Source organism: Hippoglossus stenolepis, chromosome 20, assembly GCF_022539355.2.
Source record: "Hippoglossus stenolepis isolate QCI-W04-F060 chromosome 20, HSTE1.2, whole genome shotgun sequence".
NCBI lineage: Eukaryota > Metazoa > Chordata > Actinopteri > Pleuronectiformes > Pleuronectidae > Hippoglossus > Hippoglossus stenolepis.
This window is the reverse complement of record NC_061502.1, coordinates 1,406,517-1,550,695: the sequence shown is the minus strand read 5'-3', so window position 1 is coordinate 1,550,695 and position 144,179 is coordinate 1,406,517. Positions and strand designations below refer to the sequence as shown.

The window sequence follows — 144,179 nt, the reverse complement described above, 5'->3', positions numbered from 1 at the left end:
TTAATAAAATTGTAGTTTCTTGATTATTGTTGTTCTGGGTTTGTACACTTGAATGCACTTATTGTAAGTCGCTTTGGATAAAATGTAAAAAGAATGTAAAAAGAAAAGAAATGTAAATTCCAGCAAACGTGTGATGATCGCATGCAAAAAGGACGATGCATGATTCTGTTCCCCAGGTTCAATATGGGTTCAATGCCCTTTCTGTTGTGTATTGTTTATCTCAAGTATATCTGTGGGCATCAAGTATTATTGTCTTTCATTTAATTTGATTTATAGAAAAATAAGTTTTGTGAACTTAAATTAGAACTGATGCAGCAACATTACTGGCCTTATTCATGTTTACATGGTGATGATAATAATGATATTATTATTAATAATAATAATAGTAATAATAATAATAACAATAATAGCTTTATTTATATAGCACTTTTCAATACATATGGACATATCAGACCCCAGCCACCATGGTGAGTAGCCACGTCTGTGGGAGATTGGGGCTTGTGATACTTGTACCAGATCTACTCTGCAAATCACACAGCACCAAAATGAAAGGTTGAGTGAATTACAGGTCTCTTGAGTGGCTCTTGTATGTGCACAGAGACAACCATGTATGCCCTGCCCTGTCATTACTAACAACACTCGGAGACTCTGGTGACAAGTTAATGACCAGTGGCAAAGTGTGAGTCATTCTCTGGCTGGCACTGTGCATCCTGGGCAGCTGGACGGTTGATGGCCAGGCCGGATAGTCAGTGTACCCGGAATAAGTCTGATTAGAGCCTGTCCATTCTGCCAGAGCTATTGCTTTCCCCTTTTGGCTGAGTTTGTATTTCCCAATTACAGTTATGATGACAATAAACCAGGGGGCAGCTAATGATTATTTTTATCAGCTAGCATAGCTTCTCTCAGTGTTATTTTGTCTTTAGCAAATTTCTTGCTGCAAAGCATGTACCTGCAAATTTGGAAGATATAACCTGCCTCTTTTTTCATCCGTTGTAAATTCTCTAATTGTCCTTTTTCCATTTTAACAAATTTTACATGTTCTCATTGGTGCAATAAGCTATCAATAACAAGACTGATGCAACCTTGAAAATTGATTTTACAATTGCAGAGTCAGAGTTGAGTGCTCTGACATAGCTACAGCCATTTGTCAAAGATCCCAGGATAATCTCAGAGGCATATGCATTATCATCCAAAATTATGTTTGCCAACCCCTAGCCTTTGTCAATGGGACATGGCCATTGCCTGAAAAATGAGAACCATCAGTGGGTAGTTAAGTTAGCTGCTAGAGATAATGGTTTATTAAAGCCAGAAGAGGGCCTTTAATTACAAGATGCAGTACCAGATCTTTTATGGGACAGAATGCTGTTCTGAGATGTGACAAAATATATTTCTTCCACTTCAGTTTTGCTTTGCATGTCTGTTGGCTTTAACTGGTCAGGCTCTGCTTGCCCTGCTTGTCCTGGAACAACATTGTACCCTATCTCATTTTCAATGTCATCACAAAAAGGCTGTAAGAGTGCTGGGCTCTGAGGAGATTGAATGCAGTATGAGATAGAACTAAAGACATATATGGATGGATTCTTCAATATGGATGTCATTCCTAAAGATACCTGGATCTATCACTATACTGCCATCTTTAGTCTTGTCTAGTGGATTGCAGGGGACTGCACTGACAGTTGCTCACACTGGAATGAAAGCCAACCCTCTGTCATGGCAGAATGACCCAAATACATCTATCCAGAAATAAAAAGCACATGTTTAAAATGCTGTTCATTAACTCCTGTTGTGAATAACACAACATTGCTGTTACATCAGGGTAGACGTGACAGAATTCAACAAAACCTAAACATGTGTAAAGTAACCATCTCTACAACTGTCTTATGACAGCCAATTATTTTCACAGATTTTACCTGCAAATGGAGCTGGATGCTTGTGAGATAGCTGCTAACCCCACTGCTGAATCAGTATTGTTTCCAGTTGCCTCAGCCCCTCCTCCACCCCAGCATCCACCTGTAGGCTCCGACGGGGCGTGATAAATACTTGCTCATCACCCCCATCATATCTATGTAATCATATCTTGGGGAATGATAAAGTTGGAGTCTCGACACCAAACACTAACATGTTCTACTGTTGCAATAAACATTTGACAGTGAGTTGTCTGACTGAAATGGAGCGGCGCGCGAGCTAGTTCTGGCAGGCAACTCGAGCTGCGCTGTTTCAATCGTGTGACACACTTCATGTGACATACATCATGTGACACACTTCATGTGACATACATCATGTGACATACATCATGTGACATACTTCACTCGCCACTACCATCTACAGTACTCATCCACCTCATTAGGCGGTCTATTTAAGCAGAGGGAATTCCCATCCCTCGCTCTGCTTCCTAACTACTACGCAGTATCACAGACAATTGTCTCAGCGTTCCAGCATACTTACTTATGAGATTGTTATCCTACCTCCTGGTTCTGTCGATCGCCATGTCTCTTGCCATCTCTGATTCTGAGTTTGAGGCTCAGTCCTCAGAGGAAGACGTCGGACTCAATCCCGGAAACCCAGGTTCCCTCCGTCGAGGTTCAATCCGAGAACGATTCTGACACCCAACGTCAGCGCCGAAGCTCCCGCGTCACCCGCAAACGTCTCGCCGGGTGGCCCATTCACCGCATTTTGGAAGAATTGTATGTTCGTAAGATTTCAGTTCCAGCTGGCCTCAACCACGAGGAACTCTTCGATTACCTTTTGACTCAGGATAATCCGACCGATGACGCACACCGCAGCTCAAACGCCGAGAATCCAGTCAGCGCTCCTCCAAAAGGTAAAGGCAAAGCTCCAGCAAAGAAGCGCGGTGCTCCACCATCCTCTCTTAAAACCGCAGACAATATACCATCAAAAAAGCAGAAGACACCAGAACACGGTCCATCCGCCGAAGCATCCATCCTGTCCACTCTACGAGAAATGAAATCGTCTCTAAACGTTATAAATACAAGAATTCAAACTTTAGAAGTAAACGTCGCCTTCCCCATGGGCAATGCAAATAATCCCGGACCATCCTCGGCTACTTCCTGGCCGGCGCAAGCGTGCGTACTTCCGACTGACGTCACACCTCAAAGGACATTGGGAACTGCAGTTCCAGCCCCAACCGTGGGCACCAGGTTCTTCCCTCCAGCAGCAGCAATTTCTGATTCCCTCAGGAACCACATTCTAACAGGTAATCTGTCACATCATTCTGCATACACTTATAAACAGGGAGGAGAGAAGAATTAAATAAACAAATAAATAAAAGGGGTACACTCAGTGAGTAAATGATGCCACTCCCATTTTGTTGTTTGTTTTGGCAGGCCATGATGTTAATCTTGTGAAGATAATATTAGCTAGGTTCGGAAACTGCTGATAAGAGATACGTGGATTGCGGGGAGTTTTCCGTTGTTTTAAAAGACAGCGACCCCAGACTGTCAAAAACACTAACCTTGGCTGAATTCAACGTTGCCTTCGGTGTCTTCAGAGACACTATATGTGAGGTTTATCCACTACGCAGAGAGGAACTTGATACCTATTTAGCCATTATTTCAGAAAAACGTCTCATCATCGACCTCTCAGCTCCTCACAATTCTACAATTCCCAGTATAAACAGCCTAATTCCCAAAGAACCCTTTTCTTTATTCTACGCTTCCATCAACAACGCAATACAGATGATTAAGTTAGCAGGTGTCGGTGCATGGCTAGGAAAGGCCGACATTACCGATGCCTTCAAAGTCCTTCCACTTCACCCCTCTCAATGGCACCTTTTTTGTATTAAATGGAATTCAAAGTTTTATTATTCCGTCAAATTGACATTCGGTTGCCGCAGTAGCCCCTCCATTTTTAACACTCTCTCAGAAGCACTATGCTGGATTCTTTACAACTCGTACAAACTCCCGTTCGTCCTACATCTTTCGGACAATTTCCTAGTCATAGACTTTCCCTCATCACCACCAGCTCGCAACATCTCTGCAATTAGGAACCTTTTCAGCGAGTTAGGTGTTCCTCTCTCAGAAGAGAAAACAATAGGCCCGTCCACCCACCTGGATTTTCTCGGTATAACCCTTGACAGCTTACTCATGCAGGCATCTCTGCCACAAGAAAAAATTGTCTCGCATCAGAGCAGCTATTAAATTCCGGTCGACTAATGCCATTATCACTAAAAGAGATCTTTTATCTCTGTTAGGCCACCCGAATTTCGCGATGCGCATAATTCCACATGGTCGCTCGTTCATATCCCGCCTAATAGAATTGGCTTATTCCGTCCAAAATCTAAATGATCTGGTGGTTCTAGATGAAGGTTGTCAAGCAGATCTGCGCTTCTGGTCCTTGTTATGCGAAGAATGGAATGGTATTTCATTCTTTTATAATGACTTTGTGGAATCTTCAGATTCCATCCAGTTCTTTACCGATGCCGCCCCCTTCTGTTGGTTTTGGGGGATTTTATAATAACGAATGGTTCGCAGATGTCTGGCCAACTGAAATCCATTGCCTCAATGACGAATCCAAATCCACAGCCCTTTATGAGCTCTACCTCATCGTCGTGGCTTGCACTCTATGGGGAAAAAAGTTGGGCTAGGAAACAAATTACCGTATTCTGTGACAATGCAGCAACGGTAGAAATCATCAATAAGGGCCGCTCAAAAACACTCAAACGGATAGATTTAGTCAAGGCACTCTAATTTACATTGCAAAAAATAATACTTCTTTCTGCCCCTTCTCTTCCATGACAAAATTTCTGCATCACCGCTTCCAAACCCATCGATTGGCACCTCTCTTCACCATCGATGGCCGCAAACCCATGACGAGATCCTGGTTTTCTACTATGCTTCATGATCTGGTCCGGAGCTGTGGCCTACCACCCGAACATTACTCTCCTCACTCATTAAGAATTGGTGCAGCGACGACTGCAGCTCTACATCTGCCTGCCGCCACTCTTAAATCCCTGGGCCGCTGGTCATCCTCTGCATACCAACGCTACGTCAGGTTCCATAAGGAGGACATTCTGCATGCCCAAAAGATCATGAGTTCCTGCCCCCTTGAGCCTGAATGAAGTGTATATTTGTTCCGATGTAAAATTCTATTCATTGCAAATCTGGTGGTTGCGGGGTTTAGAGCATTCGATCCGCTGGTTATTCACTGTTACATGCTTCCGAGGATCCACATTCACATGGTAGTACATTCCCCTCTAACCTTATGCAGTGTCACTAAGTAGTATATTCTCCCGCAGGCCAATGCGCCAAAGGAGAATGGCCATGTGGCGACAATGGCACACATATCAGTCTCACTAGGTAGTATATTCTCCTGCCGGCCAATGTGCCTACGGAGAATGGCCACACCTTGGCGGTGAATGGCGCACATAACAGTTTTCACTAGGTAGTATATTCTCCTGCCGGGCAATGCGCCTACGGAGAATGGCCACACCGCGGTGGTGAATGGCGCACATATCAGTCTCACTAGGTAGAATATTCTCCGCAGGGCAATGCGCCAACGGAGAATGGCCACGCCGCGGCGGCGAATGGCGCACATATCAGTCTCACTAGGTAGAATATTCTCCCACAGGACAATGCGCCAACGGAGAATGGCCACACCGCGGCGGTGAATGGCGCACATAACAGTTTTCACTAGGTAGTATATTCTCCCGCAGGCCAATGCGCCAACGGAGAATGGCCACACCGCGGCGGTGAATGGCGCACATAACAGTTTTTCACTAGGTAGTATATTCTCCCGCAGGCCAATGCGCCTACGGAGAATGGCCACCGGCGGCGGTGAATGGCGCACATAACAGTTTTCACTAGGTAGTATATTCTCCCGCAGGTCAATGCGCCTACGGAGAATGGCCACACCGCGGCGGTGAATGGCGCACATAACAGTTTTCACTAGGTAGTATATTCTCCCGCAGGCCAATGCGCCAACGGAGAATGGCCACACCGCGGCGGTGAATGGCGCACATAACAGTTGTCACTAGGTAGTATATTCTCCCGCAGGCCAATGCGCCTACGGAGAATGGCCACATGGCGGTGAATGGGCACATAACAGTTTTCACTAGGTAGTATATTCTCCCTGGCCAATGCGCCTACGGAGAATGGCCACACGCGGCGGTGAATGGCGCACATAACAGTTGTCACTAGGTAGTATATTCTCCCGCAGGCCAATGCCTACGGAGAATGGCCACACCGCGGCGGTGAATGGCGCACATAACAGTTTTCACTAGGTAGTATATTCTCCCGCAGGCCAATGCGCCTACGGAGAATGGCCACACAGCGGTGAATGGCGCACATAACAGTTGTCACTAGGTAGTATATTCTCCAGGCCAATGCGCCAACGGAGAATGGCCACACCGCGCGGTGAATGGCACACATAACAGTTTTCACTAGGTAGTATATTCTCCCGCAGGCCAATGCGCCAACGGAAAATGGCCACACCGCGGCGGTGAATGGCACACATAACAGTTTTCACTAGGTAGTATATTCTCCCGCAGGCCAATGCGCCAACGGAAAATGGCCACGCCGCGGCGGCGAATGGCACACACATAGCAGATACCGATCCAACCGTCAGGCTCCGAATTTGCGCAGTTTTGGGGGGTTACAGTATTAGCTCATCACTCCCATCATTCCTGTGTATCATATGGGGGACTGATTAAGTCGGAGCCTAGACGCCAAACACTAAACCTGTTCTACTGTTGAATAAACATTCAAACGTGAGTTGTCTGACTGAAATGGAGCGACGCCGGCGAGCTAGTTCTGGCAGGCAACTCGAGCTGCGCTGTTTCAATCGTGTGACACACTTCATGTGACATACATCATGTGACACACTTCATGTGACATACATCATGTGACATACATCATGTGACATACTTCACTCGCCACTACCATCTACAGTACTCATCCACCTCATTAGGCGGTCTATTTAAGCAGAGGGAATTCCCATCCCTCTCTCTGCTTCCTAACTACTACGCAGTATCACAGACAATTGTCTCAGCCCCTCCACCACCCCAGCATCCACCTGTAGGCTCCGACAGGGTTACAGTATTAGCTCATCACTCCCATCATTCCTGGTATCATATGGGGGACTGATTAAGTCGAGCCTAGACGCCAAACACTAACATGTTCTACTGTTGCAATAAACATTTGACAGTGAGTTGTCTGACTGAACTGGGTATTTTGTAAGCTCTTGCTGTTTGCATATGTGTGTTTGAAAATAATTACTGGTAAGGTCAGGGGTATTTCATTGGAGGCATAAGAAAGGTACTACTGAGGAAAACATGTCATCAAGAATGTTCCGAGTGGTCTCTATCTCTTGATGGTTGAGTTTGTTTTCCTTTGTCAGGTGAGTACAAAGGAATTAGAAGTTGAGAGCCTGATCCAAATTACTTTAAAATCAGGCTTCTACCAAAAAACAATATAGCAGATTTAATACGTGAGAATGCAAAAATGTACAGAGCACATAAACCAACAATTCAATATCCAATTATATTGGCCTGAGGGAATAGATGTTGACATTTGATAGCCAGTTGAGCAAGATAAGACAAATTTGAAGAACAGAAACAAACAGAGCAATGTTGTAGTCAGGAAGAGATTGAAATCTTTGGTGCTCATGATCAACATGTATTAATGTTTCTACTTGTTTGTTGTACAAATGCTGATAGGAAAAGACAAATCCATCATGCTTTGCCAAGATACTATTTTCATAGATATATTTTAATAAAGGTTAAAAGTGCAAGTAAATAACTCCAAAGATGTAATGTACACACATATCACTTGTATGTGCATGTAAATTATATTAGTTTTAACCATTTCCCGAATGGGGACAAAAAATGTTGTATTTGTATATGTGACTGTTAGTGCTTTAGAGCTAGATTACAGTCCAGCAGGCCTTCTCTCCCTCAGACAGATTCCATTGGCAGGTGGCTCAGGACATTAGATTTCAAGTTCCCCAGTATTCACTCTACAGTGTTTCAACCTGAAATAAAGTTTTGTATATTACTTTTGTGCATTTAACCCTTAGATTTGAGTTTTTTTCCATCTTCATGGTGATTGTATCAGTGTTGCCAATTTTTCACCTTTCCTAGTGACAAGTGAAATCTTGTCTAGTGACTAGCGACAAATCTGGCGACCATCTGCTACTTTGGAAATCTCCATTTTTATTGTTGAACAACAGCAAAATCACATTCACTGATTTGCGAATGATGTCACCTTTGCCTTTCTTAGTGTTCTAGCCATACCAATGTAATTGTACTCCCGTGTTGTCACAGCGGTCTGTCACAGAGCCACTGGATTGTATTAGTTCATATGTGGAGTTAATTCCACAGATGGGCCTGTGAATGCATTATGGGAAAAATGAACAAGACAGTCTCTCCCACGTATGATGATACGGTGATAAAGCAAGATTAACATTTGTTTATATAAATTTATTTTTGAAATTATTTCATTAGGTTTTTGTCTTGTTACAGCATATGGAGTGATGCTTGATAGCTATATCAATGTAATCTTATCTGGGGAAGTGATCAAGTTTGAGCCTAGATGCAAAACTCTAGCTTTGTGCTGCAGCTGATTTCAAATGTGAGTTTTCCGACTGAACTGCAGTTGTACTGCAGGTAGTGTTAATATTTGTTTTCCATTTTGATAGAAATTGTTGTCATGTTCAGTTATTTACAAATACCAACAAGTATTTTTGTTTACATTTGTTTATTTACTAATACGAATTAACACAATTATCATGGTAAGTTAGTTGATTTCATCAAATGTATCTGTGCAGCACTCGGCAGCAGCTCCTCAGCACAGACGTATGTTCACCTATATGAGTGAAAATTGTACATGTATGGTTTGTTGACCTTTTGCAGACATTTCAGAGCCCCCTCCCCCTCTCTGCTTAACTGCATATAGCTTTAAATTTTTTCTCACATAAATGGATACCTGCATTATTACATTACAGACAGTGACAACAACAAATTAACTCTCCTTAAAGGGATAGTACACCTAAAAAGGAAAATTCACTCATTATCTACTCACCACTACACCAAAGACAACACGCCCACCCCCTCCATGGGGTGTAAGCATTGTTTGAGTCCACAAAACACTTTTGGAGTGTTAGGGGTATACAGCGTTGCAGTCAAAGTGACCCCTTCTTCAGACTTCAACAGGAAAAAACATAACATGCCTCCATACTGCTCGTGTGGTGTCATCCAAGTGTCCTAAAATGTCACTATCTGTGAACGCACACTCCTCGCGTGCCATTGGGCGAGAGTGTGTGTGGTTTCCCAGTGTGTCCATGAGAACGTGAACGTGCCTCTGAGGAGGATATCACAGGACATTAAGGATAAAAACACCACAGGAGCAGTAAAGCGCCATGAAATTTTGTTTTGTTTTCCTCTGAAGAAGAGGTCCCATTTTCTTCAATTGTATTGGATTTGGCTGCAATGCTGTTTACCCCTGAGACTCCAGAAGTGTTTTGTGGACTCTAACACTTCACTCACCCCTCCATCGGCATCGTGGTGAGTAGATAATGAGTGAATTTTAATTTTTCTGTGAACTATCCCTCTAATCAGCTCATCCATTTTTTAACAACATCCTTTATCTGAGGCTGGGTATTGTTCTCAGTCTGTCTCAGACCATGCACAGTGGCCTGCCTTACTGTCTCAACTCACTGCTTCTCATGTGTGCAGATTAAATCAGGTGAAGCGGTATTGGGGGGGCAATTCATTGAACCTGTTATGGTCTGATTGTAGAGCTCCATGCCCCATGCACAGCAAGTTAGACTGGGCAAATGAGAGTGACAAATGAAGCGAGGATTCCTGCTGGATGCTATGACATCAATTTTAATCACATCAGTAACCGACTGTGCTGAGATAATTTTTATGAAGCAGCATTTAGAGGCGTGAAATGGATTTCGTTCTGAGATTATAATTAATAATATAAGCTTCTGCATGTTTAACTCATAAGTTTAACTTGATGATTTATTAAAAGTGGACATTAGAAAACAAGTTAAGAGTGAATGCACACATAATCTCCCCTACTTTATATATTGAGGGATAGCTATACCAGGCTATGGCTGCAAAGTCAGTGATTTGCTTTTTAAGCAAAAATATCAGAAGTTCTTTCATCACTACTATGATTATGCTGCTATTGTGTGTTTAAATGTTTTAGCATATATTAGTCTAATTATCTTTATAGTTATCATCCTTATAATTCAATAAAAACAAGTATTTTGATGCTGTGTGTGCTCAGCAGCTGTTGTACAATGGACAGTGAGTGATTATGCTCATTATGCAATTTATTTGTATAGGTTTCTGCTGAATCTATACATTACAGCGTCACTGTTTACTGTCCACTCTTAATTTACTTCCAATGTGAACAACATCCTGCTGCTGCTGCTTCACATTGAATGTGTGTGAAAGCCAGAAAACAGGACGGCTTTTGTTTGGAAGGTCTGAGGACAGGGAGTATGGAAGACGAGGAGAGGCAGTCTATTGTAAAGGGGAAAAAATGATTTTTTTTCAGCAGTACTGCACTTACTGTTATCATAGGACAGAAATAATGAGAATTAGAAGTCCTGTTCCAACCTCAAAGGCACTCACGTCTGTCATCACAGATAGAGACAAGACGAGATGAGCAATTTCTGGGCAGCAGACATGAAAAATGGCAGAAGTAATTTTTTTGAAGAATTATTTTGTGTTTCAGAGAGTGACAAAATTGTTGGATGCAAGTGCTCGAATTTTACCATCAGAGGCATGAGGTATGGATGTTTCAGACACTGTTAAACAATCTGACAAGATTTGTTTGTTTGGAGCATACTGAGGCCACAACAACCCTGTGCTAAACTGCCACGACTGAGGGATAACGTGCATTCAGTAGTGGCAGTTTCACCCGTGCTAACTGAGGCAGAGCACCTCAGTAGTGGCAGTTTGGCCACAACAACCCTGTGCTAAACTGCCACTACTGAGGGATAACGTCAGAGCATCTCAGGATGTCTGGGTGCAAAATGAATTTTACCTAATGTGAGACAAAACTGCAAAATGAAGTAGATGCTTTGCCATTTTGCACAAGGTGCTAAGATGAGGAGAGCAGATACTGACAGTTGTGATACGTGTATAGGAACTATGTATTTGTGTGTATGTGCATTGTGATACGTATTGTATGATGTTTTGGCCTGGAGCCCAAGACAAGTTTCCCTATGGGACAATAAAGTATACCTGACCTATTATTGATTTTAGGTTGATTTCATTAATCAAAATTATGACAAAAAACATTGATGACCTTTTTACCAATGACTAAAACAGGATGAGGACAAGACAGCACCAACATCATTAAACAATAACTGTGACTATATCCACATGCAATAATAAGTTGTTTTCAATGAGAATAACAGTTTGGAAGCAGAGGTCAGCTACCATGCAGCAGTTTGAGTCCAGACAGATCTGGAAAACTACTTGCTCTGCTTCCAACTGTCTGCACTCTCAGAGGTATTAGACAAGTCCCTGTGATATTAAAAAGCAGATCTGGAATCCTGGAAATTGCTGTACATCACACACAGGCACGGAAACTCTCCACCGTTCTGTAACTAACAATACCAGTGGGCCTTGCAACCTTGCCAAATTGCCACTTTAGCTAATCCTGATTATAAGGGATGAAATAATCAACAGCAGTTGATGACAGTAACCTCCGTGTGTCGTTATCTCGAGAGTGGTTACGTTAAACATGTCTTTGACCCTCTGGCCATCTTGTGGGTCATTGAGGTCCCCTGAGTCAAGGTGTGAATGGCTGCTGTGAGTATTCAAGGTCCCAGGTGAGTAGTATGTGCCCTGTGCATCTGAGGTGTGGATGGATGTTTAGGTGTCTGGGGAGAGAACTTAGGTCAGCATCGTAGGTGAGTGATAATCGGTGCCTCAGACCACCTCCTTTGTTGAGTGATCGTTTTTCCAGGTTGACAAAGATGGTTTTCTTTCATTTCTTTCTCAAACCATCTATCTTCTTTGCGAAAAACATGCCCCTTGTCCTTTAGCTGTAACTGAATTGCTGGGTCCTGATCAGAGGAACTGTAAGCCTCTTGGATGAGAAGGGAAAAGTCTTGGACCTGGATATTTTGCTTTTAATATAAAAAAAATATTAATTTTTTCAGTCCATCCGGTTAATCATTTCCTTTTCTGCTTGGTTTATAACAAGTACCATGTCTGCATGTCTTTCAGCGCCCTGCAGTGAAACTGGCCAGGCTATCACATCTAACAAGCTCACCCCCTTTCTGTAATTATAATGGATTGATGCCAGAATAATCACGTTGTAACCCGGAATGTCAGTCCATGAGATGGAGACGATCCCCAGACGCCCAGTGTAATTGAAAATGTCTTGGATACAGCTCTGCAAGGCTTAATCTCTGCGTCCTCAGATGACCATATGAAGAGGGGGGTGAAGTAGAGTTCACTATTCTTATTTCCCTCTCCAAACGCTGCCTTGCACAGAGGCTCTGCTTGGCATCTGCTCTTCTCTGGTTTTCCAGTTTGGCAGGTCACTCATAGACGTGGCTGATAAAAACCATGACACAGGCAGATTTGTAAACTCTTGACACGAGGTCTCTTCCAACCCTTCCAGGAGTTCCATCTGATGGCTATATATTACACTCACAGGGCTTTGAAGACTTGTTTCCCATGACGTTGCTTTGGGCTTTTGTGGTAAAGTTACTGACAAATTTGAATTCCATTTGGTTCATTGATGTTTTTATTCTTTGACAGAGATCTGTTACAGCTTGACTATAAGTGTAATGTGTTGGTTTTAAATAGATTTTAATTCATGACATTGGAAGCAATGAGACTAGTTTAGGATGCAGAACATCCACATTGTGTCACATAAAGTAAAGCATAAAATGAAGCACAAAGACTCGTCACATATATATTAATTCCAATGGGCCTATGCTAATGAGGAATAACATTTTTCATTTTAAATTTTCTTAAGAGCAAATTTAAGAAACCACTTGAAAAGATATTGGCGTATGAGGCCCAATATTCACATTGGTAAACAGTTGTCTTTCCATATGTTCTTCCCAAAGAATTCCACATTAGTTCCATCAGTCCACAAAACATTTCCCCAGCAGTGTTGTTATTTAGTATCAAGGTGCTCTAAGGCAAACTTCAGTTATGTTTGCTCTGGAGAAAACCAGTTCCTCAGTGGTGTCCTACCATGGACACCAGGCTCCATGCACCCTGGTTTTTGGATGGTAGACTCATGAGGAGAGGCTTTAACCAGCTTCAATCTACACTGAATATTTTAAATTTGTTATGATTTCAATAAATACATGAAAAATCCAATACATACTGTATATGAAAAATAAATTGATCTGTGTCATATATAAATTAAGATTCCAAAAGGCTCTATTGCTTTTTTTTGGCACTGTGTAGAAAGACACAGATTTTGGTATCTGATGCTCGTCAATTTAGTTCATAAAATTAAATGCTATTAATCTTTCAAATTAATCCAAAGACTCCACCACTAACTTTCCAGAGCTTGAACTGGAACCATTAAAAAAGTCTACAGCCTGACCGGCCCCTACAGCCAGAACAAAACCTGAATGGATCTTGAAATTTCAACTATATATTTAATAATTATTTTTTTCCTTTACAATGACGGACATAAGCAGACAAATTAGCATATAGGGAAAAAAGGTCTACATTCATGTTCATGTGGCTATCTTGTAGAAAAACTCCGTAACCAGCACAGCTGCCAGAAGGACAGGAGCCACAGTGAGGTCTCTGTTTGATTGTAAAATAGAGCATTCAGGCTGCACATCATTGTGACAGGAATTTGGCTCCCAGGAGACTAATTTGGGCTTAGTGTAATGTCTGTTGAGTTGTTTTCCTTTACAAGCAGTGTCTTTTCATCCACTGCAAAGCCACGAAAGTACAAGTTTACAGCTGTAACCTAAGCTCTGTTTTTCCAGCAGTGGATTCTATCTGGGATACCACAGACCATTAAACACAAGTTGACTGTACTTTCTAAATAAATGATGTCTTCATGTCTGAGCTGCAGCTGGTCCAAGGCCGTGTGACTTAACCTACAGTGTGTCATAGCACTGACTGCTCCTTCTCTCACGGAACCAAAAAGCAACATTCACCTTTAATTCACTGTCTGAAACAGCTCACCTTGTTTACAGATGTGTTGTCACTGCTCAGCAGAAGGTCTCAAAGACTGAAGAAACCACATGATTGCTCTGTGCCATTCTGACCTCTTTAAAAAGAGCTGTCAGACGGCCATTACAACTTGCATCTTTCTTTTTATTTCCTTCAACAATTACATCAATTTAAATCTTTTCGGTTTTCTAATGTATTTAACGTTTTTATAAAGCAGCATATAAACATATCTGTTGGTTTGGACATGTTGCCACTTTCAGTGATTACAGTGGCCCCTCTAACCAATGAATGCCTCCTCTACTTCTGTGATTTATTCAGCAACTCAAAAGGGCTTTTTTTGTGGCAATTGACAACTGAAGAAACCAAATATTTGAGATGAGATTAAGAGTGAGGATGCCATCAACATTTTTTGCGAGTTAGTTACCCATACCAAATACTCTACCCCTGAAAAATAACAACAGATGAATGGCCATGGAAATGACCACATAAATAGCAGTAAGTGTGGAAAAGGTTGATGCAGTTCTATGGGTATATTTAAATCAAATTATCAAATTGAAAGCTTGTATGCTACACTAATGTTACCCTGTGCTGATCACATGTGAGTCAGCTTTCAAGAGGCAATGAAAAACATGGTGCCATTGTTTACAGAAATAACAGGAAGGAGTTGGTGCACTCACATCTTTTTGCTTTGTCAAGATCTAAAATATGTAAACTCCCACAACCAGTGACTTTGTTCTGACAGATCCAGCTGTATACAGTAGGTTCAATTTCTGCTCACAAGGTTTTAGGACATCAGTATGACACTTTTTTTGGCTTTTGACTGATATCAACAAACCTGTTGGTCATTAATACTTAGGCTGCATTGCCCTCGATATTATCCTCTAATTTTCTATCCACCAAATAACTCAAGCAGGCAACTGTACTGATTGATTCTACAACATGCATCTAAAGAGAACTGAGCGCTGGAGCCAGTAAGCAAAACTGGCTGTTAATGGCTTTTAGTGTTCATGTGGATTCCTATTTGTTTTACCAGTGAGACATATGAATATGAATATATGAATATACATGGGTCCTGTCCCTTCTCTCTAGTGTTTCCACTGTGTTACCCCCTCACTTGTATTTCCTGTGTGTCCTGTCTGTTTACCTCAGCAGTACTACATCTCAGCCAGCTTCCAATGTTTTTTGCCTTGCCTGGTCTTGCTTCTTTTTTGGATAATATTCTCATGTGCTTCAGGTCCACTCCTCACCAGCCTCCAGCCGGCCTTGTCCTTGCCACTTCGTTCAACCTGCAAAGACTCAGAAAACCAGTCCAACCGCCTGCCTTCCTCTCCACCAGCAGCCGGACTCGCTATATCTGCCTTCATTCCATCTGAGTTTGTAGTAAATCACTTTAAATCACAAACCTGCCTCTGGGTTCTGGCTTGAGCTCCATTATTCTGTGAAATTTAGCAGGTTCAGGTTGGGTAGCTGAAACACTAATTCCTAAACTAATTTCTATTCTAAAACTATTTAAATTGATCCAGCCTATTTTATACTAATATAGAGGAGCTTAAGAAGCTGTACCCAGTAAACTGAATATTAAGTGTGTGCTACTTTAACAAATCTGTATTGATACTCTTTGGCAAGTTTCTGAAGTGATTTTCAGATTGTAGAGTAATGAAAAGAAGCTTTGATACCTGAGAGCAGATTGATTAGCAAAAAACGATTTTGTGATGTGAAGTATGCACAATTTGAAGTAAGTAGGAAAACACATTAATACAATCCAATAAGGACCCAGTATATATTATATCACTGAAACATGCTTACAGTACATAACTGTAAAAGAAACAGCAAAGTTGGACTTTCCCTGACCTCCAGGGATCTACTATGCCTAAACCACACATGAGGATGCTCAGTCTTACTAAAGCTGTATTGTTTTTGGCATGCTGAATGTCTGTCTAATGTCAAATCTGCTCTTTGTCCAAGAATCAGGGGCAAGGTTTGAGAGCTGGTTATGGGGTGAACTCTCACGCACTGATCTCTGCCTCCGCCAGCCCCTCAGGGCTAATCCTATCACCCTGCGAAGATCTGAAATGTGCAATGGACCTTCAGGACCCTCCTCACCACAATGACTGTGTTTCACAGTGGAAGTATTCACTAGCTAAATTGGGGTCATATAATTCTTCAAAATATGCCCTGGGAAGAACATTGCGGTTCATCGAATGGCCACTCTAAGCAGGAGGTTCTTTGTGCATCATCATGCAACATACTGACTCTTATCAGGGCAAATATCATCCAGTGTCTGAGAAACATGGCCCATATGCATTTACAGCTGTATTCTTGAAAGTAAACAGTAGCACAACAATCAAACATGAAAGAATAAAAAGTACTTCAGGCCGTGTCATTATTCAGTCATTTTAAAGGAAGCGGTCAAGGCTCCTTTTTGATTTAACTGAAGTTAAAGGGAAAGTTCACCCAGAAATGAAAATCCACTCATCATCTACTCACCACTATGCTGAAGGAGGGGTGGGTGAAGTGTTTGAGTCCACTAAACACTTCTGGAGTTTCAGGGGTAAACAGTGTAGCAGTCGAATCCAATACAATTGAAGACATTAGTGACTTATCTTCAGACGTAAAAAACAGAAAAAACATTGCATGCCTCCATACTGTTCGTGTGATGTCATCAAAGTGTCTGCAAGCCCCGACATTCATAATCGACTGGAAACGAGGTCATTTCTACTGCGTTTTAAGCCTAAAAGTCCACCAGAAGTGGCTAAGACAGCGGATTTTAGCATTTCCGACGGTCGCTGAATGCACCTCGACGTACGATATCAGCGGACACATTTCACAAGAGTTGTTTGAACTAATTGTTTCAGCTCAATATGATTCTTTACAGACTTTAAGACTTTATTTAACCTGCTTTCTGAAACCCTGGATCCTGGATTGTAAGTGGTTGTGTTGCTTTTTTTCCACTTAAACCTTCAATTGGCACGTAAACCTGACTTGTCTCCTCGCATTGAGACATGCAAGGAGCATTCAGCTGCCAAGTGACACATTTCCACCCCATTAAGACGCCACTGACCGAGTCTTATAGATGATTACATAACAGACAAAACTTCCATTAAAATGTGATTAAACCCAGACAATAATAATTAATCCAACAATTACAATCATACTCTTTCCTGAATTGCACCCAACATGACCCTAAACTAGTGTATCTCTAGGTTCCTTATACCCAAGTGAATACATAGTGGTCGAGTCCAGCTGTGCATTGATGCAGGCTGCTAAGTGGACCACTGCTGCCTTTGTCTGGCCGAAGGTTGAACATGGCAAACATTTCAATTGCACTAAATAATTTCAGCTAATATTCAACAATTTGTGACACATTCTATTAAAATCTACTCTTTTTCTAACAACGTAAATGTTAGACTTATAATCTTATCTGAAGGGTAATCAATTCATAATAAAGCTCCTGTGCGGTTCCACCTTACATGAGTGAGTTCACGAAATTTGCTTTTGAGCTCATTACATGCATGACTGCAGCGCATGCATGATTAATCATTATGTACTGTAATTTGTTCAGGGACACTTGCCACATTAATTGCATATGAACATCTCCTCATAGTGACTACAGTGTTTCTTCCTAGAAAGTTATGCCTCATTTTAATGCATAGTACATGCTGTTTAATTATATCTTAATGACAATAATGTGATACTTTATGCAAGAGTGTGTTTTCTTGTTATGAAACAGTAATTTCTTTATTTTGTTAACATATCCCTAGTGGAATTGTGTTTTCACAGAAACAAGGCAACAGTTGTTCAGGTAGAGGTGATTAAGTATTGATGCTCTGTGTTTGCCCTCCTTAGAGTCACTGAATCATGCAGTACAGTCCTCAGCACTGTGCATCAGAGAGCTGTATGTAAGTCCATTTTTACCAGTAAGCCACAGACACACACACAGAGATCTAGTTACTGCATCATTAACTAGGGTTAGGGTTAGTGCAAATCATTTTATATTAAATGTAGCTTATTTAAGGGCATTCTGCAGCAGGTGAAAGATCAGCACCTTTGCTAGTGAAAGGTAATTGGTGTATGCCAAAGTTGCCAAACTGTTTTTGGCTCAACTTAAGGTCTCAAACTTTGCATGACCCCAATTTTTGACGTAACGACCCCAGCGGATACTTGTTTAATGACAGGATTTTAATGAAATGTTACAACAGAACGTTTAAGTCTGCAGCGCTGCCATTTCAGCACGTCTTGTGTTGGTCAAGTTCACGAAGGTAAAATGTTGTATAACATTTAACAACAACACTTATTTTCAACAAACATAGTAGAATAGGATACTGCCAAACTATTGTTACCAGTCAAGCTAGTGTGTATATAGTTTTTTAATTAATAAACAGCTGATATTTCTATCTGTATGCCGGAGTAAAATCCATTTTGTTCTCCAGTGTCTTGACTTATTTAGTCTCATCTCTCCTGGTTCAACACAATGCCAGAGCAATGGCAGAGAGGAGCTTCACACCATGCTTGCATTTTCACACATTAAATCAGCAGCATAAGCCCACTGCTGCCACAATTTGCTAGTGGAGGCATCTGTCAAATCTTTTCTCATTGATTCAAGTAAATAGCAGCTTTGCGCATAACTCCCAACAGCTGCTCTGCCATCTGTCAGTCAGACAACTTTCAGTGGTGCAGGGCAACAAAATACTGAATATCAAAGATTTTGGACTGACATTAATGATTCTTCTGCACATTACACACTTTTGCTGTCTCAAGGGTATAATCCTGCAAAAATAATGATGACCTAGTGTAACTTGGCAACCCTCTGACAACCTAATGGCAGAGATGTGTGACGTGCTCCCGCTTTATCTCTCCCCCCCCCCTCTCTCTCTCTTCAATAGGGTGTCAGAACAGAGAGAGCAGAATGTCAGCGGCTGTTTTAGGTTTTGCAGCGTAAGCCCCGGCTGTCAGTGAATTACAGCTGTCAGAGCCAACATCCTATTGCTCTTTGTAAGGCCTTCACTTCATCAGCATTATGCCCTTCTGTCATGCATAACCCAATCCTCAAACCCTCCATCAACAAGTTTAACTCACCCTCCACACCACGAGCATGCACACACATGCATGAACACATTTATTAAATAATGATGAATCTCTTTTCACTGAAAATAGATAGTGTGTGTGTGTGTGTGTGTGTGTGTGTGTGTGTGTGTGTGTGTGTGTGTGTGTGTGCGCCACTTGCCTGTATACTCATATGCAGCATCAGGATATTAATAGGGGCTCACCGTATGATAAAATGTATTCTTTTTCGGTTTGTGTTGTTTGTTTATCATTTGGTTTATAGCATGTCTTACGTGACAAACTTATATCAATCAATTTGTGATTAAGTGGTTACAAAGATCTGCATCTCAGCAAGTTCATTCTAGATGAAACACTCGGTACGATCCGAACATGCATGGTAATCATTTTAGCAATTACAGTCTTTTCTTTCAAAGACTGACTTGCTCTTTAAACCCGAGGGGTTCAACATGTGCTCACCAAAACACAAAGCTGTCATTCATTTTCCTACTCTTTGCATTTCTGTGCTCCGAGAGACAAAACGTTGTCTCTTATCCCTGGGAACTTCATTTGTTTCCAATTATTGTGTGAGATGACTATTTGTTCTTCAAGTAAGTCAGCGGTCCTTGGAGACAAGTGCACAAAGGACCTCTCTTGGTGGCTGGGAGTTAATTCATTGCTTGAAAGCCTCCTCCCACCACATCCGATCAAGTGCTCGCGTAGCTTAAACTGTCACACTAAAATTACACTGAACAACAGAATATCAACCTTGAGCTAAAACCCAGATTGACACTTGAAAATTGCCAACCATGAAAGCATTATCTCACATTGAGATAATGAAGCTTTATTTCACATTGACCCTGGCCACACTACACATGTCATACTGATGAGACATGTGCATGTTGCAAAATGCAGCCTCACACTGGTAAGCTGCTGTTGTCTTTGTGCCTCAGGGGAGAAGAGGCAGAGTAGAGGATCTGACAATTTCAAATCAACAAGTGCACTGTAATGTCTGTGCCAACAATGTGTGTCATGTGGTCTGGGAGTGTATGGTGACAGATACATGTTATACAGGGGTTATATTACAATACATTTGATACAGTAAGAAAGGCAATATAATATTACTTTTTAAAATGCAATTTATGGATAATTATCATTGTATAAAGAACGCACCACCATGTGCATACAATTAGTCATACATTGTTACATTAGAGTAGAAGAGCAGTGCCTTAAGATAGATCACAACACTACTATTTAGTGTCATAAATATTTGAATCTAAATTGTTAGTTAGTTTGAGAATTGGAACACTAAAATAACAATCAACAACTTACTGAATGCGGTATCTACCAAGGATTAAAATCCTTTCTGTCTGGGGAAGGAATGCAAAGATACAAAATTAAATCTTGGAATAAGGAACCCCATGAACAGCTAAAAACTTGGTGTAAATGATGCAGTTTCCAGTTTAATATAAATGTGGGGCGCGTTGTTTTAGAACGTCTGAAGCTTTGGTCACCAGTTACTTCAATTGTGTTGGATTCTGCTCTAACACTGTTTACCCCTGAGACTCTAGAAGTGTTATGTGGACTCGAACACTTCACCCACCCCTTTCAACCAAATTTTTAACACTCTGAAATATGGGCTGGTGTTGTAGCATTTAACATTGTTGCTTTTAACAAATGCCACGGTGTCAGGTCGTGTGACACATACTGTTTTTGAACTGCCCACCAGAAGAATGAGTTTTGAGTTTTCAAAACTTGCTCTAAAACTCAGTTAATGCTGTCTACTTTTCTCTTTTTAGAGCACGCAATGTTAAGTTACTTCTTACATTTTTTTCTGACTTCCTTCTCACAAAACTTGACAATTCTCAATGATATATCAGTTACAGCTCCAGGTCGTGTTAGGAAAGGGTCTGGGTCTAAATCCAACCTGGGCCTATTAGTGACTTCTACTCAAGGGGTCACAACCCCTCGATACCACCCGGCCCCCAGTAAAGAAGACTGCTCAATAGCAGTATTAAACATAATGCAAGCTAGCTCGGGTGTAGACTGATAGAGGCTGGTCAAGAGAGATGCTGTCTGGGATTTATCAGGCTGAAGGTTAGGTGACTGGGAGGCAGGCAGACTGGGGGCTACCCAACTGGGATGCAGATATGAGGCTAGCGTGTTACACAAAGTGCTTATAAAATGGAGAGGTGGTTAAAGGTGAAGACTTGAAGTACAATACAAAGCAGTTAAAAATAAGTCAACTCAGAGGAAATCAGAATACAAAGACTCTAGGAGACAGAAACACTGAACTGAACAGACAATCTGACAGAGAACGGGGGAGACCATAGAAACTTGAATACACAAAGAAGGTGAGGATAAGTGAGAGCAGGTGAAACTAGACAGGGTTGGGCAAACAATCACTTTACTTCCTTTTTCCTGACGTCTTTCTCTTGCATATCCGCACATAATAGGGTTTAAAATACAAAGAATGGACCCAGCTGATCCTATAGGATCCCTCATTCAAAAGCATTCAGACACTTGATGGTCACTGACAAGTCATTACTGGCAGGACAAATGATGAAATCCTTTTCTTAAGATATATGTAATGAATTGTTCATCTCAGCCACAACAACTTAACCTGAGATCAATCTAACATTGATTTTCTTGATTGCTGTATTGATATTATGAAAAGGCCTATCACAATATTGATCATGGGGTGAGGATTTTTCTCCTCAGTTTAATGGTTCATAAGCTTTACTCTTTAGCTCATTACCACAGATTACTTTTACCTTCAGATAGAAACCAAAGGCAAAAAGAGAGTCAATAGCTGTTTGTACGATGTTTGTACCCGTTCACGACTGGGATTTACCAGTGTTTTCAAATTGTTGTTCTTCTCTTAGGCAAGACAAGAATAAAAAAATGGTAAGAAGTAAAATAAGAAAAAAAAAAAATCTTGTTTTCACAGACCACAAATTGTTTGTCTAATCTGAGGAAGCATATGTTTTAAGTTTAAGAAACATTAAAAACATGAGTATTATCAAATAATTTTTTTTATCAATCAATAAAATGTTATTTGTATAGTCCATATTCACAAATCACAATTTGACTCATGGGCTTAACAAGGTGTCACATCCTTTTGCCTTTAACCCTCAACAAGAGTAAGGAAAAACTACCCCCCCAAAAAATGTGAGGGATCCCTCTCCCAGGACGGACTGAAGTGCATCAGCAAAATAACAGTATTTACATTATTGATTAAAATAAACAGTTTGTAACATAATGGAAATTAAATTAATTGATGAGTTATTGTCAATAATGATAGAGTATGTGAGTAGGCATATTGTATATCAAGCAGTTTAGTCTAAATCATAGTCCACAATCAGCAGCCACAACGATCAGGATCCACGAGCACAATCGGATGCCACCATAATCCACAATCCATCGTCATGGTCCACCACCACTATCAACAATCAGCTGCCAACACGATACAGGATGCGCTAATACTATCAGGATCTCTGATTCGCCATCCACCATCATAATTCACAATGTGGCCGCAGCTGCGGCCCTGCATCTGCAAGCAATACGGCAAAGGGACTCCGGTGAAGAAGTGAAGTCAGTAACATGTATTGATGAGATATTCATTTCTTTGATGTGATAAGGATGGAGAAGAGGAAGGAGAAGCTGGAAAGAGAAGCTCCGTGTGTCGTGTGTCCCCCGACATTCTAGACCTATAGCAGCATAACTAAGATCAGGTCTAAGACAAGCCTGGACCGGCTCTAACTATAAGCTTTATCGTAAAGGAAGGTTTTAAGCCTACTCTTAAACGTAGAGAGTGGGTCTGCCTCCCAAACTGAAAGTGGGAGATTCCATAGGAGAGGAGCTTGATAACTGAAGGTTCTGGCTCCTACTCAACTAATCTTATTGTTATATGTTTTAGAGTAACTATAATGATACGGCTGTTAAATTTGAGGACTAAAGACTTACTATTGGTCCACTGATACCAATTATGGTTATAAAAACCCTAGGATGATACTGTGTGTGTTCAGCCTCTCGATGGCTTAGATACTGCTCGTAGATGGCCTTACACAGAGAACATGTTTTTAGTGATTGCACAGATGATGAAGGACATGATTGGCTGCTGAGCTTTTTCAGCTTGTGAAATGCATTGCTTTGAGATCTCTTAAGCCTCAAATCCTGTGCCTTCACACCTGTCATTACATCAAGCACTCAAAGTTTTAGCCACTAGATTCAGAGAGGGATAGGAGATAGGTCAATCCTTTATTCTGCTGAGTGGTGAAGGATATGATAACCAAATAACGAATGATTTTCGCTATAGTTTGACTTCCAAATATCATTAGTGCTGTAGACTACTCCCAGATATGCATCAAAGTGCCCTCTCCAGATCCCTTCCCATTGCTCCAGCTCCTGGAAGCAATTCTTAGTCAGTTTCTGAGAAGTGTGAACTGATCTCAGCAGTCCTGTGTGATGTAGTGTCGATTGATATCAGCTGTTCCTAGATCCCGGGATTCCTTCTTGAGGCCCCAAGCAAGGCTAAGGTTGCATCACGCATGAGTAGCCTTAAACACACCATAAGATCATCAAGCTTCTGCAGGCATTTTTACCTTCCTGTCTATGAACCCTGATTGGAGCTCCAGAGGCCTGCCCGGTCCCCTCTTTCATCAAAATCAAACCTAAATCCTGGCATGACATACATTTTGCATCTGATGAAGCTGTAGATGAACTCATAATGTTCACTTTATTTTAGAACCCAGCCTCTGGGGTTGCATAAGCCAGTTATCGACAGTCCCAAGCTCAGTTATCGGTGGAGGGTTTTGTCAGAAATGGCATTCTCCAAGTCAAATATACTAATCATAGATTTAATCATTTAACACTGTAATGTTTGAGCAGATCCCTGAGGGATGTAGAAAAAGTGGACTGGATGAAAGACAGATTTGAAAGAATACAGGCACTGGTAATTACAGAGGTATTTGGCAAAACAGGAGGGCTGAGCGTGGCAAGGGCAAAGCAGCTAAGTGTTTCAATAAGGGCAGGCAATAACAGGGGACTATATTCAGGCGATATAACAAATCTTCAAAGTTCAAAAGAAGCAGAGAGGTTGGCCAAAGCATTTTGCAAAAGTGAGATGGAGGACTCCTGGTGGAAGAACCGATCCGTAACAGAATGTTTTGGAGTTGAAACTCAGGTCTGAAGATGGACTGACGGGTGAACAGGAACCCAGAAGCCACGCCCAGCCAGCATCCTGCAAGGATCAAGAACCAAATGAGGCGGAGCAGGAAACCAGGAAGTGGAAACAAAACAGGAAACAAAGGGATGACCATAATCATACATTAATATAAATAATGGGTGTTAAATCTACCTATTTAAACCACAAAGCAAAATGATAAAGTGCTCTGGTTAAAAATGCCATATATTTGCAGTTTATTCCCATCTAATTCCACTAAGCAACTTTGATGTGTAAAATCAAATCCCCATTAAAACCTGTTTGATTGCTTGTGTTTGCCTTTCCACTATTGTAGGACTGAACTAAGCCGCCTGTTCACCATATATCAGCAATAAAATCAATATTTTTGGGGGGTTATTCAGTTTACCAAAAGTAAATTTAAAATGTACTAGTAATTCAGAGGTGTTTCAACGTAAGATGATGTCATCTGTACAGTATAAAGTAAACTATTCTTACAGTTTCTTCTGGGGTTCTCTGTTGTGTTGTATATTGATTTAGAGACAACGTCATTATCCATATGTCAAGTAATGCCTTGATAAGCACTTCCACATATTTCCTCCCACATAAGGTGTCCCCACTGAGGTATCGTGGTCAGTAAGTGGATTACTGATGAAAAAGTGTTTGGCCTGTCACACTGTGAACACCCTCTGTCCACAATAATGAGTCTGAGCTGCATTGTGCAGGCATGTCAGTCTGTATTGGTGCCTGCCCAGTAAAACACCAATTCCCTGACCAGTAGACCATGGGAGAGAATGTTATGTGGGTCACAGGCAGGCCATTTGGCCGTTTCAGGCCATGCACTGCACACTCACCCCTCCCCTCCATTCAGAGAGCACTCAACTGTGTCCATAATCCGGCCCTCTGCTGGACCTGCATATTGATTAGGATACTGACCATCTGAAACCACACACACTGCTCAGTCCACCGAAAGAGCGATCAAACGAGACAGATCACCCAGAGAGTGTCATATATTGTTGCTTTTTAATGAGTTTTCCATTGTTTGCTCTCTGGCAGAAATCAGCCTGCATTAAATTACACAGGAGTCTTTTATCCACGGTTCTGAATGATGAGTCTAAGGTTTCAGTTACAACATGAAAGAGTGTTTGCTCAGCTGTTCTCAGCTGTTCTCTCAGATCCTTCCTGATGGAATTCAGAGAGAGTGAGTGCTGTTCGAAACCCCACCCCAGTGTTGTCAAACCAAATTTCACTTCAGTTGATTAATTACAATGATCAATTTCCCAATAACTCTAATCTAAATAACATGTTACATTACATACTCCAGAGCAACAGTTACAGGCAGCTCGGGAAGACACATATGTTTGTTGTTTCTTCAGCACCACAAGATAATCCAACAGAAAGCCAAGATCCACAGTGTGTTTTCTAGGAACTGTAGGTTTTATGTTCGGTATTGCTTGATCACATTGTAATTAATATCACTATTTTTCCTCCCAATCATTAAAATCAAAGTATACACAAACCAATTTGAAATAGTTTTATGAAATTATCTTTGAGAAACTTTTTTGTACTTTGTGCAGGCAACCCTCTCCCTCCCCGGCCCTGAGCTCAAGCTCAGACACACACACACAGGCTAAATTTGTCCTTAAGACATCAAAAGCTGCCCACCCATCTACTGTAATACCTGAGGTAGCCTATTAACTTTCACATAAAGCATCAAACCTCTCAAGAGTTTCTACTCGGACTGGTAAGGAAAAAAAGAGCAGCAATTCTGTGGACATAAATGTCTTCTTAAAGGAGAACGGCAAGTCTGGTTGGAGTTTTTAGGTTGGAACATGATGGCTATGGTATCTCATATAACCACTGTTTGCAACTGTGGTGACTAAACCAATGCGTCACTGTTTGAACGCTGGAGCCTGTCTAAGCATTGTCGCTGGCCATGTGCATCACAGCCTTCTAAATGCTACTTTCTGCACGATAATGCTCCATGTTCCATGTCACAAACCAAGTCATCTCAAACTGGTTTCATGAACAGTGAGTTAAATGACCTAAAATGACCTCCCCTGTCATCGGTGGCCAGTGTGTGACCAGTACAACATCTTCGGGATGTGGTAGAACAGGAGACTGGCAGCATGAATGGGAGGCAGCAGAAATGATGTGATCATTTTAGTAAAGTCTCCAACAGCATGGATCTGTGCTACGAAGAACTGAGACTGTTTGGACAGAAAAGGGAGAAACTACCCAGTATTAACATGGTGGTATAAAGTGCTTGCTCAGTGTAGATCAATAGTTGAAGTAAAGTTTTTAAAGAATATTAGCAAAAAAGGGACCAATTTATGACGCGTTTGTGAATCTATATCCAATATATACCTTCCTTAAGCTCTGTTTTGATCTCTGTCAACTACTGGGAAAAATGTTTGAGCCTTTTCACAGCCTGAAGCTACTTACTAGGTTGAGATGTGTGGAGGAAGCAAAACACAAGGTTGCAGACCATAAAACCAAATTATCAATAATCAAATAATCAATAAGCAAAATAGAGTATTTGGCTTATTGATTACCCACTATTCACTGGGTAATCATCACTGCAAGTGACACTGTGACAGTTCACATTTTACTCCTAGTTTTATTATTCAAAGTTAACACAGCCAAAATATATTCACCAGAGTAGCTATAAGTCTAATGTCATGACAGCTGTGAAATAGGGATTTGATAACCTTCATCTATGTGTCTGAGAGTAGTTTGGAGAACGTCTCTCTTTTTTCGCATGCAACCACCCAAACCACAGAAGTAACAGTACCAGCATGTCTACCCAGCTATCAGCTGACAGGGCCACCCCCTCTCTCCTGAAGCGCTCCTCATTAAAGTTGCATTAGTGAGGATTCAGCTGCGTCATACCTCCTGTGAAGGGATTTTTCTCCAGACTTTCACTTCCCCATGTTCAGCAAATGCACATACAATGGAATCTGAAAGACCACTATGCTTGGCTGAGATCAGTTTGACATTTGAATGGCCAGGGAGGAGAAAGCAGAATGGGAAGTACGGACTCTGCGAGGGGCCACTTCCTCAGCAGCTTTCTGATTAAAAAACACTGTAATGCTTTACATTTAGCTGTAAGAGAGACAGAGACAAGGTTTCAAGGCCAAACATTTAGTCATAGAACATTTTAAAAACACTAATGTGGACTATCGGAATTCTTTGGCCGACTTTAAGTGATTTAATGATTTGTTAAATCCCCCACACAATTAGCATTGAGCAAAACATAAAGATAACATTAGTCAGTCGCAAAATAAGCAAACAATGCATGGATGGATTTTCACCAATTTACTCGGGAGGTTATCTGCAGATTATTAATTCCTGAAGTTTATCAATGGGGTGAGGGTGACACCACTGCAGCAGAGAGTTGTATGTTTGTTGTGTGAATGTGCACTGTGAATGCCGTATCAATAGAGGATTCAGCTTTTGTCTGCCTGCTGAAGACAAAAGAGAGAGAGAGAGAGAGACAGCTGTCCTGTTCTTGTTCGTGTCTCTGACCATGTCTCTTCTTTGACCTTCCTCCTGTTTTGCTTTGGGTTCCAATGATACAAACCTTGCAGGACCGAGGGATTTCAATGTTTTTCAAACAAACTGCAGACCTGTGATTCAGTTAGCAGCACTGACTCTATGATGACCTGCACACACAACACCCAGCACTCTCTTCCAATCTTCCAAAATTATGTTGAATCCTGCGTGCTTGCCAAAGATGGTAAAATCGTTATGATATTTGAATGGCCACCGGCATGAGTAGGATTTCTCTCGGTGCTGCTGATGGTCACTTGTTCGGGAGAGAGAGGGAGTGCAAGGCAAAGAGCACTGTCCTCCTGCTATGTACGATGCCATTCGGATTCAACGCTGAATGAATAAACAGTGGATCCTGAGATGTAAGCAGCACTAATCCTAGGATGTTCACTTTCTCATAGGGGATACGCAGATGGCAGAATTGAAAGCTCAGTGGGGGGGATGAGTTTTTGGTCATTCTGGTTGGAAGGGGTTGTCATCGGCATGGTGTGTATCATAGCCTGGCTGTAGGTGGTAAAGCTTTGCACACAAGTATGATGAAAAATGTGAAATACTCCCAAGTGAATTTTGTTTGCATCAACACTTCATGAATAAAAGGTTGTTTGTGATACTTGATGGCGAGCACCAAAAACTAAATATGATTAAATATGATCTGATTCAATTACAAAAGTCTGGAATTAATTCAAATCATTTTTCAGACAGTTTACATTCAGCAAAAGACTCAAATAGATTAACATGACAAACCTACATATACAAAAATACAGCTCATACAACATGAAGGCTTTGATGATTTATAACGGATATTATTATGAATGAATATTATGGATAATATACAGTATTATCTATGATGAGCCAGTCCCAATAAATAACATAGAGGCTATGTGTGTTTGTTGTTCAGGTCACAACATCTAAGATTCAGATTTTCTGTTATGAACTAACTATACTTAACTGAGCTGTGTTGGCTTTACAGTGCTGCCTGCACTGTCAACAGTGATAAGCAAACATTATCTCTGGTCTAAAACTGTAAGCATCTATTCTGAGAGTTTCACAGATTCCTGGTGGAAATCAAAACAAACCAGACGGCACAATCCCAGTGTAGAAATATTTGAAACAACAAAACAACATTGTGAGGTCAGAGGTCCAACCTGGTCAGCGTGGTGGGCCGGTGTGTTTACTCTTAGAAGAGGTAGAAATTGGAAGTGTAACCACAGTCAAAGAATGTGCGTGTTGATTACTATCTCACATGTTCCATATACATTCTGAGAGCAGGAATGTCTGTGGTTTTCCCTGATAAATGGTAACAGCTGTTTCTGAGTGATGTGTTTGATGGAGGTCGAGAGAGCAGTCTGCTTTTATTTACTTTGGCCACAGCCTTGGAAGGGGAACACTTCAAAAGGACGCAGTCTGCCATCAGACGCCAGGCCCAGCGGTAAAACATTCTTTGGTTTCCTGCAGCAAAACATGGCATGTTACCCTGGGCATTAAGTTTCAATGGGAAAGACCCGGTTTGCTGGGATTTTACAGGTCAGCACATTTCAGCTGGAGGATTATGGGAGGGAAGAGGAAACTAAATAGATTCACTTCTGCCTGGGAATGTGTTTAAAGGCAGCTGGTTATTCACACCCAAAAGAGAGATTAGTTGTTTTTAGTTTTTCACCTTATTTTGTGTATATGTGTACGTGAACTTAAATAACTGGGTTGCTGCTTTTTTCCTGCAGGAACAACATTTTTTTTCAGTCATGAATATAACAAACCCTGTTTCTGTGTTCGGGGCAGGGGAGGAGAGAAAACAGTTTTCCTCAGCTGAATATGCACAAAACCTGACACTGAGAAAAATATCTACAGTTACTGATTATATTTACAATATAAATTGATTAATTATTCGATCTCTGTATTTAATCAAAATAGCGCCACCCAGCACCCAGGTTAATGTATTCTACTGGATTATTTCGTCCGTTGAACAAGTTTTTCAGTTTTCTGTAGGAGAAAGGAAAAAAGGAAAATCATCACATCATCACATTTAAGAAGTTGGAACCAATACATTTTAATCATTCTTGACTGAAAAATGACTCAAGAGATTAATTGTAATTCAATAACTATTAACAGACTAATTAGTTTTGGGCTCTAAATAGCAGCATTAAGTGTCTTTAAACCCTTAAAAAGGACACCGTGTATGAAAACACTACACAGGTTTAGAAAGTGCTGACAGATGTCAGCCTGCTCACTGTAACAAATAAATGGTCATTTCTAAAGAAAGTGTTATTTAGAAGAATTGGCACAGTAACAGAAAGTTAAGAAATAGATCCCACAAAGTGCACTTCCTCTTTGAGTTGTTATCCAGAGAGTACTTCCCGTACAACAGCCACTTTGTTTTACAGCACCTATCCTGATATAACAGATAAATGTATTAATTGTTATATTATCAGAGGCGTTATATTGTTTCTGGAGCACTTTAGGGTTAAACTCTTAATGCCATATTTTTCATGTCATAAACCGACTGAGCTGGATTAACATAGATTTAGAGAGATGATGTCACACCTTGTTAAAGCCCTATGAGACAAATAGTGATTTGTGAATATGGGCTATACAAATAAAATTTGATTGATTGATAGATTGATGTTGGAAGCCGAATCCTAATCGATCTTGTCTACTGTGATCATGTTCATCTCACTCCACCTGTGTCTGCCCTGTAATGCTGTTCTGTCTTGCCTCAGCCTCTGCCATGACCAATGACTGTATATAAAGACTTTATCTCACTGTGCAGAAATGAAGCCAAAATTTACCCTGGATACTTGTGCTGCCATTTTGCACTCGTGATGCAGTTTGGAGCCAGAGTTTACGCAGCAGTGATCGTAGAGTGGAGCTGTGGTATCAAAACCCTGTCATTATACATGTTCAATAAAATTTTGATGATGTTCTCTTACTATAATGTGACCGCCTCTATCTACCATTCACTTGTTCTGCCTGCATGGGCGCAGGTAGCCCTCCATCTGTTTCTGCATTGAGCCTACCATTTTGAATAGCTCCTGACTATTCATATTTGGTATTGTTGGAGCCAAATGAATCAATATTGTATCTTTATTGCCCCATTAGATGAATATTGTTTATTGTTTATCCGTGCTTTGTGTAGTAAACTTGATTTATTATATCTTTTAAGGAAAAGCTAATATGGAGTCCTGGCTCCACGCCCCTTTTTTCCCATGATCCCCACTCCTTTATCATGGCAGGTGAATCACTGCAGAGGGTGGCCTCAGGTAGACTGGTGCTATACAGTTTTCACACTCATTTTGTTAGGCTAGAAGATCGTTTTCATTATTTTTTACTCCGTGCACCTATTGGGGCTGTTGTATTGAATTTGTTTTGGCTCAAGTAAATATAGATTTTTTTCTTTTTTATAGCAAATCCGAATTGAAGCGTGTCTGACTGCAATCACAGAGACAAGGTTGGTGGTTGGAATTGTTTTATACATACTAGTTTATCTGCCAGATCTCCTTCCATACATGTGCTGTGACTCCAAAATCCCCACAATTTTTACCATGCCAGCTGAGTGACCTTTACAAAACCTACAATCATTTTTGCCAGGAGAAGCTAACCAGTTTACATCTTTATCTCAATTTAATTCCACTCGTTCACTGAGGTGGTACTCCAGAGTCACCCTCGTTTTCCAAATTTAATCAAATGTACAACAAACTGCTGTAATCTCTCGCTGCGTGGGGAAGTGAAATTGAACTAAGTCAACCCTGGCGGTAATGTCTTCACCCTCCTACCCACCTCCTTCCTCCCCTCCAAGACACAGCGAAGACAAGTGGGAGCTGAGCAATGCACTTCAGCACTGGCACAATGGAAAGCTTTTGAGGAAGATCAAAAGAATATTAGTCACCACTAATGAGATTTGATGTAGGACTGCCATTGTCAGTTCAGGCCAGATGGGCAGGATACACAGCGGAGCAGCCAGTCTCCAGACATCAAAGACGAGGTGATCCCTGTATTGCGTACTCGAGGTGATCCCTGTATTGCGTACTCTTCTGGCATTTACTGCAGTGACAGAAATGAAGAGAATCATTAAAAGCATGGCTTTTGTCAGATCCAATGCTAATGAGGAAGCTGCTCTGATGTGCAGCCTCAAGCAGCAGCCACCTTCAATCCATGACTGGGTTTTTGCTTTGAACTTCACAACAAAACATCCTCCTGGGTCGTATTCTTTTCATCTGCAACAATCCATACTGCGCCTCCCTCTGACTGTCCTCTTATCTTGGTTCACTTTTCCTCCCCTGCTCTGTTTGCTCACTCAGCTACTGTATGATGACACAATCCTGAAAGTTGTGTAAATCATCTTCGCGAGATAGAAATCCTCTAAATGTCTCCATGAACACCAATTCAATTAAGTCTCAGTTTCTATATAATAAAAAGGAATATGGCAGGTTGATATTTTTTTAATATTTTTTATTTCAGTTGGTTACAATGCAAGTCTTATTTTCGTCGTTTTGAGTATATTGTATATGATTACCAATCTATTCACTAACTTTAAGACCGATCCAATGAAAATCAAATGTTTATCACTGTTAGCATGTACAGGTGTTTTTATATGATATAAGACATCAGCCAGAGTTTCATAAATCACATACTAGGGCTAGCAGTTGAGAATATTATCATTATTGGGTGTTTGATTGTGTACTCAAGCTGAAGGCTCATGTTCTCTCCTGCTCTAACATTTCTAACGTTGTAGAGAGTCACGTAAAATACATCATCATTCTGATAATTCGACTTGTCGGCAACCATGTGCAATTCACTCTTTGTCTTTAGATTCCATTCCTGATTTCAAAGATGCCTTCCTCTATTCCTATCTTACCACTTGTCACTTGCTGCAGGTGAGCGGTAAGGCTTGTTATTCTTCATATTTTTAAATCTGCGAATGCTAAAATGAGGCAAAAGTGTAGAGTTACATCTGAGCCATTTTAATAAGATGAAGGGATTTTATTTATATATTATTTATTCATAAGGAAAATACTTTTAAATATGTAATTCTGAGGAACAGAGCAGGGTTTTTAGGGGTTTATCAGAGAAACCTTTTGAGTGATGGTTATTTTGGAGCGTGCCCATGTCACTAACAGAAAACAAACTAGAGGGGAATTAGTCAGGAAGGATAAGGAGAGAGCAATTGTCTGTGGCCACCACATGTAAAATTCCCTTTTGGGGATTCACAATCACTTGTGCTTCCTAAATGGACAGATTGATATCTCTGAAGTTTAACTGACAGTGTTCCCTTAGTAGTTATCAACCTACCAGTGCCAGCGTATGCAAAATTTCAGCTGAGGGGATCCACTTCAGTGGAATCTGTCACTTTCGCTATGAGCTGTTTTGAATGTTTGACACCACACTTCCTCTGCCCATCTAAATAAGTCACTTCTCTGGTGCCCGGAACAGAAGCTGCTCAGCCAGTTTCCACATTGCACACAGTGGAACCACAAAGTGTTTATGCTGGAATACAGCTGACACAGATGAAGTCTGCTGTGACTGAATGAAAAGCACAGTTACCATTTGACTCCTCCTCACGCCTGGAAATGAAAACTGTTTTGAAAGTCACACTCTAATCAAAGAACTGCAGAGTTTAACAAGCACAGCAACATTCGTGTTCAACTTGAAAGGAAACCTTATGAGATATTTCCGGATCATACTGTCACTTAAGAAACGTTTCTTTTTGATGTTCCTAACTATAATCAGCTAAACTAATCAAGATGCTTCCTGGACGTCCTGGATGGGAACAATACGATGATTACAACAAATAATAAACAAAACGTTTGCTACTCAGCCCCAGTGTGAGAGTCTGCTGACACACATTGTGTATAATGAACTGTAAAAACTCGCTTTAATGAACAACATCTGCCTAATTTCACTAACTTGTACACAGAAGTTGAAACTGTCTGAACCACTTGCAGTTCTTGTTTAAAGGGATCAGGACTGATCTACATGACAGTCTGCAGTCTTTTCACAGCTCCACGTTCAGGTCCATTCAGGCTGGCCTTTATTCCACCTCACTGTTCTGTTTTTAAGATAGAAGCCCACACTGGGAGGGCCTTGTTGGACAGGACGCTAACGTTGTTGTGTGACATATCACGCTTCTGATTCCAGAATGCCAGTGTGCAATCTAAAGTCACATAAAAGGCATCTTTATGCTGGCTTGGTTTAGTTCAGAGTAAACAAGTAAAACCAGCATGTTGAGCAGTATTGTTAATGGCAGTATTGCAGTAAATGGAAGATGAGTGGAATTTAATAAAAAAAGAACAAGTAGCCATAGAGGCTTTAGTGTTTCATTGAATTGCGACCACTGGCCATGATTTAAAAAAAAAAAAATTCTAACCCGATTTAGTCCAATTTTAATCTCAATATCGACATATCTTTTGACCTGTATCTAACCAAATCAGTGCTTACTAGGTGGATTTAGTCAGTGAAATCAGGCTTTTCCTAAAATGTGATATTTTTGTGTCGTATGGTTCATTAAAAAAGTACCTGCATCTAACAGCTATCTTGTAGTGCTGCCCTCAGCCAGAATAGTTGTGCTTAAAGTGTCATGTTTTCAGAGATGACAAAGCCTTAAGCATCAGCGGCTTAGGAGAGAGTGTTTTTGTTTTGGCCCTCAAAGGGGCCCAGATGCCGTCTGTCCCTCCCTATCTCCCTTCTGTCTGTGTGTGTGTGTGTGTGTGTATGTGTGTGGAGAGTGGGGGACGACATGTGTGTGTGTGTGTGTGTGTTTGTGTAGAGGGGGGCATGGTGACTTTTGACACTGGGCATCTGCCGCTAAACCAAGAACCTATTTCTGGAGTCTATGTGCAAACTAATACTTACCAACACCCCTCTGCACAAGTGGCTTCTGACCCGTAACACATTGGCCACACTTCTCAGGTTATTGTCACACAAAACTTCAGTGGAGAGTGCACTGTTAAAACTGGGTTCAAGAAAAGTTTGACAAACTAAACTTTTGATGCATGTTGATGTGTGTGAGTAATTTTACAGCTCATTTCCTTGCAGGCAATTAGTTAACGACTCTATGTCCTCTCCAGAGGATAGAAAACACCAACAATGTACTAATTGGGGCAGTAGCTACTTTGTTTCTTTGTCTGTCTTCCATCTGAACATTAAGCATGTTGTGTTTACAACAGTTCTCCCGAAAGTGTTTCATAAAGCTTGTAATGAGTCATACAATCTGCTTCTATTTGGATAAGGGGGATTCCCTCACTGCTGCCAATCATCGCCAATCTGTGCTTTTCCTCTTAATTAAATAAGGTGTTTCTATTTTTTATCTATCTAGCTCCACTGAGTACTCTCTCCCATTCATCAACGGCACTGCTGTGATTAATGGCTCAGTCTCAAGCAGGGAGCGTGCAGCATCTGTTATCCTCTCGGTCAGGGGGATGCAGAGTGCTTCTGAACGTGTGGGATCACAGATTCGGACAAGTGAAGACAGTGGGATAATACCCAGGAGCAAACAGATCACTCAGCTCTGAACAGATCTGGTTCAGTGACCAACACATTTGAGGTTTCTTTTAGGCTAAGCCTGTTGAAGAAAGGGGCAGACTTAGGTTTGAGCTTTTACTTAGTTTTTAACATCTGACATTTGTTTCTACTGTGTATTCATGTCATGTCAATATTAAAACCAGATTCAAATTTTTTGGACCTATTGACATATAATGAACATAAAATAACGACATATGTCATTCTCTTTATTATAAAAAACACAGGCCTTTCATAATGAAGATGCCACAGGGAGTGTGGCAATGATCCTGGCCAAAGAAACTGTATTTTTGAAATTTCTCCAGGAGGCTTTTTCCTTCCACTTTGTTCTGAAAGTCAGCCACTAGCCAGTGACATCACCTGACTGAATATTAGAATATTAGACCTAAATGTATTTGTGAGGTGGCCAGAAACATGACTTCAAATGAGGACTGATCTTAGTCAATGTGTCAGCAGGAAGTGTGTATGTGTGTGTGTGTGGGGGGGTTGACATTTGTTCGCAGTAAGCAGCCCACGCCACAAAAATTCCTCCATTCCTTCACAGATACATCCCAGAAATACTACAACAACATGCAACCTTTTCGACTAACCATCTTTTCAAGTATGTACTGAAATTCTAGACTTCATGTGATGACAGCAGAGCTATTGCCATTTGCTGCAGATAAACTGAAAGCTCAGTAAAATGAGGGGAACAAATACTGAAAATACAAAACACATGCTGTTTGCTTATATAGGAATGCTGTGGCTTTAAATTTACTACCTGAAAAATCTCCACACCAATTTTTATGCTTAGGTTTGTCCGTCTTGCTAGGTCTTCATATGGCGATATACCTGTTAGCTGTTATGTGTTGAACACCAGTGAATGCCAGCACGGATGAGCAGGCCCACCCACCTTGACTAGGCAACACAGTCAGCCACCCTGAAGGGCCTGAAGTACTTTGTCCAGGAGCTGCCTTGCTCACTGAGCCATAGAAAGCTGTCGCGTGCACCAGTGAGCCTGGCGCAACAACTAATAAATCTGCCATCAAAGTGATGTCTGATTGCACATACGAGAAAGACATGAGGGTGATGAGAAAGTGAACCAAACATTGAAGGCTTCCAATTGGAGGTTTCGTGCATGAATCTCTGCAGTGTTTAATGTTATACTTTATGTGAACTCAGCAATATAGAGTCCGACACTGGCGTCAAGCCAAAGTAGCGTGCTTCAACCACTACTTAGTCATTTACAGAGATAAATCTGTGAACCCAGTATTAAGTGCTTGTTGATGCCTACCACAGTCTGGCTCTGTTCCTTGATGTATTAAATGCCAGAGGATCTGTAAACAATGACTATCAACTAGAGTGGCACCCTCTAACCTCCATATGGCAGAACACCTGCTTTATCTCTGTGTCCAGATCAAAAGCTTTTTATGATGGATATCAGCACTACCTCAACCATAGTTCCAACTGTGGCCACCCATAATTGAACATTACATTGTAATTTCAAAATTAAAATATTTCATTTAGACTCCATTTAAATCCCTCAGAACGGAGAAATGCTGGCTTTGGTATGATTTCATTCTCTATGCAAGAAAAGAGGAGGTGGACTATTTCATCTTTAGAAAGAGGTGTGATGGCTTTCACAAAGGTCACTTCCTCCTCTGCGGAAAAGTATGTAATTTACTGTGCAAGTCATAATCCAGCTCTGACCTCCTGGTGCCCCCACATCCAACATCAGTACCACTGTCACAACAAGAGCACCCAGAAGTCAAGTGAAGTGAAAAAAAAATTCTGTAAAGCGGAATCGTCCAAAATGGATGAAATACGAGATGCCCGGGCCTTCATTGTTACTGAGTATTTCCAAAGTAAAGTCTAAAAATCGTATTGAGGGTGAGCCTCCTCTGTTAGAGAAGGAGAGACTGGAGGTTATGGGTGTGACATCCATGGATACTGAAATGGCTTTTTTGTTCTGTCTCTCTCTCTCTCAAGGGCAGACAGACAGCTATTAGACTGAGGTCATGACAAAGCTGTGTTTGTCACCGGCAGGTCTCCGTTTCCTTATCAGATAATCACATTATGATCCTCTCCCCTTGCACAGACTATGATGTCATACTTGCCAGGCCGAAAGCAGGAAGAAGAACTCGATATCCTCGTCATTATGTTTCAGATAAATGGCAGAACCGCCAATGAAAACACAGTGTTCCTGCAAATCCAATCAACCTCATTCCCTGAATGTGGCCTCATGCACCCATGACATTAATGTGTTTGCAGTCAGACCTGGCTGCCCATCCGTTCTCCTGAGCTATCTACCATCTGCTGCATTTTTGGACGTTGGAGGACTGCACGCTCAGGCTCATCCGTTACTACTTTGGAACACACACACACACACATTATATACATGTATATATACTGTACACATTTATTGTCAGATTCTATCTGATGGTTAGGGTTATGCTGGAGTATGTTGGAGAACCATGGAGGATACAAGAGTCCATGTTCAGTGTTCAAAGCAGAGCCATTTCATTTTCCTTTCACTTCTTGGTAATTTTCTTTGCTTTTTTCTGTGCGTGTGGTTTCAGCTCTGCATAGAAGGATCAAAGTATTAATATAACATCAGAAAATCTCAACAGAAATAGTGTGAGTCGGTAAGTAAAAAGGGGAAACACATATCAAATGAGGAATTCGACCCACAGGACGCCCACCGCATGGCTGAGGTGACGAAGACAGAACAAAGGGAGGAAGGCAGTATTTAATGCCTCTGATTAGGCCGAAGTTATTCCACCTGAGGGGGGGCGTGTCCTGCAGGTAGGAGCACCTCATCTGGTTTTCCCCATCTCAGGTGATGTCTTGTGATCCCTGGAGGGGACTTCTGACACATATATATATATATATATATATATATATATATATATATATATATATATATATATATATATATATAATTATTATTCCGTCTCAGTAACAGTAGTTCAAATTTCAAATTAAGCAAACGCAACAACACCAAAGAAAGAACATTAACAGTAACATTTGAAGGTATTGAAGATATGGAGAGAACCTCAACTATGAGCAGATAAGCACCATAATCCAGCAGATAATGGGAGTGTAATAGCCACCTTTACAGGGCTGTGTGTGTGTGTGTGTGTGTGTGTGTTTGAGCAAATTGGTCAGGTCCAGTCATGACACATTTTATCCACAAGGTATCCCAGTACATAAACATCACTGTCAACTGAAGAAAGATATATACCTGTCAGTGTCACAGACATAGTAAAACAACCTAAAGAATTGAATGGGCCAGCTCTTTCACACCTACACGGTTTGGTTCTCAATTTTATTTTGGCAACACCTTTGGAAATTATTTATGTTTGATGATTTTTTTTCTTCTGTAAATATTGCCAAAAGGGAAAAAAGGTAATGGGATTACACACACACACACGCAACGGGTAGAAATGCTTTCAGAAGTAGCCTTGGTTAGAGTGCCACTGTTCTGGGTGATTGTAAATTCAATATTTCCATGGCTGACATCATTATTGACATCTTCTTAAGGGATAACTGTGCTTTAAATGACCTAGTTTGTATGAAGTGTTGTCTAAACAACACATAAATTACCTGAATGGCTGTTTAAACACTTTCTTTAAACTTGTTTTGAAAAGAGTCCAGAGTCAGCAAACCTTAAAAATGAGTATCATGCACGGTTCAAAGCAAAATAGACAGTGACAATGTTCTTTCCCCACAGTTTCAATTTCTATCAGTTGAATACGTCACAAGCACAATTATTTGCAACACTTCCCGTTTCAAAGTAAAGGCACTCCAGCATTTCTGTTAACTGAATCCATTCATTTGTTTTAACAAGATTTTTATTGTTATTGCAGGACTAGAAGATGTCCGGCTTCATAGCGAAGTGTCCTGGCTTTTCATTGAGTACAAAGGCCTATACTTTTATTTGGGAAAATACACTAGTCATACCAGAAACCTCAAACTTCAGCTCCGCAGCGGGCATGCAGCAGACTCACTACCCACTCACTACCCACTACCTACACTATTGGGTTGTCCCTCAGGCAGTTTTTGAATCGGTGTTGGAAAGTTTGAAAATAATTTGAAGCATACTTAGCTCTTAAATATCCTGTATTAAAAATGTCACTTTGCTTGCTGCTTTAGAAAACAGCCATTTGAGGTTTGCTGCCCTCAGAGGTTGATACACGCAATTCTGAATGGGAGCAGCATTATTGAAACACACTTACTACTGTAAAGCTGTTTCAATTTAATCAATTATAAAAATTGTTGGCAACTATTTTGCCAACAATCGATTTGTCGGGTCTTTTATAATGAATGGCACACACTGTAGCTGTGTCCCAATTCAGGGGCCACATCCTGCGAAGGATCCGACCGACATTGGCTGCATCCTCCAACTGTCGCATAACTACAGAGGCCGAACCAAAATGAGACGATCTGGTCTACCTACTGCGTCACCAGCTTGTCCCACCTTTACAGCCGTCACCTAGCAACAAAGCTATGGACGAAATGTTTTTCAGTTGATCAAAAATGTATAAAACATGTTTTTTTGAACGTGTTTACCTTTAGCTGTTTGGTTGAGTACTTACATTTGCCTCGCTTTTTGCCACCGTTACCTCTTTGAAAAACAGTTTGTCTGTAAGGCGCAATGGATCAAGGGATATATATTGGGCCGGGAAGGATCCAAGCAGTTGTTGCTCGGGTCTGGAAGGACACACTTGGAGGAGCCTTTGAATTCGGACAGTCTAGTCGTGCCACAAAATGCAGCTGACGAAAGATGCGGCCCCTGAATTGGGACACAGCAACAGACATGAATTCAGCCCAGTGCAGCTGGTCTGCTGTGAGCGACAGACACACAACCAGTCACACAGACAGCTCAGCCGTTTTTTCTTAACCAAGTTTGACTATCCAGAATTAACAAGCACAGGCATTACTAGTCGTTATATAAGATTCATTTATCATTCTGATTTGTCAAAACAATATCCTTAATTCTGTTTGAAGTACTCAAAACTCAAATTGTCTACATCTGTAATTACATAGTAAGATATAGACTACTTTTGTCATTGGTTTGTGTGATTAATCATTATAGATGGCTACAATTCAGTTGAATTAATATATTATATTATAGTATAATATATCATTTTAACTTCCAGTTTAAGATATCTACAATTTAATTCTGAATATTCATAATTCAAGTTCATGACATCTTCAAGTGTTTCAAACCTACTTTGAGGTATCTTAAATTTAGGCAAATTAAAGATATCTTGAACTAGTTAGAATTAAATTATAGATATCTGAATCTGGAATCATTATCATAGTTAGGTTGCAGATGTCTATAATACATATTAAAACAGCATTTGTCTTTTTATCCGATTAATAGAAAAAACAATGGACGGTCTAATCATTTATCAAAATAATCGTTAGTTGCAGCCCTACCTACCAGTAATCAATTTTGAATTTTTACTAAATCATCCAGGACTAAAATCTTAAGGAATAGTTGTAAGGATAGTTGTTAATTTTCTATATGAGACAGCAAAGTGAGTTTCAGAATTTCAGTTTTGCTAATTATATATATCATATATTACATAACAGTCCACTGGATGTTTGACATTGACAAAAACAGGAGGATCACCTAATTCGGACACGTCCGTGGAAGCACATGAGTTGGTTTGAACAAACACAAGACAAGAGAACAAGGAAGCACTGGACTCTTCCTCTGTCTGTGTGTGGGAAACAGTGTGAGAGTGGGAAGTCACAGAGGGCAGATTGAAGTTCAATATTCAATGGTTTCTAAAAATAACCCAGATCCCAGATGCTCTTTCTGATTTTTGTGTCTTGTATATTATGTGATAAATATTTAATCCACAGCTCTACTGCACTTAATCCCTGTTGCTCAGCTTTGACATTATTTTTTCACTTCACTTCACTACTGGTTGCTCTTGTTGTGACAGTGGTACGGATGTTGGATGTGGGGGGGCACCAGGAGGTCAGAGAGCTGGATCATGACTTGCACAGTAAATTACTTTCAGCTTTCATCCAATGCCAGCAAATTTAATTTATAAATTAGGTGTGTACTGTGTAAATATTTCTGCCTCCCTAAATTAAAAAAGATGACACCACATTAACAGTTTTTTACATAGATATTATATGTTACTAAATATTTACACCCATTAGCAGGCAGGTGTAACTGCAGGATGGGTTAGAGTAAAGCAGTAATGGGATATTCTTATCTGACCTGACCTAATCTGCCATACAGTGTAAATCACACTTCACAAATGGATGCAAACATGCATGCATGACACATTGCTATGGGATTACTGTTATGAAATGTCTAAATAATTGTTACATAATAGTGGTGTTTCACACTCATTATAAATTGAATGCTGTAAAATCCAAAACACACATGTTTGTATGTTTATAAGTCTTCTTAGGCTTACAGAGGATGAGTAGTTAAGTTGAACATATTACTTGGTCATTCATGTCTTCATAGTAAGTTGCTTCGGAATAGAGTGGATCTAATGGAAATTTCCCAGTACTTGATTTACACAATACTAACTAGTTTTAGGCTACTTCCACAGAAATACATTTTCATTCTAACAGATTGACAGATTGTCCAAAGTTGGTTGCTTAGTTGCAGAAAAATGTATGTAGGTTAAAAAGAAAACATGATGAGAATTGATATCATTAATCTGCAGTGTTTTGAAATCATTCATTTGAGAAACATTGTGGCCTGAAATAACTCTTTGTGACTTTGTGAGAATTTAGATGTGTTTTGATTATTATTTTTAAATGAAATTATAATTAATAATGATAAATTATTAATAAACTTTAGAATTCAGTCCTATATTACTGTAATATTTTTAATAAAATGATGCAATCCATTATGATGATGAGTTAAATCTGTACAGTGAAGGGAAGCAAATTTTCTGCATATTCTGCGGTGGTGAGCACAAGTCTATTTTGTCTCTTGCGAGAACAGAAGTTGTAATCTCTTTAATTCCTATATAATAATAATACATTTCTCTCTGTATGACTGGTAAACCACTGTGCAAAAAGAAAAAATATGCCGCCAAACGAAAATAAGATTCCAGATAAGGTGGCCAGATACAGTGTGAAATGTTTGTTGGTTGCTGCAGGTATAAAAGAAAGACAGGAAGATTACACCAATGCAGGAAGTAATCATCTCTCTACGTAGCAAGTTGTACATGAAGGATGTTGCCTCCAAAAAATTAATTTAATTCACCCAGTATAACAAAAGGAAAACACGTGTTTCATCTGGTCTGCTGGGGAGAGGGAATCTTCCTCAGAGATGGAGTCTGTGACACTACTGGAAAAAGGTACATTTATAGGGTAGAGCAAAGTGTAGGTAATGTAACTGATAAATCTTCCATTTGACACCTTCAAACAAGCAAAAAGACTGGGTGCATTCAAGATGAACTAGTCTGATGAACTAGTCTGTGATCTGCCAGCTGCTGTATGTGTGGGGTATAAAAACACAGTTGTCAAGTGGGAAAAAATATTACTTCCCGTAGCGCGACAGTGAACCGACAACAATGGCCAGGCTCAAGTGTTTTCACATCTCAATTAAATCAAAGTAGTGTTTCATAAAAACATACAGGGGGATGGGTTAAGTTACACGTGCTGTATATGACACAGGATCACTGTTAGAGACACACTTTTGTTATTTGTCTATTTCATTGGGTTCACCAACAAAGAAAAACAGGATATGGAATCCTCACATTATCACTGACGGACGAGAGTGAACATGGAAAATACTTTTAGCATCTACTTAATGGAGTCAAAAACTTTATACAAACAAACATATGTCCTGAATCAAACACCAAGAAGTTGACATTATGGTTTTTCAGTGAAGTATCTTTACAACTTTTGGCTGGATTATCCTGAAATGTAGGACACACATCCCTGATTCCCTAAGGATAAATTACAATAACTTTGATTTCATGGGGCCATAATCCAAAAACACTAAGGTTAAGAGTAGCTGTTAACTCACTGGAAATTCTACATATAAGGAGAATGTCGGTTGTACCTGTAGGATGCTTCAGTTTGTGGTCTAAAACTAATCCACAATGCATTTAAGCTTTAAAGGTGGTTAAATCAGAGGCATTCCAAAGAACTCTTGAATCACTCAGACATGCTCACAACCAGTCATTTAAATACCAACACTACATTACCTACAATTGGTGCTAATACGCAGCTTCATGCAAACATTTAGCTCAACACTAGCATTAAGTCCAAAGCACCACTCACAGAGCTTGTGGTTTTGCAGCAGCCTTGACAGCAACAGTAACCGTTACAGTTACATTAAAGGTACATTGTGTAAGATTTAGTTGATGGGGATCTATTGGCAGAAATTGAATACAAAATAATCCTAGCGATGTTTTTTTTACTAGTGTGTTTCATCTAATTTGTACATGTTGTTTTCTATACCCTGAGTTGGGCCACAAGTTACAGTGTTCAACATGAAACCCATCCATGCTACTTGCTTCACGCTCCTCCACCATGCAACCTGGCTTTCTTACATTGATGACTCACTATATCTGACAATGGACATTGATGTGCACGATGCATAATGCTTCAATATGAATGAATTTCTAGTGATGCGGCTCTTGGGTCAATCCCGTAAACCATGACACCAGATATTAGGTATCATAAGAAAATATGTGCATATAAATACCCAAGTTATATCTAACAAGAATCATGTGATAGATTAGTTAAGATCTGAACCCTGGCACTGAGGAACACTTGTCTTTTTCATAATTTCGGATCAAAATTGAAAACGAAGGAACCACTTGCTGTGCTGTATCAGCTCATAAATTATTAATGAAAGAATGTATTCTGTATTCAACAACACCCTCTAGATCTCCACAGTCTTTCTAGGCATGAGCTTTGAAGCCCTGTGTGTTGGTGTTCGCTGCCAGCCATCTGTATAGGAAAAGAAGCACGTTATATTTAGGTCTGCCTTGTATTCATGTCCATGTGTGAATTACAGTTACAGTACAGTTCCTTCCTGTGTCGTCCATAGGCTGCTTCCTCTTGGGGGTTATCATAAGGAAAGCAAAGGGGTTACACCTTACAAACATATACTGGAGAAACATCTTCTACCCATTAATCCCTTTTTCTTTTTTTCTTCCATAACTTAATTTTCTTCCATAACTTAATTCAATACCTATTGGCTGTATTTAAAAGTGGGAGTGTCCGGGGCACAGAGAGCTACGTCAACAGGGAAAAAGTTAAAGAGCAGCCTCAGGACCCATGGTTGAACAAAAGTTTCAGGACCCACATTCGCATCCACTTGGCACCTCACACCAGGAAGTATTGTGTGTAATTTACCGAATACCATTGGGACAGAATAGAGACATGGAGGTCTCACCGGAAATGAAAATTAAGGCATGTGGCCATGACCAAAATATCTGCTGGGTGCTTCAGCTTTAACTTGAATTAACAATTGCCCTTGAATATGCAACTTTCAGAATCCACACCTCTTGGCCAGTTATTTTGTGGGATTCATGGTTTGTCCCATATGTGTGGGGGTGCCTTATTCCTTCCTCACTCCATTCAGTAATCCCCCTCAGCCCTGGTCTGAGCTGTGAATGTCTGTGTCTTCCACTGCCATGTACTGAGAACTGCAAGGACTTATGGGTGCAGCCGCTGTAAATCACTGAGCTCAGCTGCACTCTTGGATCAACTGCAGGACAAGCAGGCTTTTCTAGTGTCTCTAACTGATTCTCCACCGAGGCTGGCCTCCTCTGTGGTGCATGCTCGAGCTGCATAGACTTTGTCCAATGAAGCACACATACTGGAGATAGCAATGCAGAGACTGGGAATCTCTGGAACACCTGTTGCCATCCACTCCATGTGCATAGTTTTGTTTTTAGCATCTCAGGGTTTAGAATGTGAAACCAACACCTGCAATTCATCATTTCAGAGCCAAAAGCTCAAAGTAAATGTGACATATACCCATTTAGAACTGGGAAATGTGAAAACATGAGAAGCAGACTTTTAACCAGTTTAGAGAACATTTGTAGTAACTAACATGTTGTCTCCTACCCTTAAAACCCCATGATATATATCATAAAATAGAAAGTAATGATCATACGTTCTTACAGTGTCATATGTAGCCTTCATACTACTAGTCAAAACCAATCCAAGAAACCGTATATATCCAAAATAATGATCCCTTGCTATAGCTTTTATGCAAATGTAGTAGTAGTATTTTGTTGTAGCGCAATGTATATTGTACAGGCGATGAGCACGCAGCAACTTCATACAGACACTGTTTTGTTTCCACAACTGCAGGTATGTGAGTTTATATATGTCTTGTTGTATTACTTTCTTAATGTCCAACACGTATGTTAGATTGTTTAATTTATGTAAAGTGTATTTTATTTACTTTATTTAATTTTATTTATGTTAATTATTTTATTTAGTGTTTTTGTGATGATTAATGTATATGTTCATTGAGTGGTGCGCTCTTTGCTCTGGAGTCCCTTGGGAAGGCGATGAGCACGTAGCAACTTCATACAGACACTGTTTTGTTTCCACAACTGCAGATGCTGGCGGTCAGTGTGGAGAAAAGAGTCTGAAAATTCCAGTTATCTGTTTGGCTGTTGCTGGACGGACAATAAAAACATTTGGAAAGACATTGTATTTGAAGTGTGTCTTAAAAAGCATTCACAACGCAGAAGTAAAGACACTACACAAATAGTTATTCAAAGATGTTATGAATGGCTGGGTTTGGTAAAATAAGAATATCTGTGTGTTCGTGTATAACAGAAAGGAGATCCAGCACCAAGTAAATTGTGTGTGTGGACATCACATGAGTCATCAAGATTAAAAGCTGATTAAAGTATCCCACCATATTTTAAATCATAAGTGAGGCATGTACACGTTATCTATGAGATGTTATAAAATCATAAAAGGCCAAATCAAACAAAATGGTACAAGCTGCCTCTAAACAGCCTCAGACTGTTTTATCATTATCTCCCTTCCACCTCATGTCCCCAGGACTTGGCTCTATGGATGGTATCATCTGCCGGTCAGTCCACCACTTGGGTCCAGAATGAAAGACAAGATCCATTCAATGAAGTTCCAGAGTGAAAATCTTATTGTGTCGTACTATTATTTTAACCTGCTGCGTCATGTGTTGGCAGCTGATAAACCTTCAAATTAATGGTAATATTTTAATGGATTTCCCAGATCGTATCATTGACGAAACTACAGACACCCACTAACGCAGTGCCAAATACATAGTAACATAGGCATTATGTGGCCATCACAATATTGACTTTTCAAATTAATGAACTATTTGTGATCCCAATATGTCAAACACATTACAAGTTAAAAAGATGGGATGTTTAATCAAAGTCAAGATCATCCTGAACAAGAAAGAGACAGTGCTGAAGGTAAAGAGAAGAAAATGGACAAGAAATAACCCACATACTTGTTTGTCATGGAGTTCCCCTATTGCTCCGAGAGCCTCAGGGTAATTCTCTGCCTGTTCAGTGGGGGTTGTGCTGGGAGTCGTTCCAAAACCAGAATAAATTAATCAGAACCTTCCGTTGCTGCCTGGCTCCTATGGAGCAGCCGGTCCTGCAATCAAAACAGGACTCAGAAGGGTGCATTGTGATTCCACAGAATCATCAGGAAGAAATCAGCGCCTCCACTTATCTCACCAGTTACAGAGGAGAAAAATCCGGCAAATTCCAATAGACTCCTTATTGTGTGATACTGCAGGAGTTTTGCTGACACTTTGGGACACCCTAATTCAAATATGTTAACCTGTACATTATCAACCCCTAAACAGTGCAATCATACATATATGATTTGCATTAGTCTGAGTTTTTTGTAAATCTTATTCTTTCTGGATTGTTTTGTTTTTTTATTCGTAATGAAAAATACATTTATATTGACCTTTTCAAACTCTTCACAGTGAACTTTCACGAAAAATCGTCATTGTCGACATATGTGTTTTTCTTTGGCTACCACCCGTGACAGTTCAGCATGATAGCCATTTTCATGGTTATGTTCAGGAGACCCAGAGCACATGGTTGGGATTAGGGAAAGATTGTGGTTTTAGTAAAATATTGAAAAAGTCAACAATGACCCGGACCACAGGAAAAATAAACTTTTCCTGTATTTAACCAACACAGCAATCAGTCCCGAACCTTAGTAGAATAGTTGTTTCTGTCAGAGAGTGAGAAGAGAAGAAGTGCCATGCCTGGACAAACTTAACTTGGGTTAGCATAAGCACCAGAAGCAGGGGGAAATAGCGAGCTCTTGCTTTTTGACACAAGCCAAGTGTTACCTCCCTGGTAAAACTGAATTCCAACCAGAACCCAACCAAACTTCAAAGCAGAGTTTCTTACTTGCTTTGGAAAGGCTTTCTCACACATAAATAATTGGGACAATAGACCAACACAGAATATGGCATGGCCTACCAGGACATCATATGCACTTCCAAAGTGGCAATGCACACATTGCAGTCAGCTACTAGCATGTAACCCCACAGCAACACAAAGTAATGAATTATCTGTCCAACAGGTCAGAAGATTAACTTTACCTTTTCTCAATATCAGCCACATAAATGTTGCCATTGTATTTAAAAATGTCTTAACATAACAACAGACAACCATGGGATCTGGAGCGTTAAGCCGCTCTGCTCCCGCCTCTGCAACTCCCTCCCACCAAACATTCATGCATTTTCAATTCCAGTCTCAAAACCCATCTTTTTAAACTGGCATATTAAGTTTGATTGTTTTCCATTTGGCCAACCTACATATTGTTTTATTCACTTTTCATTTTATTTATCTTTTTGATACATTGTTTTTTGTTGTTTTTTATCTCTGCCTTGAGTGCTGTTAAAGGAGCCTATAAATAAAATGTATAATTATTATTATGATCAAAGCAAACGTTTAAAATCCAGAACAGAACTTTGTACAGACACAACTGTGGCACTTGCTAAAAGAGGAGGTTGTAGGATAAGGTTGAGGGTTTTCATTTGTTAAGGCCATAATGTTTCCACAATGCACCAGCCTTACCCAAATGAACAGGGATTTTAATAAGCTCCCCTTTTGCTTCAATTCATCCATAACTGTCCCTGACTTTTAAAGTAACCATCTCACTCTCAGAAACATAGAAAACACATTCTTGGCTTGAATAGGATGTTGCAACTGATGATAATCATCATCTTTTGCATTTCCCTGATGGATTAAACAACATAAAATAACTGTTTATAAATATATTTTGTTGGCGACAATGTTGGCATAACACCAGTGCAGTAAAAATCTATGTATCACTGCTATATTAATATATAGTGTAAAAACACTATTTGAAGTATGTATATTTGAGAACTTAATTCTCAACAAAAGTTGAGGCCACTAATTATCAATAATTTAACATAACTCAAAAGTAAATCATTAAAGTAATAACTTAGTTATTTTGAGTGCGCTTAAATTCGTTGATCATTTTAAGTACTGGTGACATAATTCAATTTGTTTCATTGACTCGTTTTCTTTAAGTTGATTTTATACTATTACAAAAAATGCAATTCCCATGGGCTGCTATTTTACTGTGTCTTAGGATTTTAAATTGTATTTTTGTTTTTGTTTATAAATCATCATATGGTGGATAAGTATGCATCCAGATCATCTTTAATAATCCTCCAAAGTGGAACCTAAGTGAGGATGTTAATTACATTACGTACAAGCAAGTATTTTTAACAACTTGATTGACAGAAAATGAATTTCCAACTAATATGATACGTGATTCATTGTGTAGCATATGTACATTTGAAAGTATAAATGACAATTGTTTCATATATTCAGCTTCTCAACTATGAGACTATATTGTTTTATTTTCCTTGTCTTATAAATCTTTTAATATTTTGGAGTGTTGAAGGATGGGGCGATTACATCACTGTGGGGTCAACTTCTGTTTGTGATTTGTAAACGTTTTACCAGCCCAATCATTATCATATTTTATAGTCCGGACCCTATTTCCCTGCATGTCACGGCTGCAGGTTCCTAGTATTTCCTCGAATAAAAGCACGGATCTATACGCAAGTAAACGTCAAGGCTCTACGTTATGAGTCCGTGCATCTTCCGCTCCTGCAATAATAAAACCTTGTTAAAATAAATGAATCGATTCAGTCAACAGAAACGCGAGAGTGCTTTTACTCTGAAACGGGCACAGGAAGAAGTGAGTGCTTTAACCTGATGACCTGGCGCTGAGGTGAAGCGGATCTACGGCCAATTTACACCAGTAACACAGACAGTGAGGCCCGGGAGTAAACTGTGTCAGATATTTAGAAAAGCTATTTGACCGTTTACAGACTCATTCAAGTTTCTACGTCAACTTCACGTAAGTCTGCTCACAACCGGTAACCTGCCGTTCACCTGCTGTCGCACACGGTACCGAGGGGGACGGAGGGCGGGACCGGTTCGAACCGGTCAGCACCAGGTTTGCACTCGGCACCGGAGTGATGGAAAAGATCGGCGCAAAGAGTTTTTTGCTGGCCAAACTTCACTACTGACTAAGAACACCGTGACGATACGTCCAATTCCCGCTTCTGAAAAACGTTCAAAAGTTCACGGTCAAACGTCGTGTAGCTAAAGTTGGCAGTTGTTGAGTTCACATTAGTAAGTTTGTGAAAGTGTTGTGTCAAGCTATAGTTATAGTTCTGGTTCGCTAGGTTCGGTAACATTAAGGTAATAACTGTTGGCATGGTGCTTTCAGGCTCCACCGTGTTAACGGTCATTGTGGAAAAGTGGCAGGTGCGTGAAGACTAAAACCGAAAATCAAAGTTTCTGCGGAGACTTCAAGTTCTACTGCCCTACAAGTACAAACTTCAAAAGTGGAGTCTATGTATGTTGAGTCACTGCCTACTGATAAACATGCATTAATATCGACCATCACAGACAGCAGCAGTGTATACGGCACAAAACAGGTAACCATTGAAGGCACAACTTTTGTGGCGAGCATGTTTGTTTGCACTGGGACACATGCCGCATTACCTGAGTTTAAAGAGATCAGAAACATATTACTAATCAGATATAACATCTTCTTTCTTCTAAAAGACTATGAGACCTGGTATATTGAACATTTACGGTCCTATGAGCTAACAGATCATAAAAGCATGGAGGGCCATACAGTGAAATATGTGTGTCAGCTATCTGATCAAATGCCACAGGTTGCCTACAAAGTTTCAGGCAAGCTAATTCTGACAACTAAACATTTCATTCCAGTGTCTGAGTAAAGGAGCAGCACAATGGCAAGCAGCCTTCCTCAGCCATTTTTCCGGTTTACCCGAGGGAGATTAAACGTCTGTCTTGACTTCTACGGACGCTAGTGAACGCCTTCCTGTACACACTGGACATTTTCAAAGGTATGGTAAGGTACTATGTCTTGGAGTATATCATTACTGTATAATGGTTAGTTATATTTGTGAATAAGTTGAATAATTAGCGTACACTTAAGAGTGCATTGTTCCAATTATACCATGCTCTGTTGTAAATAATTTAACCAGTCCATGCCTATTTAAAGAACATTTTCAATATTTTGGGAAAGTTAAATTGAAGAGCAGCAGAAAAGTGAGCAGCTAATGTACAGATCATTGTGGGTGGTCTATTCAGCTAGTAAAAAACAGAGAGCCCGCACCTGAAGTAACTATTTGTGTTTTGTGTTACAGGTCTTTCCAATACAGTGTAAATGGATCCGAATGCTGTCCTTAAACTAAGGGTCATCCTAGATGATATCAACGCTAAAAGGCTTATTTTGCCCTCTCGTCCTGAGACTGTAAATGCCCTCATATTGGAGGTGAAAAACAAGTTGAACTTGGCCTATGACTTTCGCCTTCAGTTCCAAGACCCAGAGTTTGACAATGCTCTCTGTAATTTAGTTAACATAGAGGACCTTCCATCCAAGGCAACCATTAAGATAGTTAGATTTGTTGATTTAGATCTTAGTTCAACCAGCACAGATGACAGTGTTCCTGTCTGATAACACAGATTCACCAGAGCGTCTTTATCGATGGCCAGAGATATTTGTTGTTCCAACATTCTCATATGAGGTGGAGTATGCTCTAAGAGAGGGCAACTCTGCATATGTGAAGGAGGGAAAAACTCTCAGGTTGATCAGGGATCAAAAACACAACATATTACATGCAATGGCTGCTGAAATATATAAACATAAAGCATATCCTAGTACCAAAGAGATAGTCAAGGCTACTGAGGCTCTGGTGAGCAAACACCCCTGTCTGAAAGAAAATGGTTCAAAAACGGGGTACGAGGGTTGGAAGAACAGTTTGCGCTTCAAAATGGTCAACTACAGGACAAAACTGAGCAGTTTTTATTTTGAGTTAATAGAGCTTAAAAGATTTAAGGCAATCAGTTTCATCAAATGAACTGAGTAGCCATAATAAAGTTTTAAGTTATCACAACTACAATGTAATAATTTTCTTAAACGGAAGACAACTAAGTAAATTTAACTTAAGTGGTAACATTTGTATAAAGAAGGTTCATTTAAGTTAGTCCTACTTAATTCACTAACATTCTGTCAACACATTGTAAATAAGTTTGGGTAAATACTGCATATGAGTATAGAATACTAATTAGATTTAATTTCAGGTAACTTATAGGGATTGGCAATATTAACTTGATTTACCCAAGTTGCCTCATCAATAAATATTTGAGTTACTTTTGCTTAAATCAAATAAACCTTAAATTAACTCAAACAATTTTGTAAACCTTAAATTGTTTGAGTTAATAAACTTAAATGGTTCAAGGCAATCGGTTTCATCAAACCGTTTGAGTTGACCTAACTTGTCAGGTTTTACAGTGTAATGTAGGTTAAGTATCACATTGACAGTATCTTCATTGACCTTGGTTGGAGTGTGTTGTGGTTAATATGATTTATGCCATAACTCCAGGATGTCTTTTGCTCCCAATGGCCCATTAGTGGAGACACATAACGAAACAGGAATACTCAGCCAAAGACTTTTTTGTCTGGGAACAAAAAAGCTATTTTATGACACAGACACGCTTGTCTGCAGCGATGAAGAACGTCCCTATAATCCTAGCTCTTGATTACATCACAAAATAAAGAACATTTATCTCAGTTTGTGAGCAACAATCAGGGCATTCTAAGACCCCAGTCTCACACTTCATGATGTGTGGCACTGTCGATCACTGTTGTCCCAAGCACAGAGACACACTTCAACTTTCCAGAGAACTGCACTGACATTGTAGTATGAACCTACTTCAGCACTAGTCCACACTCACAGTGATTATTATTCATCATCAAACCGTATTGCTGGTTGGGTATTGGTCATGTTTAGAAAGTGTCAAAAATGATCAGTAAAACGTATAAAATGGCTTCAGCTTTTTGGTGTTCCTAATGTCTGCTTAATCAAATATTATTATTCATATTATCCATGGAGGAATCAACTGTCCCATAATCCATTTGTGGTTTATGGGAGCAGGGGATTGTATACAGAAAGCTCTGGGCCAGAAAATGAAGCAATCCAAAAAGTGTAAACATTTCTGAGGGTTTGAAATGTGGCTCCCACAGCCCAATCATCCCCGTGGCCACTACTAACACGGCATAAAGTGGTAACGCTATTTCAGGATAGGATGATGACAAGACAGCGCCAACATCATTAAACAATAACTGTGAATACATCAACATTAAATCAATATCAATCAATATTATCAAGAACAAAAAGGCTAGACAGGCCCCACGCTGGCTGCCACTGTGGCACATGACGATGCCACCTGGGTCTCCCAAACACAGCCAGAGATGAACCAATCGCTTTTCAACATAATTTGATGAAATCCAACATGAATTCACAAACTCTTAACTTAAAGGGTCAGCACTTTCTGCTGGCATCTCAGCTTTGCAGCTTAACTTAGCTCAGTTTAGCTCAGCTTAGCTCAGCATCTCTCAGTGTTTCTCCCGTGTACGTCCCTTGCGTGTCTCTGTGTCTCTGTGCGTCCCCCTGGCAGTTCAGTTGCTGCCTTTTTGAATCCAGGGAGAGTTGATTGGCCAACTAGTCTCAGATGTGCCAATCCCCTCTCCCTGGTTCAGCTGGAGGTGCTCACTGAGCCACCTCCAGAGTAATCAATTAGTCAGTAGACATCTACTTGTTACTTCAATGCACAGAATCTAAAAGAGGCTGTGATATGGTTTTGGCCCTGAATGAAGTTTGTTCGTATGCCACCTGTCTAGTGCTTAGCTTCATTTTTCTGTTAAAAAGGTTCCAAATATTTTCTTTAAAAAGTAATGTAGATGGTAGTTACACTTACAATTTAAACACCACATCCACTAAAGCTAACAAAATGACAGAATAAAACACCTTTCTGCCACACGACTGACAGAACTGAACATTATATTTTTAGATTTTCTTCCTGGGCTGTTGAAGAAGGTTCTGTTTGATTGTTAAGGGTTTTCTTTTTTTCTGTTGACCTACTTATTGACACACATCATAAAAGCTGGATTACATTAGATTTACTATTGTAGTTGCATCTTTCCTGACTAAATTGTTAAAATCAAAAGAGACCAAAATGTCCATTTGACTAAACATTTACTTAAAACAAGAACAATGAGGTTGACAAAAAGTACATTTTTGATCTCAAAACTAAGATGAAGACTTAATCTAGAAGCAGCTGACAAAATGAACACGGGCATCATCCACCATCCAACCCTTAGGTCCCATTTGTCTGAGCAGAGCCATTTGCTGGGTTAGTGACACAACATGGTCGAGAGCCACTCAAGACCATATAGCAGATGACACTGGGCCTGTGGTGTTTATCTGAACCTGTGTGGGAGCGCGGGTTATGTTGCCCTTGATAAGAACAAATTAACATCCTCTTCCCAACACACAGTGCTGAAGAAAAGGAAAGGTGAGAGAGAGAGAGAGAGAGAGAGAGAGAGAGAGAGAGAGAGAGAGAGAGAGAGAGAGAGAGAGAGAGGGTTACCAAGGCAACTGGTTACTCAGCGACAACCTCACCACAGAAATACACTCATGTTACATCAGTCCTATTACTCCATCGCTCCCCTCCCCCATCATATCAGAATGAGAGCTGTTTTAGTGAGATAAAACCACATGGGTCATTATTTTAACAATCCTCACATCCTTGTATATATGCCTACAGCCTCATCAAACACTTCCCATTTGAAATGTATCCTGACTTAAAAGATCCGGCTTGTTTATATTCAAGCTTTTAATTGACCGAAAATATTTGGCACCTGAATATTTGGCAGCCTCACTCAACAGTTGGTTTGAAGGAGCTGTGTTTGTGTGGCATTCTTTGCTTTTAAGAACAGCCACCTGCAAGGACTGCTTTGCTTGCAAGGGCTGAATAGTATATAGGTTACCATGGAAACGTTGGGAGCAAAACTGAAATAAAGGGAGTGAAGGCAGCGGACCTTTTCTGGGTGACAAGGGACTGATACTCTCTTTGTAGAGGAGAGGAATGTGAAAAGCTGCCTCATCTGCATTCTGGCACATGAACCAACCCAAAGATATCCTATGCACAATTGCTGTCCCCCAAGGCTCATTTAGAGGTGGAGGGATTCTCTGCTTTGCCTCTGCTCCATTTAAAACTTCAACACTTCTTCTCAAGTAATTTTTCGGGTACAACTCTTCCAGGACAATTACCAGCTTCACCAGATGAACAGGATACAAACAACTGAGTGGAATAATGCAGTGTCTGAGTCCATCCCCAGGGTCTCCCTTGTATAACCGACAAAATGTATTTAAAGCCCCCAGTTGCGCTGAGTGGTTAATGGAGCATTATCGCAGACTCAGACCAGTGCCGATGTTGGCTGAATTCGATTCTACTTCGTGTAAGCCCCAAAGAAACCCATCGCTCCAGAGGAAGGTTCTGATTGGATGAGGACCAGCATCACTCAGATTCTACCGTTGACACACTTGCAGGAAAATGAAATGTCAAAACATCCTGCCATGCCAAGGACCCCTGCTTGTTGTTCTAATTAACATTACAGTGACAATAATAAAACATCAATTACGTTAGCACAAGAAAGCATATATATTGATATCTTTATATGTCTCTTTCAAATGTTTTTTAATTTCATTTAGTGTTATTCATTTGTTAATATTATTTCAAATAATAATGGTCCCTGGTAACAAATAGCCATGAAGATGGTTTGGGTTTTATTTGAATAAGTATTTAGATTAGTCTATGTTTTCTGTCTTTATCCAATTACAATGGAGGTGAATGGGAATTATTGGTGCATAGTATAGTATTCATAATATTGGAAATTTTGGTTGGCACAATTCTTTAAGACATATTGTAGCAGTTAAGCTCTGGTGCCATCATTTTGAAATGAGTTGTTTTAGAAGCTTGGTGATGTAGTGACTTCTCCCAGCGCTTGTTGGGCAACTGGTGAGCAAACCAGTAACATGAACCAGCCAGTGACGTGCTAGCACAAGTCATGAAGCATTCATAACCCTAAACCTACTGATACTTCCATTTGTTAATATTTACATGTGTATGTGACATTCACTGTCATACAGTTGTAACTGTTATTGCTACTTTCTGGAAAAAGTCCTGAAAACAGTGACGTCTGTGGATTATCGAGAGGACTATGAAAAGAGATAATGCTGTTAAATTCCACTTTCACAGAGTATTGGTGAAGGCACAAATCTAAGCAGCAGATTCGTAGAATCCTACATGGCCAAAATGTGACGCAAGTCGGAAAAACTCTGTAATTTGGGTGAGCATTGTAACATAACTGCTCTCAGTGCAAAAACCCTGTCATCTTATAACTGCTAATCAGAAGTGGAAAAAAAAATTTAAATTTATCTTGGACTGTCCAGCAGTGTATCTAACACGGGATGGGCAGTGTAGTATTATCACATCTCTCATTGCATCATTCAAATTACCCTCTTTAATCTATATATCAAGCATTGGAGATAGAAGTGGGTTTGTTTTTTGACGATACACCAAGCTTTAGGTGGAGATGCTCAGAGTCTTGAGTCGGATCCTGTGGGCTGTTGGAACATCATTGCCAACAGGACAGAAATGGACACCAAAAGAAGCAACACAACAAGCAAAAGCAGCACTTGTGGGCCACGTTCAACAGTGCAGAGGAGGTTCGGGCCCAGGTCAGAGTAGACACCTGTCCAACAAAGCAACTCCTTTAGAGCGGCAAAAATTGGTGGTCCTGGAAATCCGGAGTCAGGAAGAGGCAGCAAGATGTGCAAAAGCAAAGAAACGCAATTCAAGGGACAACATTTGTCTGTGAGCGGGAACAGGGACAGACAGGACCTCCTCCACTGACCAGGAGTGGTCAGTTGGAGCAAGCCCGAGACTGGGAGGTGTTGGTGGACGTGGGCCAGCGGCTTACAGTCCCATCACATATTGTCAATACCACCCTAAGACATGACCTGATACTCTGAAGATATATCCCTGACATCCGCTGGTGTTCACTCACATCCCACAGTCCCATATGGCGGTAGAATGTACAAGCGATATTCTCCCATTTTGTGCTATGTTCTAAAATGGAAAAGCGTTTAGTTTAAAAAGGCATAGAAGTTATAATAACCTTTAGCTTTAGCGTACCCTCAAGTTCGGCCTGTATCATTGATTACAAGGCCAAAACACTAGAAGTTATGTCCCTAACATCTGCTGATGGCCACTAACACCTGCTAACATCTAATGGTAGTTGGCAATTGTGCAGAAGACCTTCAAACGTACAAGGGATATTCAACACCTCGTCCTATATAAAAAAAAAAAAGAAGAGGAAAGCTATAGAAAGAATATTTATTTTCATGTTGCTCATTGGCATCAGTGTGGTCCAGACAAACAAAGGGCAAACTGGAGATCAAACTTGAGCTGCAGATATGAAAATGTGATCCTTACCTGGCATCTATGCTGCAAATAACTATATTATATTTCACCACCACAAGTTTGCTTGTTTATTGTATTTTTGCACATGAGAATCATCCTGCAGAAAAACAATTGCAGTAATTCAGTTGTGAAAAAACAGAGTCTCCTTCCTACTTGGGCTGACTCCAGTTGTGATAAACACAGCCCTGGGGAGGGAGCCAACTGCAGAGTGTAGGAAAATCAGTGATAACAACACACAGATGCCTCAGATCCCAAATATTTTCAGTGCGCCATATTAAATGGTCCCATTGATGTCATGGCCACTCACACGTCTATTCCTACATCTTTTAGTGCTCTGTCCAGATATTGCACTTGAAGACATTCTCCTCCTCATCACTCTCCTTACTGTGCAATTGCACTTTCCACTCCCATCTTGTGGATGAGCCACATGTGGGTAAATGGGTGACCCCTCTACTTCCCTGGGCACAATAGCCTTTGATACCAAATGGTGGGAAAGAGAGCAAACGGGGGCTCAGTGCACATTCAACCGTATTTGGACAGCCAGGGGCTGGAGCGACAGCAGCCCCTGCCATTGATGGTTAAATCAATTTGGGATGGTGACAGCGTAGCAAGGCTCCAGACTGTAGCAACTGCAGATTACAACAGTACTAAGCCCCTCCCCCAACATCCCCCCCCATTCCTCCTCCTTCTCTGGACTCCCCCTCTTTGCACTGCCTTTCAATAAAGTGTGGGGACATCAGAAGGGTTTAGAGGGGTGGGGCTGGCGGATGAAGGGGTACTTTAGATGGGCGGGGAAAGTTGAGGGTGACAATAGAAAAGGTTCGACACATTGGGTGAAACTGAACGCACAATGCTGTTTCACTCTTTTCTGACAAAGAAGAAAACACTGGTGCAAAACATTACTCAGGGATGAGAGCGAGCTGCATCAGCAGGCTGCTCACCGTCCTCCTCCTTCTCCTCTTTACTTTCCTATCCCTTCTCTCTGTTGCGCACGCACATTCATGGATGCATACCAAGCATATACACATTTCTTTCTGTAGATTTGACTGGTGGGTGCAGGGGTCAGTAAGGTTTAAATCCCAGCCAGGGACTTTAAGTGCTGAATGGGTGGTCCTGCGTTTATTGTGTGGGTTGTGACACAGCAGGTTTGCATGGATTTTTTGTGCTGGGGAAGTGTCAACAGGGCTTGTCAAGAGAAAGCTCAAGGCTGCCCTCCTTAGTCAAAAATGGGAAAAAACAATTCTGAGTTCTGCATTGCCATCTCAGCAATCTTTTCGCCTGTACACCGCCGCATAAGGTGTTTGTAAAGAGATCAAATGATTGAGATTGATAGTCATTTAAAATGTACTCAATCTGACATTTATTGTATTTAATATTTCAGTGTTTTGTAAAAGTAGAAGTGGACAACATGTTACACCATTGTTGAAATGCACCATCATGCTATGAAGAAGCAAGATGGCAGCGTGTTTGTGTGTGCAAAGGGGGATGGGGAGGTATTGACTGACAGATGCACTACAAGCCAAAGGTGGTCCAAAGTTTCCATGGTGACTGTGTGGGCTGAAGGAGGTGTGAGAATATTGAGTATGCAAAAAATGGACTCCTGAGATCTCTGAATGTATTTAAGATGGCTGTTAGAGAGAGACTAACTGGTGTAGCATTTGCTGTAATGACAGCTTGAGGAGATGTATTTAGAGGGATTGCAACTTCATTTCATGGAGCACGCTGCATACGTGAAGAAGCACGTAGCATGAGATAAAGACCAGTTTCCATTTCAGGATAAGTTCTAATGATGAATCAACCCAAGAGGCCGGTTGATTTCATCTACAGTCTGCTTTTATTTCACCGCCTCTCAGCAGAAACAGAACGGTACTCGTGTTGTATGCTGCCTTCGCACAGACCCCTGTTGCCATGGTCTCAGTTACTATGTGAGGAAGCAAAGGAAGTAGATCTTTTCCAGATGTTTTCTTTTTTTTCCCACAGATGGAAAATGAAAAGAAAATATTTTAAATGTGCTGATTTTCAAAATAATATAGAAAACAGAAGAAATTCATCACATACCAAGGGAAAATCAGAGCCCTACACTTTCACTTGATTTAGAGAATACAAGAAACAGCTTTGCAATTGAGAATTTTCTATTCTATTCAATTCTATATGGGAACAGTGCACAAACAAGGTGCGTGGCGGTGGTGCATCTTGGGGTTGGTTGCCACCCGCCAGTGGGCCGAACAAGGAAGAAGAAGAACAGTACATAACGTAAATAGTGGGTGGCGGTGATGCGCCTTGACGTTGGTTGCCACCCGCCAATAAAGTGAACAAAGAAGAAGTAATTCAATTACATTTATACCGGAAGACCTGATGATTTAACTCTTTATTTCTCACTTATTAACATTTATATCTGCAGCTCCAATAATTGAACCTCTTTATTCATCACTTCTTATAATTTATTTAACTGTTCGTTAATCACTTAATAACAAGGTAGGATGACCTGAGGCAATACTTTATCTCAACACACACATCTGACAGCAAATACAATTGTTAGAGACAACAGATTATTAGATTGGTAAATGATAAAAGAGGAGCCCAGGAATAAAGGCTCCAGAGAGAGGGAGATGGTGGTTCTCCCCAAAGTGAGTAGAGGTGAGACAGTTTAACTCAAAGTTCTGTTACACATAAAAGTAACAATGATGAATCTATACATGTCCCTACATAACCACTGATAGCTTGATATGATAAAGGACAGTGCAATACAGCAAATACATGGATCTTGGGACCGTCTTTGATACATAATTTCACCTTTCCATCTGGCACCTGCAGAAGCTGTTTTGTCTTGGGGAGACCCCAAAGCCACGACAACATGGAATTAAGCCCAAGATTCATTATATGCAAAGCATGCACTCCACTTCTGACCTACATCTCTTTTATACACCATTAACATAATCTAATCCAATACACTTTTTGTTAAATTCAACAGATCTCTCCTCAGGGTCAGCTAGGTGTCCATTTTGTGTCTGGGCATAGTAGACGAAATGGCTGAAAGGGGGAACTGAGTGCAAGTAACTTAGTCTGGAATGGTTTGGAATGTGCAAGAGACAGATCCCATCTCTACATTTAAGGTTATACTTAACCCATTCCTCTTTGATAAAGCTCATAGTTAGGGCTGGCTCAAGTGAGCCCTGAACCCCCCCCTCATGCTGCTATAGGTCTAGACCATCATGCACTGAGCACTCTGTCTCTCTACCTCTGGCCCCCCATATATTTTTATCATATTACTAGATTTCATAACTTTGTGTTATGTGTGTGTGCTTTTCCTCTCTATCTATAAATAATGTAAATTATGTATATTGTGATTCGGCACTACAAATAAAAATGAATTGAACTGAAAGCCACATGCATATGAAAAGCAATCAGCCTCTCAGCAGGTGAAGTTTGCTCAACTGTAATTGTTCTCATTTATGTATTTCTTTTTAGGAGTTCACATTCATGTTGTTTTAAAAGTTGAATGTAAAGGTTAATGAATCAAATCAGAAACCATTCTCAACTCAACATTCCCAGAGCTTTACACTGCTTTTCACTGTCTTTGCGTTACTGTGTTGGACTTGGTACTCTGGTCTCCTCCACAGAAGGCTGCTTACATCATAGGGCTCACAGTTCCATGGGAGGACTCGGTTGAGGAGGCCTATGAACGTAAGAAGCTGTGCTGCGCAGAGGCGGCCGAAAGAAGCAGCCAGTGGATTTGGCTCAAGCGGAATGACCCATGCTGCCAAGTACATCAACATAACTAACTTGAGAACCAAACCCCTTTCAGTGGTCAGCCATTCTCAGCAACATGGAGAATTTCAGCGACAATTGGACATGTCACACAAGCTGAGAACTGATCACCCTGCAGCTGGCTGCCTTTGTGGAGGGTGTAGTGTTGAAAGGCCGAAACACCCAATAACCCATTGGTACCCACATAACTCTGAGAACCCCCACCTGTCAATCATCAACCACCCTCAACAACAAGGCTTATCTTGTGGAAAGTATTCAATACCTATTGGCACAAGGGACAGCTTTTAACATCAGGTCCTGTGGTTTTGATTCTGGGTACTAATAATCTCATCACCCTGTCTCTTTTGTCTGTGACTGACCGTGACCTGCTGGCCCTGGCTAGACACCGCATCCATCTCTGCCTCACCAGCTATGATAATAGGAGGGATATTCATCCTCTCCCAGGCTATGTTTTTCTTCTACTCCTACAAGCACAGACCTCACAGCTATCACGCCATCAAGGACTCCGAAGAGGGTTCAGATTGAGGTAAACGGACAGTATGAGCTAATATAAATGTGGAGAGGTGATATGTTATCTCAACTATGTCAGATGTGTCCCAGGCTTAGGACTAGCCTGGACTGAGAAGAGTCATTGTCAGATAGCCGGGAAGCATCTCACTTGGGAGACAGCAGCTCATAAAGTCAACTTTGGCTGGAAGACTCTCTGCTGTTGGTTGATAGAGACCACTTCTCACTTTCTTACATCTGACTTGGCCACATAAAGAGTGATGTGAAACTGCTTTGTTTCTTGTCAACACTTCTTTTTCACTGTGAACAATACAGTTTTGGAACAGCTGTGGGCCAGCTTGCTTTTTTATTTCCGCGCCTATGTTAACAGATTAGAGCTGGCACATCGGCCGTGGAGTCGCACTGCTCTTTTAATGATCCATGGTCTCGCCAATTTTTTGTTCACGTTCTGCACGCGGTTCACAGCAGAATTGATAGAGAAAATGATCTTCCACCACAGTTTCAATGCTTATTTGTCACAAATGTCACGAACATAAATGTTTGCAACACTCCCTGTAGCATATCCTTTAAAAAATAAAAGCACTCCAGTGTTTCTGTTGACTTTGTTTTTAAAAGGTTTTTATTGTGAAATATTTGCAGGGGCGGAAGACGCACAGCTTCATACTGTATAGTACTGGTATTTATACAGGACTACATTTATACAAGAAAATGCAGTAGTCCTACCAGAAACCTAAAGAAGATAGTAGTATTAAAAGTTAACGTAAAGACCTCTCTCTCTCCCTCTCCCTGTCTTTCTCTCTCTCACACACACTCACACATTGATGGCCATTTTTTAATGCAAACCCTAAACAACATAAAGCTGGCAGTAGAAGCTTCGCTGCAGAACTGAGCCCCGGGCGTTACAGTTGCATTGTTTGGATTAGTGGTCAGACGTCTGCTTTAAATTGAGTGTGCACGGATACTCCCTCTCCCAAATGTTTCTTTTTAGTGCTTAACTCTCATGACATCTCCAGAAAAAACGGTTCTAGCCCCTATCATCATCAGCACTCACTTCATATTACAGCTGTGTGTTACTGATAGAGACCAGGTGCTGCGTTGCTGCATTATTCATTAAACAGGCAAGCTCACATTCCTTCCTCTGTCATCAACACAGACATGAACCCAGGGAGTTATGAGAAATTTCTAGGAGCATACATTGCCTGAACATCCAATGGAAATTCCCATGACCAGTTGAGGACTGTCAAACATCTGTTGGAGGAATGTGGGGATAGAGTGGGCCCACTTCCTGTCAGTAAAGCTGCCAAGTTATACACATCCTCCCTTACATTGGCCTACACTGCTTCCCTTAGCACAGTGGGTTCCCAAGTCCGACCCATACAACATCCGGCACCCTCATACTCACATATATCTACATATAGATTAATATGTGTATAAAGTACTTTACAGCAGTTCGAACTATAAAGCTGAAGACCACAGTCTGTCTGAATCCATTCACTAACATGTTATATTTTCTAATCCATCCAGGAAAGCAGATGAATTTCCCATTAAACAGTCGAGGAGTCAGTCTCTAGTTACCATGCTGACCTTGTTAGCCTAAAATGAATAACAGGGATGAAAAGGTTTGGCAGAAGTTAAGTTTAGGCAGCTTGTGACAAGCTAATGTGTATAACTTGAAAGGTGTTATTCACAGGAATGAACCCACTGATAATCATTGTCCTAACTGTTGTTCTCTGTGGTTCTGTTGAGCACTTTTTAACTCGTTGCTTTGGTTTTGTCACTAAAACTTTGCTTTCAATCAACCACGTTTCCAACTACTACAGCAGTTTTCTTAAAGAACTTGAAAAAAACACTTTGAACACACTACTTGCCCACTACAAAACACCAAAAATGCATATCAGTCTCACTCAGACATTTGCGTTGTAACATGCACATCATCCGTAGAAAATACGGAGGAACTGCTAAGTTCAGTGCATGTTTGAAAGCAGCTTAAACAACTGCTTGCTAACGAATTCACCATAACTATATGTTTAAAATGCGATGATAAGTCATTGTTTTGCAATTTTGCAGTTTCAGTTTGTTCTGTTTCCCGCAAGTGCAAGATCTGCTGGCTCTTCAAATCCTGCACGACTCAGGGCATTCTGGTTTGTGTCAGGAAGGGTATGCCAAAGCAAATATGTGATGGAGATCCATAACGGACCCATAGCAGCCAAAAGAAGAAAATGATTTGTGGTATGAACAGAGTCTTAGAGTTGCTAATAAAATCATCAAAAATGGAAAATACTGGGCACAACCTTGAGCTTTATCCATGTCATGAATATCTCTAAACCTCAAAAACTGTACTACCACAATTTTTTGTCACAATATTGTGTTGGTGAGCTCTGATCACTGGGACAGGCTAACTGCATTTACTGTAAAAAAGAATGAAAAACTTCGATAAGGTAAGGCAAATCAAACAGTTTTGAAGTAGTTGTTGAAATATTTCCATCCTGGTTGAACATTTCAGGAGGAAAAAGGTCCCTGGGTCCGCACACAACATATTGAAGGTGCTACAGAACCGACTGCTAATGTTCAGATATGTGAGAATATTCTTTGTAAACAGTTGGTGTTCAGCTGTCTGCATAAGAGCAGTCTAAAATATTGAAATAAAGGTGCATATACTATCCATCTATTATCTATACTGCTTATCCTCTTGAGGGTCACTGGGGGAGCTGGAGCCGATCCTCCCAGCTGACATTGGGTGAGAGGCAGGCTACACCCTGGACTGGTCACAAGCCTATCGCAGGGCCAACATACACAGACAAAAAACTATTCACACTCACATTCATACCTACGGCCAATTTGAATTATCCAATAAACCTTGTGCCCAATCTGGATGTCTTTGGACTGTGGGAGGCTCAGTGAAGAGCAGTAAACTGTAATACTCTGTGTAGCACCAATGCAAATATTAGTCTCTAAAAGGAAACTAAACATGATTTTAACCAGCTATCATTATTTAAAGGTGTTATGGAGTATTCAAGTATTTATTATTTTTCTTCTGCCTACCATAATGAATTGCATATTCTGTGATCTAACCATGTGTACATTTAGCTGAAACTTAGCAGAAAATTCTGATGTAAGAGAAATTTACTTTTAAAATGTTGTTTTGTGCACGTTTTACCAAAATGCATGAAAATAATTGGGCAAATGTTTCATCCCAAGACAAAATAATCTTGTGGCCCCATATTCCAAACCCAGCAGGATGTCAGCCATTATGGATTAAGTGGTCATTTTTAGCGATTCACACAAATCGTACTTAAACAAACTCCACCTAGAGGATTAATCAGATCAACTTGGTCAGTGCGATCTAAACACCTTCATGATCAAAACTGTCCTTTTGTGAGTTTTGCTGAGAGGGCGTGTCCATGGCGTAGAGTTGAATTTCAATGTTTCGCGGTGAAAAGGGAAGTTGTTGTAACTTCAGTGTTCATTATCCAATCTGCCCCAAACTTCACATGTTTGACAGGAGTCTCGGCCTGAACAAATCTACATGTCAATATTCAGTCAATATTTTAGCGTCCCCTACCGGCAACAAGAAAATTACATGTTTAATAGTTTGATGTACTGCTCCTAGCAGGTTGAACTGATCCAGCTGAACTTAGGTCAGAGGACAATTGAGATGTGGTCAGTGTTTGGCAATGAATCTTGTGCTTTTTTGTTGAACGAAGTTGATGTCTAGTTTTTACAATTGATCACTTTTTGGGGGCTAACTAGCTTGAAAAGTCACAAAACTGATCACCCACATCAGATATTACAAACATTGACATCGTGGCACAATGGCTCGATAGCGGCTCCTACGAAATTTCAACAAAGAAGCCCCAACGGCATGTTTCACAAACATGTATGAAAATCGATAGGTATATGTACCATTTCCAGACTTACAAAAAAGCCTCTTAGACACCTACCCTAAATGCAAAAGGAGGTCGGCCTTTTTGAATGTAATGTACAATCTTTGCTCAGTTTTTCTCATTTCCGTGCATTTTACTTTAACAAACTCCTCCTAGAGGAATAATCGGATTGGATTCATACTGGGTCAGTGTAATCTAAACACTTTAAAGATGAAATAAATTGTGCCATGAACAGCAAAGCAGCCATTTTGAATGTAATGAACAATTTGTGCTTGGTTTTGCTTTTTGCAGGAATTCTACTTTAATTAACTCCTCCTAAAGAACTAATCACATCAACTTCAAATTTGTTTAGTGCAAACAAACCACATTGACAATGAAAGGTTGTGCTAATAGTAACAACAGCATGCCCATGGACATATTTCCATGTAACAGGAAGTTCCACTAATTTGACTATACATTGTCCAATCTGCACAAGACTGTTTGATGACCTGGCGTTACCACATTTACTTGCCAAAATAGCCCACAATCATAGCACCATCAACTAGCAACAGGATACAAGCCTCAAAAGGATATGACATTTAACTCCTTCATGTACTGTGCAAACGCACAACACAATACCAAGCTGTGTCAACCAACCTCCAGCAACTACACCACAGACACAGCACACCCCGACACGTAAACCTACGTTGTCCGTCAGGTAATACAAATTTGGGAGGCCCTCTCTGGAGCTAGTGTTTGGTTTGTGTGTTCAGGGCTACTGTAGAAACATATTGGTGCAACGTTGTGGACCCTGTGGAAGAGGTCCTGCTCCATGTGCAGCTATAAAGGGCTGAATCTAAGTTCACAAATACACTAAGGATTCTTAATTTCAGGTAAAAACATAATTAGAATAGTATGTTTAATGTCTGATTCCTGTAAATCCCATACATTAGAGCTCTCATTTACAAGGCCAACCAAACCTGAATATAAATATATAATTGTATCTCATACACAGGGTTTGAGTTACATGGAAGCCACTTGGAGTTGAGCTCCCATAAGGATAAGTCTCAGCTCCCATGAGAAAGGACATTGGACGGTATCATGGGTTCCAGGACTGTGACAGAAAATACCACATTTTGTCTGTGTAAAGGTAAGAGAATGGCTTTTACTTTTTACTAGGCTAACGTTAAGTTGTGTGCACTGTCATATCTTTTCATAATATGAAAAAAGCATTTATTTTTATATATATATATAACTATACCAGAACTCTGTCTGTGGAATGCATGTCTTAAGAGCCATTGATCTTATCAGCTTCACAATTGGGATGTGCATTGTTAAGGGTCCAGGGAAGTGCAGGGTCCAATTTGGTGTGAATTGGACGCACAATAAACAGGCAAACAGCGTCTTGCAGTCAGTGGGGACAGGGCAGCGTGCGTTGGCAATCTATGGACCAAGTTGAACATGTCTTTTTCTTTGTGCTTGAATAACCTACAACAGCGGTCAGTAAGTGGCAGCCTGTGGGCAACAACTGGCCCGTCAGTATTAATATCTGAACCAGCAGATCATAGTTGGATCATTTTTATTTCACCATATCAGACTGACACAGATATTCGCAGATGTTTCCGGTGCTCATCTCCATCACGTCAACAACATACGTATAATCACTTCACATCACCTTGTCTACAAAGAATGTTTGTTTTGTTGCTGCAACCCTTTATATGGAGCAGAGGTAATATTTTGAAAAGTTGTGAACTGCGACCTGAAGATTGTGTCGCTTGCTAATCAGACATCTGAAATAGCCAGCATGCAAGGTATGAAAAAATAACACCAGTTAAGTAGATCATTCGAATGTATAGATAAGCCACACATGTGAACAGTAATAGACATAATTCAGTTTCATTTTATGAAAATAAAACGGAGATTATTAAGAGCATTTCATTTGTCTAATAATTCAAGAAACCTCCGGCTCGCACATCTCAAGAACCCTCCATTTTATCAGGCTAACAATGGGCTCTGTTCTTTGTAATACAATCTTTCACATGGGGGCTTAAACCTTAGCTGGCTGGAAAAAGTTGTATCAGGTCAGCAAATATTTACCACTGGAATTATTCATGTTGCTCAAGGCATTGCATCTCGGTCATTTACTGACAAAACACTGAATACTTTACATGAGCCATTTCCCCAACGGGCATCAATAGACTGTAACATGAAACAATCTCTGACTCAAAGAGCAGATATACAGGATTCCATCACATGCCTCGGCCCGTAGCATGATGGACAACACTTAGTTATTTTCTCTCAACGTGGACTTGAGTTTGCTCTTGACAGCTTGTTGATGGGCAGTCCATGCACCATGTTGCAATCACCCTAGAGTAATAGTGTGACAACAGTTTCTGTCACGTGGTGCCATTCACACACAGACAGCGAGACAGAGCAGCTAGGGGCACTTTTGTCACAGTAGGTTGATAGCTGTGGTTTGTGTCTACCCACGTCCTCTGTCCTTAAAATTCTATCTCAAGCTTCATGTAAGGTTATAGAGATATATTTAATGTATAGTTTGATTATGCAGTCATAAATACATCTGAATTTCTATGACACTTAAAATAATAGAAGTAGGGTGCTATTTCTGACAGAAATGCAATGGATAACCAAGGTTTAGAGAACAGCATACTACAGCTTCTTATGAAATTGAAATGTGAATGTTACAGTTGTGATTTTGGTTATTATTAGACTGAGATGATTATACACGCTGCGTATTTCAATACTCTGTCCCAGAATGATACATTTCAAACTGACTGTTCAAAGTCTTGTCTAAACCTGATTTGAATAACAAACGTTTCAGTAGTTTGACAAAGAAATATGACTCAAGCTTTCAACTGCTACTCTTGCAGTCTTTCTCCCCTGATGGAGTTCCCCCAGTCATCATGGAGATAACTTGGTTATCTTAGTCATGTGATAACAACTGAACTCTCCATCACATCTTAGCAAACATGAACTGAGGAGGACCGTAAGAGGCTAATTAAAGCTTGAGGCAAAATCTAGTACAGTAAATTGGCTTTGAATTAATTATTTATTTTTTGTCGACGTAGACATTGGTTAAAGCACAACTTTGTTTGAATATAACTTATTTGCATATTTTACCATTGCTACATCAGTATCAACAGCATTTTATATATAAATTGCTGGATCTAACATCAGGACAACATATCTATAAAGAAGGTAAATCAAAACTAAACTAAAACCCAAATTAACCAAATTTTAATGGGAAGAAAAAAATGTAAGTTAATGTAAAATTGTATTACTGAATCATCTGTTGTAAACGTTCACTTTATAGGCAATTTTCAGATTCAAGATACAATAAAATTATTATAATGTAACACAAGATTGTATAATAAAATTACATATGTAGTCCCTTAATGATACGCACAAAAAACTTAAGTTATATAATTAGTGAATCGATAATCAAGTCATAAAAATAAAACTCTTTTGGTGGTGTGGAGGGTAAATTCAGAAATGTCACAGCCTGAGGGAAAACTGCTCTGAAGTGTGTCGGTAATCAGGTGCTTCTCTAACTTCTCTATTGCCAGATGGAAGCAGAGCAAACAGGCTGTGTCTGGGGAGGGGGATTGTCTTTAATCATCTTCTGGGCTCTGTGCAGGCGCCTCACCTCACAAACATCACGGATGCGGTTTTATCGGCTGCAGACATCATGTACTGGGCCATGCACATCCCATGCCAGTGGGGGTTTTTTTGCGCCTGGACCTCAAAAGCAGAAATGAAAATACACAGAGAAAAAGGTTTATTGATTACAGTCGAAATTATTGCTAGGCGAAGGAAAGGAGGTTGCAGGGGAGTCGCATGGCGATGACTGCTTGGTGAGCTGTGAGAGGTGTGAAGTGCAGGCTGATGAGTGAACAGGCAACGAGCAAACTACAAGGAACAAGGAAACTTGAGTTACAAAAACAGACAGACTACTCACAAAAAGTACAGACTGACTCAACTATTGTGGCCTGAAATCTTCATATAAACAATGACCAAACCTGAAAATTAGACCTGAACTGTTTTCAGTCTTTAAAGCCCCTACAAGGAACTTTTCATTTTCGTTGATTTTGGCGCCTCTTTGGACAAAAAAAGCGGGAATGTTTCCACCGTTTCCTGTCATAAAAAACTTGGTCTGGTCAGCGTACCCATTTGGTTTGGAAGGAGTGAAAAAGACAGCCTGCAGATGCATATCGTCGCAACTCTGCGTTCGTTCGTCTGTCCTCGCGGGTAACCCGACCCAAACACAGACATTGAGAATAGTTTATAGAAAAAGATAATATTCACCCTGATTGTCTCATTTGCTGTTGTAGGTCGAAAAGATGCAGCAATATTCAAATGAGTCAGTTTAATAACCACTTAAAACTCAGTGTAGTACATTTAAGTAAAGCAACTCAACCACCTTGGTTAGGGTATGATTCTTGTTATGATATGTCATGTTATTTAGTGGATAGGATGCTTATAATTTCAATAAATATGGGGTGAGAGGCTTTTGAAAACTATTTTGCCTACATTATTCTGAATGAAGGTCAGATAAGTCTGACCAAGGTTCCACTGTTCACTCAAAGGTCATCCATTAAAGCCACTGGCCTCATCCTTGGCCTTACATCCATTGTCTGCATGACTTCAAAAGTCAGGCAGGCCAGGAAGCAGATGGTCAAGGGACTGATATATCACTACATGCTGTGGTCAGTTGTGATTGACTGTGTTCCTGTGTCAATGATGACAGAGTGTGTTATCAGAGCAGAGTGTGAGGCGGCCACGCTGTTTGGATCTTCTCTGCACTGGGGCCTGACAAGAGCAGCTGGGCGACTGCACAGGGTTCCCATTATTCATGTGGGGTACTGGCAGTAGCACCCTGTACTCTGCTGTGATGGGGTTGCGGCACCAACTGCCATTTGTGTGTAGAAGGACACAACACAGGAGAGGCCAGGGGGAGCAGAAGGTTTCCTGGCAAGAATCCTTAAAAGCTCAGGATACTATCAAAGTAATCGTGTTTATTTGTTGACTGTTTGGAGGATTTTATGCCAATGTTGGTTGAAGTGTAGATTTTGGAATGCAACTCACATTTACTTTTAGTATTTTGATCTAAATGCATAATAGTTTCAGTCAAAGTTAAGTCATTCGATTTTTCATGGTTTTAAACCTACAAAAACTACATTTAATTTTAATGACTCCCCTGTGGGCTGTAACTCCTCTTAATAATTGTGCAGAAAGAGAAGGATGCATATGTTTGTAGCTACACCTTAATGCTACACTGTAAGTTAGAAATAAAACAGTGTGAAAATGTTGTTTCGTGATTATAATAACCAAAATTATCATGGTTATCAGTATTATTGCGACAATTACTGATACACAAACTAAAGTAATTTTACCAAGTTTTATATTGACATAATACATATAAACAATAAAAAAATTATCATAATGTTTTCATCATATATTTAAGGTCATCAACTTGCTGCATTAAGTGCTGACATCGACAAAATAGTCGGGGTTAATGCAATAAAACATGAACAAATTTGTGCAATCAATGCTGAACAGAAATCGTTCTGTCTGAACATACCTAAGGATTTCAATTTTTGGCCATCATCATCGGAACACAAACCATGACATACAGAACTAGAAGGATGCTTTGAGAGCAAATATCCCTCATGTCAAACCAGTGTTTCCCATTTATTATCTAGACTGTGGAGGCCCACCATATTCTAATTTGTCCAGCCACAGTTTCATAATGAACTACCAAAATGTTAGCACTTCTCATAATGACCAAAGTGATCTCTGACTTGGTGTTTTGCTTCATTGCTGCATTGTATAGCTGTGTGCAGCGCTATTTACCGTGTGCTCGCTTGCGCCATCTTTCATGAAGTTGTTACTGTCCACACACACAGTCAGACCTCTTAGTTTCAGCTGCAGTTGTGCGTGTACCCTTAAGTGGCATGCAATTGTGCTTTGTGTAGTCATCATGACTAGGAAAGTGCTATATAAATACAGACCATTTACCTTTTCACATTACAGTTAAGTGTTGAAATAAAAGATATGGATTAGTGCAGCTTTTGGAATAGTTCAATAATATTGCTGTTTTGAAAATGGGTTCTTCAAAGAGTAACTGATAAGAATTCGTACTGTACTGTGTGTGTTTCCTTAAAGGTCGAGACTGTAATGTTGATGATTCCAAGGGGTTTTAAATAGAGCACATCTCTGTATTTCTCCCTGTCACAGAACAGTGCAGTCTATAAAGCTCAGGCCCAGCTGCACCATTATCTTTCCCAGAGGGGCCCTGACTGACCACAGTTGTCTCCTCCCACTCTTTGTTGCTCCAAAGACTCCTACATCTTCGCAGCAACAGCACACTTTTTTCTCATTTCTTTGAGCAGCTAGTCCTCCCTTTGCTGTCCCCTCGTAGGGGTGATCAGCATTCAGATATGGACAGTGAGGATGTGGCCTTGAATGTGGGACAGTTACCACCATCGCTCTCCTTTGCTCTCTGTAGCACACTTGAGGATAATAACCTAAGAACTCCCACTAGGAGCCAGACGAATATCCAGTTTATACGAGCACACTTATAAAATAACCTTGTTATAGTGCCACAGAGCTCATGAATTGATGGAGCAGGACTCCTTCATACAGTCTAAACTCAAGTGCAACATGGTGGTGGTTGTGCACAGTTAATGCCACAGTAATGTCATCCACAGCATTATTAATTCTTTAAAGGAGATACTGTTTCATTGTCTGTTGGTTTGTTTTAGTTGGTTTGTTTGTCAGCAGCAACATTTTAATCAGTTTCCCAGGAAATAATGCCTGGATCTTGATGAAAATGAATGTTGAGTACAGGTATATGCCTGACTGAGTGCCATCCTAGTTGGATTCAGGTGTTGTAACACAAAAAACACTCTACTTAAATTACAATATATTAACTTATCCCCCAATAAAAAATAGATTTCCATGGCTTTCGCCGTTCATGGAAATGCCAGCAGACACATCACAACTCGTGATCTCCAAGGTCGAAAAGAGCCAGACCCATTATATTAAATGATTACATACTGTTTGTGGCAGCAGTATGTCAAATGTTGCCTTATCTGCCAATAAACCCAAAGAAGAAAAGCAAGGTTGGAGGAACATTAAGAAGTGTCATGTCATCATTCTTCTAATTTTATGAATTTGTCAGCTATTACTCAGGATCTGCTGTTGTTAAGCTGTAGAAGAGGCCTCGATAGAACAAGGTTAGCAAAGTGGTTGTGTTGCAGTTCGTATGTGCATCGTTTTCTTTTTCATGACAAGACAGAGAGTACCAGTCAAACATCTGGGTCTATTGAGGGTTGGGTTTTATTTTTCCAAAACTAGCAAAATGTTTAGTTTTTTATTTACATGTTGAGAACAGTCTTTTGTTATAAAAGTGTATAAATAAAGATTAAGAAAATACACATTTTAAACATATGGTTTCTAATAGGAATCATTGTATTATTGCTTCAATATATGAAAAATCAAATTAAAAGTTAAACCTTGAGGCCTTTTAGTCAATGGTTGAATCAGTGTTAATTCAGTGTTGTTTACTCAACTTAACCTATGACATTTAAATGTTGCTGTGTAAAAGGTGTGCGGCATTTGTGAACTTAAAATAACGTTTGTATTGTGATCGCTGAATTATTGATAATAGTTGCCATATTCACAAGTTTAAAAATAGAATGGTGATGTCTCCACTTCCATTATATACCCAGGTTGGCGACCACTGAGGGTAAGATGTGTCCAGTGTTTCAAACTCAGCTTTTTTACCCAGTATGACTGCACCATCTGGGTATTTTAAGTCCACTGCATGTTGCGCTAATTGTCAGTGTAAACGTCATTATAGCAATCATAAGTATTGAAGTACACAAATTGAGAAACAGTTTTTGTGTTCATCAGTGTAAAGAAAACTGCCTCTGGCTGTAGTCCGCTGGTTGTACTGTACTTTGTTTTCAAAGAATCAGCAATTGGGTACCTTGACAAGAAAGTATTTTGGAGGAACTGTATTATTAGTAATTACCAACTTGGCTATGTTGTATGGTGAGTCCTATATATCTGCTGCTCAATCTTACATTATCAAAGCTCTCAAGCTTGAGTATAGCTTAGTATTGGACAGTTGTGCCATTGAGGCCTTTTCCCAACTGCTTCAAACTGAAAAAGGTCATTAATCATTCAAATGTCACAGAGAGTGGTATTTATTACACAAGTCTAACGAAGAGATTGTTCATGTGAAAACGAGGCAAAGGTGTTTGTAGTTAAAGGGAAACTGGGGGAGAGCGGAGAGGTGGGTGGAACAGAGGGGAGAGAAGAGAGAGAAAGGGAGGTTAAAGAGAGAGGCCATGTTTAAGCTCTATCAGACTGGTTGTTATAATGAAAATAATAATCGTGATAGGCTCCCCCTTGCCTCTTCATTTAAATTATTGCAGTTCGTAATTTTTAGCAGACAACTCTCCTAACCTGCACGCTGAAACATTTTATGCTGAGTCCTGACCAAAACTTAAAAAAATCCAGATCCTTCTGAGCCATTGCAGCAGGTCAATTTGAAATGTTAATACCAGCACACACAACAGGGACAGACCACAACAGGTGTCTTTAAATGGTTTTAAATCCAGTAAGTTGGTTTTAAACACAGGGCTCCCCAGGGTTGTGTTTTATCCCCCATTCTCTCCTCTGTCTACAATAATAACATCTCCCGTAGCCCTGGCACTGTTGGCTCACCTGACTGACATTCATGCTCCGGCTCAATACCAGCCAACAGAGACTCACTGGAGCTTAACATCCTGGTATAACTCCCTCACTATCAAACAAAAAACTAAACACACACATACACTTGCAGTCAATTTGTTATGGGTCTATGCAGCACGCTGTTATACCCACGGTGCTTTTGGCTGTTTGTTGTTTATGCCACCCATGGTCTTCAACACATTTGGCAAGACTGATAAAATGAAATGAATATTTTAAAATCTCATTATTTCATAGTACTTGTTTTCAAGTCAACCTTTCCTCTACCCACTCACCTTGAAAAGTAATAGAATACAGATTAGACAGGACATTAGATGTGCATCCGAGGGAACTGTACACACGTCCACTTTCATTACCGCTGGGAGCTCCGGTCATGTTCAGACAATGAGTCAGAGTTTACCACAAGGTAAAAGCTCTCGCTCTGATATTTGAGATGGACATTTGTCTTCAGTGTGGGGTCAGTGACCCGGTGGAGGTTGATTTACAGCTCAGGGAACGTGGAGAGGCAGGCATGATAGTTGACATATGAGACTGATTGAACATTACAGCCTAATCACATGAGGGTAGCCAGGCCCAATCAAATGCTCTTACACCCCCACTGTCATCTATCTGTGTTCGACGAATAGAATGCAGATATACAGTGTATGCACAGTTGTCCAGGATCCTTATAGAATTTCAGTTGCCTCTGTGTATCCATTGTCATTACCCCTTGGCAGCATACACCTTAGCATCTTATCATTACCTTTACATTTCCCCAGAGGGACAGCACAACAATTGTAAAGGACCAGTAGTAGGTACATGTAAGGGTGTCAAACATCTACCAAGAGTACAAATAGAGTTTTCCACTGTATCTCTATAGGCCTTTACTGTCATGGTAATTCTATTCATTTCATAATCCAAACTTAACCTCTGAATTCCCAAAGAATCTGCTGTATGCTTTAATAATTCTTATGCATCCTGAATAAACATTTCAAAATCTATTCTTGGCAGCACCCAGCACTTAAAGATCCCAAATTGATATGTTCCTTCCTCAAGAATCATATACACATCTTTACAGTTCTCATGGATCCAGAGCACACAGCCGTTCAGAATCTTGACAATTACACCTTGAAAGCACCAGCCCTAACCCACTGTTATCTTTCATAGCTGTATTATTCAGATGAAGACAGAATATAACATACATTTGGAGGGCTCTAAAATCTAAAATACACATTAACATTTATTTGGTTGGTTGGTTGGTAGGTACTGTATGTATTTGGATATTTGGATGGATGGATGGATGAATGAATAGATAGATAGATAGATAGATAGATAGATAGATAGATAGATAGATAGATAGATAGATAGATAGAAGGATAGAAGGATAGATAGATAGAAGGATAGATAGAGAAGGATAGAAAGATAGATAGATAGATAGATAGAAGGATAAGAGGATAGATAGATAGATAGAAGGATAGATAGAAGGATAGATAGAAGGATAGATAGATAGATAAAAGGATAGATAGATAGATAGATAGATAGATAGAATAGATAGATAGATAGATAGATAGATAGATAGATAGATAAAAGGATAGATAGAAGGATAGATAGATTGATAAAAGGATAGATAGATAGATAGAAGGATAGATAGAAGGATAGATAGATAGATAAAAGGATAGATAGATAGATAGAAGGATAGATAGAAGGATAGATAGATAGATAGATAGATAGATTTTACTCATTTAGCTGCATAATGGGACATACACTACAGCCATTAGGGGTCCACAGTGGACTTCTACAGTCCTCTGAGGTCCACATGAAGTGTAGAGGAACACATTTGTTGTGTTGTTATTTTGCTGTCTATAGAGGTAGAGCAGTCTGCTGCAGATCAGGTTATCCATTTTGATGCCTAAACAAAAAGAGGCACTGCAGAGAAAAATGATCCTCACAAATCAAATCTCTGAAAACACAATATTTATAATTCCTAGTTTGAATACACTCCACTGGCTGGATTTGTAGATTTGTGAATTGTATTTTCTGCAACACAGTATTTTTTCAGAGGGAGGCTGGCAGGGGTCCCATTGTGCAGCAACTGGGATACAAAAGAGGAAGAAAGCCTCGTTCCTTGCCAGGGGGCCCTGGGTTCACACTGCAGTCGGTTCATCCGCTTCAATCTGAGGGCAACACTGCCCTCTAGAGTGTCTGCTGCTCTAGGTGCACCTCCACACAAAGGGGAGGGAGGCCGAATACCAGCTTGCTCTGTGCTGCCATAGTGAGGCACTGACAGTTCTGGGGGGACGTCTGCTGATGATGACAAATCAGATTGTTTATCCCAACTGGGTCTGATTTAGTGCTTTGTTTTCCTGTGCAAATGTTGACTGAGCAGCAGCAACAGCGGCTGTGTCTGCATGTTGGAGAGGCATGTAGGCCTATAGGTGTGTGTGTGTGTGTGTGTGTGTGTGTGTGTGTGTGTGTGTGTGTGTGTGTGTGTGTGTGTGTGTGCGTGCGTGCGTGCGTGCGTGCGCGTGCGTGCGTGTGTGTGTGTGTGTGACTGTCCATACAGATACCCTTTTTCTGCTCATTAGATGCTCATCAGAGACCTCTGAGGTTAATTGTTAATTAAGGATGTGATGACACACTGAAATAATTTCAAGCTGATTTTCTCTGATTGGGTGCCAGTTGTAAACTCATTAAGCTGATTAATTGTATGTGTTGACAACTGTTACTGTGTTTCTTCACACTCTGTAAATAACTTCAATCTTATTAAGCGTTCAGACTTAAACACTTGGAGGATTGAGGAGGTTTGGGACTTTGACCCTGGATGTAGCCTTTATTCTATAGGTCCATGAGAACTGTGAAGGTGCCTTGTTTCATTGCAGATTCTCTTCTTTTGGTCATTTTAAAGACGAGCGGTGGATTGTTGAACCCAGATTGTTGCACTCATGTGACTTGGCTGGCAGATATTTTCCTCTAATTTTGAGGAAATGAGAGTCTCGGAGCAAACATTTATGTTTTTCAAAACAGCTTTTTTGTCTGTGAAGTAGAAAATGTTCCGATGTGGTTTTCAAATGACAGTGATGTTTACATGCATAGTTTACCCTTGCTTGTGTTTGCACTGTAGTTTAGTGGCACTTGATATTGTTGTGGATGATGCATCATCTCTCATCTCATGTGTAACAGTGTTTGGACTTTGTATGAGGTCACCAAAATCCCTCTGTCAACAGGATATATTCTGTCTGTATAGAAACTACAAAAAAAATGGCATCACAGTGTGTGGACAATAAGCTTTAAAGTTCAACAATGTTCAAAACAGGGATAATGTCATAATGTTGACTGCCAAGAAAAACAAGACCTGTACTATGGAGCTGTAAAAGGTAATTACACTGCCTCCTCCCTTCCCCCACTGAGGGCGTCTGATCACAGTGTGGTCTATCTTCGCCCTGTCTGTCAGAGACTACTGATATAGAGCATGAAGACACAGACAGAGTCAACAGTCAAATATAGTGAGATAATTCAATTAAATTCTATTTGTACAGCGCAAATCACAACACACATAGTAAGGTTGAGACCTTACAACTTTAAAGAGAAACCAAACAGTTCCCACAACGAGCAAGCACTTGGCAAATGTAGTGAAAACTACCTCTGGCAGAACCAGACTCAATGTGGGCAGCCATCTGCCTCGACTGGTTTGGGTGAGTGGGGAAAACTGGGGGAGAGAGGAGAGGTGGGTGGAACAGAGGGGAGAGAAGAGAGAGAAAGGGAGGTTGAAGAGAGAGGCCATGCTTAAGCTCTATCAGACTGGTTGTTATAATGAAAATACTAATCGTGATAATTATAGATGTAATGGTATTATAACTGATAGCAGCACCTGAATGCTGTCCACAACAAAATGCTTAATATGTTTTACTGTGCTTGTATGGAAAGTGTTTTATCTTTGTGCATCTTCTTACTAAGTATGGATGCATTCACAGAGACTGAAAGATGAATAAGGCTATCAGTGTTTCAGGTAACAATAGGCTCCCCCTTGCCTCTTCATTTAAATTATTGCAGTTCGTAATTTTTAGCATACAACTCTCCTAACCTGCACGCTGAAAAATTTAATGCTGAGTCCTGACCAAAACTTAAAAAATCCGGATCCTTCTGAGCCTTTAGCCTTAGTTCACCTAAGTGTACTCCTCAATGCCTTTGTACATTGAGGAGTACACTTAGGTGATTATAAAAGATTATTGACAGCATCCATTGCAGCAGGTCAATTTGAAATGTTAATACCAGCACACACAACAGGGACAGGCCACAACAGGTGTCTTTAAATGGTTTTAAATCCAGTAAGTTGGTTTTAAACACAGGGCTCCCCAGGGTTGTGTTTTATCCCCCATTCTCTCCTCTGTCTACAATAATAACATCTCCTGTAGCCCTGGGCCTGTTGGCTCACCTGACTGACATTCATGCTCCGGCTCAATACCAGCCAACAGAGACTCACTGGAGCTTAACATCCTGGTATAACTCCCTCACTATCAAACAAAAAACAAAACATTCACATATAACCAATCAGGCCAGGGAAATATTCTGTTCTCCTCAAACTCCACTATCTGATCTGTATAGCTGCTCAGTGAACAGGAAAGTCCCCCTGTCCCCCCGCAGAAACATCATATCATTCATTCCATCCGCAATAACCATCCTGAACTAACAGATACGGACACAGCACGCCAACCTGTTGTCACGTATGTATCTTTTGTACTTGTTCTTTTATAGTCCTTCTCATATGTCAGTACCATGTGGTTTTTATGTGTTTTGAATTTGAATTGTGTATAAGCCCTGTCGAAGAACAATTTCTCTCACTGATGGTTGCAAATCCCTGGCACCGTTTTTTGGGGGGTAGATAAGGGGTAGATACATCAGCACAAGCAACATGTTATTATCTTTCTCTTATAGGGAAATAGAGTCCTGTGGTCGGAAATGATTCAAGTACTAAGAATCTGATTTTTAGTGACATATTTTACAAATAATTTCTGATTTATTTACCTGGATTAATGTATTTATGTGATAACTTCTTCTTGTTGTCTATGCAGCATCTTCCAGGCAGCATCTTCAGCCACTGAACTTGCATGTGTGGGTGAATGTTCCGGTTGTTTTACAGAGAGATTAGTGTGTCAGACAGGGTGTGATGCTGCCTGGGATTATAGGTGGGCAGACTGACAGTCCTCTGGAGAGTGCTGCTCTCATGTGTGCAGTGTTGGTGAGTCAGATACTGCTGTGACACAATCCTATTGATTTATGACAGAGAGACACCAGGTCTCTTCTGATTCTCTGTTTCTCTCACAGCACAAGTCTCCATTCACTTACACTCACTATATATTATTGGCATAAACCGAATATGAGCAGCAGTTAATAATATAATGTACATTGTACTGTAAAACACAGTTTAGCAAAGACATCCAAAAGTTTTATTAATAATTAGTATTAAATCATATCCTTTAAGATGGATGATTATTAATATCTAGTAGTATTTACTAATAATTAATATGAATTGAGCAAAAGTGCAAAAACAATTGTCTGTCTCTCCAATTTCCAGCACGTTATCAGGAGTATGTTTTTAATGGTACAAAGGGGAATTAACTGCAGCAAGTCACTTTACAAGTGCTATAGTACAGTCATACAGCTTTTTAGATGAACATATATAATATATATGTATATATAATACACAGAATATAATTATCTGTGGTTCCCTTTAGCTAGTACCATAAAACAACATTAGAATAAGGGGTCAAGTCCTTCTTGATATGTGTACGGCAGAGTTCCTGCAAATGGTCCATAACCAGACTCAAACCCCTTTTGCTGTTGTGATTAACACTTGAACTTTGATATGAATTGTTTGATGTATGAGAAACATACATGATCCTCCTTAATACATGTACTATGCCATTGTACATGTTATGTGTATATATGTGTAGGCTTCTGTAGCTGAACAGTAATATAAAGACCACATTAGGGTGCCTCAGTGACAAACAGAGCTGTGTGAATCAATTGTTGGACGTTAACCCTCCTGCAGTTCCTGGTACTACACAGGAAACAGATGCCACTGAAAAGTCAGTCATCATAAAGCTGGTTAACGCCATTAAAATATTTAGTGTTCTCTTTCTTTTCTGAAGCAAAGGGCAATTACAGATGCCTCTTTTGTAGTTGAATGACCATAGTGAATACAGCAGTGTATAAAGCCCTATGAGACAAATCGTGATTTGTGAATATGAGCTATACAAATAAAATCTGATTGGTTGATTGATAAACTATATTACTATATATGATATATGAATATATAGACATAAGTACAAATAAGCCTCGCAAATTGCAATTAGTTGATATGAGGTGTTAGTTATTGAGAGGTGCTGGTTGGTGAATATTGCAAACTTTTCTCCCTCTGCTTTTTGTCTCTATGCAAAATTCCTGCTAATTACCCCTTGCTTCATATTTACTGTAGTTATGAAGGTGGTCTCAGTCTTCTCAGGTAGTTCCCAACAAAAGTGAATAAGTATAATGAAATAGTAGAACTATTCCTTTAACAATCTAAAATAAAAATAAAAATGCACATTGTAATACAATATCACTGTGTGAGTTTATTCAAGTTGCATTGATATTGTAGATTCCGTTGCTTACTTTTGTCCCTTTAAAAACTTACAAAACAAAGTTCTGTAGCCTAAAATAATATTTGCCAGTGGGCCAGGCACTCATTAACTCGTTAAAGTTCTGCCTTATTATTGCATTTTAATTCTCTGTCATCTGATCTGTTCCGTTGTGAGGTCCAAGCAGCTGACGTTCACCTCCTTAGTTATTTCTTGGCCTGATGTTCTGGTATTTCCTTCAGTTGTCTTGGGAGGAGCCAAGACTCAGACCAGATGATGAACTCGTCTTACTTTCAGGAAAACGTACAGCATCGCACAAGAGCTGCCAACATTCACACGAGTGATTTGTAGCACTCTGATCTGTCGGGGAGTTTCAGTTTTTGGCTAAGACAGCTTGTGTGAGTGGAGATTCAAACATTCTATTTTCCCACGTCCCAAGTGGGACATTTTTTTAATCACTCTCTATCTTTCTCTCTCTCTCTCACACACACACACACACACACACACACACCCCTCCTCCTTCTATCTGTTTCGAATCAACACCCACTGCTGAGAGCTTGATACACTTCCCCTGAAGAGACAACTCACAAACCTTTGACATAAAATGTTATGTGCTTGTAGTGTTAAGTACCAAAGGAAAATAATAACTGGTCCCATTGCAGGGCCCTCCCTTACCACACCCAATTCATAAAGTGTAGTGCATCACTCTGACACGTTCACAACAGCAACCAATCTTGCGGAGGGTTCAGGTGAGGGGTGGCGCAGCAGAAAGAGACAGGACGTAACGTATTAATTCTGCTACGGAGATCTCGTGTTTTTGTTTACAGCACACGTAATAAGCTCTCTTGACATCTTCGTTGGCGTCTTCTATGTGTATGGCACCGCTTTTTCATCCGGAGACATTTGTTGTCTTCCCTTGCTTGTGATGAATCCTGCGGAGGATCTCCTGCTGCGATATTTATACCAGGAGTTTAGGGAGCGAAAATCCGCACAAATTCAGGACGCTCTCACTGGGACATTTGCGTTCACACCATAGGATGAAGACGTAAAGAGAGTTTGTTGTGAGGATAGCCGACACCGGTGTCGATGGGGTGTCAACAAAACCATGTGATCTCTGCAGCGGAGTTATTACGTGATGTACAGCCTCTGTATATTTTGATGCAGAATAATAAGCAGAAAAACTAAGTAAACATACCTTAGTTAAGTAGATACATAGTCTGTCAGTGTCTTTCAAAATAATATAATTAAATCTAATAAAAGGATAGTGCTGCGGAGAATGTGTGTTTTCCAGCTAAAATACAAAGGAATAAAATACAAATAGATATTTAGTTTTTTTTACATATAAATATTTGGTTTTCATCATTTTGATTGTGGACCAAACATCAGCCACAGCGCTGGTTGTCTGTTTATTCAAAGTTTATTAAAAAAGAAATTCAATTGGCCTTTGAATAAACATGTGTGTAGCTGATAAGAAGAACAGTTCTTGAGATATACAAGTCACATACTGACAGAGCTTTCTGGAATCACTAGACAGAGGAAAGGTCACTGTTATTGATAGATCGTTCTTTTTCATTTTCTAACACATACAGGTAGATGGAGGGTGAGGAGGGGAGGGGAGGGAAGAGGGTAAGGAGGGTAGGGGGTTAAGGTGTAAGGGAGTGGGGGGAGCTGGGATGAGGGGATGATTGACAGGGCAGAGGGAGAGAAAGGATGGGAGAGGATATTAGGAGGGTTTGAAGTTGAAGAGAAAACAGGGGAACCTCCTCCTCGTCGTCCCCTCATTCTCCTCCTTCTCTCTCTTCTTCCTTTCTTTCTTTTTCATCTTCTCCTCCTTCTTCCTTTCTTTCTTCTCCATCTTCTCCTCCTTCTCGCTCTTCTTCCTTTCTTTCTTCTCCTCTTTCTCCTTCTTGACCCTCTCCTTGTAGCTGTCGGTCTTCAAGACCTGTTCCTGAAAACACAGAGACAACATAAGTTTCACTCTTTTCTTTTTCAAAGTCTGAATCGGAAACAAATCAACAATCCAATATTATTCAATCAGAATGAGTTGGTGTAACGTACCTGAAGCACAATGTTCTGCTGGATCAGGAGTTTTATGGCGTCCTCCAGCTTGATTTCCTTTTCTAGGGACTCCTCGTGCTCGGTGGACCACCTTTCATCTAAGTCTCTCATTTTTTTTTGCAGCTCCTCTATTTCCTCGGACCTGCCCTCACTTTTGAGCATGTAGTGCTGCAGCTTGTCCTGCTGGAGCTTCAGGTCTGCATTCAGGGAGACGACTCTTCCTCTTTTACTTTAAAGAGGGAGACGACCTCTTCCTCTTTGACTTTAAAGCTCATGTTCATGTTTCTGAGCTCCTTCTCCAGCTCCTTCTTTTTGGCTTTTTCAGACTCCACGAGCTGAATCAAGCTGGTCAGGTCGTCTTTGGACTTCAACAGAAGTGAGGCAGAATACTTCAACTTCTCGACCATCTTCTTCCTCTCTTCTCCCCAGGAAATATTTTCATGGTGATCTGCTTTTGAGAGCAGTGTTTTCAGCCCTCAGCTTCTCCAGCCGTTGGTTTTCAGCCCAGGTCTTTCACCCGGGCATTTTCAGCCTTCAGCAAGGCATTTTCAGCCTCCAGTCGGCCTTAGTACCTCCAGCTCCTTCAGCCAGGCGTTTCAGCCTCTAGCTCCTCAGGGGTGCTTTCAGCCTCTAGCTCCTCCAGACGGGCGTTTTCAGCCTCCAGCTCCTTCAGACGGGCGTTTTCAGCCGCCAGCTCCTGGTTCTCCCTCTGCGAGTCCTGGAGGGCTCGGCGGAGCCTTTTCTTCATGCTGCACTTGTGTTGCTCATCTCCTGAGCTGTTGATCCTCTCCATGTCGATTAACAGGTGCTGCAGTGTAGCAAGAAGGTTTCTGTAGAGTACTTTCTTCTGTAGCTGTGTACAAAAGTTTTTGTAGAGTATTTTCTTGTCTTGTGATGGTCGAAAGTCACTGGAGAGAAGTTTCGTGTGTCTGACGTTGGCTCACGGTCGACGTGTCTGGTTCCACTGACAAATGTTTCTCTTAAATAGGTGAGCTAAATTGCTATGATCTGTTTCATTTTTACACTAGTATGACTTTGAAGTTGATCAAAGGAGGATTCCTATCAAAGGAGGATTCCTTTGATCAACTTCAAAGTCATACTTTAATCACAGATGAAGACCATAGACTGTATATATAGATGGACGTAGGGTCCGTGACATCACCCGTTGGTTTCTGAAGAGTGAAAATGAGGCTAGTAGTAGGCGTTCACCGGCGCCATCTTGTCGGTGCTGACTCCTCCTAGTTCCTGGCTAACCAATAAATGGGCAAAGAGGAGGAGCGCGAGTGAAGACTGACAGCTGAGCCACGCCCGCAGAGCTCAACGTTACCTGGTTAGCTCAGGCTAAGGAGCTAGGCTACATGCTATCCACGGCCGCAAACCGGCTAGCGCTGCGGTGTTGTTGCTTCAGGATGGTCGCGATCTTTACAACGAACTCACTAGAGGTAAGTAACCTTGAAACTACACAACAACAAAACCTATTGCTTTATCTATTATCATAATCATATGCTTACATGCCTCAAGTGGTTTTAATATGTAATTGTTATAAAGTTACAGTTTATTTAACACGTGTAATTAACAGATTGAAGCAAATTAACTACACTACTACAGTTGTGTTTGGTTGTGACTTGATTTTAATTTTAATAAGTTAATAAGTTAATATCAATACGCTACATGTGTAAGTTGCATGTGATAGTAACTATATGTTTCACAAATGTTGTGATACAGGCTGGTATAACCACCATTACTATTGCCACCTTGTTTATTTAGCCTGTTATGGAATTTACAGTGAATTAGACAGTTTAGATATGATTATAATCTCCACACACCACTGTTGGTTCTCATATTTATTATATAATTATGTTTTCACACTGAGAGAAGTGGAGAGACTTGATGTGGACTGTTATCAACAGCTCTGTGAGAGATTATCACCTTGAATATTACAGATGAGGTAGAAAGACATTTGATCTATTTGTACAATGTTTTATTTCTTTCAGTACATTACATTTCATTTAGCTGATGCTTTTATCCAAAGCGACTTACAATATGTGCATTTAACCATGAGGGTACAAACCCAGAGCCCAGTACATTGGTTCTGTCTGAAATCTGTGGTGCTTCCACCTGCTGAACACAGAATAAACTGTAAGAACCAGTCTTTGCTGGAACATACACAACATAAAACATCCTTTTATAGTGAGTTTCTTCTTTTCATTAGATGAAGCACTGCAGCACCTGATGTCCTCAGCATCCACTGTGGCAGCAGCAACATGGTGGAGATCGGCAGCTTCAGGCTGGTCAACATGAGGACGACCTGCACCAGCTTCATCTGCACAACACTTCATGTTTTCCTCCCTTAACTAAAGATGGCCTGCAACTGTTTAGAGTTGGCAGTCATTGCTAAGTGTCATGGATAATAGAGTTAGTTTCTATATTCATTATGGTTGGTTAAAAAAATGAACACTTATCAGAACAATGTTTATCTTTTACTTTCTGATTTGATACACTTTAGATAAAAACCCAGTGTTTTATTTTTCTTCTTTGCCATAAGAGACAGAACACAGTCAGCACAGCTGTGTCCTTCAGGCTCTCGTCAGTTGTGTCTCATGTTGGACATCCACAGGTGCAGGCTGTCTGAGTCACCTAGAGGAACATTCAACACAAATACACAGATATGTAAAGTCATACATGTGCCAGGTTAACTCCTTAACAGACTTTTACATGGTAAAAATAAAAGTTTATTACTTCAAAGTTCATCAGATCATAATCATTTCAGCTTAGGAAATAGGTGGTGGACATCAGCCTCAGGTTCTCTATGTGACTGTCTATTCTAGTAAAGTTACACTTCCTATAATTTATTTATGTGACAAAAAAATACATTATTCTGCATGTCCACTTATTTAACACAATAATTCAGTAAAGTCTGCCTAAGATTAACGATGTAAAAACTGAATGTAGCCGACAGGTTTAGTTTTCACTAACACGTTACAACACATCAACACCAATACTCTGAATAAAGAGCTTTAGGAGACGTAATGCTACTTTAAACAGCTGCTCTTATAAATGGAGTCGCGAGCTAACGGTGACGTCACCTGACCATCAAGTGATAATCATTCATAATATCAAACCTCTATATAATTTAAACGAGTGAGTTAGAAAAAATCACCCCCTCAGAGTTGTCATGAAGGAAGAACTTAGTGATTGAGACTAAAACCGTTTTTTGAACCAGGCTGTAAACAGGTTTAATTCTGCTCTAAAGTCGGGCTTTTTAACATGGGAGTCAATGGGAATTGACTCCTTCTTGGAGCCAGCCTCAAGTGGCCACCCAGTGAACTGCAGCTTTTTGCACTTCCGTATTGGCCTCATCGCTCAGCCCGGGATGTTGCCCCTTGGGTGTAATACAACAGAATTCTTCTTTAATTGAAAGAAAGTAAGAAATCCTGGTGGATCAGGGATCAGGGATCATGGATAAATGTTTTTTTTTGGGGGGGGTAGTTTTTCCTCACTGTTCGCACTGTTTAAAGCGGTATGAGACAAATTGTGATTTGTGAATATAGACTATCCAAATAAGGTTTGATTGATTGATTGATTGAGATATGTGACCTATATTTCTGAAGAGGGTATGTTAATGTAAATTATTCCATTCCTACACGTCATATTTATAACTTTATACATATATAATATTAACTTATATCTAATGTCAAAAGCTAACATTAATTTTTCTTTTCAAAGTTGTACTTCTGCTCTTCCCAGGGAGCTTTCCGCCCTGCTACAGTGTGTAGCATTAAAGAGAGGAGGTGTTTGTTGTGATAGAGGTTATAGTTTTCTCTGGTATGTGTGGAGAGTGTAAGGAGACACTGCCGACCAAGGGGAGAAGACTAAACTCCTAGACTTTCTGACCTCCAGGGCCCACTCAGGGTAGGTCTCTCTCCCCTGAGCTACAGCACTCATGAGTTTGGACTCTTTTTTTTTTTAAAGTGAGCATACATAAATGTGATTATTTCTGTTTCCTACCATTTGGATAAAGAAGTTCTGTAATTCAAAAGGTGTTTCCCAATTTTTTGGTCAGCGAAATGTGATGGATTGTTTAGATAATCATTTTACAGTTAACATTTGTTTATTGTCTTCCACATACAGTAAGTCTGGGTGACCATAGAGGTGGTTTGAACCCTATTAGATCATATCTCATGTTTCTGGACCCGTCTGACTTTTTTTTTTGTATTATCACTGTGTTCCCAAATCTTAGGAACAACTTTAGTGCAATGGCAACAATTTCACTGAAAGAATAATGACCAGAACTACAAATACAAGACCAAACCTGTAATATACTGACATTAGCCTGATGATAATATGAATATTGTCAGGCAAACTAAAGCGAATACATTTGTGTGTGTAACTCTGTGGTTGTGATAAGGTTTTGCTGTGCTCTACTTTTGTCAGATCTTGTAATGCTCACTCTTCATCACTGCAGTTGGATCTCTACCTGTTGTTTTTGGCTCAGATTGCAGTGTTGCCCTGTGCCATGCCTGCTGTATCACTCAGCTGCCAGTTTCAGCAGTGGCCTCAGATCACATGAATGGTTTTAACTGAATGGGTTTGCAAAGAAGACCACCCAAGACAACCTCATCCCTTTGTGGAGAAGTTAAGAAGACCATGCTGCTGTTGTGAAACCTCGTCACGCTGAATAAGGCCCTGGTCATTGAGTGATTGCTGGTGTTTTTACTGTGCCTGTGCTGAGAATAACAAATGTGCAGCGAGCCAAACATGGAGAAGTAAAACGTCCTCTCCCTCTCAGTGAGCTGGTTAAGTAAACAGATTGTGGTTCAGCAAAGCCTTACATCTGTGTATTGGTGGCTAGTGCAGTCCTATTGCCAGTTGCATTGCCTGAAGGTGTTTTAGAAAGGCTGAAATTAAGTATTTAAGTCTGCAGTTACTGCAAAAACAGCCATTTAACTCTGTTATGGTAGCACTGTCTTTTCACAAGCAAATAGATGGGGAACAGTATGAAGGCAAAATTAGAGATGGTAATCTTTGGCTGGATACAGGATGGATGTTGATGCATGATTTTAGCAATCCCTACATTACTCCCTGAAGTGTTGAGACAGGATTACCTTTTGTTGTGAAAGAACCACAGCTAATGCTGGTCAGACCCCTTCTCTTCTATAACATAATACTGAGTGTGTAGGGGCTGCCTGTCACTACCTCTTTTATGAAATATGTCTGTGTCATTTAATGCTAATCAAACTTTCTAGGTATTCATATTATCTTAGTTTTGCCCTTTTTAACCAGTCCTTGATATCACTATATGCCATTTTAATTAACTGAAAATATCATCTTATCTCCACAGTGAATAAAGTTATCTAACAATAATTAAAATATGCTCCCTGTACCCACTGATCAATGGACAGGCTCCAGGAGGCTAACGTTAGCAAGTAGGGTGAACTACCTGCCACTTTCCAATGGAAGCTAGTTAGCCTGGCCTGATAGCTTTAGCTTTCCACGTGGAATACAAACTTAACCAACTTGTCAAAATGTCAAATGTTATTAAGAGATGTCTTTTACTGTTATTGTCACATAACCAGTAGGGTTGTTGAAAATGGGGACAATGTCTTGTGGGGTATTCAGTTGAAATTCAGAAAGGTCCAGATGAAGATAATTTCCTCAAATTTAAGGAAATTCTTCAGACATCATAATGTCTAACTAGTGTTAGGATTCAGTGCATATTCATTATTTGTATTAATGAAATATTTACATTGATATATTAGATGTATCAACGTCTGTGCCTAGTCAACAAATGAAGTCAATTTAAAGAAAGTATGATGCAAAAGTAATATTTATTGTCCTCAAATTAAAAATAAATTGCTCTTTTTTCATGTCAAATAAAAGATAGGTGCATGTTATGGCGTTATAAAAGAAAGTTTTTTTAGTGTTGATCATAAAAAAGTATTTCTATTTTTTTCTAGTAAAACTAAAGAAATAAAAAGTACAAATGATGTTTGCCTTTTCTTCCTTTTGAATCGGGGCTGGAATGGTGTTGTGTTATTTCACATTGATGCTTTTAACAATCACAATGGTCTCAGGACATATGAGACATACAGTTTTGGACCTGGTCGTCTGAAGAATGAACATGTAAGAGTCTGTCCAGTTTTGATTAGAAACTGTGTTTTCAGCGTTGTCTCTTTATAGAACACGCTATGTGAGGTTAATTTTCCTACTTTTCTCTGACTCACTTTTCACTGTCTATTCTCTCTCCTCTTGTCTCTCCACTTCCGGTCAGAGTGCTCATCAGAATTCACAGATTTAAATGGCTGAGTGGTATCACATGAGTTGATTTACAAAGCATGCCATTGGTCGGTGAGTTTCCTGGGCTGCTAAACCAGTGCTGTCAAGGCCAAAATAGCTGTTCAAATAGAAACGCTCCGTCAAAATCTGACAATTCTTAATAATGTATTGGTTATAGGTCCAGAGAAGATGGCATCTGTGTCCAGATCTGTCCTAGAGGATATATAAGGCTATGACCTGCTCCCAGTAGCATACCATGGAAATGGACAGTTACCGTGTTGCTGTATCAACACCACTTCTCAGATAACATTAGAAATGCTTTCCCCAGCAGCTTTCCTCAGGGGCTTGAACTTACATGCTCTTCCAACAAATATGCCTAACTTTGTTTATCCTTTTTTTAATTGGAAAACATAGCTGCAGTAACATTATATTTGATATTTACTGACACACAAATTTAAGATTGGTATTTCATTTCAATTTCGAATGTTTGGAATAATAAATACAGCCTGAAGTCTTGTTTTGCGCTAGTGTGGATCACATCTCTGCCATAGATAACTGGAATGTGACAACCTGTTTATTAGTCACTTGAGACATATAACTTCCTCATGGTCCCATGGGCTGGGACAACATAACTTGGATGTATTTGGAGCTGTGATCATTGTGGAGCAAAGAAAAGTGTGACATGTCTGCACAGGGTCATGAGTTTCAACAACTTCCAATCGGCCTTCACTGTGTCCAGCGAATTCATATGTTAGGAAACAGTATCTGACAAGACTTTGTCTGTGCTGGAAGTGTGACAGTCAGGCTCTTCCTTTTAAGAGTCTCACATAATGGCCATAAATTTAGCAGCTTTTGATGGTCTGACCTTGGAAAACAAACAAAAGCTCATGTCTGAGGCTGCGAGGTGGAGGGGGAGCCGGGATAGCAGCTGTTTTTTCTCTGCCTGTGGAGAAGAGAGTGAGTGCTGAAGCTTTAAACCCACTGCCCACCATGGCCAAGCAGTGTGTGTGTGTGTGTGTGTGTGTGTGTGTGTGTGTGTGTGTGTGTGTGTGTGTGTGTGTGTGTGTGTGTGTGTGTGTGTGTGTGACAGAGGGAGGGGGTGTAGCCTGTTGAGCCCAAGGTGAAAGGGTACCACAGACCTGCAAATGGAGACGAGGACCTAACACTCAATCTGACTTTGCCAGTCAAGGGGGTGGGGTGTGGGGTGGGCAGGGGAGGGGGTGTTGGTCCGGGTGCCGTTTGGATGTGTGCACTGTCTGCCAGAGACAGAAGCCCTCTGTTGCTCAATTGACTCTATGTCATTCTTTCTCTCTCTTCTCTCCCCCTCTCGCTCTTTCCCTCAGTTTCCAGCCTTCCCATCTGTTTGTGATTTAGGCTCAGGCTCAGGGGAGAGGCAAGTCCGCTAGGGGAGAGGAATCAGGGCAGGGAGGGAGGGAGGGAGTGAAAGAGAGGAAGTCCACACAAGTTTGTTTTACAGGACGCAGCTCGGGCCGGGACTAGGCACAGTGCCGCATCTGGAGGTCGGAGCAGCAGGAAAGTGAAGCCAACGGGTGCAGCCGAGCAAGAGGAGCTGCTTTCCTACGGCCAGGACACACTGACAGAGACAGGAAAGGGGGATCAGTGGTCCACTGGGCAAACACACAAATATGGCTGCTAAATCTCTGTCCTGCCTTTGCCTTCTTTGCATCCTCTCAGTGATTGCCTATCCAGCTTCTGCCGCCGGGCTCGGGGAACAGCAACAGTTACTCCTGAAAGTAAGACAGATTTGGTTTTCTCTTTTTGGCTGCTACACGCTGCATGCTAGTACGGCTATATTTAGTCTGTACATATACAGAATGTTATGGGGCTGATGATCATGTACACCAATGATTATGTGAAAAGTGTCAAGGATGATTTGGGAGTGGTTATCTGGGTGAATTTCACAATGTTCCTGACCTGTGTTCATCCATGTGTGTGTTTGTGTTATCAGAGGTACCCCAAGGCTGAAGCTTAGATAGGCTCTGAGTTTACTGTCTGCACCACTGTCATGCCCCTCCCTGACAGTTCCTTAATGGAAACCAGCTGCCAAATGTTGAGCAACACCCCAGAGAGAAGACGAGACTGAGAGAGAGCACAATAGACATTGAGGGCATGAGAAGCACAACAGAACAGTTGGCGCAGAGGCCAATGTTTCCTTGGTTTAGTATAGCTCAAATAGTTTGAGAGGTCTATCCATTAAATCTCCTGACAATTTTCATTTCATACAATTTAACTTGTTACATCTTTTTCAGATTGTGGGTTTATCTGTCTGCTTTTAAGTTAGAACCGGAAATCAATCAAATCAAACCCGTCTTTGCGAGTGTTTATGACCAAAGAGCCATGGAAGACATTTTCAATACTCTATTTACCTCCCCATGGTGCTTTAATTGTTGCTTGTAATTATTTTTTACTTAAATGATTGTAATTGCATCCCCATGCACAAAAAATAAAACAACAGGAAGTGATGCATACATGTACTGGACATTATGCTGAAGACAAAAACCACTGCATGAACATGATTCCAAGACATTATCTTAACTACATGTATAGACAGGGCTCAACACTACCTTGTAGGTTGACAATGTTGATTGTCATCTTCAACCATTTATGGTTTGTTAAATTATTAACCCTCTCATCCTCCCACTGTCTGTTTAACTGCACTGTAAACTGAAACAAAACTTCTTCTTTTTTTTGTTATATTTGTTCGCATTCCAAACAATACTCTGGAACAAGTATCTGTTAAACGAATGTGATGGTCTCCTGATCAACCAGAATTGTAATCCAGTATAATTTTCATAAATTTCTTTTGGGTGATTGGGTGTGCGCACAAAGGTTATTGACTAGAGTTTCTAATGGTTTTTATATTTTATTTGATTTCTGGAGATAATCTTGCAACCCCCCAGGGTTCAAACATTGTAAAAAATATTATTTGTACATGTGCAAGCTGCTTGTCACTGGAAATAAATGGATAAAGTTGTAGTTTATAAGTGGCCTGACATCTTGAAATCTTCTTTAATGCTGTGACTGTCATTATGTGGTTGCTGTGGATGCTTTTGAAGTTAATGTTCATCTACTTGGCCCATGGAACTGCACAGAAAAGCCAAAACTTGAAAGTAACCTTTCTCTGGAGTAATCTGTACAAAAAGATATTCTCTGGAAAAGGGCTGTGGGTCAAAAATGTCAAAGAGAATGTGGAGGGATACATTCCCAAAGCTTGGCAGTGCTAAAACAGTGCAATTATTTATCGATGCACATGTTTATTTCTTAACATCTGAGCTTTCTGTGTGGCTGGTCCCCTGAGAGCAGGCCTCACCCCTGCAGCCAGACTGTCTGAGAAGTTATTGAGATGGGATGAGATTCCCATGACCCAGGATCTGTCCCATACTCAGGGCTGTCGGAGGAGTTAGCATGACTAAATCCAGTGTCTGAACCCTTCTTCAATGTCAGTACAGCAGCCAGCTTTGGGAGACTAAACGGAAATGAGACTCAACCTTCAAGCATTAACACTTAATCCACTTACTTCTCCCACTCTTGGAAAACTCTGTCAAGAGTTGAGGCAGATTTATACAGTACAGGACACAAGCACAGGACAAATTACAGAAGAAGTTATCTTTAAAAAACAAACTTTTAGAGATCCAACTCCAGACACTCCATAATAGCTGTATGGCTGCACAGGTTTGAAGCTACATAACCAGAGAATGTGTTGCCTTTGGATATCAGACATCAGCTCGATCTAAGCTTCTTTTTGTTCAGCTCTGTGTCGCAGAGAAGGAGACCAAAGGTCTAACGGCAGGAAATATTGTACACTGAGAGAGTGAGAGAAGAACAGAGACTGAATCAGTGGAAGAGGCAGCATCACATGAAAACTCTGAGAGACTTTATAACATGTTGAATGTCATCTTTGTTCTCCACCATAGTGGGTACAGTGAAAGGGCCACAGAAATAGTTCACATTACTGAGTGTGCTCATGGTTGGCAAAAGGATGCTGACATCAATTTTAATTCCATGAGTTAAGGGGTATGTCCACCATTTTGAAAAATCGGAAAATTGGAAAATAATAGATCAAAATTTGGAGAATTGCATATATATTCTTTCTTCGTGGGAGTAAGTTGGCAATATTGACATTTCAGTCAGACAACTCACGTTCAAACGTTTATTGCAGCATTAGAACAGGTTTAGTGTTTGGTGTCTAGACTCCAACTTAATCACTCCCCCATATGATTACACAGGTATGATGGGAGTGATGAGCAAAAACTTGTAACCCCCCCGTCGCAGCCTACAGGTGGATGCTGGGGTGGTGGAGGGGCTGAAGCAACTGGTAGCAATACTGCAGCAGCAGTGTGAGCAAAGGGGATAATGGGAAATTTCTCTCTGCTTAAATAGACCACCTAATAAGGTGGGTGTGTATTATAGATGGTTGTGGAGAGTGAGGTATGTCACATGATGTTTGTCACATGATTGGAGCAGCGCAGCTCGAGTTGGCTGCCTGAACTAGCTCGCAGGCGTTGCTCCATTTATGCTGTCATCAAATGGAATTGTGAGCTTGTGGTGACGGCGTGGGAAGTCGTGTACGCTTGTCATTGAAATGGTTAAGTTGTGAGAACACCTCTTTAGCAGTAAATTCTCTCTCAAGGTTTTTCTTGATCCATTGTGTCAGATTTACAGCACTGGACATGTGGAAAGTAACAATGAGCTTCACATGATGCAAAAACAGTGGTATTCCTTTAAAAGATAACATAGACACCAATATTTACAATTTAACAAGATATAGGTGGATAACGTAGTACAGTAAATTAAAAGGCAAAATGATGGATAAAGATAAAGATGAGTATCTTGTAAATATCAATATTTTCCTCAGTTATTTAATAAAATTACAAAGAAAAGCTCTATACTAATTTATAATATACTTACTTCCATGGCCTTAGTCATGAAAATATGAAAATATCAGACACATAAAAACACAGTGTATACTATCCTAAAATATAACATAAGGTACATATCTTATAATGCGGTCATATTAGTATTATAATCTTGTAAGATTTGTTTTTCTTATGTATAACATGCGGTGGTAACCTAATCTATACATCCAGAGTGAAGCAGCATAGCATTAGATTTTATATATTATGATTTTGTGCAATACAAATTTTATTTATTGGAATTTCTTTTGTGATTTTAAGACAGTAATATAAACATGCATTATAAACATAAATAAATATAAATATTTAAATTATGATTTGAATGTGAACAAAAAATACAGTGTGAACAAGCACATATAAGATATTGATTTCTTTTATCTTAAAATGTAAATCCTGGAAACATGGGGAGAAACGTGTTGTTCCACAAGCTGCTGGGTTGTATACTTGAGATGCATTCCTCTGAATTTCGAGGAGTCTAAAGGGTCCACATCCTTCTTCTACACCATCTGCTCCTGGTCCCACCAACCCTTAACTCCCCGTCCTACACTCCCCTGTGTATACACACCGCAGCTGTTCTCACCATCAGCAACTGTCACACAGTTAGGTCTGAGCCATTTCAAAACTCCTTTAAGTGGCTTTACAAATGGTAAACAGCACTGGATCTCTGTGGTTTTCCCATAAACGTGTGGTTTACTGCTCCTAATGGCTGGGACTACCATTTGGGGATGAAATATCTTCTTTCTCCCATTTGCAGCATTGGTTGAATTTTCAGGATGTGTTGACATGGAAGGTTCCCACATTGACAGTTTAAATGGTGAGCCTACTCATGAATATGTCCTCTTTCAGTGTATTTGCACATGGGGACAGGGAAAACCACAGGAAATAGGTCTGCAAGAAAACTCAGTGTTGCTGTTCACAGGATGTTTCACATTATCTGGCTACAGCAGCATGTTGTAGGGTCACAGCCCGTCTGTGAATAAATCAAAGGGAATTATGAATCGCATGTAGGCCTACTGTACTGCATAACTGGGGAATGTTCCATCTTCTGGCTCCCAGTATCAATGTCCCGTTGACTGGGTGGAACAAGGAGGTCAAAGGATGAAGATCTTACAGACTGCTGCTATTGTATGTTTGTATGACTCATTGAATGGTGCTCCCTCCAATGCTCAAAGGGGAGAGTGTGTGCGTGTGTGTGTGTGAGTGTGTGCGTGTGGGAGTGTGTGTGTGTGCGTGTGTGCGCGTGTGTGTGTGCACGTTTTGAGGGCCTGTTTGAATTTTAGACCTTTGTAATGAGGACCAAACATCGCTTTTTGACACAACTTTGACTGTTTGAGGACTGAGACTTAAAGTTATGTTTAAGTTTTAAATCTGATTGTCACAGAAAGGGTAAAGTGTTCAAGAATGCAGTATTTCAATGAGTGTCCTCAGAACTGTTTGAAAAAATGTGGGTGGGAGAGTATGTATGTGTGTGTGGTTGGGTGGTGTCGGGGGGTGGGGGGGTGTACACGGCTGTGAACGCTGACATCACACCATCCTGAGAAACTGTGGTGAACAAACATCAGACAGGATGCAGGTTTTAAATTGTCATTCTGCAAAGAGGGAACGGCACAATTCGGAAGAGTTTCCTCTGAGTTCACTTTGTGCCGTTATAAGAAATGCACCTTCTTGCCTGAAACACTCAAATCAATGCTTTCAACTAATTGATTATCTATTGTCAGTATTTCATTACATCTACATTGATGTGTATTGTATTTCTAACAAGATTACACCATAAACTGCTGATCTTATCAACTACATTACTTTTCAAAATGGACTGACAACTGCTTTCAAACACATTAAATATCTTTGTTTTTTAGTAAGATACTTTAGTAATAATGTAATTAATAAATTATACAAAAAATACTAGTAGCTTCTATGCAGTTAGTAGCTATATATAAAAAAAGGATTAGCAAAAAATTCAGAAATACCCAAGTATAAGTTTGTATACTGTGATTAGTACTGAGCCTGCTGATGACATATCTGTGAAGGTTCTCAGTCACCCGGGTCAGGGTATCTATAGGAGTTGTACATGTGCACATTGGCAACTGGACTTTATTGCGGATGAGCATGTCTATTTCCTGAAGACTTGTTAATGACAGTCTCTGGCTCTGGCCCCTGAACATTTGGGCGTGTTGGCCTGTGGAAGGTGCACATGTACAGTGATGTAGTAAGGTGAGATTTGTAAAACCAAGAGTTAAATATTTAGGAGATTCACCGAGTTTGTATTGGAAATACAGTATCGGGTAGCGTGGCTACTTTCAGTGGTCATAAATACTTGGTCTCATGTTGCGTCTCTATCTGCTTGAGAGAAAGGGATTCATCTATAATTGCTTCTCCCATGATGTTCTTGTTTCCTTTTCTTGTGTTCTAAGTTGTTAGAGGATTATTTCATCTACTTTAGCTCAGGCTGGCTCAGGACCTGAAACCCCTTTGAGACACTATACTGTATGTTTGGAATATAGAAATAAACCTGATTTAAATTCATCTTTGTCCATTGTAGTATTTTTGCCACCGACCATTGGGATGTATTTATGTTAATGTTGGTCAGTTCGTGGGTCAATCTGCCCTCGTTTTGACACAAAATATGAATTAGAAATATGAAATTCAACTTGTTATTGTACATTTCTGTCCCCCCTGCAGGACTGTGCCAAGGGATTTTTCCTCAGTGAGCAAAACATATGCTTACCATGTAACTGTAAAGGCCATGCTGACTCCTGTGAAGACATCACTGGCATTTGTATAGTAAGTGTTCCGTGCCGATTACCATGCTTTAAAATGATCAACTATTTCATTCGTTTTCTTGAGACCAGCTAAGTTTTAGCTAACGCTGTGAGAAGCAAGGTACCATTAGTTTACCCTTTCCCTTTCAGGACTGCAGGGACCACAGTACAGGCGATTTCTGTGAAATGTGTGAAGATGGTCACATGCTGAAGCCCAGCATGGATAGACAACACACCTGCCGACCTTGCGCCTGTCCCCTCTCAGTCCCCTCCAACAAGTAAGTCAGTGTGTTCTTGTTTGTTATTCAGTGCTACATGTTGGCAAGCAGTGTGTAATCACTGAAATGCCTTCCCCCTGTGTGTTTGGACAGCTTCGCAGTGCGCTGTGACAGAGGAAGTGGCATTCTGCGGTGCAAGTGCCAAGAGGGCTACGCCGGACATTTATGTGAGAGGTCAGTGCTGACAAGGGTTCAAACAACCAATTGAGAAGTTTTCATGTCCAAGGTGTTTTACTGTAGGTTATACAGCAAGTCACAGTAGAACTTGCCTTGAACAGGAACTATGATTACAAATTTTTTCGAATGACTTAATGCATTAATTAGAGTTTGAGTGTTCCAACTCAAACTTTCATAACAACTTATTAACATGCAGAATTTGATGCATTGTAAGTATGAAACCCATATTTATACATTGCCAGCATACATACAACTACATTTACGTACATGTACACCAGCCAAAGGGTTTCATCGCATCCTTTAAACTCAAAACTGTTTTTAAATGGGGTTTAACAAACATCACTACCGTTCAAAGTTTGGGGTCACCCAGACAATTCGTGTTTTCCATGAAACTCATTTTATTTATCAAATGAGTTGCAAATGAATAGAAAATATAGTCAAGACATTGACAAGGTTGAAATAATGATTTTTATTTGAAATATTAATTTTGTTCTTCAAACTTTGCTTCGTCAAAGAATGCTCCATTGCAGCAATTACAGCATTGCAGACCTTGCATTCGAGCTGTTAATTTGTTGAGGTAATCTGTGAGATTTCTTCCTGAAGCACCTCCACAAGTTGGATTGGCTTGATGGGCACTTCTTGCGTACCATACGGTCAGCTGCTCCACAACAGCTCAATGGGGTTGAGATCTGGTGACTGCGCTCCCTCCATTACAGACAGCAACCAGCTGCCTGCTTCTTCCTAAATAGTTCTTGCATAATTTGAGGTGTGCTTTGGGTCATTGTCCTGTTGTAGGAAATTGGCTCCAATCAGCTGTCCAGGGTATGCATGGCGTTGCAAAATGGAGTGATAGCCTTCTTATTTAAATCCTTTTACCTGTACAAATCTCCCCTTACCAGCACCAAGGCCCCAGACCATCATTACCTCACCATGCTTGACAGTGGCGGCACTCTTCAGCATCTTTCACCTGTTCTCGTCTCACAAATGTTCTTCTGTGATCAAACACCTCAAACTTTGATTCGTCTGTCCATAACACTTTCCAATCCTCCTTGTCTGTGTTCTTTGCCCATATCAATCTTTTCTTTATTGAGTCTCAGATATGGCTTTTCTTTGCCACTTTGGCCAGCATCCCGGAGTCGCCTTCCTGTAGCGTTGACACTGGCGTTTGGGTACCATTTAAAGAAGCTGCCAGTTGAGGACCTGTGCGTCTATTTCTCAAACTACTCTAATATACTTGTCTTCTTGCTGAGTTGTGCACCGGGGCCTCACTTTCTTCTCTGGTTAGAGCCGTTTGTGCTGTTCTCTGAAGGGAGTAGTACACACCTGTGAAATTTTCAGTTCTTGCAATTTCCGCATGGAATAGCCTTCATTTCTAGAACAAGAATAGACTGGCGAGTTTCATGAAGTTCTCTTTGGCCATTTTAGAGTATATCGAACCCACAAATGTGATGCCAGATACTCAACTAGCTCAAGGAAGGCCAGTTTATAGCGCACCAGCAAACAGTTTTCAGCTGTGCAACATAATTGACAAGGGTTTTCAAGGGTTTTCTAATCATCATTAGTCTTCTAAGCATTACAAACACAATGTACCTTAGAACACTGGGTGATAGTTGCTGAAATGGCTCTATACCCTATGTAGATATTTCATTAAAACCAGACGTTTCACCTAGAATAGTCATTTACCACATTAACAATGTATAGAGTGTATTTCTGATTAATTTAATGTTATCTTCATTAAAAACAGTGCTTTTCTTTGAAAATAGAAATTTCTGGGTGACCCCAAACTTGAACGGTAGTGTAGATAAAACATTATTAAATACTTTATGAAGCCGTCACTTACTACCTGCAAAACCTTTATAAAGTGGGCCTCATGAGAAAGTGGTACTGTTAATTGTACTCAGAATAAAACAAACAATAATCTACCTCCCTCTAAAAGGGAGTAGGTTAACCAATCTCAGTACACCGACACACACAGCCTGGAAGCTGTCAAATGGCCCATTGCCCCCTGCAGCATCCCCTCTCCCAGCCTTTGAACTGACTCGGGTGAGCAGGTTGTGTGAGGTGTAACAAGCGGCTGAAGGAGGGGAGCTGAATGAGACGAGAGAGGAACTCATTCATCAAGAAGATGACCTTTTGTTTGCCCGTTCCTTTGATTGCAGCACTTTGAGCCAAAAGTAATGTGCATGACAATATATATATTGTCATGCGCATTACTTTATTGTGGAATAAATGTGAATGGTCTTCCACTGGAAACATAACCAAAATGCATTGCTCCCACAAGATGCAGCATTTTTACTGGGTTGAAGAAAAATCAGCCACTTATTGCATTTCGCATGCCATCATTATTGCTTCCTATACTTAGACTTGTAATAAGCAATTGAATGCACAAATGGTCCCTTGTCTGTGTGTTCCTTAATAAAAACCTAAAATAAAATAGACATGGAGCAAAGTTAATTAAAAACCTCCCCACAAAGAAACTCTTCACACTGAAGATCAAAGACACCATCCGAAAGGGGGATAGTTCCTTAAATGTTTCATTGCAACAGGCAATGATATTGTCAGCCATCTACACTTCTTCCCATCCAGGTGTGCACCAGGTTACTATGGCAACCCCATGGAGATTGGCAATTCCTGTAAGAGGTGCGACTGCAATGGGAATTCCGACCCCAACCTGATTTTCAATGAGTGCCACAACATGACAGGCCACTGCCAACACTGCTGGGGAAACACCGCCGGGGCCAACTGTGAGAGGTGCGCTCCAGGTTTCTACGGCGACGCCATCAGTGCCAAGAACTGCAGAGGTGGGGGCAATGGGCAAACTCCAACATCTTTAACCCTCATTACAACATGTTTGATCCACACTTTAATGACTCTATGTGTGTGTGTGTGCTATAGTGAAGATATTGTTGTTGCTTAATGTTTTATGAGACCCTCACACACCAGGATGTAAAATTAAAGCAGGAAAAGCCATTTTGTTTGTTAGTTCGTGGTCAATTACAGCAGATCAGCAGTCTTCCATGCCAGTGTTGGATATTAAGTTATGAAGTCCCACCATATGATATATCATTATGTTGAATTGCTGTATAATGATCTGTTTTTATTCCTATAGTCAATTATTTAATAGTTGAGAACTATCAAATATCAAGCACCTAACATTTTAATGGCTTTGTGGTCTAATAGTGTTCAGTGGAAAAATAACACAAGGTCACAATCCAGGATCCAAGGACTGGGTTTTCCCTTTTGAGGCCCAGGAAGTCCAAAAATAACTGTGCTTGTGACACAATTTGACCTCTGATGTTCTCATCACTGCATGTGTCCCGTGTCTGTCCCAGAGTCCGTGTGCAATAAATGCGGCACCTCCTCATGCGACGACAGGACAGGAGTGTGTCACTGCAAACCAGGTGTCAAGGGTCGACTCTGTGACCAGTGTGAGGTGAGCGAAACCGTGGGACTCTGCACAGATCCACTGGTATCTCTTCTCAGGGACCTTGTATGAAGCAGGGTTAGAAGACAGTGTAGATGAGATTCATTACAACCCAGGTACTTTCATTGTATTGATTATACAAAACAAATGATAACAGTATGGTTGGTAATGAAAAAATTGCAATATATAAGGTAATATTTTGCAAATGCAGAAATGGCTAAAAAGTAGTACGACAGGGCAACAAACAGACAGGGATAAGAAACACCTCAGGTTAGCCAAATATATTTGGATGGGGAAAAATGTGAAAAATATGTGTAGAAAAGTGTAGATTATCTGAAAAAATGTGCTGCTGGAAATGTGCAGTTGAGACACTTTTGAAGTCGAAGCACTTAAAGATGTGAAAGAGTTTTAAGTTCCTTGAACTTTAACGAACTGAAAGGAGTTGAGTTGTCATCAGGAGTGAACGCTCTGCATTACTGTGAATTGTTGATTGGTGGAGTAAACGAAGACCTAATTTGAATATGACGCTTTAGCTCATACCATGTTCTGAAAAGAGTTGAAATGGTACTTTATTAATTATTTAAGAGGTATGACATGAAAATAAGTGAGCGGTCAGCTAAAGAAGGAACTCAACTCAAACCATTTGAAAGCAGTTGAAATGTCAGTTAAGGTGGAGGAGCGTGGGATTATTCTTATGTCTATACTTAAGACAGTGTTGCATGGGAGCATTGAGAGCAGTATAACAGCTGAACGCTTTTTAAATTGTCATTTGAAGAGCAGAAGCTGGAAGTACCCTAAAGGTCACCTTATGTGTAAGCACTGTTTGGAAGAAAAGTGGAAATGTGGAAAGTAAAAAGATTACACAAACATGTCCTTTGTAATGTCCAGCAGCACCAGGTTTACTGACTGACAGATACAAATTTGACACAGGATCCGCTCCATAGTTGGGTGGTCTAGATAATTTAAATAAAGAGGTAGTGTGTTGACAACCAGCTTTAGTAACGTCAGTAATATCAGTGCTCTGAGGTCACAGTAATTACTTTAGGGTGCATGATTGAAATGGTGGCCAAAATAAAACCCAACTGTTAGAGATGAGAATGATCCTTTCAATGATACACGACAAAGTGATTCAAACATAACTTAAACAGGCAGATGCTGGGATCTAACAGCGTTTCCTTTGTTTGTAATCTAGGAGGGCTACTCAGGTTTCTCCAGCTGTCAGGGCTGCCGGAGGTGTGAATGTGGGCCAGCTTCCATTCGCTCCACCTGCCATCCTCTCACCCACAGCTGTCCGTGCCGCCCGGGGGCCGGCGGGCGTTACTGCGAGCGCTGCCTCCCAGGTCACTGGGACTACAGCCCCTCCGGCTGCCAGAGTAAGTCTTCTGACTGTCATACAGCATGTCTTTTTCTCTGTCGAATAAAACGCCCCCGGATCACTTGTCGAAACAATCAGTGCAGTTATCACTTTCCCAGTGGAAGAAAAAAAAAAAAGCTACAGTAAGGGTTCACATTCCCACACCCACTACCACAGTAGTACACATGATGTCAGAGAAGCATCTGCTGAGAGCTGTGACCCTGTGGCCGTAGACTCTCTCTCCGGAGAGGCGGAGGACTTCAACACGGAGCCCAAATCTACAGTATTCACACAAACAGCTGCTAAAACACACCCTCACAAGAGAGACCACGAGACAGATGTGCAGGACTGAAGCCAAGATGCCATCTGTGGTCTCATATACAGTATATTTGATGACGCTACTGAACCATTTCCAGCTGGTCGAGAATTTAAAGAAATGTGTAGAGCTTTCTGTCCAACACTGTATGATGAAATGCATCTGCATCTGTTTTTCATAGAGTGCGACTGTGAGAGCGGCCACTGTGATATGCACACGGGAGAGTGCATGTCAGAGGCTGCAACAGTAAACCTGTGCAACATCAGTAAGTGGAGTTCCCAACCATAGCTGAGATATAGAATATATAATAAGCAAAACAAAACTTGGTTTGTCTTTTCCGCCTCAAACTGTTTGAAACATCCCAAACTCACGTTTCTTCTTGGGTTTCAGATTGTGATGAGTGCATTTGGCATCTGATTGGGGACTTACGTGAGTCAAATAAGACACTGGATCAGCTGAAGGTTGGAGTGTTGAACATCTCCACTGGAGCTGCTGCTAACGACAGGCTCAAATTCTACAACTACACAGCACATCGATTGCAGGTACAAAGTATAAATAGAAGAGTTGAAGCTGCTCAAATCAGTATTTTTATACGAACAATGGATGTGTGTCCTTTGTGTCAGCTCTAATGCTCTACGGCGCTTTTTTAGTTGCTTTTAGCTCATTGTTTTGATGTTATGACCAACATATTTACTGTCTTGGTTCTCATCAGCAGAAGGCAGATGCTACCTGCCCAGCACCAAAAAGCATTTTAGCAGCTTGCTAGATAACTAGAAGTAGAATAGGTTTCAGCTACAGCTAAAACATCAAGTATAGTTTCTCTGCTGAAGTACATGTCAATGTTGCTCATACCTGATTTGTCAGACCACAGTTTTCTCATGTGTTAACTCTACAAGATCATAACATGTTCAACATCTACTATCTTAATATGGAGTTGGAGTCAAAGTGTGTAAATTTAAAAAACCATAACGTGAGTAGACATATGGTGGTGCTGTCTAGATTAGGGAAACGTGGCATGGCATTGGTTTGTGTTGTCTTTTTGCTTTGAATGTTTATGCTGCGTTGAGCTCATTAATAATCATGCTATGTAATATGGTGATTTCCAGGCTCAGTTTCAAGGCTGGAGAAACAAGTCATCTGCAATGAAGGCGCAGACTGGGGAGCTGGAGGAGGCCACAGACGCTGTGGTGTTAGAAATCAAACAGCTGGGAGAATCGGTCAGAATCAAAGTCATTCATTCACTTCATGCGCACTTAGCATTTAAAAGTCCCTGGAAGACTTTAGAAGTTCGAGCCAATGTTTTTCAGTGCAGCAGCTGTTCCTACGTGGCCATACTTTATACAGACTATTAACAAATTCTGTGTTTATAGTAGGTGGATTTTTTTTACAATATATAAAGTAGAGTTATATCTAACTTATTTTACAAGACACCCAGGAGTCATAGTGCCGTCTTTAAAAGCCACTGATTTAGCCACTGATTAAAGCTACCAGCGGGCATTGATTAGTATGTGTTGTGTTGTTTTTCAGGAGAGTGTGGTGATGACTTTGGGGAAGAGGCTTGAAAATGAAACGCTAGAGACCCTAACCCTGGCTGACCAGCTCAGTACAAACCTCACTGACCTCAACATTCGCATCGAAGGTACCTACATTCTGGCTGACTCACACTTTTGACTACCTAATGCACACACTGGGTGCAAGTTGCATACTGTAATTACTGTGTCCGTGAATGCTAATGTGTTTTGCGTGTGTGTGCAGAGATGATCCACGACTGGGAGCTGTACAGTGTTCAGCAGGATGTGGACCCAGAGGTGGTCAGACGCAACACAGACAAAGCCCAGTTAATGGTGACCAGGATGAGGAAAGTGGACCTGTCCCCACGAGAGCCTGTTGCCACTGACGAGTCCACTGAGGCTCATGACTGTGAGTACAGATAAGAAACATGACAGAAGAAGAGAGAAAGAAGAAACACCCACATACAGTACACAAAATTACACAAAATTACATGTTCTTATCCTCCTTGGAATTGATATTGCACGGCACTCCTGACACTGAATGTAACTAATTCACTTTTGACCATTGTAATGGAAATTGAAGGTTAAGCAACAGTTAGAAGAACTGTAACCTCATGTTAAAAGCCCCCACATGTTCAGTCACTGTGTGCTGAACAGCAATTGGTGACTTTCAACCAGTAATCCAATCGACCAATGAAACCAAAGGGATGATGGTAAATGCTATGATAACAGTAGCTGAAGAATTGTTATAAAGTAAGAAACATGATGTTTTTTATAACAATATTCACGCATCTTTGGTGATGTTAGTAATACTGTTGCAGCAAATCCCCTCAGGGTGTTGATTTGAGCAATGTGTGTTTCATTTATTTATGGCCAACATTTTATCTATAAGCCCCAAAAAAGAATAAATTCCAGACCAGCTACTGTGTTTTTCTTTAGTTTAAATATTACAAAAAGATAAGGATCCAAAAAACATCCAGGCAAAAGATCCATTTTTCACCAGAGGAGACCAACTGAGCATTTACAGACCACTATGAACACCAACAAAACTAAGTGAAAGATGGCAGCTTTGTAGATTGTGCTAAATGCTACCATCAGCATGCAAACATTCTTACAATACAAATGTTAACATACTGATGTTCAGCAGGAAATGTTCATTGTGGAGATGCTTAGAGTCAGCATGCCATCATCTTGGGCTGCGTCCACCGATTTATGTTTTTAAATGCATCATTCTTGCTACAGTTGAATTTTTGACCATTTGACCACCGTAAAACCCTATAGGGTTGCATTTAAGTCTGGACAGACAAAAGTAGAGACATTTTGAAACAATGATGTGGACACCCACCTTTGCTTTCTGATTAGTTATATCTGTCATGACCTAGCTACCAGCAGTGAATGCAAAGTGTTGCTGACACTTATTGTCTGTAACAGTTCTACTTCGTTGTCAGTCCAGGAAAATACATCACTGTTCTTCTGCAGGGTAGACAAGGCACTTCCTGTTTACACCGCTACGCACATGATCAGTCAGAGTGAATGATCAGGTGATATTTGTTTTCAAGTGTGTTAGCATGGACAGAGATAATCTCTTTTAATATGTAAATGTGTCAATGTTAGCTTAAGGTTAGTCCTTTAGAATGCATTTGCTTTTAAGAACTATCAAAAATATAACAGATGTTGATTGGACCATTCTGACCTTTGCTGGTATCAGGTAATAAACCAAAGTACTGGACACACTGAGCTTCATCTGATGTACAAGAGGCATTGTCTCATCTCCAATCCATGAAAGCCTGTTAAAAAATCCTACTCTTCAATGCGCACATAGAGAGGGACAAGACATATTCAAATTACAAGCTCATCTAGATTTCCCTCAAATGTTAGACAAGTGACAATAAAGTGATGTGTTTCTGAATCTGATTGATTGGTGGCTGTGGCTGAGGGTGAGCGGTCGTCAGACAACCTGAAGGTCGCAGTTTGATCCCCAGTCTTCCCCATCTGCATGCCAAAATTGTCCTTGGGCAAGATGCTGAACTCCTAGTGCCTCATAGAATAACAAAGTGCTGCTAATAGGTACATAACCAGATGTGTGTGAATGTAAAACTGTGCCTGTAAAGAGCTTTGGTGATCATTTCTACATTTACCATTGTGTTTTCAGTGCTGAGGCGTATCCGTCAGTTGGATAAGAAGCTGATGGTCACAGAAGGCCGACTCTCCCCTGTCAGGGAGATCCTGTCCCGCTTCTCCACCAAGCTATCAGACGCTGAGACCTCTCTCCAGAAAGCAGCCGGCAACGTGCAGGACACGGAGGACATGAACAGAGCCAACGTCCTCAAATTCCAGAGGAGCGAGGTGAGCGCTCCCCTCTCATTCTGTTTGTTACTATAAATTCATTTGGATATAGTCTTGTTTAAAAGCTCACAGACTTCCCTCCTCGCCATGGGGGGATGTGCTGGCATGGGAATTGTTCTGTAAGTGCTGTGTGCTTCATCTCAACTCAAGATGTTGAGCTATACTCAGTCACGCAGAGGTAGCTGGTCTGAGAGGACCTTAGTCTGGTGCTAAATGCAGTGTGAGGGAGATCTGGCTGTAGTTTGCCAGGCAAGTCCGAGAAGCATATTCTGCATGGTTTTAAGTACAGAACAGAAACACTAAACCATCTGTGGGAGCTTTGGACTGTTACATTAGGAGGAGGCCCACAGTGGGGGGATGAGAAATGCTGCAGTGCAGTTTTTTTTTCCCATGACAATATCTAGAGCTTGCACAAGAACATCAAGGCTTCCCATGATGTAATATGCATCCAAAATGCAATGTAATTACTGTCAGAGGAGATTCAGCTTCTCTTCTGCCAACTTTCGGAGAGTAACCCAAATCATAGTCATGCATTTAGACTGCCCAGCAAACAGTTTACTGCATATATGGGTGACAGAGGTGTAGAGGTGCGTATATGCAGATTTGTGATATTTACATACACCTGGGCAGGAAGATTTCCCTTATAGCTTAATTCATCCAGAGATACATACTGTATTAAAGTTGAACTTTACCCCTAAATTCTGGTTGAAGTGCCTCTCACTGGAAATTCAAAAAAATGCCTTTTGAACACAGTGCTGGGAGACTCGACTGAGATACATATAGTCAATTTGTTTGTTCATCAATGGCGTCATATCCCCTTTGTGCATATATCAGAAGCCAGAAGCATCAAAACTGACTTTTCATCCAGTTTTAATTCACATTTTTATGATACAGTTATTTAATCTTGGTGGTTTTGAACTGTATGTTTTATCTGGATGAAGGATTGTCGTGATCAGATGTCTGTATCTGGACCAGTTGAACATTTAGCTACTAAAAAAAAGGGATATCTTAGCTGATGGTTGGAACCAAACCAGAGGTCAAAGAGATGGAATTTTGGACAGACATGTCAATGCTGATAAAATGTGACAAAAAATACTACAACTTATGAAAAACCTTCATATAAATATGGATTTATATCAATTTATGGATTAATAACTAAGTAGAAAATCAGATTTGAAGCTCATTGTGAACTGCAGTATCTGAGAGTTCAAGTAAGTTTATGTTCACAGTGCAGTGGGATGTAGAAATCATTGGCTGCCTGCTGGACAGGGAACATAATAAAACATCTAGACAGCTTACAGCTGCCTTGTACAATGTTTGGCAGTGATGTAAGTATACAGGGGTTTAAATAAAAAAAAAATTCAAGAATAATAGTATCAGTTCTTTAGTTTATATGGTGTATTTAAATGTCATCATCTTGGATTTGTTGAATTTCAACTGTGTAAAAGCATGTGGTTGGAATTTGGATCCAGGAAGTTGTTACCATGCCCTAGTTGACATTGTGGGTCTGCTGCACAGAACAGCTGCGGCTGTACAGTGTGTGTGTGTGTGTGTGTGTGTGTGTGTGTGTGTGTGTGTGTGTGTGTGTGTGTGTGTGTGTGTGTGTGTGTGTGTGTGTGTGTGTGTTCACATGTTATCAGTAATGGGGATCTCCATGACCAGGGTCTCCCATTCAGTGCCATGAATGCTGCTCTAACAAAACACAGAGCGTCTCCTAATCTGGGTCTCTTCAGCACAAACCGGTTGACACTAGCTGCAGCCACAGTTTGCTCACTGCTGAGTTACCACAGCCAATCACACCATCTCAGCATTGTGCCATATTTAGTCATGCGGTGGTCAAGCAAAAGGGTCGGGTGTTGGTAGTGTCAACTTCAATCGCAAACATCCAAATACCACAAAGGTTAATCCACTTAGTGTACAGTATGTGAATTGATCATTTGAAGGTGTTTTGTGTGATTTGAACTTTAAGATGTTAAGCATCACAATGAACTGACACAGTGAACTGGGAGCACAGAAACTGAATACACAAAGGATAACTAAACACAGGTCAACACATTAGGACAGGTGCAGACAATTCTAACTGCAGGAAAAGGGACAAAGACAGGAAATCAGAATCAGTTTTATTTGCCATGTATGAGTACACATACTAAGAATTTGACTCTGGTGTAGTTGCGTTCAGTAAACCTACACAAATAGACATACAACTGACAACACACTACCAGAAACTAGCTAAATAAGTGTTACCACTCTGTGCAATAGAGATAAACTGTACAAGACAGTAGTGCAACGGGAAGCAAAATGTGCAAGGGTGGACAAGAAACATTTAACTACTAATTATGACCAGAGGACAATATTGCAGTGGTGCAGAGTGCAAAGATGCTGAAACAAATATGGATCGATAACATACAACGACAGACCAACCAAGTAAATGACACACAAGGAAAGTGGTCTCAAAATAAAACCGGAAATAAACTCAAGGAGTCAAACAACCATCAACAATATAACAAATATAACAATATATTCAGTCTGTATAGGAGCAGATCTTAACATGTTCAATATCTGTTTTTGTCTCCTGGCATTGTGGCTTGACTGGATTGTTGCCTGAGCAGAGAATAAGCAGGTGTGATGTGTAAACTTGAAAGCCCGATATCTATTTGTTAAGTGGAGTCAAGAGCCCTTACTTTAGCATAGCACAAAGACATAAGCATGAGTAAACTAGAACACATACCTTCTTCTTTTCACCACCATATGGAAAACAGATACATCCAGCTCATTATCCAGAGCCGTACCAATTGCACACAGTATTAGATATCAACACTTGCGTGATTTCTGATATTCTGAGATCTCTCCTGAGACCCTTAATCCAATCCACAGTTAACAGGTTCTCGAGTTTCAAAAAAATCGGTTCTGTAGTTTTTGTGTAATCCTGCTAAAAGTCACACAAGCAGCAATGCGAACATAACCTCCTTGGCGGAGGTCAAAATAATGTGGTTTATGTGGCTCATGTGATTCTGGTTCTCGGCTGTACTCTTTTAAAGATCACAAAGTAGATCCTGATCTCAGAGATTAAATAAAGGCTGTATGTGTATGAGTGACTTCCCCGAGTTAGGTTGTCACTACAACTCTGAACATGCAACCAACGCTTTTCACAGAAATGGGGAGAAGGTTGAATGTTCCAGCATGTAACTACTAACACCACAAGCTGTAGTTAAGTATTATCTCCCTGTGCCCCCAGGCCAAGCAGCTGCTGCTGACAGAGGACCACACTGCTGTCAATGACACACTGGAAGCAGCCGGAGGTTTCATCTCTGACACAGAAAGGACTGTGGCTGAGGTGGATGCTATGGTGCAGGTGAGACCTACATTACTGTGAGGACTGTGTTTACCTGAACCCACAGTGGTTTCATAAGGTGGGTGCAAAGGGTAAGAGAGAAATTATCAGTGCCCCTGCTGTATAATGATGTTCAGGTTTCCTCTCACTGGATGAGGTAGTATTATAACCCAATAGACTGTTCTAAGGGGTTGCAGTATCTCAGGCCTTGCATTGGATTTATTCACTCCTGGGATTCAACCTATGCCAGATTCTAAAGCTGGTCAATTTGATTTGGATGCAGTTCATGGATTGTCTGTGATTGAATCAGCAGTGTTCTTCAGCAGCCCTTTTTAGTGCAGGAGTTCTGCAAAGTAAATGATGATATTTGTGAGAACAACACCTGTGCAGAGATGACTGATTACTGGTGCAAGTCGGTGGAAAGCATGTGTTCATTTGTCTACACAGAATGTGACTGAGTACCACGCAGCGATCGATGGCGCCAGCCAAAGCCTGACGGAGAAGACGGAGCGTCTCTCTATGGCCGACAGAGATCTGGTTCAGAGGGCAGACGAGCATGCCGTGGAGCTGGAGAAACAGGCCAATGAACTGGAGGAGTAAGACATACTTTCATACACATTATCAAGCCCATGCACATCAGCAAAAATAAACAACACATGCACATTAGTCACCCTCTCAAACTTTATGTAATATCCCTCTCAATATTTCTTCACCCTGTTTGCAACACTGAGGATTTAGCCGACTGATTCCTAGTAAAGATCTAAACCTTTGAAAATGAAATATTGTGTACTTTTACTTTTGAAAATGGATCAGGTGACCACTGTAGTTTATAAAAAATATTACCCAAACAGGAGAATTAGTGTATTTCGAAGGGAGCAGCAGCACATTAATAAACCCTTTTTGAGCCAGTGAGCCAACAACAACCAAAACCCTAAACAGAAGTAGCTCCATGGAAATTGCAATCATTCATTTTGTTATTTACAATCCTGCTTATGGTCCTGTTGAATGTCAAAATGTCTACAGGTGCAACAGCAGAAATCAAGAATACAGTTTAAGTGCTATTTTGTATTTGGCTCTGAAAAAACAGCTTTTGAAAAATTGAAAGAAAAATTTGACACTTGATGGCACCAGAAAATGCTGAAAACACACTGACATAACGTCATCAGTGTGTAATGCATAATGAGCAAGCCAACATATTACATACTCCCACATGCAGAGGTCACAGGGCAACATTAGCAGTCATGTGTGTGCTGCTGGAAACCAGGTTGATGGGAGTATTGAGCAGAGACGAATAAAACACTCAAATCTGCACAGTCGGAATAATGATTCTCTGTGGGGCTGTTACTACGAGCAGCCCATTTAAAGGAAGTCATTTGATTCATTGTCATCCTTTTCTCCGATTCAAGTAGTGCATTTTTAATGTGATGTCCATGAACAATGGGAATTTGTTATCATTTTATGTGCAATGTAGACACATGGAATAAGATGGTGAATTATTACCCTCCTGTCTCCTCCAGGGATCTGAGAGCGAGCGATGCCAACGGCTTTGTACAGAGAGCCATAAGTGCTGCCAACGTCTACAACAACATTGTGAAATACATTGACGATGCAAACATCACCTCGCTCACCACCTTCAACTTGTCCCAAAGAGCTGAAGACGTAGGTTACATCGCAGAGCTCTGCCACATCAATCTGCTGTAATTTAAAACTGATGCCGTACTAGGTTTCACCCTGTGTGCTCTGTGTTTAAGGTCGTCGCAGGGATCAACACTCAGCTTGGACTCCTTGTGACACAGAGCAACAATGTTTTCAAGGAATCTGTGTCATTACACTCAGAACAATCTGGTATGGTATGGTTTATTCACAGATATAGTTATAGCCAAAGTCCCAGCTGGATGTCATTTACAATTTGTTTTCTTTAACAGAGGTTGAAACTGAGGTGATTGACAAGCTGAAATACATTGAGGAGACCAAAGAGACCATGGATAAGAACACCAAACAGCTTGCAGACCTAGTGCAGGATATCGGTGGAATTCAGAGAGGTAAGATGGCACTTGGTTGTTTTAAAGATAATTGTGTTAACTGTGTGTCCTGTTTTTAAAGAGTAGCACGCCAGTGGGAGAAAGTAGCCAGCTGTCGGAGTCTGGGGGCATGCCCAAAAATGAAACAGGGAAACTATAGTGTGGTTGTTGTTCACATGAAACAAACTACAATTATTTGGTTGGAAAGATAACATGTTTACATTTAATGTAGATGCTTTAATGACAACTAATGGATATAAGAAAGATGGCCTCTTTCAAATAGTCAGAGCATCATCCATAGAGCTGAGTTCTGCCCAGTTGAATGATAACCCACTTTTCACCATCAACTACATGTTGCAAACCCTGTAGTACTATTCCAGAAATTAAGCTCTTTCATCCTCTGCATCCGTTTCCAGACGGAACAGCACAGCGTCTGGAGTTCACCCTGGAGGTGGCCGAGGGGACGCTCAACCACTCAGCAGAGGTCCTTCAAACCATCACGCCCATTAGCAGCAAGGTTGAGGAATGGGCCAAAAACATGAGAAACAATGATTACTCTGTAGCTGCTTATGAAGAGGCCGTTTCCTCTGCCGGAGAAACAGGTATCACACTCAGGGCAACACACATGTATCTTGAATGTTTCAATGATTGTCAGCAGGCAATTAGTATTAAACCATTCATCATGTGTCAACCCTGCTAACCATTCAATCTGCTGCACTGACGGTCTCTTAGTATAAGCATCATGCTGAAACTGTCTCTTCCTGTTGAACTGTTTTGCAGTGGAGACCCTGAACGTGCTCGTCCCCGAGCTGCTGAACAAACTGAGGGTGGTTGAGGAGAAGAAGCCTGTCAACAACGTGACCACCAACATCATGAGGATCAGAGAGCTCATAGCCCAGGCCAGGAGCGTGGCCAAGAAAGTGAGTTGTCTGAAAACATGGTTAAAGTGCAGTAGATCTAGGAGACACATGCTTAATGTTAGCCCAAGAAGCCCACAGCAGCAGTACAGACTTGTTGTCAGGACATAGACTTGTGTATAATTTACTTATAATATTACTTTTGGAGTCAAAAGTGTGCATACTTGTCCACACATTTCCAAACCTTTTTTTACTGTACACCTCATGTTGATATCTGTTTTCTTTATTTCCTACACAATCATCAACTTTATTAAAATACAGGCCTGTTAATCATAGCAAGATGCTAATAGCGATGCAATTCACTCAATTTGAATGACAAAACAACGTCTCATACAGTATTGAGCTCACCGTAAGTTACTGGTCTCTGTGGTTTGATTTCATTCCCAGGTCCAAGTGTCCATGAAGTTCAACGGCCAGTCCTCGGTGGAGGTCCACCCTCACAGTAACCTGGAAGAACTGAAGACAGTGACAACAATCAGCTTGTTCATAAGAGTGGACCCTGACAAGGATCCCATTGAGGACCGTTTCATCCTTTACCTGGGAGACAGAAATGTGAGGAGAGAATTAGTTGCTCCTTAGTTAATTAACAATGCTCACCAGGAAGAATGCCAAGCAACAGCAAGTAAACTGCATTTACTTCACAGATGTTGAATGCACCAAATGTAAGTCGCTTTGGATAAAAGCGTCTGCCAAATGATATGTAATGCAATTTAATTTACTTGCTGTTATTAAGCCAACTGCTTAACAACCAACTGCTAAATGTAGTGGCTGGGTATGTGACCCACAGCCGTTGCTAAGACTTTACAGACCAGCACACAGTGGCTGAGGTCAATGATGAGATGCAGGGAGCAGCTTGTGGATATGAATAGTTTGTTGTGATCGTGGGAGCAGGAATAACAGCCTTTGAAAAATGCACAGTTGCCCCATTCAAAAGGTCTCCAAGAGACGCCTGTGACAATGCTGCATGTGAGTAGCTTCAAAGTTAGAGTTCATTTGCATAAATACCGTTAGCCCGCCCACCGGGGGCACAGAAGGAGAGCAGCTACACAATGTGAGGCCTCTGTGTTCTGTGACATTTTACCTTGGTGATTTCACTGCCACTGAACTGTACTGCAGGCAATGGCGTTGGTCTACAGCTTTTCTGAGTGGCCTGTATTTCAGGGAAAACCAAGGTTTCCCTGGAGAAAAATCATGTTGTAAAGCAGTGGGGATAAAATATATTGCGGGGGGGGGGGTGCTTCATCGAGCTGCTGTGTAATGCAAAGCCTGCCGCAAAAATGTTGCCTCATTGTGTTGTCTAAATGACTGTGGCAACTCTCATGCCGTTTGCATTTTTCAGAGAGATGTTTTGCATCTCACACCCCGTCACAGTAACTCCCTGCCTCCGACACTTTGAAACAGCAAACAGGGGAAGCAATACAAGTTATTACTTCCACCACATCCAGTTAGTCGTCTCTGTTTCTCAAAACTCTTGTTCTGAGAAACACAGTTTACACATCCTCATCACTTGCCGGCTGCTGAATCTGTATGTCTCTATGTTTTTAGACGGAAATTAACCAAATACAAATTGAAAACAACTTATTTTGAATGCTCACAGGCACTTACGGTCTACTAGGAGCATTGTACGAGTAAATTATTATATAATTAAATTATGTTAAACATGTTTATTGGTGGGGGCGCCCCGTATTAACCAGCCACCACTGTTGTAAAGTAAACAAAGGCCATGGTGGGAAAACTCACTGTGTTGTTTTCTGGTGATTATGCCCTCAGGGTAGGAAAGACTACATGGGTCTGGCTATCAAGAACGACAACCTGGTGTACGTGTACAACCTCGGGGGTGAAGATGTTGAGATCCCGCTGAGTTCAAAGCCTGTCAGCCAATGGCCTGCAGTGTTCAACTACATCAAAGTAGAGAGGTAATGTAAATGGGCCATAGAAACATCCACTTTGTGCAAGAAGCACTTGTACAAACAGATCTGTTCAAGTGGCACATACAAATGATTTAACTTATATGTCAGATTCCCTAGTTTAATCTGATTGAAGCTGACATTTAAAGATGTTACTGCAAAACCAACAACTTTTAAATACCCTGTAGATTCACTGGCCACTAGTAGCACGGTGGAGCAATGTTTCTTTAAGCAATACCTTTGAAGTGTTTTACAAAATACTTTTAGTTGACAAAAGTGTGTTGGAAACACTTTAAGCACAAGCTGCCGAAGTAGCTCACATCTCGTTATTTTATTGTTTTTTGACAAGAGAAGCAGTGAAGAAGAATATGATTGCTTGCAAGCAAAGGTTGTCTGAAATCACTCCTCATTTATAACCCCACGTCTAACAAATACTCAATAAATAAATAAAAATCAACTCAATAGTTTACTCGGTAGTGAACACCAATATTTGATATTTCAGACTCTAATCATCCAGATGTCATTTTGTTTTAACACATCAGGATTTTCATGTATGTCCAAAATGGGACACTGCATCATGGGATTGTTAGCAGAAAGTAGTGGACTCACATGGACAACACATGGACTCTATTTTTCTATTTTCTGTGCAGGAACTATACAGTGAAAACCCGAATACTCTTTGTAAATGTATTGTTGTTAGACCTCAGAGATACTTACAGTAGATGAAGGCGAGAAGCACTGACTTCAAACATTAATTAAACTTTAACTTTAAATATTTTATTTTTATATTTTAAAATGTACATTTAGCTGTTTTTCTACTTAACTTGAAAAGCACTGTCCATGCAGACCTATAATCATTTACTTGAGTAACTTTCCCAACCAGATGCCTTGAGTGAAATGTTATGCTAGTGATGAAATCAAATCTCAATTTGGCAACATTCAAACAAACCACTTATAACAAGTTTGTGCACTTTTTTGCTCCGTCTTACTTGAAGGACTTATAAAAGCTAGTTTAAAAAAGAGAGATCCATGGTAAAAAAAAATCAAGCCCATCATCCCACGTGTCTCTTAGTGCTAAAATGACTTTTGTTACCTTTGCCTCTTTGTGATTTCTGCCTGCAGGCTGGGCAGACATGGAAAGGTCTTCCTGACCGTCCCCAGTCAGAGCTCCACAGACGAGCAGAAGTTCATCCAGAAAGGCGAGGCTCCAGGCACAGACTCACTGTTTGACATTGACCCCAAGGATATAGTGTTCTTTGTTGGTGGTGTCCCACCAGATGTCAAGGTAATATATTTCAAAAATGCCCTTAATACAAATACATATTTATTTAATCACCAGTTTCTATTTACATGTGACTGTGTTGTTGTATTTGTTTTCAACCTAGCTTCCTCCTCCTCTGAGTCTCGCTCCTTTTGTGGGCTGCATCGAGTTGGCCTCGCTCAACAATGATGTGATCAGTCTGTACAACTTCAAGGAGGCTCACAAAATGGATGTGGTGACATCATCACCATGCCCCAGGTACACATTTGCATGTCTGGATTAAGTCATCTACATTCCACATTCTCTTAAAATACAATCCACAGAGCAGACTAAAGAATATCTGCCTGTGGCTCACGCTTGTCAGTCAGTCTAAATGATCATAGTAAAATCAGTCAGTAGGATAATTTGGCTGCAGTTTGTTGTGCTGCTGAGATGTATTATTTCATTTGGATAAGTGACTTTGGTATTGTTCTTTGGTCGATCAAATATCCAATCCCATTTCTCGTTTTTCTCTTAGGTACAAGTTGGCATTCTCACAGAGTCGCATCGCCAGCTACCTCTTTGATGGAACAGGCTACGCTCTCATCAACAATATTGAGAGGAGGGGCAAATTTGGTGTCGTTACGAGATTTGATATTGCAGTACGAACCGTTGCAAACAATGGCGTCCTCTTCGTCATGGTCAATGGGGTAAGTCCAAAGACTGTAGTCCCCCTTTAAGACTCCACATGTGTGACATCTTGAAATGTAATTTAAGACAGGAATTTGCCCTATACAGCAATTTGTGTGGTATTATATAACATTTCTTTCACATACTATAACGGTTTAAGTAGAAACACATTTAATTATACACTGCAATAAATTAGTATGCATTTTTTTTCTACTTTGCAGGACAATTACTTCCTTTTGGAATTGAAGAATGGCTTTTTGCGACTAATGTATGACTTCGGCTTCGCCAATGGACCAAGGGTTTTGGAGAATAATTTACCAAAACTGCAAATAAATGACGCACGATACCATGAGGTACATTTCACATTTGTAATACAGTTGGCTGAACATGCATGAGTTATGTTTTGCTGTAACTGTCGGTGTTTGGGGTTTGTGCACAGTTGTCAATCATCTACCATCAGTCAAAGAAGGTGATCTTGCTCGTGGACAAAAGCCATGTTAAATCGTTGGAGAATCCCAAAACCACACTGCCCTTCTCAGATATATACATCGGTGGGGCTCCATCAAGCATCCTCAAATCCAGGTGAGTACAAATAAAATGGCATTAGAGAGAAACTGATTTTATTTCTGAAAGTCTGAAGATAATTCATGTTTCTACCTCAGTAATTAGTCTCCTTGTAGCTCTGTTTTGGTCTTCAGTAACTCTAGTTATGCCTCCAGCTACAGCTGTGGCTGGAGTTTCAGTTTCTCCGTACTCGTGCACAGACTTCCCTTCCTTTCTCTGGAACACAATATCTCAGACATCTTCAGATTTGGCCCAAAGTTTGATTTCGTCTCAAGGATGAACTGATTTCATTTTGGCGGTCAAAGGTCAACGTCTCAAAGACCTCACAAACACATGTTTTTTGTCACGACAAAGGTCCGATAGGATAAAATGATGAAGTGATAACATATTTAATTCAAAAGGTCAAAAACTCTTTCTCTCTATTGTTTATTATTTCATATACCTCAGGTACAGACATTTTGGCAATAATTCCTGCAACTTGACTGGTTGTTGGAGCCAAACAACCACACAGCAGTAACTACAGTTAAAGTCATAACTCAGGAACAGGCAGACATTTATGTCCTGCATATTGACGTCTTGTTTTGAGCATCATAGAGATTCTCCACTTAATGGTGACACTACTATGTGTGTATCATCACAGGCCAGAGCTGTCTGCTGGAGTCGGCCTTAAAGGCTGTGTGAAAGGTTTCCAGTTCCAGAAGAAAGACTTCAACCTGCTCGAGGAGCCTGGCACCATTGGCATCAGCAGTGGCTGCCCGGAGGAGTCCTTTGTAAGTGCTCCCTCACATCCCCTTCTCACTTTGTCACTGATGGTGCACTGTTTATGTCCCTCTTGAGTCAGTACCTCATAGATCAACACACTTCTGCACCCACACTAGCTTTCACTGTCAGGTGAGAGAAAATAGTTGCCCTCCAGCTTTGTTTTGAGCTTGTCAAATCCTATCCGTAGGCTGCATGGTGAGTGAAAGCCTTGGGGTGATGAAAGTTACATGTGTTTTTTGTTATGATAGATGTCCCATAAGGCCTATTTCACTGGAGAGAGCTACCTGGGATCCACAGGAAAGATTTCACCCTGCGACAGCTTTGAGGGAGGACTCAACTTCAGAACTCTTCAGCCCAGCGGACTTCTGTTCTACCACAGTGAAGGGGTACACACAAATCCATGTTTGTATTGTGAATCTGTTAGTTGAGTGACACTGTAATTTCAGGATTGTTTCTGTTGGTCTAAGAACGCTGTGATGGAGAACAGGACTTTTTCTTTTGAAGACCTTCTTGTGCTGCTGGATGACAAATATATTCCATAGTATCTATAAAGCTAGTAACAAAATTGTAATAACTACTTATATTTTCTCCTTCTACAGTCTGATGAGTTCAGCATCTCCCTGGACAACGGAGCAGTGGTGATGAACACCAGAGGCACAAGAGTCAAATCACACAAGAAACAATACAATGATGGAAGGACACACTTCTTAGTGGCCTCAGTGAACAATCAGAAGTAAGTGTTTGACTGAGCAGCTGCAGAATCCTGTCAGCAGTTGTTCAGCCCCCATTTGCATCGTATTTCCACATTAATAGATGAAGTTAAGTTATCAGACTTTTATTCATTTTCCTGTACTATTGGTTTATTTTTCTTGTGTTGTCCCGTCAATGTTTCATTTATATTATCGTTTATGACATTTTTGTGGCATGGCAATTCTCTTATTCATTTAATTGCTTGAGTGCTTAACTACTGGGAGTTTTAATGACAAGCTTTCATGTGATCATAGACACTTTCAGATCTTGTTAATCAAGTGCATTGTTTCTAGTTTCATTCCAACCCGTATGACGTTAACAATATGTGGTGCAACCCATGAGTATTGTGTAACCATATAATAATGTAATAATGGTTACTGACTCCTCAGTGGTCAGAATGTCAACATGTTGATGGCTAGCTGTGATCCCATCGCAAGATGGTTTAAATATGCTGCGATAGAAAAGGGTGGTAGGTAAACAGATGGTAGGAAAAGTGGGTCATGTGTACACTTAGGCAGGTAGTTAGAAAATTTGTATCAGAACCGATAATTCGTTAACTGGTTGAACTGTGCACTTTAGGTATTCTCTGTTGGTGGATGACAAAGACAAGCAGGAGAAGAAACGTCCATCATCAGCCACAAGACCCTCATCAGGCTCTGCTGTAAAGACCTTCTACTACGGAGGGTCTCCAAGCAGCAGCTTCAAGAACTTCACAGGCTGCATCAGTTATGCTTACATCAACAGGTAAATCACTACAGCTTAGAGTAGGACTGGAAGGAACATATTTATTCTTCTCTTTATAATAGGCAAACTGCCCCCTTCATATCCCTCCAGACTGTAAAAGTGAATGTTTAACTCTAGTCGCTGCTTATTTTCTGAAGATGTCACTCTCAAATGAAGTAGGTTAAGGACATGGTGTGTTGCAATGAAGACATGATAGCATCTATAACTTTTACATGGCACTTTTGTACTCATGCACTCACACTGCTTCTGTCTGTGTTTCTGTAGACAAGACCGGGACATTGAGCCTGAGGACTTCCAGCGGTACACAGACAAGGTGCAGACCTCCCTGCAGGACTGTCCAGTCCAGCGCCCCCCTGCTGCTCTGCTGTCAAGGCAGAGGGAGAACATCTCCAGGGCCAAACATGGCCAGTCGCAGCAGGTATAAATGAAAGATTGCCTTCCATTAAGAGTTGCTTTTTGAGGATGTATGCTTTTCACTTGGTTTGTAAATATTTGAGCAACACTGACATTTAATAAACTCTTAAAGGTTACCAGGGATAAGTCCAGCCTCCCTCTAGGCCTGATGGAACTGAAGAGTGATGACCAGGAGCCATCTGAGCTGAACATTGAGCCCTGCTACCTCTCCTCAAGTCCCAGAGCGTCTCAACAAGCCTTCCACTACGGTGGCATCGCCAACAGCAGACAGCACTTCACAGATCTCCCAGACTCCCTTTCAGAGAGGTACATGTAGCAGAACTATAATTAACCTCAAGGTCAAGTCCTTTTAAAGCTCACTCTCACAGAGTCTTTCAAGGATTTCTGTATGTCGACACGCATGACTAAACGCACCTTTCACCTCCCAGGTCCCACTTCTCCTTGTCCCTGAAGACTTACTCATCCTTTGGGCTCATCTTTTATGTATCTGATGTCCAAGAGGACAATTTCATGGCTCTCTTCTTGGCCCAAGGGAAGCTGGTATACACCTTCAATGCAGCAGAGCAGAGAGTCAAAATCAAGAGTGAGGAGAAATACAATGATGGTGCATGGCACAATGTAAGTTTATGAAGGTATTCCATGTCAGTAATGAATCTATTGTTGTGCAAGTGCTTGTTTAGGTGTGTGGCAAGATTAGCAGTGACGACCTTCTGTTTTTCTCCCACTGAAGGTTATTTTTATCCGTGATGGGAGAGTGGGGCGTTTAATAATTGATGGGCTCACAGTCCTGGAGGACAGAGTACAGGAAAGCAACATCTCCTGGCATGTCAACAGTCCCCTCTATGTCGGAGGAGTTCCTCCTGGGAGAGCTCTGAAGAATGTTCAGGTAAGGGTAAAAGCTGATTTGGTTTAAAGTTTTAAAATTAAAAACATACACAGCAGGGATCACTTGAATCACATGAATATTATATCAAATATCCGTAATTAAGAGCCCTTTGGCATCTGCTGGAAAACACATGATATAGTAACTCTGCTGTTCACACTGACATAAGGAAATCACCACTGCTACACTTTCCCCTTAGAATTCACCATCCTGATTTTTAAAGATGCATGAATACATTTTCCCCCCAACTGTCCCATTATCACTTAATAAAAAAATGCAGCAGATGCCGAATTTTTTCCCTCTCTCTTTAACATGACAAGGTAGGGCGTTAACCTTGGCGAAGTTATGTGCTCTCCAAGCACCCCTCTAGTTACGACTACAAAGGGGGTTATGTTTTCATCACAGTTTGTTTATCTGTTTGTTTGTTAGCAGGATTACGCAAAAACTACTAAACTAATTTCCATTATTTTTGGTGGAAGGGCGTAGCTATGGCAAACCCATTACATTTTGAGTGGGTCCATATAAGTGGACAAATCCAAGATTTTAAATTTTTTTTCACTGTCTTTAACATGGCAATAGGGAGTTAGCCTTGGCAGTGGCTATGTGCTTTCTGAGCACCCTGCTAGTTGCTTATGATCTCACTCTAATTTCTATACTGCCCTATTCTGTTTGTTTATACCTATGATATAAGTTTCCCTGCACTCCTCTTTAGAGAAACTCGGCATACAGCTTCACCGGCTGTTTGAAGAACCTTCAGCTGGATGGACTGTGGCTGCCCTCTGTGACCGAGACGTTTGGGGTCACTCCTTGCTTTGACGGACTCTCTGAGGCAGGAACATACTTCTCAGAGGAAGGAGGATACATCGTGCTAGGTAGATGTCTAGTAGGCACAGGCTTGTTAACCCTCAAGCTCCAATCTGAAAGGAATTGAATACTACTTTTAAATCTTACATTTGCAAAGTGTTGCTTTTTTTACCGTCTCACAAAGAGTAACACTAAATTAGTTTTGGCACCATACACATCCGTTTGGAGGAGGATGGGGGGGTGGCAAGGTAAAGCTCTGAGGAACTTAAGACTGGAGCCGCGGCTTTTGAATTTGTCAAGTCATTTTACATAATAATATTGATAATAATAATAATTATAACTTTATTTTTATAGCACTTTTCAAAACAAGTAACAATGTGCTGTACAAAAAAACCCAGGAACCACATAAACATAACTAAGAGATAACAAAAGCAATAGACATCACATGATAAAAGCTTTTTTATTCAGATATGTCTTAAGAAGTGAGATACAAATGTGTAACCGATTCTGATAGTCTAATCTCTTCTTGTTTTTCAAATCATTTTCAAATCAATCCCAAAATGCAGGCAGTGCAAGGATGCTAAAACAGGGATGATATGGTTACATTTTGGGGATTGTGTTAGAAGCTGAGTGGCAGTATCCAGCATGCAGCGCAGAGAAACATGGCTGATAAATGCAGTAAAAAGGTGGGTTCCAGAAAGGATAAAGTACCGTGAGCTCACTTCATCTTGTTCTGTCTGCTTCTCTCTCTCAGATGACTCTTTTAACCTGGGGCTGAAGTTTGAGCTGGTGATGGAGGTGCGCCCCCGTGTGGCATCTGGGGTGCTAATGCATTTGTTCACAGACGATGGCTTTATTACCATGTACACTCATCAAGGAGCAGTAAGTTATTTGCACAGTTATACAGAAAACTGCACACACAATGTATCGTTTTTTTAAAAGCATGGACACAATTTTCCTGTTTTTCCAGGTTGAGGTTCTTGTGAACGATGGAACCCATGAGTTCTCCACAAAGGTGTCTCCAAGACAAGGTCTGTGTGCTGGCAACTGGCACAGAATTACAGGTGAGAATCTTCTTTTTTACCCAAAATAAATAATAATGAATCCTTATACTGAACTCTATAGCCTCTTTAAAGAGTGTTGGAGGGCACTTAGCTTGTCACTGTCACTTGCTTGTGCTTTTTGCTTAATTGATACTTTGTTGTGATTAATTTAATTATTCATGTGATTACTGGGTTCATAAAACAAATTTATAAAATTTGTTTGGAAAGTTGGAGGTGTAATAATGCAAAATTAAATCATATCCAGTGTGGAAGAATAAAAATTCCTTCAAGTCCAAATTCTGCTGCTGGTTCAGATTAATTGTATTCACTGCACATTGGAGACAGGCATCACATCAAGGCAATATAATTCTGTCTGATGGTCAACATTCAGTGAAGGGAGTCATTTGAAATATTTTCTTCGACAATAGAAAGTAATTTGACAGAAAGAATATAGAAGTACGTGTTTCCATTCGATGCCACCTTTATGCTGCTTTGTATTTTTCCATCTTCTCTTCTGCTTTTCAGAAGAAAACAATAGTACTTTTTGCTCTTTACTTTGTAAACACAGCTGTAGTGTGGTGGCAATTCCTCTTCATTAAAGAGCAAAGTCAGTGATGGACTCACAAATGTATAGTCAATTACATGAGATCTGCAAATGAGCACAGAGACAAGCAAATGTGAGCATTTCATACCTGCTGGTTGAGTCAGGACTTGGATGAATATTTTACTGGGAGACATTGCTAACCCCAACCCTTTCTTGAGTAAAGTATCTGAACATTTTTATCACCACTGGAAATAAATGAAGTAGTCCCAACAGTAAGTCACAGCACTTTGGTTTCAATAGAGAAACGGCCAGCCTTTACCACAGATTGGAGATTCTGAGGAGCTCTTTGACTAAGCTATATTATCTGTCCTGTATGACCTCAGTGATCCGAGATGCCAATGTTGTCCAGCTGGATGTGGACTCTGAGATCAGCCACGTGGTGGGACCTCTGAATGCCAGCTCCACGGACACTAGAAAGCCAGTGTTCATAGGTGGAGCTCCAGGTGAGTAAAGAGCGTAACATCTTCTGATTTCTACTTTCTCATTTCTGATCTTGCTGACACTCTCTGCCCTTTCAGATCTGTTCCTTCCAGAGAGCCTTCCCACCAGAAAGCTCTACATCGGCTGCATGAGGAACCTGACCATCAACAACAGCCCAGTGAGCTTGAGCAAAGCTGCCGTGGTCAGTGGGGCTGTCAGCGTGGGAACCTGCCCGGCAGCATAAAAGATAACATTGTCAATGCAATCACTATCCCCAGTAGAGCAATGACCAAACACAGTAAACAAGTCTCTGTCTGTTAAACATAACCATTAAGACAAGTACTGTCATTCTTTTCAGTCTGTCAGATTTTTTCTTTGTTTATGTCTTGAATTTGTTTATACAGGGAATTGTCCCACTCATGACCAAATCCTCCAAATGTAAACATGGAAGAACAACATCCATAAATCTGTCATCTCTGTAAGATCAGGATCAGAACCTTCCCGAGTGATCCACAGTGTGTCCATGATTTAGACTTTTATTGTTTTTACAGTCCGAAAGACACATTTGATGATACGACTTTTTATGGTCCACGACCCAACTTTATAATTTCAATGGCACATTTTTATACGAGCTAAAATCCTTCAATTTTTTTTTTTTATCTCTGATTGAATAAATAATGTGTAACATCCAAGCCTTGGCTTCTTCCCTGTTTATTTTTTTAAGTATTAGAAGTCTGCTATTTTTTGTTTGTTGTTTCTCATAAAATGAAAGCATTAAGTTTTTGTCTGTGTGGGTTAACAGCCTTCATCGAACACTTGTGTTATGTAGTTGAACGTAGTAGTGAATAAGTATCCATGCTCATCCATTCATCAGTTTATAGCTGTTGTATTAAAATCGTAATACAAAAACTAGACATTCTTTTTTTAATGAATATATTTCACTGCCTTTTCTAAAAGTTTTACAATACACTTAGGTGTTTAAAACCTCTGACCAACCGTCAACCTCATATTTAATGGATCTGAACAACGCAATACATGCAGACGCAAACAGTCACAAAACACTAAAGGGTTTAGAGTATATTATACATATATATATATATATATAGAGAGAGAGAGAGAGAGAGAGAGAGAGAGAGAGAGAGAGAGAGAGAGAGAGAGAGAGAGAGAGAGAAAAGAACTTCAAACTGATTGGTCTATGTCCCTGATCACTAAATAATGCCGGCTACAATATCAGCTGAAACAAGTACTTTACCTATAAGCACAGGCAGGATGAGGAGAAAGTAGGTGGCTCACCATGGTGGGATGAGAAGCAGTGAAGAGTAGAATACATAGGTTAGCTTTTCTTGGGGACTTGGTTGGCATAAACTGGTATGTAACTGGATCAGGATGGCACTACAGGCAGTGAATGGAGATGATGAAATGGATTTTGATGACTGGACTGTTTTTAGAGGCAGGGAAGTAAAACAAATAAGTGGCTCGATGATGATTTAGGAGCGCCTACCAGCCAAAGGAGCAAAAGAGGTTTAGAGAATAGTTCAGATGAAGTTGGCCTGTGGAGAGACAGGGATTTAAAATAATACTTAAATTAATGGAGGACGATGAGAAGATAAATGTGAGCCCAATTGCGTTGTCGAGGGAGCTGACAAAGAAGTTGGGGGATGTAGAAATGGCTTAAATTCTTTGAGATGGGAACTTGTTGGTCAAATGCAGAGATGAAGGACAATGAAATATAGCGTTGCATGTTGAAAGCATCTGCAAAAACGTTGTGTAAGAGAAAGGTTCTGGGTGAGAATAAAGTTTTTCGTGGAGTGATAGCTGGAATGAGGATTTGAAAAAACAGAAACAAAGTATTCATGGAGGCGAGATGAGGAGGCTCAGGAGGTTGTTAAGAACTGTTAACGGGGAGAGCATTTTAAGTTTGTTGGTTCTTCTGGAGTTTCAGGACTTGGTGCTTCCTGTTAAAATAAAGATTGGTTGCATGAGTTTCCCAGTCAGGCCTTGTGATCCTCCTCCTTTTCTGTGTTATAAATGTCAGAGGTATGGGCATAGAGCAACGGCCTGTAAAGGGAAACGAAGATGTGACAAATGCGGAGGCCAGCATCGATTTGAGGACGGTGGAGATAATGGTTAAATATTGTAACTGTGGTGGCCAGCACAATGTGGCATATGGGGGCTGTGCAGTCAGGATTATAGCAGTGGAAATCCAACCAGTGAAAGTAGCTAACAACATAAGCTTTGCTGAAGCTGTGAAAAGAGTGCAAGGACAAATGGTAAGGGAAGAAACAAACAGAGTCAATCAAAGTTCAAGATCAAGAGGAAATCAAGGAGAACTAGGGCTACGTTGTAGCACTAACGGGCCCGAGCACAGGCATTTTGAAGCCTGTTGCGGTTAGTGGAGAGAGCGATCAATGACCAAGCGCACGTCTCCACGTTGCATGCGTTTTGCGCACTGCGGCAAGGATAAACGCTTCACTTCCTGCGTCCGTCGAGCGATGTCGATCCTTGCCTGCTAATTGCTCATTACGGTCCACGCTATCAATTGCACATCACACTGTGAAAATTGTATGTAAATCGAATGATAGTTGTAAAACAAAGCTTACTTCCTGTTGCCAGTAGGTGGCGCTATGACACTGAGGAAATATTGACACAGAGCTGTTCAGGCTTGGACTCTAATCATGAGACAGAAGTTTGGTAGTGATAGGACAATGCACACTGGAGTTATGACAACATCGTCTCCTTTGGCGAAGGATGATCCTTCGCCGCACCGCAATGTTTACACGGTTTGAGGAAATGTCACAATTCTGACCATGACTTGTCTCAGCTCATTTGAGCTGTATATTGTTAAGCAGCCAGGAGCAGTGCATCAAAGTATAAAACATGGCACTTCCTGTAGCCAGCAGGTGGCGCTGTGATTTTAAGAAATGATTTATGTGTAGATGTCATCAGGCCGGGATTCTTGTCTTAGATGTCTAGTTTGGAGTCGATTGGATCATGTATGTCCGAAGTACAGAACCTTGTGTTTTGATGGCGTGTAATCAAAACTTTGATGCCACGCCACAGTCACACCGTCTGATGAAAAATCGATCTTTGAGTTGGTTTTTATCTCCGTCTTGTTGTGATGACCTCATCTCAATTTGAAGTTGATCAGATGAAAGCCCTGGGACAAGTTCGTCAAAGTAAAAATGCATTTACAAAGGCAGAAGTTTTGTAGATTAGAAGTAGAATCCATTGTTTCACCTACATGTGCTGATCTATCCAAGGGCGAGGCCTTTAGCCTCTCGCACCTTTAACTATATTGAGGTTCACTTCACGACCATGCATCAGAAATACAACTTTTCATCACTGTGTTGGGATAGAGTCGTGATTGCCATTTTGTCTGTGATTCAGTTTGAAAATGGTCTATTCATGTTTGTTACACCCTCCATGTCTTTACCTCGTGTTTTTTTTTTTTATGTGCCTTTTACCAAATAGAGGTACCTTAATCTTGTTGATAATTTGCATCAAGGAATTTGATCAAGTGCCTTTCTGAAAAAGTCTAAAACTTATAAAATGTTATGTTTCCATGTAAATAAGCGATGTATTTCATTGGCTCTTTTTGTGAATGTAAATCAACGAAATAACCAGTGTCTGCCTGTAGAATTACAAGTTTAATCTAATTTGTTTGTTCTCTAAAGCTAATGTCGATGTTTCCTCTTCACATTTGCAGTATGTTGTCCAACATCAGAGTTTAAAAGAGTTAACACTGCATCAAATGATAACATGAAGTCAGCTTAGAATCATGTTGAAAACTAAAGAATGTTAAAAGTTAAATTTGTTCAGTTTGATATCTTTTATTTCAGACTGTAAATTGTTGTATAGTCTGGTTGTAAAATAATCAGGTCATTTAAGTCAGATCAGTTTCCTCCGAGTCATTTTTGTGTCATGAATGGATTCATATAGAGACAACTAACTAACATTATTCTACGCTAAGTCAGGCACATCCTCACTGGTTGTAAATAAGTATCTCTAAGGTAGGTATACGTTGATACACAACCAGATAATGCCTTGCAACAACACTAGAAACTAAGTGAACTGCTCCCAATGCCTTGCCATCCAAAACACATCGACTGCAGTTTAAGGACAACATTTATCCGCGAGGAGGGAACAGGGAAAGGGCCTCCTCCACTGGCAGTGGTGGTCAGTTGGAGCAAGTCGAGACTTCAGGAGATGCTGGTGGATGTGGGCCTTCGACTTACAGTCCCATCACATATTCATCACTACCACCCTAAGACCTGACCTGATAATCTGGTCTAATACCATGTCTGTCGTCTACTTTTTTAGAATTGACAGTACCTAGGTGGATAATGTTGATGAAGCAAATGAGGAGGAAAGGCTGTAGTATGCAGACCTTGCATTTGAGGCACAGCAATGTGGCTGGAAAGCAATAGCTTGCCCTGTGGAGGTTGGCTGCACCATTAGGTTGCACAAAGATCTGGAGATCCATCGACAAGCCCTGCGCCGGACCATGAAAGAAACATCACACACTGCAGAACGCTGCAGCCAATGGCTCTGGATCAGGAGGAAAGGAATATTCAAGGAATATTCTCCATCTTGTCCTATGTTCTAAAATGGTACAGAGTTTAGTTTAAAAAGGCTAAAGAGGTAATGATGTCTGATCTACTGAGCAGCCACATGGCTTTCATAGTACTTTCATAATACCCAGCAGCCAGTCAGATTTACCTTTATCTCAGCGTACCCTCAAGTTCGGCCTGTATCATTGATCAGAAGAGTCAAAACACTTGATGACTGAGGTGCACAACTGAGGATTATGTCCCTAACATCCGCTGGTGGCCCTAACACCTGCTAACATCTAATGTTTTTTTGTGGTAATTTGTGCAGAAGACCTTCAGCGTACAAGGATATTCTACATCTTATCCACTATATTAAATCATATAAACTCTTGTTGCTTTTACATAAATGAGATATAAAATATATTGCAGTTGTAATATTTCCATCTTCCTGCAGAAATTTAACTCAAAATTGAATTAGTTGAGATCTCAAATTTCCTTCAAAATTAAGACAAACACAATCAAGTAACACTGTATCGATTTACGGTGATAGTCAGCAGCAACTGTGTCTTATTCTGAAAATATCTGACAGTTAGATGCTTACTATAAGCTATTTGATCACCAGCCATAGTAGAGTCACTCTACTCTGCCTTATACAGCTTGTTGGAGCTAGAAGTTCAGGTGAAGGTGCAGATGGCTGATGAATTAAAGGAAGAAACTAAACTTACCTGTGAAACAGTGAATTTTCAGCTTGTAAAACGCAAAACTTTAGCCTCAGTGGAATAAATCCTGAAAACAAATTATTCGATTTTGAATCTTTTAATAATTGTTGTTTTAAATATGGGAGGAACGGGCACACTGGGGAAAAGCCACAACAAGACTTAAGTCTGATTGGAATAAATACTGAAACCAAATAATTCCATTTTATACATTTATTCATTCTCATAAATGTGGGGATAACAGAGGCACATGGAGAAAACATATTTAAATTTGAAAGTGAAGCTATCGGGAAGAACATCATCCACCTTTTATCTCCGGAAGAAGGAGAGAACCTTGCTCTGAAAGAGGAGAAGAAGCCAGGCCCTTTGCACGAGCGTCTTTTCAAGAGGAGCTAATTGATATCTCAAGTTCTGGATCTCTTAAGAAAGGGAAACCAATAGCATCTCTGGACAAGGCCACTTCTTGCACAACTCCTTGAAAATGACCTCGTCAGGGTGTGTTGGGGTTGGTTGAGTCAATGTCTTTGACCTCGGCCCATATTACTCTCCAGCAGATGATGACTTGTATCTGTTATATCGACATCAGTCCGAGATTCACCTTTGCCTTATTATAGCTTCGGTGATGACTGGTCAAGAGAACACTGACATACATTTCACATCTGTCTGCATGGCATCTTTGCAATCTTCTCCTGGAGTTCCTGTCTGATGATGCTGAGTTCTCCTTTTCTTTGCTGACCTCTGATGATGTTGTCTGCTTGATGTTTTCTCCTCAATGCTGCTGAACTCTGATGAAAGTGTTGACTGCTTGGTCTTTCTTCCCTCCGCTGCTGACCTCTGATATTAGCGTCTGCTTCGTTCCTTTCTCCTCAATTCCGTTGAACACTGCTGATCTGACTTCTTGATCTTTCATTCCCTCCACTGCTGACCTCTGATGATGACGTCTGTGATGTTTTTCTCCTCAATGCTGCTGACCTCTGATGATGACTGCTTGTTTGTTTCCAGTGAGTCGATGGCCATAAAAGCCTCTGACACCCTTTTTGTGGCAGTTAACTTGATTGTTCAGCCACCAGCTTATCAAGGACAGAAAACCAAAACACCCTGTCTGAATGTCTGCATATATGCCCCTGTATTGCATCAGGAGCAGCCACCTTTTTCACTGGACCTGAACTAATGTCTGAATTCCTTCCAGGTCGTGTATGCGCATAGATGAGATCTGAAAGCTGTTTGTGGGCCACAGGCCTTTTCAGATGGAGGCTTTTTCAGTGTTTAGATGGGGCTTTCATTTCCACCTCCGGCTTCTCCTTCTCCAGAAGCACAGCGTCAATACTAGCCATCAGCCCGACTGTATCGTCAGCCTCCTATTGACTTTGGTCTCCTCCTTGAATTTTTCGCGACCCCTGTCAGTATTTGAAGCGTCTCACTGTGTAAAGGGAGTCTTTATGAAAAGACTGTGATCGATCCTCATTCCTTTACTGATTGGAGGTTTGGCTGTGGAATTCCTTTCCATTTTGCTTTCCTTATTGATTGACTCAATAATTTCATCTAAAGCCATATCAATCTCTGGAGAAAGCGATGAATTGAGAAAGAGGCTGTCATTAGAAACTCATTAAAAGAAGTCTGTGATGTCAGTCAAACTATTGTTGATTGTTTCCTGGACAAGCATCTCCCACTGTCCATACTGCTTGTTGTTGAACCTCCCTCTGAGGAACTACCTGACTTGGAGCTGACTCCTGAGTGGGAGCTTGAAGGAGTCCTACACATCCGAATGGGATCATCTGAAGCGTCCGGTTCCTCTGAGGAAATGGCCCGACTTCGCCTGCGCGATTGACACTTTCGAGCAAGAGTTGGATTTTGCATCTGCCTTTAACGTCGCAGGCATAACAGATCATCTTCTGGACTTTCGCGGGGTTAATGAGGCGGGTTGGTATAGGCTTCTCCAGAGCTCACACAGGTGGAGCTTGCAGACAAGGTGGAGTTGACAGTCTTCGTCACCTCCTCTACAGCAAGTCTGTGAGCTTATCCAAACTCTTAGACTTTGTTGTGCCTGGTGAAAGACTGTCGTTGAAGTGTCGCCCAGAATGGACGAACTTCTTCCTCAGACAAGGGTGCATCGGACACTTCGCTTTGCAATGGCATTTGAAGCAGTCGTCATTAACTTCAGCAGAAGATCTGCCAACATAAATCCTTGTAGCTTCATCGGTTTGCATGACTTCAGCAGCTCACTGCTCTGCAGTGATCTTAAATAAAAAGGACTCGAGTACGGGCGGACAGTCTCTACCTTTATATCCATTTGTTTCACTCTCCGGTGATCTCCATTGCAACTGTTGTTTGTTTCAATGTGTGTTCACAATTGTTATTTTCGCTGTTCAAGATGTGTTTTCCAAATTCTCATGAAAAATCTCTTATCTTTGTTCTACCAATTCACTGGTTAGTGCAGACTGATTCTTCACTTCTTATTTTTCTGAGATAAAAAGGCACCTTTAAAGAATAGAAAGGAATTGAAGCAAGGAGTTTAAAGGAATTGAAGCAAAGGAGTTTAAAGGAATTGAAGCAAAGGAGGTTTAAGAAATTCAAACAAAGGGGGTTAAGGACTATGATGCTGACTAATAGATCAAAGAGTATAAACTGTTTTGCCTGCTGCCGTCTGACCGGCGGCACCGCAGCATCGGAGCCCGCACCACCAGGCTCAGAGATTGATTTCTCCCAGGCCATAAGACTTTTAAACTCCTCAATCTGCAATAACTCCACTAAACCAGCACCTTAGCATATTTGCTCTATTGCACATAATTGCACTATTTGTTTTTTTCTTTAGAGTGTATATATATATTTAGATATATATATTTTATTTCCCTATTTTAAATTTTGATATTCTATTTTATATTATTTTATTCAATATTTTTTTGCTTGTAATATTCGGAGCATTGCTATAAGAGAGCCTGTGACCCGACATTTCATTGCCAGCGGCTACTTAATGTAATTGTTGTGCATTTGACAATAAACTCTTGAATCTTGAATCCACTTGGATCGACCTTGTATTGCAGTACCTCTAGGAGCGGTGCACCAACTCAGTGAATGGTAATCAGAGTCCAAAATACTCTGTTTAATCAATACCCAACCAATGCCATGACACAAGAAGTTTTTTACAGTTATCTTCTGGGATCACATGATCAAAGTCCTTTCCCAACATATTTTAAGGCCTCAACTTTGGAAATGTATATAAATATAATCATAGAATTGTGATGCTCCCTTATTTTTGTGCTCCATCTTAGGTAGAGATCTTCAATTCCAGTTGTGCAATGTGTTTATTTGAAATACAGCAATGCCTAATGTAATAACCAATGCCGTACACTGAGTGGAACTAATGTAGTCCCATACAAAATGCCATATATTATATAAATGTTGTCACATTTCAGAAGGTAGGACATGTTTTAGGGCTGTTGGTGTTGGATTATATTAGTTTTGGCAATTGCCCTGAAAACCTGCTTCACTTAGTTCCTTATGCAATAGAGGCATGGGAGTCTGAGTTTAAATCCCAGTTATAGCAACTCAAACTAAACTGCAATGTGCCGGATTGGGGAGCGTATGAATGTTGTTTAACTGAAGTGAATATCGGGGACTGAACTAATCTCAAGTCTCAGTGTCTCCGACTACACCCTGATCTGGACTCAGCTCCACCAAGAGAACAACCACAGCCAGCAGTGAGGCAGCCTGATGACCAGTCGGACACTCCAGCTGCTACACCGCTGCAGAGAAGCATGAGCAGCAGCTCCAGCCGTCCCTAACCTCTATCCAGACTCCGACCTTGTTGCAGCGGAGGATGTGGACAGGCTTCAGCATACACCACTCCATATGGCAGCCCATATTCCACTGCAAAATGGAAAAAGGACAATTCATGGCTAAATGCAACCTCGCAAGCACCGAGGGGCGCTAATTGATTATTTTGCCAGCCCATTCCTTCACAAACCATCTGAATGCTCTGCAGGGGGCTGTTGTTACACAAATGTAGTTTGAGGAGGGGTTGAACCTCCAACACCGAAGTTATAGTAATTTCGTGTGTCACCGGCGAGTTGATGAACTTTGACCCTTGCGCCACTATTATGGCGTTTGACGAAAAGTCACAGTAATCTTATGCCTTCATTATCAATGTCTTGGGGCCGGTGATACAGTTTGACATGGCTGCGAGCAGTGGGTGAGGAGGAATACCTCCAAGTGTAAGGCGTTCCAAAAACAAGACATTTCTTGTTTCCACCAGAGGCGCTGTGATTTTAAGTCAAGATTTCTGTGTAGATGTCATCAGGCCGGGACTTTTGTTTTACATGTCTAGTTTGGAGTCGATTGGACCTTGGCATGTCGAGATACAGAGCCTCGTGTTTTGATGGCGTGTAATCAAACTTTGATGCCACGGTCACACCGTGTGATGAAAAAAATCGATCTTTGAGTTAGTTTTTATCTCCGTCTTGTTGTGATGACACTCATCTCAATTTGAAGTTGATCAGATGAAAGCCCTAGGACAAGTTCGTCAAAGTAAAAATGCATTTACAAAGCAGACGTTTTGTAGATTAGAAGTAGAATCATCACTGTGTTGGGATAGAGTCGTGATTGCCGTGATTGTTTGTTTACACCCTCCATGTCTTTTCCTCGTGTGTTTTTATACTTTTGCAGATAGAATTTTCCTTAATCTTGTTGATATTTGCATCAGAATTTGATCAAGTGCCTTTCTGAAAAGATCTGAAACTTATAAATGTTATGTTTCTGTAAATAAGCGATGTATTTCATTGGCTCTTTTTGTGAATGTAAATCAACGAAATAACCAGTGTCTGCCTGTAGAATTACAGGATTTAATCAATTTGTTTGTTCTCTAAAGCTAATGTCCGATGTTTCCTGCTTCACATTTGCAGTATGTTGTCCAACATCAAGTTTAAAGAGTTAACACTGCATCAAATGATAACATGAAATTAAAGCAGAATCATGTTGAAAACTAAAGAATGTTAAAAGTTAGAATTTGTTCAGTTTGATGTCTTTTATTTCAGACTGTAAATTGTTGTATGGTCTACGGTTGTAAAATAATCCCAGGTCATTTAAGTCAGATCAGTTTCACTTGAGTCATTTTGTCTCATGAATGGATTCATATAGAGACAACTAACATTATTAAGCTGAGATCAGGCACATCCTCACTGGTGGTAAAATAAGTATCTCTAAGGTAGGTATACGTTGATACACAACCAGATAATGCCTTGCAGCAACACTAGAAACTAAGTGAACTGCTACCAATGCCTTGCCATCCAAAACATCGACTGCAGTTTAAGGACAACATTTATCCGCCAGAGGAACAGGGAAAGAGAGGGGCCTCCTCCACTGGCCAATGGTAGTCAGTTGGGCTAAGTCCGAGACTGGGAGATGCTGGTGGATGTGGGCCAGCGACTTACAGTCCCGTCATGTGTCACTACCACCCTAAGACCTGACCTGATAATCCTGATCTAATACCATGTGCATCGTCTACTTTTTAGAATTGACAGTACCCTAGGTGGATAATGTTGATGAAGCAAATGAGAGGAAAGGCTGTATTATGCAGACCTTGCATTTTGAGAGGCATAAGCAATGAGGCTGGAAAGCAGCTAGCTTGCCCTGTGGAGGTTAGCTGCGCCATTAGGTTGCACAAAGATCTGGAGATCCATCGACAAGCCCTGCGCGAGACCATGAAAGAAACATCACACACACTGCAGAGAACGCTGCAGCCAATGGCTCTGGATCAGGAGGAAAGATCCCAACTGGGCCCCAATATGCTAGGACATGCACCCAGGTCTGATCAAGCTGTGGTGGACCTGCCTTAAAGAGGATGTATTGTGATTAAAGGCCTAAACACCTGATGATGCTAAGGTACACAACTGAAGATATGTCCCTAACATCAGCTGGTGGTCACTAACATCCGCTAACATCAACTGGCAATAGGCATTAATTGCTGCGGTGTTGTACAAAAGAGATATTCTCCATCTTGTCCTATGTTCTAAAATGGTACAGAGTTTAGTTTAAAAAGGCTAAAGAGGTAATGATGTCTGATCTACTGAGCAGCCATGGCTTTCATAGTACTGCCATAATACCCAGCAGCCAGTCAGATTTACCTTTATCCTCAGCGTACCCTCAAGTTCGGCCTGTATCATTGATCAGAAGGTCAAAACACTTGATAGCTAAAATTGCACAACTGAAGTTATGTCCCTAACATCCATGGTGGCCCTAACACCTGCTAACACCTAATGTTTTTTTAGTAATTTGTGCAGAAGACCTTCAGGCGTGCAAGGGATATTCTACATCTTATCCTATATATTAAATCATATAAACTCTTGTTGCTTTTTACGTAAGTGAGATATCAAATATGTTGCAGTTTGTAATATTTCCATCTTCCTGCAGAAATTTAACTCCAAAAAATTGAATTAGTTGAGATCTCAAATTTCCTTCAAAAATTAAGACAAACACAATCAAGTAACACTGTATCGATTTACGGTGATGATCAGCAGCAACTGTGTCTTATTCTGAGAAATATCTGACGGTTAGATGCTTACTATAAACTATTTGATCACCAGCCATAATGAGTCACTCTACTCTGCCTTATACAGCTTGTTGGAGCTAAGTTCAGGTGAAGGTGCTGATGGCTGATGAATTAAAGGAAAAACTAAACTTGCACCTGTGAAGCAGTGAATTTTCAGCTTGTAAAACAGCAAAACTTTAGTCTCAGTGAATAAATCCTGAGAACAAATTATTCGATTTTGAATCTTTAATAATTGTTTTAAATATGGGGAGGGCAGACACCTGGGAAAAGCCACAACAAGACTTAAGTCTGAGTGGAATAAATACTGAGAGCAAATAATTCCATTTTATACATTTTATTCATTCTTCTTATAAATGTGGGGGATAACAGGAGCACATAGAGAAAACATATTTAAATTTGAGAGTGAAGCTATCGGAAGAACATCATCCACCTTTTATCTCCGGAAGAAGGAAGAGAACCTTGCTCTGAAAAGGAGAAGAAGCCAGGCTTTTTGCACAGGCGTCTTTCAAAGAAGGAGCTAATTGATATCTCAAGTTCTGGATCTCTTAAGAGAAAGGAAACCAATAGCATCTCTGGACAAGGCCACTTCTTACAACTCCTTGAAAATGACCTCGTCAGAGATTGTGTTGGGAGTTGAGTTAAGATCAATGTCTTTGACCTCGCCCATATTCTCTCCAGCAGATGATGACTTGTATCTGTTATGTCGACATCAGTCGGGTCACCTTTGCCTTATTATAGCTTGAGTGATGAGCTGGTCAAAGAACACTGACATACATTTTTACATCTGTCTGCTGCCAGCATCTTTGCAATCTTCTCCCTGGGTTGCTGTCTGATGATGCTGAGTTCTCCTTTCTTTGCTGACCTCTGATGATGTTGTCTGCTTGATGTTTTCTCTCAATGCTGCTGACCACTGATGATGTTGACTGTGATGTTTTCTCCTCAATGCTGTTGAACTCTGATGATGTTGACTGCTTGGTCTTTTCTTCCCTCGCTGCTGACCTCTGATGATAGCGTCTGCTTCGTTCCTTTCTCCCTCAATTCCGTTGAACACTGCTGGTGTTGACTTTGCTTGATCTTTTATTCTCACTGCTGACCTCTCTGATGACAAGTCTGCTTGATCCTTTCTCCTCCAATTCCGTTGGAACCTGCTGGTGTTGACTTCTTGATCTTTCATTCCCTCCACTGCTGACCTCTGATGATGACGTCTGCTTGATGTTTTCTCCTCAATGCTGCTGACCTCTGATGATGATGACTGCTTGTTTGTTTCCATTAATTAGAGTAGCCATAAAGCCTCAACTTCCCTTTTTGTGTGGCAGTTAGCAATTTGTTGTACCAGCTTATCAAGGACAGAAAACAAAACACCCTGGTCGAATGTCTGCATATATATGCCCCTGTAATAAAGCCAGGAACAGCCACCTTTTCACTGGACCTGAACTAATGTCTGATTCCTTCCAGGTGCGATGTGCGCATAGATGAGATCTAGCTGTTTGTGAATACAAAGAACCTTTTCAGATGGAAGCTTCTTCAGTGTTTGGAATGCAGAACTTTCATTCCACCTCCCGGCTTCTCCTTCTCCAGAAGCACAGCGTCAATACTAGCCATCAATGACTGTATCGTCAGCCTCCTATTGACTTTAGTCTCCTCCTTGAATTTTCGCGACCCCTGTCCAGTATTTGAAGCGTCCCTGCTGTGGCAAAAGTCTTTATGAAAGACTATTGATAAATCCTCATTCCTTTACTGATTGAGAGGTTTGGCTGTGGAAATTCCTTTCATTTTGCTTTCCTTATTGATTGACTCAATAAAAATTTCATCTAAAGCCATATCAATCTCTGGAGAAAACGATGAATTGAAAGGCTGTCATTTGAACTCATTAAGAAGTCTGTGATGTCAGTCAAACTGGCCCATTTGATTGTTTCCTGGACAAGCATCTTCCCACTCTTCCATACTGCTTGTTGTTGAACCTCCCTCTGAGGAACTACCTGACTTGGGCTGACTCCTGAAAGTGGGAGCTTGAAGAGGTCCTACACATCCGAATGGGATCATCTGAAAGCGTCCTGTTCCTCTGAGAAATGGCCCGACTTCGCCTGCGCGATTGACACTCGAGCAAGAGTTGGATTTTTGCATCTGCCTTTAACGTCTCGCAGGCATAACAGATCATCTTCTGGACTTTAAGCGGAGGTTAATAGGCGGGTTGGTATAAACTTCTCAGAGCTCACACAGGTGGGGCGCTTGCAGACAAGGTGGAGTTGACAGTCTTCGTCACCTCCTCTACAACCAAGTCTGTGAGCTTATCCAAGCTCTTAGACTTTGTTGTGCCTGGTGAAAGACTGTCGTTGAGAGTGTAAGCCCAGAATGGACGAACTTCTTCCTCAGACAAGGGTGCATCGGACATCGCTTTGTGTGGCATTTGAAACGGTCGTCATTAACTTCAGCAGAAGATCTGCCAACATAAATGTTGTAGCTTCATCGGGTTTGCATGACTTCAACAGCTCCCACTGCTCTGCAGTGATCTTCGTAAAGGACTCGAAATGCGGGCGGACAGTCTCTACCTTTATATCCATTTGTTTCACTCTCGAGTGATCTCCATTCTGCGACTGTTGTTTTGTTTCAATGTATTCACAGATTGTTATTTTCGCTGTTCAAGATGTGTTTTCCAAATTCTCATGAAAAATCTCTTATCTTCTTTGTTCTACCAATTCACTAGTTAGTGAACTGATTCTTCACTTCTTATTTTTCTGAGATAAAGAGCACCTTTAAAGAATAGAAAGGGATTGAAGCAAAGGAGTTTAAAGGAATTGAAGCAAAGGAGTTTAAAGGGTGAAGCAAAGGAGGATTAAGAAATTCAAACAAAGGGGTTAAAGGACTATGATGTGACTAATAGATCAAAACCATAAAGCTGTTTGCCTGCTGCCCCGTCTGGCCAGCCCGGCACCACAACATCGGCCCGCACCACCAGGCTCAGAGACAGTTTCATCCCCAGGCCATAAGACTTTTAAACTCCTCCAATCTGCAACTGCTCACTAAACCAGCACCTTAGCATATTTGCTCTATTGCACATAATTGCACTATTGTTTTTTTTTTCTTTAGGTGTATATATACACTACCGTTCAAGGTTTAGGTCACCCAGACAATTTCATGTTTTTCCATGAAACTCACTTTGTTATCAAATGAGTTGCAAAATGAATAAATATAGTCAAGACATTGACAAGTTAGAAATAATGATTTTTATTTGAAATATTAATTTTGTTCTTCAAACTTTGCTTTCGTCAAAGAATGTTGTTCCATTTGCAGCAATTACAGCATTGCAGGGCCTTTGGCATTCTGGCTGTTTAATTTGTTGAGGTAATCTGTAAAATGTCACCCCGACTTCCTGGCACCTCCCACAAGTTGGATTGGCTTGATGGGCACTTCTTGCGTACCATACGGTCAAGCTGCTCCCACAACAGCTCAATGGGTTGAGATCACAGGTGACTGCGCTGGCCACTCCATTACAGACAGCACCAGCTGCCTGCTTCTTCCCTAAATAGTTCTTGCATAATTTGGAGAATTCAATGCTTTGGGTCATTGTCCTGTTGTAGGAAATTGGCTCCAATCAGCGCTGACCACAGGGTATGGCATGGCGTTGCAAAATGGAGTGATAGCCTTCCTTATTTAAAATCCCTTTTACCTTTACAAATCTCCCACTTTACCAGCACCAAAGCAGCCCCAGACCATCACATTACCTCCACCATGCTTGACGAATGGCATCAGGCACTCTTCAGCATCTTTCACCCTGTTCTCGTCTCACAAATGTTCTTCTGTGTGATGCAAACACCTCCAAACTTTTGATTAGTCTGTCCATAACACTTTTTCCTAATCTTCCTCTGTCCAATGTCTGTCTTCTTTTGCCATATCAATCTTTTCTTTTGTGTGATCTCAGATATGGCTTTCTTTGCCACTCTGCCTAGAAGGCCAGCATCCACAGATCGCCTCTTCACCAGAGACGTTGACACTGGCGTTTTGCGGGTACCATTTAAAGAAGCTGCCAGTTGAGGACCTGTAGGCGTCTATTTCTCAAACTAGAGACTCTAATATACTTGTCTTCTTGAGTTGTGCACCGGGGCCTCCCACTTCTCTTTCTCTGGTTAGAGCCCATTTGTGCTGTTCTCTGAAGGGGTAGTACACACACCGTTGTAGGACATTTTCAGTTTCTTCGCAATTTCTCGCATGGAATAGCCTTCATTTCTAAGAACAGAATAGACTGGCGAGTTTCATGAAAGTTCTCTTTTCTGGCCATTTGAGTATAATCGAACCCCACAAATGTGATGCTCAGATACTCAACTAGCTCAAAGGAAGAGCTAGTTTATAGCTTCTCTCACCAGCAAAACAGTTTTCAGCTGTGCTAACATAATTGCACAAAGAGGTTTCAGGGTTTTCTAATCATCCATTAGTCTTCTAAGGCGTTAGCAAACACAATGTACCATTAGAACACTGGAGTGATAGTTGCTGAAATGGGCCTCTATACACCTATGTAGATGTTCCATTAAAACCAGGCGTTTCCACCTAGAATAGTCATTTACCACATTAACAATGTATAGAGTGTATTTCTGATCAATTTAATGTTATCTTCATTGAAAAAAACAGTACTTTCACTTTGAAAAATAAGGACATTTCTAAGTGACCCCAAACTTTTGAACGGTAGTGTATATTTAGATATATATATTTTATTTTCTATTTTAAATTTTTGATATTCTATTTTTATATTATTTTATTCAATATTTTTTGCTTGTAAATATTCAACGCATTGCTATATGACAGCCTGTGACCCCAGCATTTCATTGCCAGCGACTGCTTAATATAATTGTTGTGCATTTGACAATAACCTCTTGACTCTTGAATCACTTGGATCGACCTTGTATTGTTACCTCTGAACATTGCACCAACTCCAGTAGATGGCGGTAATCAGTCCAAAATACTCCTGTTTAATCTACTATGACAATACCATGACACGAAGTTTTTACAGTTATCTTCTGGGATCACATGATCAAAGTCCCTTTCCCAACATATTTTGAGCCCTCCAACTACGGAAATGTATATAAATATAATCATAGAATTGTGATGCTCACTTGTTTTGTGCTCCCATCTTAGAACAAGATCTTAATTCCAGTTGTACCTTGAAAATGTGTTTATTTGATACTGGCCAATGCCTAATGTAATAACCAATGCCTAGGTACACTGAGTGGAACTAATGTAGTCCCATACAAAATGCCATATATTATATAAATATTGTACATTTCATGAAGGTAGGACATGTTTTAGGGCTGTTGGTGTTGGATTGTATTAGTTTTAGCTTGGTGTACCTAAAAAACTGCTTCACTTAGTTCCTTATGCAATAGAGCATGGGAAGTCTGAGTTTAAATCAGTTATAGCAACTCAAAACTAAACTGCAATGTGCCGGATTGGGGAGCGTATGAATGTTGTTTAACTGAAGTGAATATCAGGGACTGAACTAATCTCTCCAAGTCTCAGTGTCTCCTGATGACACTGATCTGGACTCAGCTCCACCAAGAGAACAACCACAGCCAGCAGTGGTGCAGCCCTGATGACAGTCGGACACTCAGCTGCTACCGCTCACCTGCAGAGGGGCGCAGGCAGCAGCTCAGCCGTCCTAACCTCTATCCAGACTCCGACTTGTTGCAGCGGAGGATGTGGACAGGCTTCAGCATACACCACTCCATATGTGGCAGACCATATTCCACTGCAAAATGGAAAAAGGACAATTCTTAGCTAAATGCAACCTCGCAAAGCACCGGGCGCCAGTCAGTTATTGCCGCCCATTCCTTAAAACCATCTGAATGTCTGCAGGGGCTGTTGTTACACAAATGTAGTTTGAGGAGTTGAACCTCCAACACCGAAGTTATAGTAATTTCGTGTGTCACGTGAGTTGATGAACTTTGACGCCACGCCACTATTATGGCGTTTTGGCGAAAAGTCACAGTAATCTTATGCCTTCATTATCAATGTCTTGAGACCCATTTGATACAGTTTGACATGGCTGCGAGCAGTGGGTGAGGAGGAATACCTCCAAGTGTAAGGCGTTCCCAAAAACAAGACATTTCTTGTTTCCACCAGGGCTGTGATTTTTAAGTCAAGATTTCTGTGTAGATGTCATCAGGCGGGACTTTTGTTTATGTCTAGTTTGGAGTCGATTGGACCTTGTATGTCGAGATACAGAACCTCGTGTTTGATGGCGTGTAATCAAACTTTGATGCCACGGTCACACCGTGTGATGAAAATCGATCTTTGAGTTAATTTTTATCTCCATCTTGTTGTGATGACACTCATCTCAATTTGAAGTTGATCAGATGAAAGCCCTGGGACAAGTTCGTCAAAGTAAAAATGCATTTACAAAGCAGACGTTTTGTAGATTAGAAGTAGAATCATCACTGTGTTGGGATAGAGTCGTGATTGCCGTGATTGTTTGTTTACACCCTCCATGTCTTTTCCTCGTGTGTGTTTTTTTTTTTATGTGCCTTTTACCAAATAGAATTTTCCTTAATCTTGTTGATAATTTGCATCAAGAATTTGATCAAGTGCCTTTCTGAAAAGATCTAAAACTTATAAAATGTTATGTTTCCATATAAATAAACTTGATGTATTTCATTGGCTCTTTTTGTGAATGTAAATCAACGAAATAACCAGTGTCTGCCTGTGGAATTACAGGATTTCATCTGAATTTGTTTGTTCTCTAAAGCTAATGTCCGATGTTTCCTCTTCACATTTGCAGTATGTTGTCCAATATCAGAGTTTAAGGTTAACACCGTCAAATGATAACATGAAGTCAGCTTAGAATCATATTTGAAAACTAAAAAGTGTTAAAAGTTAAATTTGTTCAGTTTGATGTCTTTTATTTCAGACTGTAAATTGTTGTATGGTCTACGGTTGTAAAATAATCAGGTCATTTAAGTCCAGATCAGTTTCACTTGAGTCATTTTGTCTCATGAATGGATTCATATAGAGACAATAACTAGCATTATTACGCTAGGAGTCAGGCACATCCTCACTGGTGGTAAAATAAGTATCTCTAAGGTAGGTATACGTTGATACACAGCCAGATAATGCCTTGCAGCAACACTAAAGCTAGTGAACTGCTACAATGCCTTGCCATCAAAACGTCGACTGCAGTTTAAAGGACAACATTTATCCGCCAGAGGAACAGGAAAGAGGGCCTCCTCCACTGTGTGGTAGTCAGTTGGAAGCAAGTCGAGACTGGGAGATGCTGGTGGATGTGGGCCAGCGACTTACAGTCCGTCACACTGTGTCCTACCACCTAAGACCTGACCCCGATAATCTGATCCCCAGCCATGTATCGTCTACTTTTAAAATTGACAGTACCCTAGGTGGATAATGTTGATGAAGCAAATGAGAGAAGAGCTGTAGTGTGCAGACCTTGCATTTGAGCACAGCAATGAGGCTGGAAAGCAATGACTTGCCCTGTAAGAGTTGGCTGCGCCATTAGGTTGCACAAGATCTGGAGATCCATCGACAAGCCCTGCGCGGACCATGAAAGCATCACACACTGCAGAGCGCTGCAGCCAATGGCTCTGGATCAGGAGGAAAGATCCCAACTGGGCCCCAATTGCTGGGGACATGCACCCAGGTCTGATCAAGCTGTGGTGGACCTGCCTTAGGATATATTGTGATTAAAAGGCCTAAACACCTGATGATGCTAAGGTACACAACTGAAGATATGTCTAACCTTCAACTGGTGGTCACTAACATCCCGCTAACATCAACTGGCAATAGGCATTAATTGCTGGAAATTCGACGTGCAAAGATATTCTCTATCTTGTCCTATGTTCTAAAATGGTACAGAGTTTTAGTTAAAAAAGATACAAAGAGTAATGATGTCTGATGCACTGAGCAGCCACATAGCTTTCATAATTACTGCCATGTGTACAGCAGCCAGTCAGGTGCTTATCCTCAGCGTACCCTCAGTTCGGCCTGTATCATTAGTCAGAAAGGTCAAAACACTTGATGGCCTTCAAGGTGCACAACTGAAGTTATGTCTAACATCCGCTGGTAGCCCCTAACACCTGCTAACACCTAATGTTTTTGTGGTAATTTGTGCAGAAGACCTTCCAGGCATTACAAGGGATATTCATCTTATCCTATATATTAAATCATATAAACTCTTGTTGCTTTTTACGTAAGTGAGATATCAAAAATATGTTGCAGTTATGTCTTCCATCTTCCTGCAGAAATTTAACTCCAAAATTTAATTAGTTGAGATCTCAAATTTCCTTCAAATTAAGGCAAACACAATCCAAGTAACACTGTATCGATTTACGGTGATAGTCAGCAGCAACTGTGTCTTATTCTGTGTCAGCAGTTAGATGCTTACTCGCTATTTGATCACCAGCCATAGCCAAGTGCTCTACTCTGCATATACAGCTTGTTGGAGCTAAGTTCAGGTGAAGGTGCTGATGGCTGATGAATTAAAGGAAGAAACTAAACTTGCACCTGTGAAACAGTGATTTTCAACTTGTAAAACAGCAAAACTTTAGTCTCAGTGGAATAAATCCTGAGAACAAATTATTCGATTTTGAATCTTTTAATAATTGTTTTAAATATGGGAGGGAACTGGGCACCTGAGGAAAAGCCACAGCAAGACTTAAGTCTGAGTGGAATAAATACTGAGAGCAAATAATTTCATTTTTATACATTTTATTCATTCTTATAAATGTAGGATATAGGGCATAAAACATATTTAAATTTGAAAGTGAAGCTATCGGAAGAACATCATCACCTTTTATCTCCGAAGAAGGAAGAGAACCTTGCTGAAGAGGAGAAAAGCCAGGCTTTTGCACAGCGTCTTTTCAAAGAGGAGCTAATTGATATCTCAAGTTTTCTGGATCTCTTAAGAGAAAGAGCCAATAGCATCTCTGGACAAGGCCACTTCTTACACAACTCCTTGAAAATGACCTCGTCAAGGATTGTGTTGGGGGTTGAAAGTTGAGTCAATGTCTTTGACCTCAGCCCATATT

The 144,179-nt window shown here is 40.7% G+C and overlaps 1 protein-coding gene across 1 annotated transcript; it reads left to right on the top strand.

Annotated features, from left to right (window-relative positions):
- Positions 1–90,583: 90,583 nt before the first annotated feature.
- lama4 (laminin, alpha 4) lies at positions 90,584–124,035 on the top strand. The gene is made up of 40 exons (XM_035143557.2): positions 90,584–90,904; positions 96,764–96,865; positions 96,994–97,121; positions 97,215–97,295; positions 99,885–100,099; positions 100,631–100,731; positions 101,915–102,095; positions 102,574–102,657; positions 102,783–102,934; positions 103,499–103,609; positions 103,920–104,031; positions 104,148–104,312; positions 106,056–106,249; positions 109,485–109,601; positions 110,028–110,176; positions 111,098–111,239; positions 111,332–111,425; positions 111,506–111,622; positions 112,018–112,203; positions 112,382–112,521; positions 112,906–113,070; positions 114,289–114,434; positions 115,548–115,710; positions 115,811–115,944; positions 116,204–116,375; positions 116,577–116,708; positions 116,795–116,937; positions 117,560–117,689; positions 117,930–118,067; positions 118,281–118,414; positions 119,011–119,175; positions 119,440–119,593; positions 119,702–119,895; positions 120,018–120,207; positions 120,320–120,475; positions 121,185–121,344; positions 122,031–122,158; positions 122,247–122,340; positions 123,247–123,366; positions 123,442–124,035. Exons 1-40 carry the CDS (start codon positions 90,797–90,799, stop codon positions 123,585–123,587), a joined length of 5,643 nt encoding a protein of 1,880 aa, XP_034999448.2. The 5' UTR covers positions 90,584–90,796; the 3' UTR covers positions 123,588–124,035.
- Positions 124,036–144,179: the final 20,144 nt, after the last annotated feature.

What these genes read in the sequence shown, in the direction of transcription:
- lama4 (XM_035143557.2), top strand. Translation starts at nt 90,797, where the DNA reads ATGGCTGCTAAATCTCTGTCCTGCCTTTGCCTTCTTTGCATCCTCTCA. An exon ending in CAGTGCCAAGAACTGCAGAG is followed by an intron (nt 100,100 to 100,630) that starts GTGGGGGCAATG and finishes TGTCTGTCCCAG; the next exon opens with AGTCCGTGTGCAATAAATGC. An exon ending in CCAGACTCCCTTTCAGAGAG is followed by an intron (nt 119,896 to 120,017) that starts GTACATGTAGCA and finishes TTCACCTCCCAG; the next exon opens with GTCCCACTTCTCCTTGTCCC.